General features: G+C 31.3%; 14 protein-coding genes, 1 long non-coding RNA gene and 1 pseudogene across 21 annotated transcripts; 10 read left to right on the top strand and 6 right to left on the bottom strand.

Moving 5' to 3' along the window:
* The first annotated feature begins 1,408 nt into the window (after positions 1-1,408).
* LOC107930933 (casein kinase 1-like protein HD16) lies at positions 1,409-7,805 on the top strand (annotated as a pseudogene).
* A 2,850-nt stretch (positions 7,806-10,655) lies between these two features.
* On the top strand, positions 10,656-13,159 carry LOC107930877 (putative H/ACA ribonucleoprotein complex subunit 1-like protein 1). The gene is made up of 4 exons (XM_041104949.1): positions 10,656-10,974; positions 11,502-11,650; positions 11,742-11,857; positions 12,808-13,159. Exons 1-4 carry the CDS (start codon positions 10,830-10,832, stop codon positions 12,980-12,982), a joined length of 585 nt encoding a protein of 194 aa, XP_040960883.1. The 5' UTR covers positions 10,656-10,829; the 3' UTR covers positions 12,983-13,159.
* A 3,488-nt stretch (positions 13,160-16,647) lies between these two features.
* On the top strand, positions 16,648-17,636 carry LOC107930883 (uncharacterized). Its single transcript, XM_016862646.2, has 2 exons — positions 16,648-17,221; positions 17,317-17,636. The coding sequence occupies exons 1-2, from the start codon at positions 17,060-17,062 to the stop codon at positions 17,419-17,421; spliced, it is 267 nt and encodes an 88-aa protein (XP_016718135.1). The 5' UTR covers positions 16,648-17,059; the 3' UTR covers positions 17,422-17,636.
* Positions 17,637-20,298: 2,662 nt separating this feature from the next.
* Positions 20,299-23,086, top strand: LOC107930942 (adenylyl-sulfate kinase 3). Of its 3 annotated transcripts, none has more exons than XM_016862711.2 (8): positions 20,299-20,518; positions 21,241-21,389; positions 21,545-21,694; positions 22,122-22,237; positions 22,322-22,406; positions 22,577-22,623; positions 22,739-22,832; positions 22,944-23,086. In XM_016862711.2, the coding sequence occupies exons 2-8, from the start codon at positions 21,266-21,268 to the stop codon at positions 22,955-22,957; spliced, it is 630 nt and encodes a 209-aa protein (XP_016718200.1). In that variant the 5' UTR covers positions 20,299-20,518; positions 21,241-21,265; the 3' UTR covers positions 22,958-23,086. The 3 variants fall into 3 exon arrangements, with proteins under 3 accessions (XP_016718200.1, XP_016718201.1, XP_040960882.1); XM_016862712.2 differs by lacking the exon at positions 20,299-20,518 and adding an exon at positions 20,589-20,710; XM_041104948.1 differs by lacking the exon at positions 20,299-20,518 and adding an exon at positions 20,778-21,039.
* A 268-nt stretch (positions 23,087-23,354) lies between these two features.
* LOC107930941 (receptor-like cytosolic serine/threonine-protein kinase RBK2) lies at positions 23,355-28,168 on the bottom strand. The gene is made up of 9 exons (XM_016862710.2): positions 27,847-28,168; positions 27,080-27,192; positions 26,630-26,992; positions 26,275-26,526; positions 26,033-26,187; positions 24,779-24,858; positions 24,563-24,698; positions 24,325-24,474; positions 23,355-23,710 (listed from the first exon to the last, which is right to left on the bottom strand). Exons 1-9 carry the CDS (start codon positions 27,882-27,884, stop codon positions 23,540-23,542), a joined length of 1,458 nt encoding a protein of 485 aa, XP_016718199.2. The 5' UTR covers positions 27,885-28,168; the 3' UTR covers positions 23,355-23,539.
* A 4,460-nt stretch (positions 28,169-32,628) lies between these two features.
* Positions 32,629-35,604, top strand: LOC107930909 (alpha-crystallin domain-containing protein 22.3). Its single transcript, XM_041104947.1, has 3 exons — positions 32,629-32,778; positions 33,990-34,348; positions 35,201-35,604. The coding sequence occupies exons 1-3, from the start codon at positions 32,762-32,764 to the stop codon at positions 35,431-35,433; spliced, it is 609 nt and encodes a 202-aa protein (XP_040960881.1). The 5' UTR covers positions 32,629-32,761; the 3' UTR covers positions 35,434-35,604.
* A 1,045-nt stretch (positions 35,605-36,649) lies between these two features.
* On the bottom strand, positions 36,650-37,762 carry LOC107930878 (uncharacterized). Its single transcript, XM_016862639.2, has one exon. It carries the CDS (start codon positions 37,572-37,574, stop codon positions 36,861-36,863), a length of 714 nt encoding a protein of 237 aa, XP_016718128.2. The 5' UTR covers positions 37,575-37,762; the 3' UTR covers positions 36,650-36,860.
* An 11,883-nt stretch (positions 37,763-49,645) lies between these two features.
* LOC107930932 (mevalonate kinase) lies at positions 49,646-53,627 on the top strand. Of its 2 annotated transcripts, none has more exons than XM_016862695.2 (5): positions 49,646-50,044; positions 51,607-51,850; positions 51,936-52,189; positions 52,484-52,897; positions 53,205-53,627. In XM_016862695.2, exons 1-5 carry the CDS (start codon positions 49,918-49,920, stop codon positions 53,321-53,323), a joined length of 1,158 nt encoding a protein of 385 aa, XP_016718184.2. In that variant the 5' UTR covers positions 49,646-49,917; the 3' UTR covers positions 53,324-53,627. The 2 variants fall into 2 exon arrangements, with proteins under 2 accessions (XP_016718184.2, XP_016718185.2); XM_016862696.2 differs by having other exon boundaries at positions 49,647-50,044; positions 51,610-51,850.
* Positions 53,628-63,641: 10,014 nt separating this feature from the next.
* On the bottom strand, positions 63,642-64,443 carry LOC121223462 (uncharacterized). Its single transcript, XR_005920796.1, has 2 exons — positions 64,200-64,443; positions 63,642-64,102 (listed from the first exon to the last, which is right to left on the bottom strand). It is a non-coding gene; the product is annotated as an uncharacterized lncRNA (long non-coding RNA).
* Positions 64,444-67,468: 3,025 nt separating this feature from the next.
* LOC107930885 (beta-glucosidase 12) lies at positions 67,469-69,186 on the bottom strand. Its single transcript, XM_016862648.2, has one exon. The coding sequence runs from the start codon at positions 69,118-69,120 to the stop codon at positions 67,576-67,578; it is 1,545 nt and encodes a 514-aa protein (XP_016718137.2). The 5' UTR covers positions 69,121-69,186; the 3' UTR covers positions 67,469-67,575.
* Positions 69,187-79,571: 10,385 nt separating this feature from the next.
* LOC107930931 (mitochondrial Rho GTPase 1) lies at positions 79,572-86,848 on the top strand. The gene is made up of 15 exons (XM_016862694.2): positions 79,572-79,784; positions 79,996-80,215; positions 80,625-80,757; positions 81,190-81,339; positions 81,586-81,762; positions 82,004-82,258; positions 82,654-82,722; positions 82,862-82,917; positions 83,278-83,359; positions 83,708-83,919; positions 83,996-84,065; positions 84,547-84,659; positions 84,926-85,076; positions 85,677-85,863; positions 86,516-86,848. Exons 2-15 carry the CDS (start codon positions 80,010-80,012, stop codon positions 86,587-86,589), a joined length of 1,935 nt encoding a protein of 644 aa, XP_016718183.2. The 5' UTR covers positions 79,572-79,784; positions 79,996-80,009; the 3' UTR covers positions 86,590-86,848.
* A 3,398-nt stretch (positions 86,849-90,246) lies between these two features.
* Positions 90,247-94,602, top strand: LOC121223461 (kinesin-like protein KIN-14S). The gene is made up of 12 exons (XM_041104946.1): positions 90,247-90,513; positions 90,601-90,648; positions 91,045-91,175; positions 91,289-91,373; positions 91,458-91,721; positions 91,818-92,097; positions 92,342-92,503; positions 92,656-92,871; positions 92,971-93,008; positions 93,102-93,265; positions 93,356-93,469; positions 93,565-94,602. The coding sequence occupies exons 1-12, from the start codon at positions 90,465-90,467 to the stop codon at positions 94,339-94,341; spliced, it is 2,328 nt and encodes a 775-aa protein (XP_040960880.1). The 5' UTR covers positions 90,247-90,464; the 3' UTR covers positions 94,342-94,602.
* Positions 94,603-97,095: 2,493 nt separating this feature from the next.
* LOC107930926 (long chain acyl-CoA synthetase 7, peroxisomal) lies at positions 97,096-104,389 on the top strand. The gene is made up of 23 exons (XM_016862688.2): positions 97,096-97,346; positions 97,869-97,929; positions 98,008-98,085; positions 98,172-98,243; positions 98,353-98,434; positions 98,602-98,707; positions 98,783-98,859; positions 99,008-99,052; positions 99,156-99,242; positions 99,579-99,668; positions 99,776-99,855; positions 99,966-100,059; positions 100,392-100,480; positions 100,565-100,653; positions 100,856-100,985; positions 101,181-101,299; positions 101,597-101,720; positions 101,807-101,893; positions 102,196-102,299; positions 102,374-102,459; positions 103,122-103,208; positions 103,296-103,382; positions 104,071-104,389. The coding sequence occupies exons 1-23, from the start codon at positions 97,211-97,213 to the stop codon at positions 104,164-104,166; spliced, it is 2,106 nt and encodes a 701-aa protein (XP_016718177.2). The 5' UTR covers positions 97,096-97,210; the 3' UTR covers positions 104,167-104,389.
* A 927-nt stretch (positions 104,390-105,316) lies between these two features.
* Positions 105,317-115,051, bottom strand: LOC107930925 (aminopeptidase P2). Of its 2 annotated transcripts, XM_016862684.2 has the most exons (13): positions 114,469-115,051; positions 112,868-112,993; positions 112,628-112,747; positions 112,066-112,341; positions 111,570-111,742; positions 111,011-111,265; positions 110,572-110,723; positions 110,176-110,366; positions 109,505-109,613; positions 109,260-109,414; positions 108,483-108,575; positions 105,868-105,948; positions 105,317-105,712 (listed from the first exon to the last, which is right to left on the bottom strand). In XM_016862684.2, exons 1-13 carry the CDS (start codon positions 114,796-114,798, stop codon positions 105,641-105,643), a joined length of 2,133 nt encoding a protein of 710 aa, XP_016718173.2. In that variant the 5' UTR covers positions 114,799-115,051; the 3' UTR covers positions 105,317-105,640. The 2 variants fall into 2 exon arrangements, with proteins under 2 accessions (XP_016718173.2, XP_016718174.2); XM_016862685.2 differs by lacking the exon at positions 105,868-105,948 and having other exon boundaries at positions 114,469-115,024.
* Positions 115,052-122,855: 7,804 nt separating this feature from the next.
* Positions 122,856-132,430, top strand: LOC121223460 (protein ALWAYS EARLY 2). 3 transcript variants are annotated; one of them, XM_041104945.1, is made up of 20 exons: positions 122,856-123,120; positions 123,833-123,953; positions 124,071-124,166; positions 124,350-124,412; positions 124,861-124,938; positions 125,331-125,505; positions 126,346-126,605; positions 126,706-127,072; positions 127,283-127,360; positions 127,539-127,789; positions 127,867-127,923; positions 128,042-128,338; positions 128,431-128,609; positions 128,686-128,968; positions 129,053-129,253; positions 129,551-129,712; positions 130,575-130,646; positions 130,812-131,030; positions 131,188-131,466; positions 132,121-132,430. In XM_041104945.1, the coding sequence occupies exons 2-20, from the start codon at positions 123,849-123,851 to the stop codon at positions 132,289-132,291; spliced, it is 3,393 nt and encodes a 1,130-aa protein (XP_040960879.1). In that variant the 5' UTR covers positions 122,856-123,120; positions 123,833-123,848; the 3' UTR covers positions 132,292-132,430. The 3 variants fall into 3 exon arrangements, with proteins under 3 accessions (XP_040960879.1, XP_040960877.1, XP_040960878.1); XM_041104943.1 differs by having other exon boundaries at positions 130,575-130,712; XM_041104944.1 differs by having other exon boundaries at positions 122,963-123,120; positions 124,074-124,166; positions 130,575-130,712.
* Positions 132,431-133,685: 1,255 nt separating this feature from the next.
* LOC107930930 (sucrose nonfermenting 4-like protein) lies at positions 133,686-141,190 on the bottom strand. Its single transcript, XM_016862691.2, has 13 exons — positions 140,222-141,190; positions 139,970-140,057; positions 139,094-139,273; positions 138,783-138,890; positions 138,628-138,687; positions 138,171-138,260; positions 137,329-137,463; positions 136,602-136,746; positions 136,332-136,505; positions 135,775-135,838; positions 135,602-135,671; positions 135,367-135,472; positions 133,686-134,084 (listed from the first exon to the last, which is right to left on the bottom strand). The coding sequence occupies exons 1-13, from the start codon at positions 140,344-140,346 to the stop codon at positions 133,990-133,992; spliced, it is 1,440 nt and encodes a 479-aa protein (XP_016718180.2). The 5' UTR covers positions 140,347-141,190; the 3' UTR covers positions 133,686-133,989.
* Between the last annotated feature and the right edge of the window lie 1,438 nt (positions 141,191-142,628).

Raw genomic sequence — 142,628 nt, 5'->3', positions numbered from 1 at the left:
TAAATTTTGAAACAATAACAATGACACATATGCAACATATATGAAATTAAAATAAAAAACAGTTTAAATTGTGAGTAAAATAAATTTTAATTAGGGAAATACATTAGATTAATAATATTAAATACACTCCAATTATTTATCATAATATTACCATTTTTCTTAACTTGATATCGAGTGAACTTGTGACACCAACTCAATCAACAAAATTATCACTATATACAAATAATGTGGGTGAAACAATTTGTGTACTAACATTTAAACGTATAAAAAAATGAAAATAAAACTTTGGTTAAAGTGATAAAGAAAGGATTTTATAAATTCTTGTGATAAGAGTTCAAATCTCAACATTTGTATTTTTTTTATTTTAAAATAATACAAAAATATAAAAATACCCTCATAATAACATAATTTATTTAAAATGTGTAAGGTTATTTTCGTAACTTTTTTAACTGAATTAGTGATGTGTTAACTCGTATCAACAATTCAGTCACACACTTAAATAATAGTATAAACATAGATTTTATTTATTGTTATTTATAAAGAATACATTTTAATTATGATTTTCAAATAAATAAATAAAAATATATAATAGTCTAAATTTATAATATTATTTAATTCTTTAAACTTATGTAACAAATTAAAGAGATATTAACTCAATTAAAAAATATTAAAAAATTATTATTTTTATAAAATAAGTTATATTATTGAGGAATTTTTATTGTTAAGGTATTTTTGTAAAAATCAATAAAATGATAAAATTTAAACTTAAAGATATTTAATTGTACTCTTTTATCAAAATTTTATTTTATTAACTATATTTTACATAAAAAAAATTCACCACTATCACACCACCATTACCATTCTATTTGCACTTCAACTTTCTTTTTTTTTTTTTTTAATGACACTTCAAACCCTTTTCGTCTTAGAATTTTATTATACACATTGCGAAAATCAAGGGTTTAAAATACTGTAGAATGTTTAAAAATAATATATAATAAATAATAAAATATGTGATTTGAAATTAATTAACAATAATAAATAAAATATATACGATATTAAAATAAAAATTAAATTAAATTATGAGTAAAATAAAAGTTAAACATTTAAATAATAATATTAATAATATTAAATGTATTATAATTATTTATTATAATATTGTTATTAGTATTGTGTTGATGTCTAATTAATTTATAACACAAATTCAATTCCATAAAAATAATAAAAAATAAAATTAAAATGTATAAAATATCAATTTTAGTTGAGTAGTAAAATTATTATTTTATGGATCCAAATGTTATGGTTAATGTAAAGCACTCTAAAATAATAATAATAAATAGTAATAATAATAATAATAATATTATTATTATTATTATTATTTATTATTATTATTTATGTTTGACACACAAATGACCCTCACCCGTACATAATAAAATTTGTTTTCTCAATCTTCTCTTACATTTCTATTCAATCAATCTCTCAAAGAAAAAAAAGGTTTTTTCTGTATCTTTCGATAACCCTAATTTTTGGCATACCTTTTCTTTTTCCAAATCTTGATTTTTATTTCTGGGATTTTTTTTCTAAATCAAGCCCCCAAAAATGTATTTTCTGAATATTTCATCAAGAATCGGAGCTTGACCCATCACGTTTTTTGAGGTAACCGATCTTGTAATTTTTTTGAAGTTTGTTTGATGATCGGTTTTACTTTTGATTATTTATTTTTGATGAACAATTGAATGATCAGATTAGAGATTGTTTGGTTACTAAAATCTGGTTTAAACTGATTATAAAATGGAAAGTTTTTGTGTGATGTTTTGAATATTTTCTATCTTTTGAATCATATTTTTGGGCAATGAAATATGAATATGGTTGATCAAAAGATTGTTGATTTTTATTGTAAATTATTGATTTTTTTTTCTTTTTGCTTGATATTGAAATGACTGATACAAATAATCTATGAAGTTGGGATTTTTTTTTATCAAATATGGAATGAATTTGCATTGATTTTTGTATGTTTTTAGCTACATTTGCTTTATAGCTAGTCTGTTCTTGGCAAAAAAAATAGATTTATTTTGAAAGACTATTTGCTAAATAGTCTATTTGAGATAGCTACTTAGTGGAAGAATTATTTGTTTCCTCTTTTGATATAATTTGCTCACTGATTGTATTATTATTGTTTATAATTTGATATCTGGTAATGTCATGGGAGACAGGGCTTATATAAACTTAGTTTTTTTTCTAAGGGTATGTTAAAAAAGTTCCATATATAGTTACATTGATTATATGAGAGCTTTCCGAATATGTACTGTTTTGCATGTGATGTGTTTATTGGTTTCTTTTATTGGTAAAGTTGGTTACTTTTATGTTAACAGAAGATTTGAAGGGGGTATCGAGGGAATTAATTGGAATGTGAATTGCATGGGGTGAAGTCGTGAAGATGCCAGATTTGCGAAGTGGAGCCCGGAGATCGAAACGCATTGATGATCTTCAGCCTCCTCCTCCTGCTCATCCTCAACCAGTTGAACAACCAGAGAATTGTGTACTGCTTGCTCAAAACCGAACCAGGAGGAGAGTTGGTGGAAGAAGGAGGGGTAATGCTGCAGGTGTAGCCAAAGGGCCCTCAGCGCTGGTACCTACGAGGCCAACAGCTGCTGGTAGAGGCCGGGGCATTAGGTTGATAGATTTAGACCCCGAACCTTGTCAGGCTCTTCCAGGGGCTTTACCTTTGGTTGCTGCTGAACCGGCGGCTTTTAACCGAGTAGAGGTGGTGGCAGATAAAGATATTGCAATGGAGGGTAACAGCGGTGACAAAATAGTTGGAGTTGATGAAGAAGCTAGTACAACCCCGGTTCCTGAAAGGGTATCTCCAAAGTGTTTGCCATATGTTTCCTTTTTAAATATATTTATTTTTTACTTAAATCTTCCATATTAAGTTGCTTATTCCTGGGACACCTTACTTTTGGCAAGAAAACCTGTTGAATACAGTTTTTTTTAATATCCTTCATGACAGCATTTCAAGAATGCTTCAACTATTTGGATAATCATTTCTACTTCTATTGTTCATGAAAGTGAGGGAACCAGTGTTTTAACTTTCTTACCAACTATAACGTACGTAGTTATTTTGTTGTTTCTCTCAATGCATACCATTTTTATTATTTGTTGCAGATACAAGTGGGTAATTCTCCTGTATATAAGGTAGAAAGGAAACTGGGAAAGGGTGGTTTTGGCCAGGTTTATGTTGGCCGAAGGGTAAGTGGTGGTAGTGGTAGAACTGGACCAGATGCAATTGAGGTATGTCCGAGAAACTCATTCCCATGCTTAAGGGTTTTCCAGATCAAACCACTTGGATGTGATGACATGAGATTTTTTCATAACAGGTAGCCTTGAAACTTGAGCACCGAAACAGTAAAGGTTGCAATTATGGTCCGCCTTATGAGTGGCAAGTGTACAAGTATGGCATTTATAATCCTAAAACTTTGAGTCAAGCTTTTGTTTCTACATAGTGCAGCTTCTAAATTCTTACTTCTTTTCTCTTGATGTCCTTATGAAATGCAAAGTACCCTAAACGGGTGCTACGGAGTTCCTTGGGTGCATCACAAGGGTATCCAAGGAGACTTCTACGTTCTGGTGAGCTTTTATTCGGTGCTTCTTTGTGTCATAACGCCCGAAATACTTAATGCATCTTAAAGAAAATTAATGAAAATTTCAGGTGATGGATATGCTCGGTCCTAGTCTTTGGGATGTTTGGAATTCTTTAGGACAATCGTAAGAAATAGATTCCTCCTCTTTTGTCTTTGTTGCACATATTCGAGGCATGTCTAGATGATTCTACGATACACTTTCATATTTGTAACGTGTAATATGACAGGATGTCTCCTAATATGGTTGCCTGCGTAGCAGTGGAGTCAATATCGATTCTTGAAAAGCTTCATTTAAAAGGGTATGTCATATCTGAACTTTCTGCACTTCATTAAATTCATCCTTCCGTTTTGCATTGTTGCAGCTGATTGTTTATTGTCTGCTTGAAATAAGGTTCGTGCATGGGGATGTGAAGCCTGAGAATTTTTTACTAGGTCGACCTGGATCAGCTGATGAGAAGAAGCTATATCTTATTGATCTTGGTTTAGGTAAGTTATCCTCGGTCCCAACTTCCCTTGTGCTGTATCTAGCATGAGCGTTTATAGTTAACTGTTAGTGTTCTCTTCTTCTTCAATGGGAGATTTCTCTACGAGATTATAATTTTCTCTCATGTTTTTTAACCGAGCTGGAATAAATGCTATTTGCTAATGGTATTAATTGCTATCTGCCTCTTGTGTTCTTGGATCAGCTTCTAGATGGAAAGATGCACGCTCAGGTCAACATGTTGATTATGATCAGAGGCCTGATGTATTCAGGTTTGTGGACTTTTTGCTTTAAACATAAGAGGGTATTGCTTATACTTGGTGCTAATATCTTCAATATTTCTTTTATCAGGGGAACAATTAGATATGCTAGTGTACATGCACATTTAGGTCGGACTGGAAGTCGTAGGGATGACCTCGAGTCTTTGGCATACACATTGGTATTTCTTCTAAAAGGGCGGTTACCATGGCAGGGTTATCAGGTTTGTTTCATTGTTTCGATTATGGATTTACCTAATGTGGTATACTTCATTCCTCTTTACCATCCTGCTTTTTTTGGGGCTTCACAGGGGGATAACAAGAGTTTTCTGGTTTGCAAGAAAAAGATGGCCACTTCACCCGAATTGATGTGTTGCTTTTGTCCTGCACCATTTAAGCAGTTCCTCGAAGCTGTTTCAAATATGAAGTTCGATGAGGAGCCCAATTATGCCAAGCTCATATCCTTCTTTGAAAGCCTAATTGAACCATGCACACCATTGCAACCAATTAGAATTGACGGAGCTCTTAAGGTGGTTGTTATGCCTTTTCCCACAATTAAATCGGTTCGATAGGTTGTTCAATTAAAAACCTTTTTCTTGGTTTCCTTTTGTATAAATAGATTGGGCAAAAGAGGGGAAGAATACTCATTAACTTGGAAGAAGATGAGCAACCTAAGAAAAAGTACGAATAGGTAATGCTGCTACTCAGTGGATTTCGATTTACAATGCTCATCGTCCTATGAAGCAAAGGTAAAATTGCATTTCTTGTTAAATATAGTATCCATTTCTACTAATTGTTGTGAAATGCTCAAATATTTTATTCTATCTCCAACCTTAATGTTTGTTGTATGATCTTATATTCAAGTCGGGCCCCTCCTATTGCCAATTAGTTTTATGGTTGATGCTTGACATGGTATCAGATCCTTGTTTTCTGTTTCCGGCCTATCCCCATGTGAGGTTAACTTACCCCACGTGGCTTTCCACATGTGGCCCCTTGTTAACTGCATTTAGGGGGGAGTATTAAGTGCTGTTATCCTACATCTATTAAAAGTCTTGGGTATGCTGTGGTCTTATATTCAAGATGGATTCCCCCACCTATTTTCAATCGGTTTTAGATTCAATCGATGCTTAACAACTTTCATTATTGGTGTCTTGTCTTTGATGATTAAACTTTTACAGTGACTGGCCAAAACTAAAGTAAATGACAAAAGACCCAATACTCATTTCAAAGTTTGCATGTGGTCCATTAAAATTTGATTGCCACTCCTTGATGTTTGTTTTCCAGTGCATGCCTCTTTCCGTAAAATGCGAGATATTCAACTATGATCCTTAATGTTTGTTTTTGCCTAGAGTTCACTCATCTTTGGTATGTTCTCAATCAGTGTCCATCTGACCTTTAGCTTTTTACCAATCTTGTAGATATCACTATAATGTAGCGGATTTGAGATTGAGCCAACATGTGAGTAAGGGTAATGAAGATGATTTGTTTATTAGTTGCGTGGCTTCGGCAGCTAATCTCTGGGCCCTGATCATGGATGCGGGAACTGGTTTCTCTTCCCAGGTTTATGAATTGTCAACCGTCTTTCTACACAAGGTGATCATTCTAAGGCCTTATTGGTGTCATTTTCATGCCTGCTTTATGCGCCTTTTTTACTTTGGACTTCTAATATCAACTCGATTTTGTCAGGATTGGATTATGGAGCAGTGGGAAAAGAACTACTATATTACTTCAGTAGCTGGGGCAAATAACGGGAGTTCCTTGGTTGTTATGTCGAAAGGTTGGTCATTAAATACTAAATATTTATTTTTAGACGACTTTGAAACTAGAAAATTTTTACCTTTTTAGCAGTGTCATTGAGTTTGCTTAGACCACTGTCATGCACAGATAAATTCATATATTAAAATTTATTAATGAATCGGAGTGTTAAAGAAACTTTGAATTTATGCTCATCTTCCTAAACCTGCTGCCATGATGCTGAAGTCATACTATATTATATCCGAAGTGGTATGCATAATTTGAAGGGTCTTTAGAGGGTCGTATCCCATACTCATGTCCAAAGGTGTCTGACACAGGTACTTAAAAGAAAAATGACGAGTCGAAGCAACGTAGCAGTCATACACTTTCACATCTTATTGAGATTAAATATAGTACTGATGTGAATATGAAGTAGTCTACAGTTTATGTTTCCTCCTAAAGGCTAGAACTGACTCCTTGGTTTCAAAAAAGCAAAAACCATTAGTTTTTAGGGCTTATTTTCAGTAATTAACCTTTAGAAAGAAACTAATGTCAAGCTTGTGGGTTGCAGATGAGATCAGTGAAAGCAATATGCTCCGAGCTTGCCCGAGATTCATATATATTGAAAGCATGTAAATTATATTGACCATCTAATCACTAAGCTATTATTGATACTGTGACTTCGTAGGGACTCCTTACACCCAGCAATCCTACAAGGTGAGCGAATCTTTTCCGTTCAAGTGGATAAATAAGAAGTGGAAAGAAGGCTTTTATGTAACATCGATGACAACTGCTGGGACTCGCTGGGGTGTGGTAATGTCAAGGAACGCTGGATTCTCTGATCAGGTATTCCTTTCTTTTGATCTTTACATGTATCTTCAGTTTTCCACTGTCCTCCATTTCCGAAGTATCTACTTATGCGTTGTTTTGCATTTATTTCAACCATTCAAGGTTGTGGAGCTCGACTTCTTATATCCAAGTGAAGGAATACACCGGCGATGGGAGAGCGGTTACAGAATAACATCAATGGCTGCAACTGTGGATCAAGCTGCCTTCATACTTAGCATTCCAAAACGAAAAACAACAGATGATACTCAGGAAACGCTCCGTACAACTGCCTTCCCCAGCACCCATGTAAAGGTGGGCATACCCTATTTTCACACCTCAATATCCTTTTAACATCCATATGATGATTGATCATTAGTTTGGATTTTCATGTTACAGGAAAAATGGGCAAAAAATCTATACATTGCATCGATTTGTTATGGGCGGACAGTTCGCTAATCCCGGTCTGTACATTCTGACTTAAACCAAAAAAAAAAGAAAAGAAAAAAAGAAAATGAGTTCATGGTTTGAAAGCCGCCGAGTATCTTTCGTCTCGAGTTCGGTTAATTCTTCTATATAATCTTCTCATATGTGAATGTAAAAAGGGGAAAACTTGAAAAAAGAAATAGAAAAGAGAGAAATTGGAGAAATGAATTAAAATTCCTTGAGCAGTTTTTCTTGTATAAGCATAAATTTTATGGTAAGCTGTCTTTTATTTTATTGAGAGATATCATTAATGGCTGCAAGTAAATGTGCAGTGAAAATCTTTCACCTGAGGAAATATGCCAATACTTTCATATACTTGATAATCTGTATATTTATAGCAACTCTTTTAAAGTTTATAAGAATTTGCCATATATTCATTTAGTATATTACTATTTTGGTTGGATTGGGTTAAGGTCAATATCCTACAGTTTGCCTTCGTTCTAGAGGTGATTGAATCCATAATTGAGAAGCTTTCTGATTTAATCAATTACTTTTAGTTAGTGTTTGGTGTTATTCATGTTCTCATAGGAATGTGACATTCTTTGATATGTATTTCTCGGGAAACTTTGGTTTGGTATACATTTTCAAGTGATGATAAATTTAATTTTTATTTTATTAAATAAAACTAATATTTATGTACTTGTCGATAGGTTTAATTTCTATTTTATTTTTAACAAAGATTTAAGTTAAATCTTTAATAATAAATTTTATTTGACATTTTAATTTTTTTAATTTTCTTTTAAATCTGTCTTCCATATATTTTGCAAATATAATAGTGAACGTATAGAATTATGTACATATAAAATTTGTTTTATTTATAATAATGGACATTGTGGTTAATGTAGGAAAACATTAGGGTGTGAAAATTTCAGAGAAAGTCATTGGGTAAAGCTGAGTTAATTCGGTTAACCGAATTAGTTCGATTGGGAGTTGGTTAATAATTTTTTGAAAGTTTGGTTAACGGTTAATTTAGTTTGAAATCGGTCAGTTAACCAAATTAATTGAATTTAATAAATAATATTATAACATATAAGTATTCGGTCAGGGTTGGTTAGTTTGGTTAATTTTTTGGAAGTACAAATTAATCGATCAGTTAATTCGGTTAATTTTTTTATATGTTTTATATTTGTTTTAACCAAAAGTCAAAAGATATATAAATTTTAGTTAATTCGGTTAACCGATCGAATTAACCAAAAAAATCGGTTTGGTTATTTTTTTTAATTTGGTTCTGTTAACGATTAAGGGTTTAAAATGGTCGGTTAATTCAGTTAGTGGTAGTTTGGGTCGGTTAACAGATTGAACACTCCTAGAGAACATAGGTTCGATCCTCTTATTTATGGATTGAGGAGGGGTTATACTTATAGATAGTTTTAGACATTGTGTTAAAAATAGTAAATATAAGCAGAAACTATAATAGAATTGTTAAAAAAACTTATTTTTGAATAAATTAAAAATTATTATGTATATATAATACTTACGAAAAATCCGTTGAAATATACTAAATGTAAGATAAATGAAGAAGATAATATATATATATATTTACCTTTATCAAAGAAAGTTTTTTAAATTTTCTATGTATTGAAAAAAAAATTCAAAGTCCATCATTCGTACTAAATTTTGTTTTAATACAATTTTTTTAAGAAAAATGAAAATATAAATGGAAAATTTAAGTTTAAAAAAATTAAATTGCTCAAAAATATACGAGCATTGGTCAAATAGTTTGATATGTAATAAATAGATAACATTAGTGATCATAAAAATACAATGAGGTCTTAGCTTAGTTATCAAAGACGAAGGCTCTAGGTTTTGGTATTTAGATTCGAGACTTATCATGTACAATTATATGCGTTGATTTTTGAGCCCATCGTATATGGAAGTTTTAGTCTAGATAGTCTTAGTTTGTTGGATTTAGTTAGGATTGTATCAATTTTTAGTCTATTAATATTGGGCTGTAATAGTTTGATTCTACTCGGTGATTACTCGGATAGTTCGTTTGTAATAGTTTGATACTTGTGATTACTTAGACTTGTATTTGTAATTATATGTACTTGTTACACTTAAACTTTTTTTTGAAAAATTTAGTAATCGAAGTGTTGGTAGAAGTACCTTGAATGCCATTATACTAAGAGTCAAATTGGATTCTACCCCCTCTACTAAAAAATGTGTAAATTAGTATTCGTATATTAGATCAAAGAGCAAATTGACCATTCTATTAAAAAAATCATTCATAACTACTGTTAAAAATTGGTCCTTATACATATGACGTGTAACTGTCTAATTTTTCTATGAACTACATCAGTTTTTAACAGAAGAACTGGGTTAAATTATTAACAGAAAGGATTAGTTTGCTCTTTAACCTAACGTACAAGGATTAATTTGCCCATTTTTTGAGTAAAGGGGGCAAAGATGCAATTTGAGTCCTAGTATAGGGACCTCCATGGTACTATTAGGTATAATGACATGTTTGGCCCTCCAATTTTACAAAAAAAAGGCCATTTGAGTTATTTATTTTAGCCCTTCAGGCATATGTTACGTTAGTAAAATTAACAAAATGTTAATTATTTCCATTCATTTTTAAGTGACTTGACAAATAATGCAAGTTTAAATACTAAAACAAATGAAAAATTAAATGGAAAGTTAACATGACTTTATTTTATAAAATTAGAGGTTCAAATAAGCAATTATACTATACTTTTACCTTGAAATGTGATTTTTAAGCAAGCCAATGAACTTGTAGTTCACCATCTTGAAAATGTTTAAGGCAATTTTATTTTATTTTTAAAAATATAATTTGAAATAAATGTTATTTTATTTTTTAGAACTATGAGTATATTAACAAGATAAAATCAGTAAAATAAATAATTGTTAAAATATATCAAATAATTTAAAAATATAAATTAGAAATTCAGTACAAAAGTTTATCAAACAATTTTTATTTTAATTTAATTATTAAAGTATATAAAGATTAATGGGTAAATTGGAAAAATAGTCACTTATGTTTGTTTCAAATTACATTTTAATCATTTATGTTTGAAATGTTATATTTTAATTACTTATGTTAACGTTTTATTACGAAATAATCACTCTACCGCTAAGATCTATAATCTCTAAAACCGCAGTCGAACACAATAATTAAAATATGTTTTAAATTGAGTAAAAATAATCCTATAAATTTGAGTAAAAAAATTTATAAAAATAAATTCAGATAAATTTCGAATACTCATGAACGCACATGCTTTTAACTAAAAGGATAGTTTAGTAATTTAATATACTAAGCAACTGCAAAACCCTACTTCTCCTGTTTCTTACATTTTTTCCTTCTTCAAGTATAAACCCTTTCAGAAGAAAAAACCCTTGGAAGCCTCAGCTCGAAGAAGCAAAACAGAGTGTGATAAAAAGGCAAAATCCATGCGACCACCGAGAGGAGGCGGAGGTTTCCGTGGCGGTAGGGACGGTGGCAGAGGGAGAGGAGGTGGCCGAGGAGGCTTTGGTCGTGGTGGTGGACGTGGTGGCGGTGGGTTTCGTGATGAAGGCCCTCCTGCTGAAGTAGTGGGTTAGTGTTTTTTCCCCCCTTCTGGTAATTGGTATTTTGGTTTTATTGTTTGGATGCTAAGAAAATGAGAGAAGTAACAAAAGAAACCCCATTTTGATTCAGTGAGAGTAAATACTAAGTAGTAGCATTTTTTATTTACGGTTTTTCTACCATTCCCCTTTGCTTTGTCTATACACACACATATCTTGTTGGATGCTTAGAAAATTAAATTTAATTGCAAAATTAGGGATAAAAGCAGTGATATTGTTGCAAATAAGAGCTCGGATGCAGAGTGCAAGTTATTGTTTTGGTTACTTAGCAGTAAAAGATATTATTTTGTTATGTTACTCGAACTTGAGTGTGAGTGTAAGATATAAGTATATCGGACATTGGTATGTCTAATTTCTTAAAAGAACCTTCACTTGTAGGATTGCATTTTGAAATTTGTGTCTGAAAATATGTCCGATACGGGTGTTATACACCGTACTTAAATAACAACGTACAATCTGGGCAATAATTTGACTTTCTTTTGTTTGTTATTTATGCAGAGGTATCTACATTCCTTCATGCTTGTGAGGGTGATGCAGTGACAAAGCTGACTAATGAGAAAATACCTTTCTTTAATGCTAATATCTATCTGCAAAACAAGACCCAGATCGGGAAAGTTGATGAAATCTTTGGTCCTATCAACGAATCTGTGAGTTCTGATGCTAGTTTTCGATGCATTGTTCTTAAATGTTCTGGACTTTCATATGCATGTTGGTTTATTTCCTTCTTGCTTGTTGCAGTATTTTTCAATCAAGCTGCTGGAAGGTATTGTAGCGACCTCATACACCACGGGCGATAAGTTCTATATTGACCCGAGCAAACTTTTGCCTCTTGCTAGATTTCTTCCACAACCAAAGTATGTTTGCTTTTCCTTATATTCTTTCATTTACTGTCACAAAATTGCTTTGCTTTGATTTATTTTATCCATGCTTGTGTCCTGGATTTGTTTTGAGATGATATAACCAAACTTGTCGAGTTTCAACCGAACTTACATGGGGAAAAAACCGAAATTTTTGGGTTTCAACCTCCCCCTATTAAGTCTTTTTTTTTTTTCTCACAATTGAGGTCGGAGGCTAGGCATGTTGATTTCTTATCTGAAATTTTCGGGACAAGTTGTGGGGCAGTTCTAGATAAAATCCACCTTGCCCCGAACTTATATGGGAGAAACAATTGAACTTTTTGGGTTTCAACCTCACCCTATAGGGCTTTCTTTTATCTGACAATCGAGTTCGGAGGCTAGGCATGTTGGTTTCATAGCTGAAATTTTCATGGCAGGATGGGAGTGGTTCTAGATAAAATCCACCTTGCCCCGAACATATATGAGGAAAAATAACCTAACTTTTCAGGTTTCAACCTCACCTTATAGGTCTTTCTTTTATCTGACAATCGAGTTCAGAGGCTAGGCATGTTAGTTACTTGGCTGAATTTTCAGGGCATATTGGGGGCGGTTTTAGATAAAATCCCCTTGCCTCGACTCAATATTTTTACTAAAGTACCCCCTTTTTAATTTTATAACTTTTTTTTAATATATTTTATTTAGGATTCTTTAACTTTACAAAACTTAGTCGCAAGTATTTGTTTTAGTTGGTAGATTTTTGGAAATGGTGTTCAATTTTACGGATTGGGAGGAGTTCTTTATTTCAGGGGTTTGGTTTTGGGTGCTAGATTCAAGTCAAGTTTGGGTTTCCGACCCGTTGCCATCCTCATCTGCTTCAATTTAATTTATATTTTGATGTGAAATTGGTAGTTTGCTGAAGTTTACATAATTGGTTACGGTACATAATATCACATGATGTAATTTTGTAGGGGGCAAGCACAAGGTGGTGGAAGAGGTGGTCGTGGAGGAGGCAGAGGTGGCGGTAGAGGTGGTGGTCGTGGTGGAGGTGGTGGATTTCGTGGAAGGGGTGCTCCAAGAGGTGGCAGGGGTGGTTTTAGGGGCGGTGGCCGTGGTGGTGGTTTTAGAGGCAGAGGGAGATTTTAAAGTAATAACATTTTGTAACAGTACCAATGCCCATTTATTTTATCCTTTTCCAATGTCATGGGCATTCAACTTCGAAAATTTGATTCCGAACTTGATTGCGACTGTAGCATGTTCAACACAGATACGTTCATCTCGTACTTTTGTTTATCGAAAGTGCCTATAACCAAGTTTATGATACATGCTGGTGATCCAGCTTAATCCCCTCTCCACGATAGCTTATGCTCTATTGTTCTACTCCGACATAAGCAAGCTCGAGGTTCAAATTTTATTTTATATTTTAATAATTTTATTATAGATTCTAATCATATCCGATTTTTTTAATATAATGTTTAAAATTATTTATAATCTCTCTCCTAACTCATAAATATAAGGATAGTGTGTTTCAGCGTATTCGAACTTACATCCTTCCGCATTGACAATAATATTCATATCAATCGAGTTAAGACTCAACCGATAGATTGATTTAACTAAAGAGTATTTTTGTTTTGGTTTTTGAAGTTTAAAATTTTAGGAGCTCGATTTTTATGCATTAAATTTAAACTGAATTATTTTACATTTGAGTTTAGTTTCAAAATGATTGTTATTTTGGTAAAAATACATTTTCAGTTCATCTCAATTTTGAAATTGAGCAAACTAGTATATTTAAAATATAAGACAATTTAATTTTGTCAATTTTAAAAATGAGTAATTAAAGATAATTAATCATGAAATTAATGTTTTTCATTAATTGTACATGAGTTTGATTGGTATAATAATAAATTTAGTTTTTAAAGTTTACATATTTTGCCAATTTGACCTTAATTTAACAAATATATATTGCAACATTTTCTGAATGTGTACATGTTGAGGATGAATTTGTTGAACTTTTTAGGATTAAGGTCAAAATGATAAAATATGAAAGCATCAAAAATTAAATTTATTATTATGCCAATCAAAATCATGTAGAATTGATAGAAAGCATTAACAAAGTAATTAATTATTTTTAGTTGTTCACTTGTTGTGAAACGGACAAATCAATTTACTTAATTTTGAAAACATCCTTTAACATTTTTTTGTAACTTCAAATTACTTTTATACAAATTAAATAATATACTTAAAAAAATAACTCCACACATGAGATTCTCTAGTGAATTATTATAATACTTCAGACTATTACTTTGATAGCTCCAGTTTGATTTAGTAATAATCAAATAACATTCAAATAATAGAGTCTGGAAGTCTGTCCAATCAAAATTGTGTTCATTTTAGATTAGTGATAATTTTGAGTTTAGATTTTTGGGTTGACTGTATGTTTAATTTTTAGTTATTTATTTGGTATTTTCTTGATTTATTTTATTTTTATGATGGGATTTTCGTTTTCAATAGTGTCATCTCTAATATTTAAACTCGCATTCTTTTTTGAAAGTACAATGTATCTTACTATTCCACTTAACATTGATGAAAACAATATTATTATTTTTAGTGAATATAAAGAGGACAGGTAAGGGTTTTGACTCTGCCTCAAATATAAAATTGTAATTTTAATCTCTTAAAAAATAATTAAATTATAAATTAATATGAGATAAAATTATATTTCGACTCTCTTAAAAAATATAAAAATACATTTAATTCCTTCAAAATTAATAAAATTATAAATATATATAAAATAAAATCTATATTTTAATATCTTAAAAATTTATAATTCAATTTTAACTTACTCAAAATTATTTCTGAATTTACCACTAGAAAAAAGAAGTGAGTCAGTGTGATCTAAATTTTAAGCAGAGTTGTAATCATATTGCCCAACTTGGTACTAGCAAAAGTCAAAAAGTATCGAGTGGTACCACCCAACATTGCAAAAAGTCATGCTTATCGAGTGCTACTACCCAACAATTCTAAAAGTCAAACATGTCCGTGTGGCTGCCTAACGCCTTAAAATTTTTGATTAATTACAAAAATGCTCTAACTTAAAACGATTTCTACAGTGTAATATAATCACACTTTCAATCAATCTAAAAGGAACAATTATTCATCAGGTCCTTACACATTTTATATAATTACGTTTCAGTTTTGTGCCATTAATTTATCGAGGACAATCATTAACTGATAATGGGAAGTCGACAGAAATCGGAGTACAAAACCTTTAAATTGAATTAATTTCATAATTAATAATGCCTTTGGATTTTGTTCTCTACAGGAAAGATTTTGAAAAAGCCGTAGTTAATAATTGAATGGGTATGCAAAACTTGGGCCGATCTTATTTGTCCATTTCTGCTCATAAAATAAATAATAAATAAAAAACTAAAAATAGGAAAATATCAGAAAAGTGTAATTAATGTGTATATAATATTTAATTGTTGCCTATAAATATCAATTAATAATACCTAAAATGTGAGGTCATTTTAATTTTAGTAAGAAAAAAAATTCTCTTGGGAGATTTAGAAAATGGCAGCCTCATGCTCTTTTTGACATTTTCTATGGTTCATTGTTGAATAGGCCTAAATTTTACTCTCTTTATATATATATATATGCGCACAATTCGGACCAAGCTCAAGTTAACTCATAAACCAATTCTACAATTTTTTTATATTAATATTTACATGTTTTTATTTTTATAAACAAGCAAAGAATCAAGGAAAAAATTGGATAAAACTTATCCATGACATATTTAAATATTAAGATTGAAGCTGATTAGGTATTAGCTCGATTGGTATTGATATTATTGTTAGTATGTGAGGACGTGGATTCAAGCGCACTCAAACACGTTTATCCTCTTATTTAAGAGTTAGGGTAGGATTATAGATGCTTTGCAATTGCACATGTAAAACTTAAACTTGGATAAGGGACGAAGCCAAAATATAATTTTATCATTATATTAATTTGTTATGTTAAAATCTTTAAGGAGATTAAATTGAAATTTTGTCGTATTAAAGATCAAAATAAAATTTTATCATTATATTAATTTATAATTTCAAATAAATTAAAGGGGCTCTTGTTTGCTCTCTTAGCGTGGTTTTTGACCTGGGTACTCAACAATACCTTGACCTTATTAATTAATATTCATGTATATTTAACGATTCTATTTAATATGGATTTTTTAATAGAATATTATAGGGGTATTGAGCATTGAATAAATTTAGCCATCAACTGATTAAAACATTAACTTTTTAACGATGTTAATATTAACAAGTAGGGGCGGGTAGACAGTGGCCTTGTCCTCCCTTAGTTAAGGGGTATAATATCACTTTTAGTCCCTTTTAGTTATGAAGTATTTGAACAAAATTTTTAATTTTAGCCCCTAATAATGAATTGTTGGCTTCACCCTTGAGCCCAAGTGTATTTCATACTGACATAACTCTATTTGTCTTATATTCCATGTCAACAAATAATTTAAAATTATAAAATTTCAAAAAAAATCAAAAAAAGAAAAACACAAAGTACACTTAAATTGCCATGAGAGTTGTCATATTTAAAATTTTAACATTTTAGTCAATATTTTCGTTAAAAAATAATAATTCGGTTATTTTTAAAAGGTTAATGTCAAATTCGATCCTTTTTAAAAGGTTAAGGACTAAATTTAACTAATAAGAGCTAAATTGACAAATATGAAAACATTAAGGGTTTAATTTATAAATATATCTTAAGTTAGAAACAAATTAGGGTTCTTCTTTCCCTTTTTGGTTGATATTTCCTTTTTTCTAGAAACTAAAAGCTATAATTTAATATTTCATTTTTGCTGCTAAAACCCAAAACTGAAAATCGATAAAGTTACGATCAAATTATTAATGGAGTTGGTAAGCCATCATTTGACTTTGTGAAGCCATACAATAATATACCAAAAACCCTTTTTTGAGGAGAAAACTTCAATCTTCAGCAAACGCGTTTTTTTCCAATATATCATCTAAACACTTTCGACATTCTCTGGCGTTTTCTCAAAAAAAAAATTCTGACAAAATTTTTTCTTTAATTTTCAGCTTTCTTCCTTTTACATTCTTCGTAATTCCAATCTATCATCACATAAACAAAGAAAAAAAAATTCTGGGTTTCTTATCGAATCTCCAAATCTTTCTCTTTCATTGAAGAAAAAAATTGAAAAACATGTGTCCTATGAGGTTCTTGTTGGTGTTTTTCTCGGCGATTTTAGCTGGGTATTTCGCTTGGAGAACGGCGGTGGGTTCATCGGTTGATGCCGATGATGGGGTTTCTGAAGTTTCAAGGACAATTGTTGCCAAAAATGAACAAGATTTCAGTTTCAAAATGGTATGTATTCGTGTTCGTATTATCATATAAACCATGTTCATATCATTATATTATATAAATTAATTGTAATTTTTTTCCTGTTATTGAATTTCCAGATGGTTAAGAATGGATTCTGGGTATTGGTTGATATGGCTAGTGGAAGGTATTTGTGGAGGAATTTTAAGGCATTGAAGAATAATGAGAAATTAAAGAGCTCTTAACAGTTTTTGATTGAATTGTAGAATTATGTCAAACTAATTTCCTTTTTTCTTTTTCTTATTCAATATGTATGAATGTATGTATGAGAAATTGAGTTCGTTGTTGTTTCCAAAGATAGGGAAATTTGAATCTAAAGAGATGAAGAGTTTTCAATTATTGTAGATTTACCATGTTTTATGAATCAAAATTTATATCATTATAATCTTTGGTTGATGAACTGAATTTTCTGCAAATTTTATTTCTATATTAGAGCTTAATGCTTTTTGAATAAATTTTAGATGTTTAATTTTGTGGATAGAGAAAACAGTATTCCGTGAGTTTTAATCTTGTTTAAGAGTTCGATTCGATTATAAATTTAGTTATAACTCAATGTGGTTATCGGATATTGAAAAATCGTTCATTTGTAATTGTAATGAGTTATTGTTGACTTATAAAAACTACGATAAAAAAAACATTAAAATCTGTTGATATAAAATATCAACAAAAGAGGAGATAAGGATGAGAAGGTGAGGGAGATAAGGAAGTTGGTTTATCTATATCAAGTGGAGAGTCGGAATAGAAGGTTGAGGAGAAGAGGAATACTTGGGTTTTTCTCGAGGAAGAAGGGGATCCTTTGTCCTCATGCTCTTGGTATATATAAGGGGTATTTCTACCCGGCTATGCTGTGTAGTTGACAATATGGATGGTAGCCAGCTTGTGTGATCGGCCAGGTTGTAGAGCTGTTACAAATCAATTGTCGCAATATGTAGTACTGTGTGATCCTGCTGTGATATTTTCTTTATTGAAATTGTTATACCTTAATGGTCCCCAAAAAGAGTTCGTAGTGAATCGTCTTTAAGGTAGCTTGAGTAGGACTTGCAGAGGGTCACTTTTGAATGATTTTGGACAAGAGTCACATTAAAGGATGCTAAATGGAGGGTTACCCTCACGGGCCGTCCTAAGCAATCCTCATTGAAGGGTCAATGACAAGCCACCTCTTGCTCTACCACGTGTCCTTGTCAAGACAAATGTATAACAAAAATAAATCATAGTTGCTGAAATCAAATTAAGCCAGACGGTTGAACTGGTTGAATTAAAAATTAATTGGTTCAACGATTCAATCAACCTTACAAAACCTTGTTTTGTAATTTTCATTACATGTCAACTTAAAAAAAAAGCTAAAAAGAAAAAACTAAAATAGAAATCAATTAGGTGAACTAGTTTTTATCCGACATAATAATTTATTTGACCCTCTAACATTACTAAAAAAATTATTTTCGCTCTCCATTTAATTTTTCGTCTCTTTTAGCTTTTAAACTTATATTATTTGTCAAATCATTTCAAAATAGATAGAAAAACTAACGTTTGTTAACTTTAATAACGTGACATGTACATGGATTACCATGTAGATGTCACGTCAGCAATTAATTTTTTAAAATTAGAAAAAAATATATTAATTCTTTTTTTAAAAATTAAAAATAAATAAATTGTTAATATGACATCCACATGACAATTCAGGTACATGATACGTCAGCAAAATTAATTCATCTATTTTGAAATGAATTGATAAATAGCACAAATTTAAGATGCAAAAGAGGTGAAAAATTAAATAGAGGGTTAAAATGATAATTTTTTTTTTAAATGGAAGATGAAATAAACCTTTATGATTTTTGCCGTTTGCTACGTTGCTGTTAAAGCCCCGCCGCCTGCGGTTTGCTATTGCTTCTTCAACGTCGAAAATGACTTTAATATAACAACTATACAAAAAGAAAATAAGGAACAAATAATTGTAATTAAAAAATAGGTTGAAACAAATTTGAAACGAACAACTTCAAATCAGGAGAGAACCGGGGTGATACGCCTGCACCAAAAATAGAAAATTTCTTATTTACGTATTTTAAAATTTTTAAAATTTTAAATTAATAAAAATGACCTCTCTAAAAATATAAAATTTTAATTTAATTTTTAAAAAATTATAAAATAAAGACAATTAAAATAATAAAATTATATTTTTATTATTATAAAAATTATAATTTAATTTTAACTCTTAAAATTTGTTTCTGACTTCGCCTCTACTTCAAATTGAAGGGTTTGAGATGAGAATTTTTGTTTTGGAAGAAAATAAAGAGGATGCTAGGAGACACGTGATTTTTTTAAAATGCTTTGTATATGGCACCATCTTTACTCTCTCTTTTTATTTATTGTCATAATTACTTCAATGCTTTGTATAATGTGTAAATTTAATGGTTTAGTGGGTAGCTTTAATGACAACTGGTTTTACTGTTGGTTAAAATTTTTATAGGTTAATGTAGGCTTTTTAAAATTTTGAATTTAGTTTTTTTTATATTTTTATTTCTAGTAATTTATTTTTTAGATTTCAGCGTCTAATTATTAATAAAATTAATTATTTTGTTAAATTTATTGGTATGACATTTTGAAATAAAAAAAATTCATTTGGTAGCAATTTAACTAAAAAAATTGTAATGAAATAAATTTAACAAAATTATTCTTAATAACATTAACAATTAGACTTGAATTTTGAAATTTAAAAAATAAAAGGAATAAATTCTTAAAAATAAAAGTAAATGGACTAAATTCTAAAATTAAATATTTTCAATTCATTCCCTAGCATATTTGAATTTAAATAAACTTGAGAAAATTTTTTAAGGAACAAATTGATTAATTTAAATAAGAGTTTTATATAATTAAACGTTTTTTCCTTATACGTTTCAGTCTAGTGCCACTAATTTATTAGACGAGATAAAAAAATTATTTTTTGAGGAGAAATTTTAGGTGGTACCACCTCAGAAAACAGCAGCACCCAACTTTACTATAGAAATCAAGTTCTTCCTATAATTAATCTGGATTTTTTTATAATTTTTTAAACTTACAGAATCAAATTCCTAAAAATCCCTGACTTGTTACTTTCTTTCCTATGTCTATGCCGTCTTAAGCTCCTATAATATATTATTTTCTCTCTAAAATAATATATTTTTGGTCAAGAACTAAAAGAATAAAATTGGTTTCTCTTTTGTTTCCTTCTTACTCCCCCCCCCAACCCCGCAAAACTTGCTAAGCTTTCAACTTTCAATCAAGCCTCAATTTTGTCCTCTCTCTCAGGTACTTGCCAACCTCTTTGTTATTTACTTTCATGTGATGGGTAGTTTTTAATTTCTAGAAAGCTACTCAAAATGTGATAAAAACATGCACCCTTTTTTGGGGTTTATATGTAAATGATGAAGCATTTTCCTTTTGGGGTTTATTGAAGTCATCACTGTTAGATCACAACAACTCTGCTACGAAATGATTTGGGTTTTTCATCTTTAATCCTTTTATAGATAAATAGAATATGCATTTTATGTGTTTGTTGTTTTGCCTGTTCCATTAGCTGTTTAATGGTGGAGATTTGCTTCCCTCACTATGATGTGTAGTATTAAAGAGATTTGTGAAGAAATAAGCATGTTTTATCGATTTGAAACATATTTTAGAAGATTCCAAGTAGTGACTAGAACAATGTGAATGAAATGGAAAAAATCTTTCAGCAGCTTAATTTTTAGAAAATTAATAACATTTTATGAATTTGTATAAACTATGAAGCTATCTTTCTCTGATCCGACACATATCTGGATATGGATACGAGGGTATGATGTTCTAAGAGGGCTCCAAGTATTCAATACTGACACCTGGGTCTGAATATCGTGGCTATTAAGTATTGAGGTTTAGAGAGGCTTCTGTATATACAATGGGCACTATAAACCTCTCATACTATTTTTTAGTGGTGTCTGGCATACAGTTATCTGGTTGTCATATACTGATTCTGTGTTTACTTCTCGTATTCATAGAGAATTGAAGACTAGGGAACTTAAGATGTCGACTATGGGAAATTCGACAAATATATTTTGGCAAGAATCGCCTGTTGGGAAGCTTGAGAGGCGGAAGCTACTTAACCAAAAGGGTTGTGTTGTATGGATCACTGGTCTCAGCGGATCAGGTTTATAGTAAAAAACCACTCACTTATGTGCTTCTATTTTTCCTTCTGAGCCACGATTTCCATTCCTTGAAACTTAAAACAATTATCAGCTTGCTTTGCTTCATCCTGCTTTCAAATTTGAAAAATGCTTCTTAGATCCAATGATCATGTTTCAGGTAAAAGCACACTTGCATGTTCTCTAAGTTGGGAACTTCATACAAGAGGCAAGCTATCTTACATACTTGATGGGGACAACGTTCGGCACGGATTAAACAAGGATCTTGGTTTCAAGGCTGAGGATCGAACAGAAAATATTCGCAGGGTTGGTAAGTATGTTGAGAAGTAGAAGTCTATATAGCTAACGTGTTTGGTTTATGTAAATAGTTTTGTCCAGCAAGCAAGACTTGTAATATATGACCGCAAATCGTGGCAAAAGTTCAGCTATCTGCACTTTAATTGTTATTAAACACTGTATTATTACCGTATATGATTGTTACCTTTGTTGCTTCGATTCTTCACTTCCCCTAAAGTACCTGTATTTTCCACAATATGAGGGAATGCTTCTCCAAAGATATGAATAGGCTTAGAAAAAAAATTTAAGCATACCCATATCCAACATTCACCTTGGAGTCTTGGTAACTAGATGGTTTACACGAGTTTGGCTTTTCTTTTGGTAGAGCCTGGTTAGGTTGCTGTTCTTCTTTGATTTATTTCATTTCAAGTTGTTTCTAACATTTTGTGCGTCTAATTCAGGTGAAGTGGCAAAGCTCTTTGCAGATGCTGGTTTAATCTGCATTGCCAGTCTAATATCTCCATATGGGAAAGACCGTGATGCATGCCGAGCAATGTTGCCGGATGCTTTTATTGAGGCAAGGCTCCTTCTAAATGGTTCTCATCTTTGCTTATGTTGTTTGTACTTAAGTTGAAATGCCTTCTTCTTTGTACACTTGCAGGTTTTCATGAACATGCCCCTAGCATTATGTGAAGAGCGAGATCCGAAAGGTCTTTACAAGCTTGCCCGTGCTGGAAAGATTAAAGGTGTGCTCCATTGCCTTCATACATTCATTAACATTAAGTTGCCTTGTTCATGTTACCAGCAATATATACGCATTGTCATATAGAAATTCATGGTGATTTTTTTTAATGGATGAATTGTAGAAGATGATTCCTCATTTATCCTTTACCAACTAATTGCGTTACTTTTGCAGGTTTTACTGGCATAGATGATCCTTACGAACCACCTTTGAACTGTGAGGTATGTGTTTAGTTGAATACGGAAATTAGTAACTGCGGCATTGTGAATTAAAACTAGGCTGTTATTCTGATCCAAATACTGCTAGTTTACGGGTAATCATTTTCCTCCTTTATAGATAGAACTAAATCAGAAAGATGGAGTTTGTCCCACACCTAGTGCCATGGCTGGGGAAGTAATTACTTACTTGGAGGACAAAGGATATCTGCAAGGTTAGCGACCAATTCTCGGTTGTCATAGTTGAGCATTCTCAATCGAGTTCGATTGCCTGCCAACATCGTATTCCTTTCGTCCCAAGTAATTGTCATCTTTCAAGTGGACAGGGTTTTCAAGTTAGTGGGCACATCAAGGTCACCAACAACTCCATTGTTTTACTGGAAATTACGGATTGAGGTCATTGGATTTATTACTTGTATTCTGGATATTTATGAATGAACACCACTCGTGTCTCAGTTTGAACTTCTTATATTTACAACATTCTAGTCTTTAAAGCGAGTGCATTCGAGTGGATATGCCATGTCGCGGAATAAACTCCGTACTGGTGCATTCATGGTGGATCCGGAAATTTGTGGCATGCATCGCAAATCAAGTCTTATTTGTGTGGATTTTATCCTGCAGAAATGCAGAAATTGAAACCGAGATGGCAGGTGCATTTTCAATTCAAATTATGTAATGTATATAGGCATTATTCTCATCAATTGCGATAAATACTAGTAAATAAAGAGATTGTAAAATAACGGTCGCAACTGTCTTTATAAATAATTTCATTTTGAAAATTGTGTCCCATGAAATTCAGAAAAATAAAAATTGAGTCGGTTTTTTCAATTAACTACAAACCGGTACTTCCGACCGCCATGGAGAACAGCATCAAATGGTTTGCTTCCATAGGGCTTTCGGTGAACCTCCATACTTGTAGCTTTCAAGAACTTAAATCAATTTCCCGAAGCCTATCTACGCTGTTTAGATGCTTTGTTGAGTTGTATTCTTGTGCATCGAGGAGTTCGTTCGAGTATGTTCTTCGGATTGATCGATTCCAGGATTTTTTACAACAGTTTGCAATATGTCCATCACACCTCAGTCGTACTGTGACCTGCAACAAAAGCAAACTCGGTTAACTTGTTATTTATGTTGTTCCCAATGTACCCATTTCGCTTGTTTGCAGTGCTTCCTTCTCTTAAACAAAAAACGGACATAAAGCATGAGTCAAAGACCAAGACATCTCTTTGATGTCAAAACAAAACAATTGAAATTTTCAAACCGATCAAATGCTCACCCCTAAAATCGAGCACTTCAATAACAGTTATAAACACTTAAAAGTCATACCAACTTCAACAATCATCCGAAAATGAGAGCACCGGTATGAAAATGTTATTGTCCTTAAGTCACCAACAAGAGTTTCATTCTTGTACCTACTACTTAATGGCTTGTTTTACAGCATGAGCAACAGTCTGACAAGCGGATGCTACCGTTGAACATGAACAAACACACAAATCATAACATTGAAAAATATCAGCATGCCAGAAATAAATGAACCACCATGGATTTATCAATAAGAAAGAATTCAATCATGAAAGTACCTACGATTTCCTAGTTTAATGAGATGAACAATAATGTGTCACTCTTTGATTTTATAACTCGTAAATAGTTCTCCAGTTAATTAATTTCTTGAACAGATATTCGAAAACTTCAAAATCTATCACGAACCTGACTCATTTGAGGACGAAGAATAGGAGAGTGCTCGATGCACAGAGAGGCAGTCGAAACCATGCGATTCGCTTCCTTCGGTTCATAATCATCACCTAGGGAAGGATCAATGAGCCCTTTAATATCATTCTTATCAAGCAGAGGCTTTGCCTACAAGAATCAAAAGAGTATAAGTAACCATTTTTTTTTACGATTACAATATGATTGGAGGGATCAAATTCATCTCGAGGAAATGTACCCATATTACGATGCTTTGTTGTTGATCATCTAAAGCTCTCCGTCCTGCAATGAGCTCCAAAAGTAGAACTCCAAATGCATATACATCGGTTTTCTCATTAACTAAGCCATGCATGAAGTATTCAGGAGCCAAGTAGCTGCATCTCGAGAAACAAATGTGTCAGCGTTACCAAAGAAGTATTTATTAACTCGATACAGATACTTTAGGCTTACAAACCCAAAGGTGCCTTCAAATTTCGATACATTGTGGTGAGTCCACTGTTTTGGTAGCCACTTTGCAAGGCCAAAATCGCAAATCTGGATGAGAAATCGGCCAACATAATCAAACAATAGAACGAAGAAAGGGAATGGTAATACAACAGATCATTAAGAGCTTTATAAAACAACTGTCATAAACTTAGTTCTTATACATAAATTGTTTTATATTAACAAAGAAAAGCACGAAACTGACATCCCTGGAAGCCTCTTGGCAGGATATGGAGTCGGAAAACTCGACTTTCATAACTAAAATACACATGTAACATTCAAAACTTTCACCATAACTACAGCCACCAGCAGAGTGAGCACAAAGGAAGAAAGTAATCAATATCTCACATACGCTTCGCATTGGCTCGACCCAAAGTTGCCAAATTTACGATCTAAAGATTAAAGCTTGCACAAGGCTCCGCCCGCGCTTAATGAAAGCGTCCGGTATAACAACCATGTTCTAGGACAGCAACATAACCAATATAATTTGACCAGTTTAACTTGGAGAAATGGAAAAAATAACTAGTATTAGGCGATCCAATGTATGGCATTGAAAAGTTTCAGAGCATAGCAAATAGAAATCCTTATCGTTTTGCAGATGAAATACCCTAAGCTCAAAAATACACATGGTCGTCTATGTCTCCATAAGCAATGATTTTTTTTTCCTACATCTACTCATTAGTAGTATAAATTTTCTCGTTTTACAATGTTATACTATATTACCCCTACTCTTCATTTTCCTTGAAGTATTCTTATCCAACACATATTCAAACATGAGTATTAGAGTATGATCCTCCAAATATATCGAAAAGGCTTACAAAAACAATGTATGGGAAAATATTAGTTTCTGCATGTTTCAACACAATATGCAATTTTTTTTTGTTCCTCTAACTATATGTTATGATTTAGTACGTAAATAGCAACAGGGACAGTGGAGTAAACCATGTCCTGCAAAATTATTGAAAATTTTCAAAGAGAATAGTGATATAGATTTTGGCCACGAAGTATGCATAGATCATTTCGATATATATATAGTAGCTAGTTCACATAGATAAGCTGGATTACTTAATATTGGAGTAGCAGTTTCATGATTTCTTTGTATCATGAATGACATAGATGTGTGTTTTGGACTCCGTACACTCTGATTCCTGCAAATCTTTCACGGCCCTCTGTTTTTAAAACATTTAATTCGGTGTAGCCTACGAATTTAAGACTTGAGACGTACCTGAGGCTCAAAATTCTCGGTAAGCAGAATGTTTTCAGCCTTGATATCTCGATGAATTATCCGCCTTTCGCAATTCTCGTGAAGATATTTGAGGCCATCGGCCGTACCCAAAGCAATCTTATATCTTTTACTCCAATCTAGTATTCCTTTCGGCCCTGGATAAAGTCGAGAGCATCACAAGATTTCATATAACTTGAATAATAACTACTTCAGATAAACAATGCAGAATATTAAGAACAAACCATGAAGAACCGATGCCAAACTTCCGAATGGAGATAACAGAAAAACAAGGTGCATTCCTCCTTCTACACCACACCCAATCAATGTAGCAGTGTTCGGATGGTTTACATGCGCTATAATGCCAAGCTCACTCAGGAAGGCGGCTGTCATCTCATCCGATGTCCCTTTTGTCGCACGTTTTATTGCAACAAACCTTCCGTCTTTCAAACAACCCTTGTAGACTATCGAGTAACCACCCATCCCGATTATGTTTTCTACAAGCAAAAGAACGTTATATTCGTCTGCCTCACTAAACCTTTATGCCATTATATTTTACTGTTTTTGCAAGTATTTGAAGCCTTGAAATTAATTGCATACCGCGGTTAAAGTTGTCAGTTGCAGCTCGGAGCTCGGGTAGGCTAAAGTTTTGTAAAGAAGACTTGTAGTTGTACAATTCTTGCATCATAGGATCCTCTTCCACCCTCTTGCTGCTCTTTCTTGATCGCTTCGATGCGGAGAGAATGGGGATCGAAGCGAAGTGCTTTTTCGATCTTCTTTTCCATAATTGGAAGAGTTTTTTCCAGTTAGAAAGTGCTACCGAACCTGTGCAACTAACTACTGCGTGCGGGCTATTATCAGGTGAATTTTTGTTGGATTCCGAGCCTTCAAAGCATGCCTCTATAACTCCTTTCGGAGACGATCTATCTTGTTTCTCCTTTTCAATGTTGGGGCCCCGAAATTCTTCGATGCAATAAGAAACAAAGAGTGGTAAAGAGCTTGAAGTACTAAAACACATGAACCACATAAAAGAGACATAGAGATAACTACCATGGGATGATCCATATGAAGAAACCATAGCCTCTTGTCTTCTATGACTTGCTTGAACAACCATATCTTCGAAGTTCTCCTCCGGCCTATCACCTGAACCGATGGAGCCCGAACTGGAAGAAATCAATGGTCATTACAAATCAATAATCCAAATAAAAAGCTAGAAATCAGGATCTGTGCTTGTCTCATTATGTTTATAGGTGACTTTGCTATGGAGGAGATAGTTATAAACTTAGAAGTGAATGATTTGTTGAATAACCAAAAGAAAAAAGAATGAAAATCATAATCACACCAATGAAAACTTGAAAATCCAAAAAAAATAATATATATATATAAGCATTATTTACATAACAGGGAATAAGAAATGATGAAAATGGGAAAATTCCAGAAGGAAAATAACCAAAAATGCATGTTTATCATGTATATTTATGTTTAGAAAATCCCCAAAAATAAAGCTAGAAATCACCACTTAAATGGGAATGAAACCAACAATCTTCTTTGTAAGACAGAGAAACAGCACAAAAAAAACAAAGATCTATACATTTTTCATATCTTTTCCAAAAAAATCAAATGGAAGAAGCTATTGAGATACCACTCACCAACCATTAGACAAAATACCAAAAAGAACTCATCTAACATTCAATCAAAATTAGAAGAAAAACAAAACTTTCAATAAAACTAAGGAGAAAACAAATTAAGAACTCATTCACAAGCAATTTTTTGAAAGATAAGATATTGTCAAATGAGATGACATGAGGCATACAAACCTTAAAGTTGCTTGTTTCTGGTCATTAATGTCAGCCATGAACACTATCAAAACAAGCAAATAAACCAAACCAAACAACTATGTGAAAGAGAGAAAGCAAAGCAAGTGAGAAAAAGAGAGAGACACCAAACAAAAGGTAGAAGAAAAAATTATTAGAAATGGTTTCTATGACATTATAGCCCTGTTCTTTAGTAGTCAAATTAAATTCTGAACCCCACAAAATTCCCATCGTTTATGTTTTGCTTTCTAATTCTAAGCCCCCGAAAATGGCAACCTCAAACTCTAAAAATAACTATATATGGAAAAGTTTTTACTGCTTTCTCTCTCTCTCTCTCTCTCTCTCTCTTTAAAGATTTCTACGATACCATACAAGGCCTCTGGTGTCGACAGTATGCTTGGTTTGTTCTAACGTGGTTGAACCCATTATTATTTTTGGTTAAAATATGCTATTAGTCCTGTACTTTGATAAAATATGAGATTTAATCCTTATAGTTAAAAATTAACTTTTTATTATTTAAAAATATTAGTCCTGTTGAGTATTTTTTCGGCGTATCCTTCAAATGGTGTGGTCTACCTATTTATACGATAGGGTACTATTTATTAATAAGACAGGTTAGGTAGGCTCTATGCATGTAGACATATTCCTTACTCTAGTCTAAACATGTGTATACATGATTCCGACTTTATGCAACCTCACAATATAGGACGTCGCAATACAGAGACCAAGTCTGGCTCGTCAATCTACAAACTTAACTTGCAAACTAGAGGTGTTCATGGGCCGGGCCGGGTCGGGTCGGGCCCAGAAAAAATTCAGCCCGGGTCCGGCCTGAAATATGGGGCTAGAATTTTGCCCATGCTCGGCCCGGCCCGGCCCATTTTTTAAATAAATACCAAAAATTTATTTTAAAAATTAAAATTAAAATTAAAAAAGTATTTTAAAAATATTTTAAAATTAAAAAAATTTAAAAAAAGTATTTTAAAATTAAAAAAATAAAAAATAAATAAAAATATTTATTATTCGGGCCCGGGCCCGGCCCATATTTCGAGGCCCGGCCCGTTTTTTTGCCCAAACCCATATTTCGAGCCTATATTTTTACCCAAACCCTCTCATATTTCGGGCGGGCCGTCGGGCCGGGCCTCCCGGCCCATGAACACCTCTATTGCAAACTCACTCCGTTAGCTTAGTAATTGGGTTAAACCTACGTGTTTATTAGGATCCAGCTCAGGCCCAATAATAATTATCCTAACAAGTCTAATCATTATTATCATCGGTAATTTTTGTCAAATTTTGTTAACATGTTTATTTTTCGCTAATCATATGTCACATTATATGGAGACAACCTAATCAATGTGCGAAGTTGATAAATTTTGACAGAAAATACTAATAATGTCAATGAGTAGACTGAATTTTTATATTAAAATTTTAAGTAGGTAGACTAAATATCAAAATTTATCAAACTACAATTATTAACAGCATATTTTAAACTATTTTTTCTATATAGCTTAATGGTAATATTGAGATTAATAGGATTAATCAAACAATTTTGGTGTTCATTCCATAAGTAATTTATATTATTCTAATTGAGTGATAGTTTAGATTATTTTAATGAGATATAGTCAACCCTATCTATAACAGTCATTTGTTATAATAACATTTCGTTATCATATATACGTTTTTAGTAGAATCAATTTTTTATGTTTTATTTTAACATTCTATAACAGTTTTTCCGTTGCAACAGCAACAACCAACTATAGTTGTGAAGTACATTTTTTATTAAATTAGTTATCTATAATAAAATATTGTTTAAAATTTTAAGTAAAATTATAGGTATTTCATATAAGTAAGGTTATTAATTATAATTTATTAAATAAAAAAATCTTAATTAAAATATTTTTTTAATAAAATATTTAAATTTTACATGAAAAAAATCTATTAATTATATTTTATTAGAATTAATATTCAATAAACTATGAAGATCCCCAATTAAATATTCTACTATGAATCTGGAACTTCATAAACTTATGAATAGATTATTTGAATTTAATAACTCAAAATAAATTTATTTATTTATTTTGATAACTCATACTGCTTAATTGAACTTGTTAAATTGATGAACATTATAATTAATTATGTGAAAGAATGTAAAATGAAATGTGAATAAAAGTAATCATGCATGCACATAGTATACGTATTTTAATTTTATTAATTTAATTTCTACTTTCTCTATTTTTTTCGTATAATTCTCACTTTTTTTAGTTGATAGAAATTTAGATATAAATTCTATTGTAGGTTTATAGCAATTATCTTTCTATAACAGCATACTGTTCTAGATATATAACAACCACTTCTCTATAACAGGTAAAATCTTGACAGAAAAATAGAATTGTTATAGAGAAAATTGACTCTATACAACATGGTTATAGACAGGGGCGAAACAAAAAAAAAACAATTTAGGGGTCCAAAATTAAATTGTAATTTTTACGATGGAAAAAATACAATTCCACAATTTTAATAAATTATATTTTTATAATTTTTTAAATGATTAAATCAAATTTTTATATTTTTAGAAGGGGCAAAGTACAATTTTACCTCTACTAAATAGAAAATTTGTCATTTTAGGGGGTCGAGCCCCTACCAGCCCCCTAGTTTCATCCCTAGTTTCTCACCTAGTTTTAAGTGACATTTTATATTTTTTATTAATAAAATACTACATCTATTTAAAAAATATCTTCTCTCTACAAAACAATATAAGAAAAAAAATACAAGTCAAATTCTATTGCTATTTAAAAAAAAATCTTCCCTCTAATTTAATATTTTTCAAACCCAATCATCATTGTCGTTGATAGTGTTTTTTATAATAATTATTAACTTAATATGCTTATTTTCTGCCAATCATTTGTCACATGATATGAAGACAATCCAATTAATGTGTCAAATAATGATTGATTGGACTAAAATTTTTAAATCGAAAAAGATAAGATTATGACTTAAATTTTAACCTTTTAAGAATAGAAGAAAATGGCTTAATTATTAACTTTTTAATCTGAAATATTGTTAAATTACAATCACTATCAACATATTTTAACCCTTAATTTTTAAGTTTTTTACTTTTCAAAATATGTATTTCATGTATCAAACGTTAACTTTTTCTTTTGTTAATTCCATCAAACATATGATAAGATGACATATACATCTTTGTGTTTTTTTTATCTAATTGAACAATTTTATATATTTATTGATTTACTTAAAATTAAATTGAACAATTTTATATATTTATCGATTTACTTAAAATTAGGACTAAACTGATAAAGTTTACAAACATTAGAAAGTTAATTTTTTTTTATTATGCTAATAAAAAAAAACACATTAAGACTTTAGTCATTGACTTAACGGCAGAGTAATATATAATTCACCAAAAAAAATTAAATTGTAATAATAGATAAAAAAAATTCATTAATTATCATTTAATTACTACTTAATTAATATTAAGTTAGACTTTTATTTATATTAAATTATACTCATTGTTTTAGAATAATTATCCTATAACCAATTAAAAAAAATGAAATTTAACTGTATAAATAGCATCCTAAGAGATTGTTAATATTAAAAAGCTAGAAGTATCTCAAAATAATAAAATATTAAATTAACAGTTATTCGATAAGAAAATATCAATTTATATTTTTTTGAATAATCTCATTACAAGTTCTGATGATATTTGTTCTTTTTTTTACATAATGCTTAGAATTAAAAGAATAATGCATTTCAATGCACTCAAACTCACATCCTCCTGTATTATGTCTATGACAGTTGAGTTAAGACTCAATCTGTAAAATAATAATATTAAAATATATAAATACAATTAATAATAATATTATATTATATTATGATATTTATTTACTACACGTTTATTTAGTTTATTCATAAATGTCTTCAAATTTTCCATTTGAAATTTTATTCAAAAACTATTATCATAATCGGTAAAATCCTTGGCTCATTAGCTACTAATTTTTTAAAATTTTCTAGTTTTTGTTTGAATAATTATTTTTTAAAAAGTGTTATTCTTTTATTTTCTTGTAGATTTTGAAAGTTAAATAAATGATTTCACTCAAAATCAATATATTACGATTATTAGAACATAATTTGTAAAATTATTTACTCAATCGTTATAAATTATAGGTTCTAATCATATTTATTTTTTTTGATATAATGCCTAAAATTACTCATAATCTCTCCCAATTTATAGATGCTTCAACACATTCAAACTCACATCTTCCTACATTGATAATAATAATCACGTCAAAAGCTAAAAGTCAATCCACATGTCACTAACTCAATCTAAATTATATTTTTCAAACATTCAATTTTAATAAGATACATGAAAAAAATTGTGCCACTTTCACAACAAACAGATGATTAATTAAAAAAAAACATATTTTGAAAGGTGAAAAAAAATTAAAAAAATAAAATTATAACACATTTTATAAAATTTGACAAAAAAAGAAAGAGAAAATTAGCTAATAAAAATTATTTTTAATTAAAATGAAAATAGAAAAATATATAAATATTTAGAGTAGTTTTTAATAGTCCACTAGTGAATTGAAAGTATGATAAGTTTTACGAATATTTATATTTTTTTATTTTTTATTACATTCTTACAAGAGTCCTAATACATTTGTCAAATCTTCAACCAGCTTGAAGAATAATTTTTTTAAAAATATAAATATAAAAATTATAATAAAATCACCAAGTCTATAAAAAAAACTTGAAAAAAATTAAATCCACGAGGCGACTCAACTCACGAGTCAAAACCAGTGGCCCAACCCAAAGAAACAAATTCCTTCATACAGCGAAGAGACCATTTTAAAGTGTAAAAACTCCCTTACGTTTAGCTTTGTTCATGTAAGGTGACTCTCCAATGGCTTCTCCATTAAGGTAAAAACCTTTTCCACATTCTCATGCATGTTATTTACATGTATAATTTGATGCACTAGGCTAATCTGAAAAGGTAAAGCTTTGAATCCTTCTTCTTCTTCTTCTTCTTCTTCTTCTTCTTTCTTTTTTTTTTTTTGGAAAATCTAGTGTATAGCTTAAGCAATGTTCTTTCTGGGTTTTGGATATGATACTGAGTATTGATCATGATAATGGGTTGTCTTAAGTTTTTTTTTTATTCATGTTATTGTTGGTTCACATTTTAGTTTTTTGTTTCGTTTGACAAATGAATTGAACTATTTTGATTTAAAGTGTTTGTGATTCTATATGATTAATCTTGGGTTTGGATTTCATTTCTTAGAAACAATCTGTTCCAGAGAGGTTTTCTAGGGTTTTCTAGGCCTAATTTTTCATTTTCTTCGATATTTTTATAACTGATTAATTTAAGCCTTTCTGTTGAAAACCAAGGTTATACTCTTCTGAAGAATCAAGGGTATTGTTTATTGACTTGTCCCTGCCAAATGAAAGTTTCTTTCTTCCTTTTTTCTTGTCTAGGACAGAATTTTTCCCTAACATAAGAACGATTAAACCTTTGTTACTCGGAGTCATGAGTGTCAGCTATGGTTATGAACTTATGGTCAGATTTCTCCGAGTTTCTTCATGTTTTTGAAGGATCTTGGAGGCTGTATCTCTATATCTATGTGTCAGATACGGATACTTAAAGAAAAATGAAGATTCGGAGCAACATAGACCGAAACAACTTGATGAACCTAGTGAGTTTGCGCAACTGTTTTGACCCCGAAATGTCAAAATCCTGGCTTTTGCGGTTCATCGCGTAGATGCTAGTTGATGCATTCGGAGTGATTCCGTAATGCATATGATAAAGCTTTGGATTCATTAAAGAGTTAACCAAACATCACCTAGTACTACACTTTGGAAACACAGTTATCAGTAATGAACCCAATGATGCTTAATGATGTGGTAGATTTCATTTATTGGATAAAATCTTGAATTTACAGAAAAGGTTTTGCTTAGAAGAAGTATCTTTTATTTCCAAAAACAATTGTTATGACAAATAAAAAAGATTCGCAGTCACAAAAACCAATCCGGAACAGAATATTTGAGGTAAAAGAACTAGCGTTACGGATCATGATCGTAACGTAAGTATTGCTTGTCTTCATTGCAAAATTGACTGCTTATTTGTCTTCTGGCAGGTCGAAAAGTGAAAATGGTGAAAATAATGAGCACACAAGTCCTCAGCAACTAGTTCTTGATGTAGCTCCTCTCAATTGTGTGCCATATGTTGGCCCGACAAATCCAGATGATAAGTCTGTCTCACCTGAAGAGAATATTGATGTCACAGAAACAATCGGTCCTGCTATGATATTTCTGCCTTCCGAAACAACCAGTGAGGATTTGGATAGTATCGTGGCTTGTACCAAACATGGAGTTGCTTTGACTGGGGCTGCAGCAACCGGAACAATGGGACCGATCGTAGGGTTAGTGGACATCGGTGTATTAGAGGATTCATACTATTTTCGTGTCTCCCTTCCTGGAGTATCACCGGATAAAAGTAAGTTTTTCTAGGTTAATCGCCCTACTCATGATCGATTACTTGCTTGAAACAGGATTGAGAATGCTTATTTACCTTATTAAATCGAAAAAAAAACCTTACCATTCTTGGTTAAGAGAGGAAAGGATAGTGGCAAATGGTTCATGTGATGCATATAATTCACTAGTCCGTTGTGGATATGTACGATTTTGCCCTAAGTTTTACATGTATTCAGATTTCGAAGGGTCCTTGGAGGATCATATCTTAATACTTGTGTTCATATGCACGAGATTCAGGTGTTAAGACACCTGAGTTGGAACAACATAAGGTTAAAATGTATGTCTAATCCTGGTAGAAGTATCATGGAGGCCCCTGTATTAAGAGTAAGATTGCATTTTGCCCCCTCAAGAAATGGGCAAATTAGTCCATGTATATTAGTTCGAAGAGCATATTGGTCTTTTCTGTTAAAATTTTCTTCAATTTGTACTGTTAAAAACTTGTGTGGCTGATGAAATAACCAAATAGTAATACGTGGCATGCCACGTGTACATCATACTGACATACATGGATCGTTTTTAATAGTAGACATGAATGACAATTTTAACAGAAGCACCAATTTGTTTTTGATTTAACATAAATGGGCTAATTTGCCCATTTTTTTGAGTGAGGGGGCAAATTGCAACCCGACTCCTAGTACAGGGGCCTCCAGGATACTTTTACCGTCTAGTCCCTTGAAATAAAATGAAGTTTTGATAATTGATTTGCACTGCAGTTTTTCACCCAATGCCATTAAACCTCTATTACAAGCCTTAGGGGTTGAGTTAATGATTTTACCGCAAATGATAACCGTGTTAATTGATTTTACGAGTGCAGAAGACTTCAGCTGTGACATCGAGTCTGATGGAAAAGTGCTAATCAGAGGGATAACAACAACCGGTGAGAAAGTTGTAGTCAAGAACTTTCAAGTCTTTCATATGCTCACACAAAATCTATGCCCATCTGGACACTTCACTGTTTCATTCGAGCTACCGGGCCCTGTCGATCCCGAAAAAGTTACTAGTTGTTTAGCTAATGGATTGCTTGAAGCCGTTGTGAAGAAAAGGTAACTGAGAAGGCTCAAAGAGCAATGGTTATGGCTTTTTCTCCCCCCTGCACTGGACTTAGTAGTTAGTACTATACTCTGCATATGCTTTAAGCATGAGTTTAGAAAAGGTGAATATCCAACTTGATACTTGATGAATCTGCTACTTTTGGAATCAATGAAATAGATTTGTCTTATTTTTAAAATCAAATAGTTGGTATTAATATTTTTATTTTTTTGGTGAAATATAAAACAAAAAAAATTACATAGAGTTACTCATAAACAGAATGCCTCTAGTACTGTCTCCTTGTAGAACTTCTTTAATGAACATATGCAAATCGTCATCATCTGGACGAGCTATTTTAGTTATTGCATCTGCTGCAGAACCACTTCTCTGAATTTGTCTAACTAGAGTGGAATTTGATTTTTCAATTTTACTATCTCCAATAATTTTTACAAACTCAAGATTATCCAGAAGTAGACCATCCAAAATGTGTAGGACATTTTACCATCTAAAATCCACTTCATAAATATTTGAGAGTCCATTGAACGAGCCTGTTGAATATTTTCACTTCAAAATTTCAGAATCAAACTTACACTCAAACAATCCACTCTTTTTCTTTTTTTATTCGATCTTCTAACTTACACTCAAAGAATCCACTCTTTTTCTTTTTTTATTCGATCTTCTAAAGACATAAAGTATACATAAGGTCACTAAACTATTAAAAAATTATTTTTTAGTTACTTAATTTTAAAAAGTTACAAAATAGTTATTAAATTATACAAAAGTTTTTATGTTAAATCCAACTAGTGAGCTCCAAGTCACACTTGGTACGGTTGATCAGTACCTATCAGCAAGTAAAAAATATATACTTTAGATTCAAATTAATCTGACAATCAATGTCAAAGATCGAAAATGAAAATTGTTTGAATTTTAGTTTGTAAATTCATGTCAAAGATCGAAAATGAAAATTGTTTCATAAAAAAAATTAAATTATAAAAGTGAAGGAAAAAGACGGATTTTGATTGAAATAAACAGTGCAAATATATAAGGCCATATAATTATAATTTTAACAATACGATGGCTTAAATGGAATTTTGTGAATATTTTAAAGATTATTTTGTAATTTTTTGAAGTTAAATGATCAAATTGTAAATTTATAAATAATTTAAAGATCTTGATGTAGTTTACCCTTTGTTTCGTCTTCACTGATGATGATAGCAAAAAAACCCACACAGGCAACACAAACCAAAAAACTGCCATACACAACTCAAAATTTCGCAATACAAAATTAAAAAATTTCCTCAAAATTTATTCTACTATCAGAAACTGAGACCTCATTTTGTACCAAAAATACAATTTTCAATCCTCTAATGCCAAAAAAAAAAGAGAGAGAAGGAAATAAAAGAAATAAATTGAAAAATTCAATGAACAATGGAAAGCTTTCCCTCTTAAAATATCCATTTGCTTCTTCTTTTGCCTCTCCTTACGATCTCCATCACTGAAGAAGAAGATGAAGGAACCCTAATTTCTCTAATCCATTTCATTGCTTCATTTCCCCTTAATCCCAATCCAACAGAAACCCCAACACAACAGACCCCAAAAACCCAAGCTTTAAACCCCCTTCCCCACTCCTTAATCAATGCAAACACAAAAAAGATTAGCCCTAAGATCCCAAAAAGCAAATCACTACTTATCTCTTTCCCAAACAACAAGCAAAGAATGCAAGACCCTAAAATTACTAAGAACCCTAAAATTTTCTTCCCGTTTCTTCTTCGCATAGTTGGCTTTTTCCATCCTTTAAATCTCACTCCATTGAAGCCGTTCAAAAACCCAAGCCCTTCTTCATCTGCAGCAACTAAATTTTGAACGATCAGATCCAACGGTTGAGGTAAGATCCTGAGATTCGAAGCCAAAATTGACATCAACTCGAGTGCGAGCTTTGTCGATCTGTCAGACCCCTTTCTTCTTTTGCTTCTTCTTGCGCAAATAATTGGTTTTTGGATCTGGGTTTTGGGTGAAAGCAAAGGAGAAACGGTGAAAATGGGAGATTTCCATGAACAATTGAAAGCTTGAAGAGAAATGGTGGATTCGAGAAATGGGTTTAACAAACTATTGGTTCTGTAGTGAAGGATTTGGGATTTGAATTGAATGCTCTTCTCCATTGTTATTGAAAATGGATTGGTGAAAAAAAAAACAAAAAATAAAATAAAATGAAATTTTGAAAAAGAAATGGAATTTATAACATTAATCTTTTATATCGAATTTCGACTCTCTTTTTTTCTTTTTGAAATGAAAGGAGGAACAACTTTTGGCGGATGAGCGATTGAGCTCCATCGTGAATTTTTTTCTCCTATTTTTCAAATTTTTTGTGGCTTATTGAAGCCCCATTATTTGTCTGATAATTCAAAATCAACCCCAGCCCAGCCCAGTTCGATAGGTTGGATTAAATTGGGCATATGATCAAGTTTTTTTAAATTAGACGAATAATCGAATCAGTTAAGTAATTAGTTCATTATTTTAATTAAATCATTTATTAAATTTTAAATAATTTAAAATAATAATTAAACAATTTGTTTCAATTGATTTTTTATTCAGTTTAATCGATTCATATCAGTTTTCGAGTTAATCTTAAAGTCCTTCCTCGAATTAGTACCCCAATCTATTCTCGGTTCGGTACAATTCAAACAACATTGCAAATCACAAATCAGACCAAGAAAACACACATTAATTGGACAACTCCAAAAATATGAGGAAGAGGACTAGCTCCAAATCAAGTCAAGGCTTTCAGAATCAGATTAGTGGACGAATTAGTTAGGCCACCGATTTGTTAGTCCTACCAATTCAATGGATTCATCTAATTCGATTAAATAAATCATTAAAATTTCATAAAATAAAATAAAATAAAAATATTAAAAATCTAATTCAACCTATTTTTTGTCCGATTCAACCAATTTATATCGATTCCTAAATAAACTGGTTCAAAACCCTCTTTAAACCAAGACCCTAACGGGTTAAATCCAACCAGTTCCACCTATCAATTTAGTCTTGTTCCACCTATCAATTTAGTCTTGTTGAAACAACTTTCGTTGAAATTGTAATCAATAATTATCACCATATCTTGATTAGATGGAGCACAAGATCTTTAACCATTTATGGGTTATATTCATTGAAAGATAGAATTAAGATTAGGGAGTATTCTTAATAAAAATTTCCAACATGAGGATGGAGTAGTATGAGGGGGAAAGCCTCAACTCCTTAAAATGAAAATTTTTTCATTTAAATTTTTAATTTTTTTTAAATTTTAAATTAGTAAAGATAAATTTACATTTTACTCCCTTAAAATGATAAAAATATTATTTAATCATTTAAAAATCATAAAATTATGCTATTAAAATAGCAAAATTACATTTTTACTATCATAAAAATTATAATTTAATTTTGACTATTCTTAAAAAAAAAATTAACTTCACCCTGAATAGTATGTAAATTGTTGATATTAGGCTTTTACCTTAGCAAAGGTCATTTAAATGGGAATTATCTTATGTGTCATCAAATACAGTGACAAGCTTATTCGAAAAATCGTTGAAAACAAACAGTTTGCAGTCCATTGGAGAATTAAACCAATTTTGGAGGACATTCACATTTTGAAGGACTTCGATGCAGTGATCATCAGCAACAAGTGATGAGCCATTAGATTGGATGGTTAGAAAAGCAAAAAGTAACTTCAACAAAATCTTCGGGATGGGTTAGGTTAGATCAGATCAGATCAGATCAGGTTAATGTAAAATTTTAAACATTTTTTTAGGTTCGATTTGAAAGTATGGCTTAAAATTTTATTCTAGTCCGGCTCAAATTAAAAATGTTAAATTTGAGCCCGACTCAATCCATCCGTATTAAAAAAAAAATTAGATTATCATTTTTATATAAAAACAAATTTTAAAAAATATAATACATCAAATACATTACAAGCATAAAAATACAAGCCATCTCAGCAATAAATTAATAATTTAAAGTGTTTTTCTTCTGTATTCTTGATAAACCAACGTTTATATATAGATGTAGGAGGATTTGTTTGGGAAGTAAGAATCCCCTTTGACATCTCTTCATCTGAAAAGAATTCTCGGTGTGAAAATACAGAGACAAATGGCTGATCTCTGAATAGGAAAAAGAGTGGATCTACATGATCCCAAATGAATTGTTTTATTCAAAAACAGACTTGTTCTTTGGAAGATCTATCTCGTGCCTGGTACTGCATGGTTCCACTCTGCAAAAACGCTGAATCATTCTCTTGAAGCTGATCCTTTTCATCATAAATGATCCATTTGCCCCGAAATGACTCGGCCCAATAGGGAAATCTCAATTCATTGGGCCTTTCAATATAATCAAATAGAAAGCCCCAAGGGTGCCATATCCTAAGAGCTCAAACTATGTTATTGAATAAATCCTCCCCCATCTGTTGCGGGTAGAGTACTCCTTTTCATTCTTCAAATTCCAATTCGTATTTTTCATAGAGATTTCTCTAATCAACGATAGAACATCCCAACAAATTGAAAATATATTAAAAAATATTTATACTTAAATAACATTAAAATAGTTGAAACTTAGCAAGCAAATGTCTCTAAAATAATAGCAAAATTAACAATAAAACAAGAGTTATATAATATCCAAACAATAACAATAAAATAATAACAATATAATAACGAAATAGCAGCAAAACAACAAAAAAAAAGTTTAGACTGATTCAGACTTGGGCTAAAAAAAATATTACCTGAGACCCAACCCATTTAGAAAACAAACCTTTTTTTTTCAAACTCATTTTTTAGGTCTATATTTTTGTCCAAACCCTCTTTGACCCATAATCAAGTTTAATAATGATATATATAATGACTAATTTAAGGTTGTTGTAATTACACCATTTGACCAATGTAGGAAAAAAAAGACACATCATATGATCCAAATTAAAATTTTAACAATAAAATTATTATTTTTATTTAAATAAATATTAGTATACATATTGGTATAAAAATAAATTTAAATATTTTTATTATTTTATTATTCTTTAAATAGTTATATGGACTAATTTGAGTCTATTCGATACTGATCGAAATGGAATTAAGTATGAGATTTTAAAATTCGAAAATTTTAAAATTTGAGCATTTCTATGGCTAAAAAAAATATAGAAAATTATAACATCAAAAATAATATATCTTAGATAATGTTTCAAAACTTATTTTATGTACAATTATAAATACTAAAGTTGCATTTGTTTTACTGAAAGTAATTTTCGAAAAATGATTTCTGAAAAATTGATTAATTTTCTAAAAAAACTGATATTCTCTTGTGTTTGAACATTTCTGGTAAGATAATTTTTATTGTTTGACAAATTTTCTTAAGAGTTTTTCTTAATAAACAAACGTAACATAAATATATTTGCTACAAATTATTATTGTAACATTTATTTTAGACCACCAAAATTATTTTTTAATAATAAAATATTTTATAATAATCAATATCATATAAAAACTTAATAATAAACAATGTCTAATTAAAATTTAATTTAAATTATATATTACATATACGATAGTGAATAGTGACACGTTAGAGTTGGAAGGGATAAATGAAGTTAAACATGACCTAAACAAATACTAATATTTATATAATTAAAATTTCATATTTTATACTATAAAACATTTATTATTAATATTTATAAAATTGTAATGTATATTTATTATGAAAATAAAATTATAATATTAAATAATTTATTTAAAATAATTAATTATATTAATAATTTATTTTTATTACTAAATAGAAAATTAAATATGTATTTTAATATTATTTAATACTATAATATTTAGTATTAATATTTTAAAAATTAAAATAAAATTTTATTATTAATATAATTGTATCTTGATTAAATTTAATTTTTATATAAAAATAAAAAATATTCTTTTCTAGAAAATAACTTATGCTCTTTAAAAGGATAAGTTAATTTATAGAAAAAAAATGGCTTATTTTTTTGTTGACCTGTAAACCGTCTTCCATTAACCAAATTGTTTTCCATTAAACAAACAAAAAAATTATAGAAAACATTTTATTTTTCGTAAAACAAATGCCCACAATGTAGATGAAAAATTTTATGTAAAAATTGTATTTTTAAAATTTTTTATATAAAAATCAAGTAAAGCATTAATTGAAATGGTAAATATGAAAGTCTAGGTGTCATAATGTCTTCGGTTCAAGTAAAAATGTCCATAGATCAGATTGAGACTCGATTTGTTTATAAAATTTTAAGCCTCGATTAGAACTGACTTGCCTAAAAACTTCAAATTATTATTTAAAAATTAATAAAATATATTTTATATTAAAACATTTTATAAATCATTCTTATATAAACTTAGGTTGACCATGAACAAAATCTTTTTATTCAAACTTGATCAAATTAGATGAATTGAACTAATTGAACCATGAATAATTCTAAAGTTCAAAATTCATCTTGATTCATGAATCTTTAAGTCAACTTAATCAAGTCGATTGAGTCTTATCTCGATTGGCTTGAGTGTTATTATCAATGCAGGAAGACGTAAGTTCAAGTGTACTGAAGCACATTATCCTCCTATTTATGGGTTGGGAGGGACTATGGATAGTTCTAAACATTATGTCAAAAATAAGAAATATGACCAAAACTTATAATAAAATTGTTAAACAAATACTTTATCTAAAACATTATTATAATGCAACAAAATGTAATTACACACGAGCACCCAAATTAATGGGTTTATATATATAAAGGGTTGCTATAAGCCAATATTTAAAGGGTTGAAGTTGTATTTTATGAAAATTGTGAATTTAATTTTTATATTTTAATTTGATTAATTTTAGTTTTTGTATTTTTTGGATTTTGAAATTTTAGTTTTGGCTTAAATAGTAGTTAACTTTGTTTGGTTAAATTTAATTATTAGTTCTGTACAATGCGTACAGTCGTAGAATTAGTTCACATTCTTCAATTTAGTCATTTTAAGTCCATATAATTTTCTAATTTTAAAATTTTAGTTTTGACATAACATAACATCCGTTAATTCATTAATTGAATATTTAGTGAGTAATATGTGAAAATAATAAGTTGACATGACGTTACACGTATAATAATATGTTTGTCGCATCATATTTTAGAAATAGCACAACTTATTGAATTTAACAATTATCGTTTGGTAATGTCTGGAATTTTAAATTTTGAAAAGTAAATAAACTAAAAATGACCAAATTAAAATACAATAATTAATTTCATAATTTTTATAAAGAATAGGGTCTAATAACATAATTTAACCTTAAATTGTAACTTTTTTTTAATCAATTATCGACCATTTTAATCGATTCACTACACTCATTTCAATTTATAGGGATGAACTGTCGGATCAACTTTTTTCAGTTCTGCCTATTTAACCAACCGATCAAATCTAATTGTTTAAAGGTTAATATGCCAAAAAGGATATATATATATATTGGTGACTGAACTTGGCTTCAATGTTCAATTTGATGCTTAAGATTTTTTTTTCATTAGATGCCTAAACTTGGCCTTAAGGTTCAATTTGGTATTTAACTTAAACTTGGCTTTTTATTTAAATTTACCTCAACTTGGCTTCATATTAAGTTCAGGTGCCAATTTGAACTAAGAAGTCAAGTTCATGTGCTTAATTGGACCAAAATAAACTTTAGGTACCAAATTAAATCTTGAAGCAAAATTCAAATATTTAATTGGACAAAAAAAATCTTAGATACCAATTTGATCCCTGAAATTAAATTCAGATACCAAAATATATATTTACTCAAAAAGACTCATAAATTAGTGTGATCTGTTTAAGTGACGCTCTTATACATACTAGAGTATTAGCCTTTCTCCAAAAGTTTTAATGAAGAAAAATAAAAACAAAGTTAAAAGGATTATTTAATTAAAAAAATGTATAGGGACTTACTTGAATAGAATGAACTAGTTTAAGGACATTTTTATCATATTACCCATTTTTAATCACTGAACAAAATTATAATCACTCTTGGTTTCAAAGTTCCAATCCCAAGACCTTATCTTGAAAATCCCAAAGTCTAAATTGTTCTAATATTTGGTATTACCTTAAAAAAATTATATATAAATTCTTGGACCAACGTATAAGATTTTTCAAAGCAACACAACATTGACCAGTTGATTTGGATATTTCATAAGTTAAAAACTTATTTAACAATTAACTTAAGACGCCAATATTTAATACGTTTATTGAATTAAAAAATATATTAATTATGCGTAGCATTAAACATTGGTTAGGTCTCTATCCCCCATCCCTCTAATACTCAAAAAGTCAAAATCTAATTTTTGTATTGTAGAGTTAATTGCATCACACGTCCCTAAATTGTAATCTTTATTTTAAATTAGTTCTCAAATTTTTAAACATTCTATCAATAAACCTTTTCATTATTAAAATCATTAATTTAATCGTTAAATGAGATGTCAAATCTTATACAGTATAGCTTGAAATGAATAGTTTAGAGAAAAAAAAGAATTTTTTAAAAATAGATGATATAAAAATCATACTTTTGAGATTTTCGAAACTTTTACAAAAGCTTTTTAGCTAATTCTCTCTTCTATCGGTTTTACTTTATTTTTAGTTTTCACTTTTAAAGGTATACAATATGTTTACTTTTCTTTAATTTTTTTTATTTTAAATCATGTCATATAAGATTCGACTTGTCATAAACGATTAAATTAATAGTTTTATTAATTGAAATACTTGATTAATATAACACTGATAGTTTGAGGATATAATTAGAATGTTTTGAAGTTTAGGGGTCAATTTAAAACGAGGGTTATAGTTTGAGGATGTTTGATGTTATTAACTCTTAATGTAATAATTCTTTTGATAATTGAGGAAAGAGAATGGAGTTGTTTGGGATTAAACTCAAACTTTCATACTTACAACATAATGTTCTCGATCATCGAGTTAAGAGGTTGTTGGCAACTATTAATATAATAATTTTATTTTAAATATTATATATTCATATAATTATGGCTAAATTGGCGATTTATGCAAAAAAAAAAAAAAAGGTTCATTGGCCAAATAAGTTGGTTTTGTTAAAAATTTAGGGAAATATGTATTTTGAGAAAGAGGGTGAAAGCCCGTCCAGCTGAGCATGCTTTCTGCACAGTTGGCAGGAAAACGCTTCCAGCTAGGCGTGTTTTCCTATTGACATGTCAGTGAAAGCTTGCCTAACTAGACATAATTCCAACTGGGCGTGCTTTCACACACTCTCTCAAAAAGCAGTCTATCTTTCTAAATTTTTAAACTTTTTTTTGTTGGTGACATATTTGGTTAATTTAGCCAATACTTTTGCATAACTTAATAATTTATACTACATAAAATTTAATATTTTTTTATCTATTTATATTAGTTTTAATAATTATTTTACATTCTCCACAATATAAAAGAGTAAGGATCAAGTGTTCATTGGCATCTCGATTTAAACACTGTCATTGTCAACCTCTCGTCACTAGTAATTTATACAAAAAATAATTTGTTTACGTTGTTGCTACCATGTCTACTATTATCAGCTCTTGCGAAAAATGGCAACTTATATTTAATTTAAAAACACTATATTAATAATTAAATATAAAATAATAACAACGTAACTGTTTTTAAATGACTAATTTGAATCACATGAAATTAAACGTTGTTTTTTATTTATTTTTTTAAAGTGTGCAAACATTGAATTATGTTCAAAATTGACTTGGACTGTGTGGACTTGTTTCAGTGATATCATGGGTTGATTTTTTTCCCTCAAAATATTAATATTAAAAAAATAGTAAAATTTTCTTTCATCTCCCAAGGGATTTTCAAACACGTGCATTAAAAAGCAATAAAAAAATTAGAAGGAAAAAAATAATTGAATTTTTAACTCTGATTTTTAATAATATGACATAAATCTGAAAATTATACATAGCGCGTAATATTAGATATTAGTTTTATTTTGGTGTAATTATATATATAATTTTAATTTAATTTGTATTTTATTAACACCGTCATTTGTGTGGCGTTATTTTTCTTTTATGTTATGTGAAAATTATTAATATGACATTTTATTAAATTAAAATGCGAATGAATAAACTTAAACTACATTTTCATGTAGATTTTAAACATACATGTTTTTTTGTAATTTTAAAAATACATGTTTATTATTATGAAAATGGGAAAATAATTTAAATTTATATGAAAAATAATTAAAATTATTTTTAGAAACAAAAACACCATAATTTAAATTTACATGGAAGTATTAAAATTTATTATTTAATTTTTTTAGCTTAATAAAGTTAACAATAGTTTTTCACAAGGAAAATAGTGCCGCATAGAATAAGTTGTTAGTGATATGTGAAACTAAATAAAAAAAATTAAAATTTTATGTATAGAATATCAAATCAAAGTTCGTGTATGATATTATACATTAAATTAAAATTTATGTATAATTTTAAGATTAATTCCTTATAATATAAAAAGTAAAATACTAACCAAGTGATTTAATCTTCACAAGTATAAAATAATCATTTTAAAAAGTATCTTATCTCAAATTGTAATAAAATTAATTCTATGTTTTAGTAAAATAAAAAATAAATTTTAATTAAGATGTTATTTTAATAAAATGTTTAAATTTTATAAAAAAATATTAAATGAAAATATTTTTTAATAAATGGAATCACATTAATAAATTTTATTAAAAATAAGATATCAATTTCATTAACTAATATTATTAATTTAATATAATATTCAATTTTAATTTTTTTAAATTTTAAATATGATATTAATCTTGAATGCTATTATAAGTGTCACGGGTATTGTTATAGGTATATAACAATTATCTCTCAATTACGTCAAAATTTTGACAGGCAAATGGACTGTTATAGAGTGGTTGATTGTATAAAACATTGTTTGGGGTCCCGTCATTTTCCCATGATTTTTTAAGCCAAACTAGCTGGACTAGAAATTGATTAGAGTATCGATTCGGAATAAGAGGTTGGGTCAATTGACTCGTGAATTAGTATAGACAAATTGAATTGAATTTTTTTAATTTTATAAAATTTTAATCGAATAAATCAAAACAATCGGACCGATAAATTAATGGCTTGACCAAATCCACCATGAATTTATTTTAAAAAACGTTGCCTTTCCCATCATCCTATATTCAAAATTTAATATTTCATGTATTTGTAGTATATAGATGAATTTTTTAGTACGATAATTATATTTAAATATTTATGTTATATCAATTTTAACATTTTCATATATTTGTATCACGTTTTAATAAGAATTTTCAAGTTGTTTTCATATATGACCAATACTATTATCTTTGATAAAATAAAATAAAAATTGACGATTTTTAAAAAAGTATTTATTAATTAAATATAATAATATTTTTAAATAAAAAATATTAATTAAAACGTTTTTAAGTGACTAAATTGAATCGTACGAAATAAAACGTTGATTTTTTTATTATATAATTTTTGGGGGTAGGTGGCTATTATGAACATGCCAACATTGAATCATGTTTAAAATTGGACTTGACTGTAGAATGTGGACTTATTTTAGTGATATCATGGGTTGGTTTTTTTCCCTCAAAATGCTAATATTAATATTTTTAGAAATTTGTTCTTTTATATCTCAATGGACTTTCAAGCCCGTGCATTACAGATGCAATAAGAAATTGGTAAAAATCATCTCCACTCCCTCTTAATTTTGATATTTAGCATATTGGTCCTTTTCAAAAAAATTAAAGCAATTTAATTATTGTTGATTTCGAAAGTGAACAACTAAAGATAATTAATCACAACATTAATATTTTTTATCAATTATACGTAATTTTAATTGGTATGATAAAAATTTAAGACATTAATAATTTCATATTTTATCAATTTTATCTTAATTATAAATATATCTAAAAAGTTTAAAATTTTCAAAAAAATAAATAGCTTCAAATATATATACCAACAAACAATATGTGTAAACCTTGAGGGCTAAAATTGTTATTATACTAATTAAAATTATGTACAATTGACTAAAAATATTAGTGATGTATTAATTGTTATTAGTTACTCACTTTTAAAATTGATGGTGGTTAAATTGCTTTGACTTTTTTTAGAGGGAGCGATTTGCTTAGTATTGAAATTAAGAGGAGCCAAACAGGACCTTTTTACCAAAAAAATTAAAGAAAAATTTAGTTAAATATGCTTCAAGTTTACATATTCTTTGTACATTTAGAATTTAGTTTCTTTACTTTTATTTCAAAAAAATTACTTCATCTACTTTTCGGATTTAATAATGCGAATGCAATCGTTAACACTGTTAAAGTTGTTTTATTAAATTGAAGTTCATTATAACGTAATATTTTTATTACATAACTACTAGATGAGTGCTTTTTTATTTTAAAATATCACAATAGTGGATTTAACAAACGAAATTTAACGATGTTAACAATCAGACTTGAATTTTGAAATCTAAAAACACAGATACTGAAATTCTGAAAAAAAAGGGTTAAATTCTAAATATGTAAAGAGTATAGGGGTTTAATGAATATTCTAGTTTATTTTTTAATTTTAGTATTTACAATGTTAGAAATCCTATAATACTTTTTATTTTTGGTAAAAAATCTTATGAACTTTTTTTTTGGTAAAAAATCCTATAGAATATTAAAACTCAACTTGTAGGGAAAAGTTAACCAGTTTTATACGTAAAAAGTAAATCTTTATTTAATATCTTATTTTTTTTCTTTAATTTAAGAAAATAACATAAAAATATACACAAAATCATAATTTACCTCTAAAAAGTTTACAGTTGTTTTGAAAATAAAACAAGAATTATTCAACTTTTTTCTATCATTTTTCCTTAACAATAATCCATGGAATTATTGAAGAGAATTTCTAGAATTTATAAGACAAAATTTGGTAATAATGGTAATTTTTAATCCAACCTTTGTAAAATTCATGGGAAAAAAAAATACCATTTTTACTTTCTTTATTTGTAGTTTTTTTTTAGTTTCGATTTGTCCCACTAACTAATTATTTTTATTCAAATACTGAAAAAAATATTATATTCCCATTCCATTTCAAGAAAATACTTCGTAAAAACTAGAGTTTTAAGCTTTGATGAAAAATATTTAAAATATTTAATCTTTAGAAAGTAGTTTTTATTTAAATTTCTAAATAAAGAGCGAGATGAAAAAAAAAGAAAAGAAAAGAGATGAAGACACTATTTAAAAAAATAAAAAATAAAAACACCTTAGTTAAAAGGTAAGTATAAATAGTTTTTGGGTAAACTACCTAGCTGGCCACCCAACTTTTAGAGTGTTTTCATTTTAGTCACAAAAACGTTAAATCTCTAATTACAGTAAACTATACATGCCATATCACGTTTATGCTTTCATTTTGATCAACCCTGGACCCTAAACTTAAAAAATATTTTTTTAAGTATTGATTCTAGTAAAAGAATAAGGATAAAAGTGAAAAGTGGTAGGATCTAAAATAGTACACAAAATTTGTCAAATTGTACTTGTTTAGCTGTTTATCCATTTTGGTCGTTGAACTTGGATTCTATCAAGGTTTGGTGATGCGATCTGTGTTATTGGAACATGACTGGACCGACTAGACTGAGAATTGATCAATATAATGATCTGAACAAAGGGGTTGAACTGGTTGACTCATAAATTACTTGAAATTTGAAAAACAGGGTAAAGATCAGTAGTTGAATAGATGGAGTCTGTTAAATAATTTTTTTTATAAAATTTTAATTATTATTGGTTTAACAGTTGAAATGGACGAATTAGGAACTGGTGGTCTGACTTGTTCAATCACCAATTTGGTTATTAAAACACTAAATCTGACACATTGAAATTGTACCACATCATCACCAGAAAATTTATATGATTTTTAAGTGATGATGTGCCACATCATCAAACTTTTACATTTTTTCAAGTTAAAGGATCGAATGTATCTAGTTGTCAAGTTAAAGTGCCAAAGAAGATAAAAAAGTACAGGTATCAAAATGAATCTACTTGCTAAGTTCAGGAGCCAAAAATTATATTATCCCATTATTAATACAAAGAAGAAATATCCCAAAACTGAAAGTTGAGAATCACGTGCCAGCTAGTCGCGTGGGCATGGCATCAATCTTTAAGTGATAAAAAAAAATTGGGAATAAAACGAACAAACCAAACAAGGACAGGAATTTGGGTTGATTTAAATGGCGCGTAGAGTCCCATTTCTTTTTAACTCAGTTTTCTCCGCCCCCACCAAATCCAGCTTCCACTGACGGCGGCGTTATTTAAACGGCCTCCTCGTCTTAAGCCCACTGCGTCGACAAGCTTCTTCGTTTCCTTCTCACTCACGGGTCCAACCTGCGACACCAATTTTGCTCCCAAATTGTAACTCAAATCATCAACTAAAAAAAATCAAATTCAACATTTTTTTAATTAAAAAAAATGGAGGTAACTGCCAGAGCTCCAGGGAAGATCATTCTCGCCGGTGAACATGCTGTGGTTCATGGGTATACTGCCGTTGCTTCCTCCATTGATCTCTACACTGTTTTCTCTATTCGTCTTCGTTCTGGTAGCTTTCTGTTTCTCTTCGTCCATTCATTTAATTGTTATGTTTCTCTTCGTCCATTCATTTAATTGTTATGTATTTTTTTAAATGGTGATTTTTGGGTTGAATTTTATGAAATGAAAGTTATTTTAAGTTGGGTTGTTCTTAAATTGTGTAAAATGTTTTGGTAGTTTCCTTTTTTAGCCTATACGGAGTTTTATTCCAGTTTTCCAAGCCTTCTTTTTTAATATGAATTTGTTGCTCAAATTATTTGTTTTTGGTGTTTTATAGGTTGGAAATTGATGTTATTTTAATTTTTTTGATTGGGTTAGCCGTTATTTGGAAGATTATGTAGGTTCAGCAAAATTTTGAAGTCATCAACATTATTTGCCTTTCTTTAAGCTTTGTTTGCTTCAAATATTTTTTAGTTCTTATATCTTGAGTTGGAACAAAGTTTCTGAGATTGAGATGTGATTATGTTCTGCTTTTAATGAGGAAAAAGAGATTCATTTTTGTAGATATTGGTTTTTATCTTTTGAACAATCTAAGTATCTGGAAACAAGGTTTCCGAGATTGAACTCATTATGAGGATCCTATAAATTGGATTTAATGATTTGTTTTGGGGAACCGATTGTGCGAAGATATGTTTGTCTTTTTGTAAATTTTGCTTTGGATGTGTTTGTTGGCCATTTTTATCTTTCAACAAAACTAAGTATTCAGGAAAAGTGATTCCGAGATCGCTTTGATTATAGTTTGCTTTTAATGAGTTACGGATTTTTTATGGTTTTTTTTGGAAGACAATCGTGCAAAGATATGTTTGATTTTTGCATATGTTGCTTTGAAAGGTGTGTTTGTTGGTGCTTATCTATGAATCGACCAAGAATTTGTGAACAAAGTTTTGGTGATCGAGCTGATTATAGTTTTCTTTTAATAACGATCCGGTAAATCAGATTTGGTGGTTTCTTTTCTGCCTATGTTTCTTTGGATGTGTTTACTGGCTCTTATCTTTTGAGAAAACTAAGCATGTGAAAATGATGTTTCCAAGATTGAGCTGATCTAACACACCGGATTTGATAAATTTCGAAGTGTGCGGTTTATTTTATGGGGCATGTCAAGCTTGTGGGAAACAGAATCTTTGTGAACTTTCTAGTTTGATAAGTGCTTATAGTTGGCTGCTAACTTACTCATTTGCATGAACTAATCCGCAAACAGTCCCCTCTTGCCTTTTCCGGTATTTACTATTAATATCAATGTGTTTTTGGTAAATGTTGCTAGGAGTTTAAAAACCATAAGTTCCAGTGCATGAGTAGAACTAAAAAACCTTCTCTTTTACGATATTTCCTTCTTTGATCATCTACAATCAAACTATATGTCGATAATGACACGCTGTCAAGCTTTGATCGAAGTATCCTCTCTTGAATTTTTATAAGTTGAAATTTGATTTTGTCATAACAATTCTTGGTCAAATGATCCCTTTTGGCTTCTTATTTGTATAATCTTTGGCACTTTGAGAAGGTCCGTAACATTGTCTTGCAATCTAATATTTGTATCTTTGTTTCATTTTGTTGTATTTGTTTTTTCCATAGAAGACGACGATACAGTAAAACTTAAGCTCAATGACATCGGATTAGACTTTTCATGGTCAGTCAGAAGAATCAAGGAAGTGCTATCTCACTTAGGTTCTCCATTTTCTTCGACACCCACATCATGCTCATTGGAGACCATTAAATCTCTCGCCACTCTTGTTGATGAGCAAAGTTTCCCTGAGACAAAGATTGGACTTGCTTCTGGGGTTTATGCGTTTCTTTGGTTGTACACCTCTATTTTAGGGTATGTATCCAGTTATGGCTTTTTATTTTAATTAAAATTTTCTTCTTGATGATCTAGTTTCTGACATATTGACTCAATGAGCCAGGTTTAAGCCGGCTACAGTCACCGTTTCTTCTGAGCTTCCTGTGGGTGCGGGTCTGGGTTCATCGGCTGCATATTGTGTTTCACTCTCAGCAGCTCTATTAGCTCTTTCAGATTCCGTGAAATTGGACGTAAGCCAAAAAGGATGGTCTATGTTTAATGAGTCCGAGGCTGAATTGGTGAATAAGTGGGCTTTCGAAGGGGAGAAGATAATTCACGGAAAACCCTCTGGAGTTGACAACTCAGTTAGCACATTTGGTATCCAACTTGTTTAAATAAACTCACTAAATACTTTTTCTGCCTTCAAATTTTTTTAACAATTAATTTGTGGTCCCTCTATCATATGCATCACTATCCTGGACCAACTACGATCGGAGCAAAATTTAATTTTAGACCCAATTTGGTAACATCAGTAATCTAAAAGGAAAGGTTGGATAGAGTGAAGACCGATTTGTAGTAGCCTAAGCAAGTTGTGCTATATTACCTCATAAATGCATGATATGTTTATCAATATCTATGTGATTTAAGTAATTTATGGTTTCCATGGAACAGGAAATGTGATAAAATTCAAATCCGGTGTTATGACCCGCGTCAATTCCAATATGCCGCTGAGAATGCTCATTACCAACACAAAAGTCGGGAGGGATACAAAGGCTTTGGTTGCTAATGTTTCGGCAAGGAAATCAAGGCATCCTGATGCCATGTGTTCCGTGTTAAATGCCATTGAAGCTATCAGTGATGAATGGTCTACCATCATCCAGTCGCATGCTGTGGATGATCTGTATTTATCTGCCAATGAAGAGAAGCTCAGAGAATTGATGGAAATGAATCAGGGTTTGCTCCTCTCTATAGGTGTTAGCCATGCATCGATAGAAAATGTTCTTCAGACATCAATGAAGTATAAGCTAGCTTCCAAGCTGACTGGAGCCGGTGGCGGAGGTTGCGTGCTAACACTCTTGCCAACCCGTATCCTCTTTACTGTTCTTTTAAATTTGTTTATTTATGCCCCTGCCAATTCTTTCATTACTTATGACTGAAGGTTTTGATGAGATAAACGAGTTTGAATTCATTGCAATAAAATGCTTTCCCTTGCGTCTCTCTGCCCGTAGAAATGAATATTGTGATCTTGTTCCCCACCTAAAGGCGCAGAGGCTAAGATAGGGTTTGATAAGAAATTACTACTCAGATATTTTGACTTTGATCCGTTTTTGTTTATAGTTTCATCAATAGTTTGCTGCTTTCTGTCACTTGTTGCCTTGATAACATGAATCAGATATATCAGGAGAAGTCATCGATAAACTAGTTGAAGAGCTCGGATCATTCGGTTTCCAGAGTTTCACAGCCGGAATTGGTGGTAAAGGTGTCCAAATTTCCTTTGATCATTCTTCCTAATTTTCCGTCCCCATATTTTAGTCGTAATAAGACTCTCTTCGAATAACAACATGAAGCACATTATATCGATGTTATAGTTATTTCCCTTCCCTTTCGTTTTCTGTACACTTCATTTTCGGATTAGCCGTTTTCTAGTTAAACTGGAACGAAGAAAAACTACTGCTACAGAAAACAATGTTGTAGCTGTTTCTATTCTCCTTTGTACATTAGTTTACTGCATCAATTTGTGTTGTCTTTGCTGTTGAAAGTTAAAAGTCAATGAGGTTTTAACTTATAACCACTATAACATCAATGCTTTTCTATACTTTTTTTTTCTTTAGATGTAGGAAAGTTTGTTGGATGTTATGTTTGAAGCGTTATGTTACTTGGATACGAGTGTGAGCGGGTGTGGATAAAGTTGATAGTCGGTCCGGTATTTGTATTTTTTTTATAATATTCAAAAATAAATTAGAGTAAGTGCTTTCAAGTTGAAATTCAGTGAATTTGATTTAAATGATATTAGCCGTTGAGTATTTATGTTTACTAAGGGTGCGTTCGGAAAAACATTTAGTAATCGAGGTATAATTGCTTGTAATTACTTATATTTGGATAACGAATGTAATTAGTGGGTTCCATGTAATTGAAGCATTTCAGTTCACTTTTCAAGAGTTGAGATAGGGTGTGTTTTGATATTACAGAGTAATTAGATAAAAGTGTAATTATTAATGTAGTAATTGCACCCTGTTATAATTACAAGATATGTGTAATTTGATTGAGTGTAATTACATTATAATTCTTTGTGTCATGTTTTACGGTATAAATTGGATTTACACACTTATATAATTTTAAATTCCCAAAAAAATACTAAATATTATAAAAATTATCAATAATATTTAAAAACAAGTCTAAATAAGTAACAAAACCTAAATCCAAATTATTATATATAATATCTTAGTTCAAGAAAGTATTTGAGAATATGAGTACTAAAAAAACCATTCTATGCAATTTTATCTTATTATTCTAGTATTTCATATTTGTTAGATTGTTTTTTACATTAAATATATACTTTTTGTTATCATCAAATGATAGTTAACCAAGTATAAGTAATCTGTTGGGATCGACCCGATTAAGTAACAAGTAAAAAAAATAGCGGAATAAATTGAGAAATTGAACACACAAATTTAACTTGAAAAAACCCCTCCAAAGAGGATAAAAAATCACGGGTAAAGATAATTTTATTATAATGACAAAAGAACGAAGAGTATAAAAGCTGGAGATAAAAATTAAACCCCAAAAACCTGAAAACAATAAACACTCAAAATGTAAACACAAAATTCTCTAAATGTGTTATGAATTCTAATCTCTAATAAGTGTATTTTTTAAGGTTGTAAAAGAGCCTATTTATAGGCTAAACTTATAGGTCAAATAATAAAATAATCTAGACTAATCAGAGTTTGATTGAAACAAATAAACAGAGTATAACTGAAAGATTATTTTTCAAATTTGACTGAATTAGGAGTCATACTCAACATAATCAATAATAAATATTTTATAATTATAATAAAAATCTACATAAAAGCACGAGTTTAGATAAACTTTTGAATGGATGAGAATACTCTCGTCATTCTTTATATTACTAGACTAATATTATATAAAATATAAATTTTTATTATTTTTAAATAATAAATATTTTATTCAACTATACAATCGAGTTAAAGTTGAAATTAAAGTATTAAGAATAAGTAATATTACTTAATTATTAATAATAGATAAAATAATTTATTAGAGTATTAGTAATTATTATGCAATAATAAAAAAGTAATATTAAATAACTGTTCATGAATGTGATGGATATATTAATGTAAAATTAATAAATTCTGAAATATTTTTTAAAAAATTTACTTAAAAATATAATAAATTATTAATTAATAAAAAATTCAAATTTATAAAATCATAGAATATTTTTGGATAAATTAAAAAATAAAAATACAATATTTTTATAATTAAAATTTTTATTAAATAAATATAAATTTTATCTATAAATATTATATTATTTTAAATAATAATTAAATAATTTTAAAATCAATTTTTATAATTAATAAAAATTAAATGCATGAAATAGCATTATAGTTCAGAAAAAAAATATAATATTAATTTTCTTTTTAACTTTTAAGCTAATTTTGGAAAGTTTTGGGAAACTTTGAGAAAAGAAATCAATGGGTTTTTAACCATGCAAATCTTTAGAAGAATTCTAATAATTTTTTCTAGAATTAGAGTGGTAGTTGATTTGATTAATATGATTAGTTTAAAATAAATAATTAATTAAATTATAAAAATTAATTCAACTGATTTTTTAGTCTAATTTAATTAATTCGTATCGATTTGCGGATCAACTGACTTTTTTTTTTATCTTTTTTCGAAGAGATATCTTGATCAATTCCCAAATTTACGTGACCTGATTTAGTCCAAACAACATTAACTCTAATAAGATTAATTTACATTTTTTATTTTATTTACTCCCTCTGTCCCAATAAAAATATCACATTTAGCTTTTGTTAGTTAATTTTTTTTAAAACTTCGACTTATAATATTTTAAATATTTTAATTAATTAAAATTTATGAACTATTTAAAAATTACTTCATTGAGAATTATTAAAATATATCTTTTTCAAGATTTTATCAATATTATATTTTAATTAATAATAAGTCAAAGTTCAGAAGATTTACTTCAAAAAGTCAAAGTGGGACAGCTTTACTGGGCGGAGGTAATAATATAATTGGTTAATTTTAAATTTAGTTTAAACGACAATTAATTAGGTTGGATTTTAGATTAATATAGAATTTCTAAATTAGTAAACCTAGATTGATTAGATATAAGCTCGGGGCCTAATAAAAGTGTTACAAAATGGTGTAATTTTAGGATAGCCATTGTAATGTAATGCTGCAAACTCTTTTTCAGGTGTAATCGTACTCTCGAATGTAAATTAGTAAGATGGATTTGAATTTATTTCGTTTAAAATTCATTTGACTTTCTAGTTTAGAATGACTCGTGTTTAATATGTTAGACACTTGTTCAATACATTATAACAACTATTATTGAAATTGATGAAACCATCACTCAAGGCCTTTAAGACCTTATGTGTAGAAGTATTCTTGAAGAGCTTGGGGCCAATTGCAATCTAACTATAATTAGTTATCTCCAACTTTCTTTATTTGCAACACAATGAAAAGATTAAAGGGTCAAAAAATTCTTTAGAGAAAAATAAGAAAATCAATTGAGCCTTTATAAAGAAAAGAGTACACTCAATTGAGCCTTAATGACCTAAAAATCACAATTGAACCCTTCTATTAATTCAAACCATCGATTGATCAATTTGATTGTTAATTGCATTGATAGAAGTTACCAGAAGCTACCACCACGTCAGCAAAAATTAAAAAAAATTAATAAAATTGTGCTTGGAATGAATTTGAATTATTAATAATATTTAAACTTTTTTAAGCTTCGCATTCATCTAAAATGAATTTGGACAACCATTTATCTAGATTTTTTCCAAATGCACATTAATTTTTATTTTTTTTGCAAACATGGCATATCATGTTAGCATGCTGCCATGCGGTCGTTTCTAGTGGCTTCTGTCAACCATGTTGGTGCGGCTTATGGTAAAGTTGGTTAATTGACAATTTTCATTAATGAAAGGACCTAATTGATGTTTTCTGGGTCATTGAGGACTTAATTGGGTATAGTTTTTTCATAAGGTCTCGATTGATTTTCTGATTTTTCATAGAGGACTTTTTTTTTTACTTTTTAGCCCAATTAAAATTACATCGAAGTTTCCCTTTTGCAATCTCATCTTATCTTTTTGCATTAATGTACATGAAGGTACCTAAACTTCATAATTCATACCTACTTGGTATCTAAACATTTTTTGGACCTAACTGGCACCTAAATTTGACAACCGTAAGTCAACTTGATGCTTTTTTAAGTACCAACACCATTAAAATAAACTAACATGGCATTAGCGACCAATAGTATACTAACCTCACATTTTAACCCATAGCAAAATAAAAGATTATCATTTTTAATAAAATTTAAATATTTTTTCCTTTTTTTAAACTTTTTGTCATGTGCTAAAATGAAAGGATACCACGTGTTACCATACTATTGGTCGTCAGAGCCATGTTAACATATTTTAATGGTGTTATTCAAGTACCTACAAAAAAACAAAGTTAGCTTACGATTTTCAAGTTTAAATACCAATTAGGTAAAAAAAAGTAAATACAAAATAAGTATAAATTATCAAAGTTAAATACCTGAATATATATATTAGCTTCTTCTTCTTTTTTTTTTAGTTTGCATTGTTATTAGAAACAAAATAAAGAATGAATGAATGAGGTTCTTTAATTACCATTTCAAAATAAATGCAATGTTGCTGACGTATACACATTGGATTTTGAATGGTTAAAATTATTAATAGTTTCTTCTTAACCATTTAATAAGTGTATAATTATGCTTCAACATAATTAAATTCATGTTCTCCTACATAAACAACAATGTAAATATTAATTGAAAGTTAAATAAATTAAATTAAAAATGTCTAACAAAAAGTAAAACATGAAATTGTACCATTTAATCAAATGGGACCAAAGTCGTTATTTTGCCTCGTTGGTTTCACCCCTAACTATAGTCCCATCAAGTCTAAATTAAACTCCCGGGAAAGAAAAATAATTGATTTTCTTGGAATAATAATAATATATCAAATCTACAGCACGTTTGGTTTGCTGTATTGGATTAGAGGTGTATTGGATTAGAGGTGTAATGGAATAGAGGTGTAATGGAAAAGCTGTGTAATAGCAAATCAACTGTTTGGTTGAATGTAATGGAATAGAGGCGTAATAGTAATCCTGTGCTTGGTTGAGTGTAATAGAGGTGTAATAGCATAATGAAAAAACTAAAATGACTAGAATACCCTTAGCAGAAATTTGTTTTGGTAAATGATTATTGTTATTGTTATTTAAATTTTAATAAGATTATTATTATCAATAATAAATAATTTAATCATATTTAAACATAATTATTATTAAATATATTTTAATTAAAATATATAATTTAATAAAATTCTTAATAATTAGCATAAATTTGTTTTGGTAAATTATTATTGTTATTGTTATTTAAATTTTAATAAGATTAATATCAATAATAAATAATTTAATCATATTTAAACATAATTATTATTAAATATATTATAATTAAAATATATAATTTAATAAAATTCTTAAAAATTAATATTCTTATATGAATTTACTCAAATCATAATATATGATACTGTAAAATATAAATTAACATAATTATTATTAAATATATTATAATTAAAATATATAATTTAATAAAATTCTTAATAAATAAAATTCTTCTATGAATTTACTCAAATCATAATATATGATACTATAAAAGAAAATTTCAAATAATTAATATTAAATATGATTTAATTAAATATATGATTTAATAAAATTTAAAATTATTATAACTAATATGATTATAGTTTATGAATTTGTATAATTTAAAATAATAATTATTACATATAATTTAATAATAATATATAATTTCATAAAATTCTTGATAATAGCAATTTTCTTATATGAATTTATACAATTTAAAATAATTAATATTAAATATAATTATATAGTGATATATAATTTCATAAAATTCTTAATAATAAAATGTTCTTATATGAATTTACTAAAATCAATATATAACTTGAGAATTATATTATGCATAAACATAATTAACTTATATTAAGAAAAGGTTAGATGAAAATGAAATTGTATATTAAAATCCATATGTTATATAGTTTTACAACATCAAAAAGTTTGAACATTGATATTTAATGGTAAGAAAGAAATCTCCTAACCCATTCCAATCGGGCAACTGAAGGTAAACTAAAGAAAACGACCATTTGAGTTGGATGGTCGGGAATTTTACTCAATGCATCATACCGCTGATCGTCGGTTAAACCTTCAATTGACCATAAGGCTGAATATAAATTTGAAGCTCTCTCTTCCATATGTTGTTCTGACTTCTGCTGAACTACCACCTCGGAGGCAAAACTCCTACTGATTTGATCGCCAACGGCCTGGATTTTCTCCCCGAACAAAGTGGCAGCCTCATTAAATGAAGAAAACACATTATCACGAGCATCAGATTTCTTCTTTCTCTTGTTTGAAGATGAGGAACCCCCTTGGTCTCGATCTCCTCGCGGATCCGTACCAGAAACATCCATGTCATCTAAAGAGACGTCAGCTTCGCAGTCATAGAATGTGTTTCTCTCTTCATTCATATCTGTAGTACGTTCATCATCAGCATGTATTTCTTCAAGAACATCAGCAGCTGTTTGAGCATCTCTCCCAGTTGCTCGATCTCTTGCGTATATGGTAGTAAGCTGGTCATAGTAAGGGAAAGTACGAAATCTGAATTGGGCGGCTTCTTTGTGACTCTAAAAAAATGAGGAAATCATATTAGTCGTAAGTTTGGTAAAAATAATATAATAAAGACTTGAAATAATCTTACCTTTAAATAGGACTCCCAAACCGCATCTTCAGCAACAACGAGCTGCCTATGCTCGTCCCAACCAAAACCGCTATTGTTTTGGCCATTAAGCATGTCGTAGACGATTGACCACTCCCTTTTAAGTAACCTAATCCTTGATTCAATATTAGGTTTCGCCTTCAACATTGCATTTGGTAAAACCGTTTGTAGCATTCTTTCCAACTCGTTCAAATAACTGGCTTTGAACCCGGTATCAGCATTAAATGTTCCAACATTGTGCAGGTCTACCATGCTGGAAACTAATGCTGCATCTTCCTCGGGAACCCATTTTCTTTTGCTTCCTCGAGAAGCTTGAGCATTTGATTCTGGAACACCTGACATAATGATCTTAAGAACAAAAAAAACATTATATTAATTACTATTTTAATATCATGATTCAAAAGGTCAACACTTTATAAAATCTAAGTAATTAAGTTGAATATCATGAATCAAAAGTTCCATAGCACAAAAAATTTAAAATTATAACACATGCTGAATTAGAAGAAATTATATTATAATTTCTGTAGTTTAGTACAATACAAAAATCAATACAAAAGTTTCACAAAAGTTTCACAAACTAATTTCTAGATGCTTGCCATTCATCGAACATTTGGTTGGCTAGTTCCATCCTCCAAGTAGCCCAAGCATCCGATGGATGAATATTTGTGATATTCGGTTCATCGTCATCCACCACATTAATTGTAGGTAATCCTTCTCCCACCTCCGCTTCAATGGGATCACTACTCATATGGGTTCGAATAAAATTATGGAGCAAACAACATGCAATAATAATTCTATTGTGCACCCTTACAGGATAGAACGATGGACTCCTAAGTATTCCCCATCTAAGTTTTAATAAGCCAAAGCATCTTTCAATGACATTACGTGCTGAGGCATGTTTCATATTAAAAAACTCTTGCGGAGAACTTGGCTGATAACCCTGACGCCACTCGTTCAAATGATATCGTTGTCCTCTAAATGGTGCAAGAAATCCCTCACAATTAGTGTATCCAGCATCAACTAGATAATAACAACCTATAAAATAAGTTTCATATTAAAAAATGATTAATTCGGCACACAAAGTGTGATCTTAATGAATAAATCAAAGTCCTCTAACTATACACTTTACCATGAGGAACTTTTAATCCATGTCTTCTACTAATGGCATCTCGAAGAACCCGTCCATCAGCAACTGAACCTTCCCAACCAGGAAGAACATAAACAAATTGCATCTCAGGTGTACAAACACCTAGCATATTTGTTCCTATGTCACCTTTTCGCGTCCGATATCTAGGTTTATCAACTGTTGGAACCCTAATCTTGATGTGGGTTCCATCAAGAGCACCTAAGCAATTCTATATCACATGATATAAAACCTTGAGTTAGAATACTAATTTAAATCTAAATCAAGTAAATGTTGTTGAAGCTATATATAAAACTTAGTCCTATACCTTAAACCATTTCCACCTTGTGTCAAAAGAATCGGCTGTAATTGGCTCCGGGTTTTTAAATAACACATCTTGCAAGCGTATGATAGCATTTAAAACACTATGAAATGCTCTGCTAACAGTTTCCCCGGACCTTCTAAAGTGATGCTTGATAACTCGATTTTTCAGGTGATGGGAGATGATATGTAAAAACATTGCTACTTGCTCGTCAACAAGCATGAACCTTGTCGACTTCAATCCCCCTATCGATTCTAACATCTCACATAATTTAAAAAAGGCAGCTCTATTCATCCTAACTTGTTCAATACAGGTCTCGTCACTAGCATATACAAGCCTATTCACATAATCCCGTTTTGCATAAAAATCTACGGTATAGGACCTAATCCTTGGTCTATGTAGGCTAAGGCTGGCACCCATTCTAAATAAGAACCAAATCGCGATTCTACAGATTTCCAACCATATTGTCACAGCAATACTAATCCTTTTACGCCTCACACTTTGTGCAATTAAAGGCAGACGAGCCATTACTGCAACATTTTAAAATTAGAACACACTATCAAAGAATTGAAGTTGCAATTACACATTATCAAATAAAAATAAACAGCACAAATTTAGAACACACGAAGCAAAAAATTATCTACTAAATGATATCGTTGCAACTTTAATTTCATTTCTTTATCAATCACCCAAATAATAATGAAAGAGTATATTTAATTACTGATGATTAGTTTAATTAAGGTTTTCTTATTTCAAAATAAGTAAAATGAAGAATGAGGATTTGGTTTAATAATGAAATTGAAGTTTTATAACTTTTATAACATTTTAAATGGTAATTTCATTTTGTAAAAATATATATAACTTTGAAGAGGACTTATTTTTTACAAGAATTGTTACTTATCTTTCTAGTATCAAGTTTAAAATACATGTTTAACATTTTTTCATCAAAAATTATTATTATTAAAATTTCAGAATTCTATAGAATTTATTAATTTAACAGCCAAATTTGACTTTTTAAGTAAAATTTGTATAATTTTATTTATCATATTATATATACGTTAATTTTAAAAACTTCCTTACACTTTCACAATTATAATTTATGTATTATAGGGAAATCATATTATGAATGAGGAATATTTTATGTATAATGTAATTGACTTAAAATCTAAGATAGAATTAGACAATAATAAATTTCAGTCCATTTATCCATTTTTATAATTAAGATAACATTATTTCCATTATAGGGGAAAATAATGTTTGAATCAATTAACATTTGTTTTAAATAACATGTATTGCGTGCATAAAAGGTTAATTATAATCCATGAGCATTTTAAATGGTAATATAATTTCATAAAAAATATATAACTTTTATCTCATTTACATGTACAAATTTATTATTAACAGTATTGTATTTACATGTACAAATAATTGTGATTTGAAGCCCATTATTTGTAGGCATAATGCTCTTTAAAAAAAATGTTACCTAATCGTAAAAACATATAACTTGGCTGATAAATTCAAAAAGAACAATGGTCATGCAACAATAACCATAACCATACAAACAAAAGCTTTAATGAGCATTACAAACATACAAACAAAACCATATTCATTTGGGAAACAACAGAACCTGCTACATCAATACTAACCTGTAATGCTCAAATCTGGGACGACTGCGATGTGGAAGTGTTGGAAAAATGTTACCTGTAATGAGAAAAGTGCTCGGATCAACCTTTTTTTTGGGGAAAATATTTATGCTATAGCTAAATATAGTATATCAAAGCACAGAACAACCTCCTCATTTCCCTCATTATTTGTAATTAGTTCTCACCTCATTATTTGATATCACTAATGCATGAAGTCAAGCTATTTAGTATAGTAAGCCTACTTGATCTAGCTTGTAAATGAGCAAAATACAAGTATATGAAAGAGCTCAGCTTGACTTATCACAATTAAAACCCATCATTCCCCTTTCCCTACATTCCTCAAAAGGAATTAGAATGAGGATAGATGTTTGCTCATTAAACAAGTCAAGTAATGGAGGCTCTTGCCATTCATCTTTAGTCAAGTAAATCCCATTAAACAAGTGCTATTCATATCAGGCCTAGTAAAGTGTCCTATGAGTGGGATAAGGGGAAAAATAACAGTTAATCCATGGCTGGCTCAAGCACAAGAACCAACGTCCCCGAATGACATAAAACAAACATCATCTAACAGAAGAATATGAATTTAGGTACGAAAATAGTCTAGACTGACCATAGTCCAAACCTACGATATAAATAGTTTCATCACAGAACATGTGCAGATTTGGGTGAATTTGTAGCAAATAATATGAAATAACTAGATTATAAATTATCCATGCTCAATGATTACATAACAGGACCGAGTCCTAAACCTAAGAATATAAAATGTGCAACTTCAGCACTCTCTGGTCAAATACACACCCAAAAGTCAGGGATAGAGACTTAATTGTGTGACCAAACTAGCAGCAACAGAACTTATGACTATTCTTTATACAATCTTCAGTGCAGTGAAAAATGTGAGCTACACAAATGAAGACCAAAGTCGAGCAATGAGGCACTCACACCTCTAAATCTTATAGGATTATTCTTATACAACATTCACAGCAGTGAAGAACACAAATTAATGAAACGAAGATCAGAGCAGAGCAATAAGGCACTCACGATTCTAAATGTTCGAAATGCAGAGACCAAGTATGTTAAACTCAAGAATCACCCTTGATTTCATCCGAATCTGAATCACTCGCATTATAACCTGATAAAAGACCCACCACAGCAAACAGCAAATTTCAAACAATTAGGAAATTATCACTTACAAGGTGATGAAGATACTAACATTTACAGAGGTGAACCTGGATGCTTATGGCTGACTTTCCAAACTGAAGACCGCAGCCTCGACGCCCTTGTCATCCAAATTCTTCCCTATAATACCAATACACCGAAGCTAAACTTAGAAACAAAGACAAGCTTAGTTGGAAGAAACAAAATGAGAAATAAGATAAACTAATCCAAAAACCCTGTTGCTGCTTCTAGTTAATCTTGGAACCTAAGAATATAGAACAAAAGCTCCAAACTTTTCTTCATCTTGTAATGAATTTTATACAGCAAAATGTAAAATTTGTCATACGAAAATGGAAATATGATTTACTGAAAGAAGTATATGCTTTAAACTTTTTGATGTTGCTCTTTCAAAAATCAGGATTTATAAATTACACCGCACATAATTTATATGAAATCACCATCAGAAAGCAAGGGATATTAAACCCAGAAAAACTTTCGTTAACTAAAACTACAGAAGAGTAAAAGATTCATAACCATGAAATCAGCATTAAACTACTGAAGAATAAAAAGCCACAAGTGCAATTATACAATAATTCCAATGAAATCAGCAACAATTTCATAAAATAAAATAGCAATTTCAACAGAAACTACTAAAGACTAAAGATTCATAACCATGCAAAATTATTTGATAAAAGATTGTCGAACAAAAGAATTGGCAGATTAATTTCAGTCCGAAATAAAACTCACCCGATATTGGATTAAAGATGATGACCCAAAAAACGCTTCACTCTTTTTTCAATGGATTCAGCTATCAGGTATTTCCAATTTTGTGAAAATATTGAAGAGCAGTAGAGAGTTGCAGATAGGGTTGGGAGGAAATGGGAGGAGACAGAGACTGAAGAAACGATGAGGACAGAATAATAAACAAAAACGGTGGGAGATGGAAGGAGAAATTTTGAGGACAGAATAGGAGAGGGTCGGGTAGGGAGGGAGGGTAAAACAGAGAGCAGGGGACGGAAGGCGGACGTAATAGGTATTACAGGGATTTGGGAAGGGATTACAAAAGCAGCGAAAAAGGGGATTAGGTCGGGATTGGTTTACGCCTGTAATGCCTATTACAGCGAACCAAACGCCGGATTAGAGGCGTCATGTAATACGCGCGTATTCGGCCTGTATTGTATTAGGTAATACACTGAACCAAACATGTTGTTATAATTTATCTATAATATATATAAAAGCGCGAGTTTAAAATTTTTTAAACTGATAAAATATTTTTATTGTGAATTATTTTATTAAATTAAAATTAGAGTAATAATTTATTAATATTATGATGTTGATAATAGTAAAAGTAATATTAATTAATGTAATAGTATATTAATGTGATATTAATTAATTTGGTCATATATCTTTAAAAATTCTACTTAAAAAATAATGTAATATATTATTAATTAATAAAATTATAAATCTATAAAATAATTGAATAAATTAAAAATTAATAAAAAATCAAGTTTTTAATTAAATAAATATATTTTATTTTATTTTATTTTATTTTAAATATGATAATTAATGATGTTAAAATAATTTTTATAATTAATAAAAATTAAATGTGTGAGATTAGCAAAAAAATATAAAAAGATAGTATTAATATATTGGTAATCTAACCTATAATGTATGAAATTATTTATTAATGTTCTCGTTATCAATTTAATAGTTATTATAATTTAATTAGATTTTAGATCAATATTAAATTAAATTTATTATTTTAATTTAATTCTCACTTAATTAATATTATAGTTATATACAAATTTAAGTTAATATTTAGCACTGCATTTTCGTTCAAAATAAACAAAATAAAATCTAAAAAATTATTGGAATTACCATGAGTTATCTCCCACTTTTTTTTCATTACTTCTAAAATATTATTTTATTCTCTCAATTATTTTTCAAAAATAATGGACTTTTATTATAAATTAGACCAATTTTTATTCAATTAGAAAAATATATTTATAATAATTATGAAAATATATTATTTAAAAAATAAACACATAAATAACGTGCAAGACACATGACGTGGGAACTAGTATATATAAAAGCATGATTTGAAAAAAAAAATTATATTGAAGAGAATACTGTTTATTTTCCATCATATTACTAATTCACATTTAAAAATAAAAAAATAAAAGTAAAATAAAAGTTATTATAATTATGCATTAAAAATAATTATAACTTGTTCGAATTTGAAGTTGTCAGAAATACACATTTAAAAATAATTATAATTTAATTTACAATTAATGGTTTAAAATGTTAAGCTAATTTGAAAATAGAAGTATTAATTGAATTGAAATCTAAGCATAAAATATAGGAAAAAGTTAAATGTAATATAGTTAAAAAAAATGGTGAATATATTTTTAAGCCTCCTAATTATCACTTAATTAATATTAGAGTAAAAATTTGATTAAATATTAAACGTGTAAAATCACATATAAAGCATGTGGCATTAGAAGCTAGTAATAATCAAAAGCATAATTTTTGGCGATGAAAAAAAAACCAATTAAAAAATGCTAAAATATACTTTTTAGTAATTTTTTAGATGCTATTTGAACGAAAATGTATTGCTAATACATTTATTTATAGTATTAAATATTATTTTTAATTGATATATAACTATAAATTGTAACATTAATCAAATGATAATTAATCAAAAACAATTAACGTAATTTAATATGGATTCAGAGTTTAATAAAGTGATAATAACTGTAACACTAATAATGAAAATATTATTATTCTATATTTATAATGTGTTATAAAAAAATGAATGTAAAACCTATATATATTAGTTTTATATTAAATATTATGGTAGAAATATTATTAATAAAATATTTTATTTTTATTTTATATTAAATTTATTGATTTTACAGATAAAAATACATAACTAACACAAAATAATAATTTTTAATGAACTTTTTTTTTATCTTAGTCTTTTAAATAGATAAATAGTTTATCTGATTAAATTTTCTTTTAACACAAAATGCTATTCAGTCGATGAATAAGAAGAAATGATTGTATGAAATAGTGACGCCACATCATCTGTATATCTTTTCTAATAGTTTTAATGCCACATAACATTTTCATCCCAAAAAAATTAAATCCAATTGAAAATCCTGAAATTCAGGATGAAATTGTTAATGTGACATTAAACTATTGGAAAATGATAATGTCACTGTTTCATATAATCTTTTTTTTCATAAATAATATATATAAACAGAACTCGAATCTAACTAGCATAAATATAATTAACAAATATCAGCGTTGTATTGATATATATAGAGAGAGAGAAAGAGACGGTTGAATATAAAGCTTATATTAAAACTATATACATGAACATAATTTGCATGCTTAGTTATTATACAAGTTTATTCTGGAATTATTGAAAAAGGAGATTGATCTTTATTCTTTTACACCTTTAATAAAAGCACGGTACCACTTTGCAGAATCCTTAGGTGAACGAACGAGAGTTTTAAAGTCAACATGATAAAGTCCATACCTGACCGTGTAGCCTTCGCCCCATTCGAAAGAATCAAGTAAACTATAATAGAAATATCCTTTGACATTCACACCATTTTTTATTGCAATTTCGAGTTGACGCAAATGTTTTCGAACAAATTCAATTCTGATGGAATCCGTTTGTGACTCGGAGAATGGCACGCTGAAGTTGCTTTTTTCCGTATAACCATTCTCAGTAATATAAATCGCAAGGTTTTTGCTGTAGTTCTCTTGAATAAAATTCAAAAGTTTATAAAGCCCTTCAGGATAAATGTAAATAAAGATACTCCCTCCTGCATTTGGACCGATAAGGACTCCATCTTTGTCAATCGAGACATTTACATTTGGATCTACCAAGTAGCTAACTGGTTCATTTGGATTAGGTGGAATGTTTTTAGCATATCTTGAAGTATAATAATTGATTCCAATGAAATCAAAAGATCCTTTAACAAGCTTCTTTTGTTCTGCAGTGAAAACAGGTAGCCTATCTTTAACCAAACTTCTCATGGTTTCTGGGTATTCTCCATGCGTTAATGGTTCCATATACCATCCCAACTCAAAATCCATGGCTCTTTTTGCTGCCTCTATATCAAGGGATGTGTTTGTATATGGCTCACAATAATGAGAATTAAGGGTTATGCCAATTTGTCCTCCTTGTGTTTCCTGGTACTTCTTTTTGTAAAGATCAGCAGCTGTTGCATGGGTAAGCAGAAGGTTATGGGAAACAATGTAAGGTTCAGTGCCTGAATTACCATTGACACACATTTTCCTCTCTGAACATCTAACCGGTGGAGCCACTCCCATGGCATACCCCATTTTAGCCATAATTAGTGGCTCATTAATTGTAATCCAATATTTAACTCGATCTCCGAATGTTTTAAAACAAATTTCAGCATAGTCCTTGAAATCATTCACAATTCTATGACTTAAGAAGCTTTCATACTTCTTTTCAAGGGCTTCCGGCGGATCAAAGTGCAGAAGTGTCACAACAGGCTCGATGTCATTTTCAATCAACTCATCGATGAATCTGTTGTAATGATCGATACCCTCTTGATTTATTCCACCACTCAAAGTTCCATCAGGCAAAATCCTTGTCCAAGCTATGGAAAATCTATAGGAATTAACCCCAAGGTCTTTCAAAATCGATACATCTTCCTTGTAGCGGTTATATGAATCAGCAGCTACATCCAAGTTGCTTTTGTCTATTATTATGTCCGGGTATTCTCGAATAAATTGGTCCCAAACACTTGGTCCTTTGCCTCCTGATTTAGCCGATCCTTCAGTCTGGGCAGCAGCAGTTGATGCTCCAAAAAGAAAATCATTTGGAAAATCTGACCTTTTAATGCTGGAATGGGATACTTGAGTTGATTCGCCATTGGAAGACAAGCAAGCAAGCAAAACAAAAACAGAGATCCTTACCAGACACCGAGTTACAGAAATTGACAACATTCTTAAGAGTTGTAACCTTGTGGTTTCCGCAACACACAAAGTTAACAACAAAAAAGAATTGTGTGCAAGGATACGCGGAAGAATGGCATTTTATGAATGAGTACCCATCAAAACTATCTAACAGAAAACCTATTTTAAGTATAGTTCCTAAACCGTGAAGGAGTCAATATTTCCAATTATTTCTTTTAGTTAACTAATTGTAAATTGCTAAACAATTTTTTCCAAAATAAGCATATTTACTATTTATATAAAAATTACTAATTAACTAACATAATAAAAACAATTTGAGGAAAATCTGAACCTCATGTGGACCAGGGGCGAATTCAAAGAAATTTTTTAGGGGGGTCGAAATGAAATTTTAATTTTTAATAGTCTATATCTTTATAATTTCTAAATGATTAAATTAAATTTTTATAATTTTAGGGGGGTCAAAGTACAATTTTACCTTTATTAATTTAAAATTTTAAAATTTTCTAAATGACCAAAACAATAATTTTCTATTTTAGGGGGACCGAAGCCCCTACTAACCTCATGAATTCGCCTCTGAATATGGCTTAAGTTGTAATTAAGTCAGTTGTTCAGGCTTTGTCCTATTGTTATAATTAAAAAAATAGCGAAATCTCTTTTAGAATTTGCCAACAATTTGTACCAAAATCATTAAACCAAATAAATTCATCCACTCTTCAGATTCAATCAAATTATTTAATCAAATGTTTTCTTCTTTTTTCTTTAATTTAAAAGGATTAATTCATGATTTGGTCTTTACTTAATTTTTTTTATCCCAATTAAAATTTTGAAGTATCCAAATATTATATAGTTTAGTCCAAGATTTAACTACATTAAAAAAAAAAACCTTATCGGGTTAAATTATGTCATAATCCCTCTAATAGTTAGAAAATGAATCGAAAAGAATTAAAGGCCACCGTACAAATTCCAAAAATCATAATTGAATTTATATTTTAACTTACCTTGTAGTATCCTATTCCCACACTCATAAAATTAGCTCTTAATGTTTACATTTTTATTAATTTAATTTTTATTTTTTAATTGAATTTGACCATTAACTTTTGTTTAAAAAATTTAAATTGTTTTTAAACAAAAAAAAATATTTTTAACGATGTTGATGTTGCAACTCGCATGACAATCCACGTATAATTCATGTTGACATTACATTATTTGTCTTACACGTCACATCTGTTGGGAAATGTGTTCATATTGTAATAAAAATATAATTGTTTTCTATATACTTGAACGGTGAATAAATAAATAAAGTTTGTAATAGGGCCCAATCGGCCCAGGTCCAAACAAAATAAAAAAAACAGTCTAAGTTTTTACAAGCCCAATCAATTGGTCCAGGCCCGCGCAAGCCCAATATAGCAAAAAACAAAAAAACCTAAGTAAAAAAACCCTAGCCTCTCTGCTTCAGCGCCGCAAGTAGTCCCCCGCCTCCAGCAGCCTCTCCAAGCGCCCGGTTTTCTCCACGATTACCTGCAAAAGTGGACTAGAGGAGTCCGAAAAAGAAAATATTGTAAATAAAATATATTTTCTTAGGCTATAAAAAGCCTAAAGTTGTACATTAAAAGGACTGGAAAATAGAGGCAGAGAAATCGATAGAAAATACAGATATTAAACTTGTTTTCAAAGGTGATTTTTGTTTTTTTATTTTGCAGTACTTGTACTTTACGAAATTTTTCTTGTTTTTTTCTCTTATTTTCATCATTATTTTGTATAAAATAACAAAGAAAATAACAAAAGGGAACTTACCTGAGAACATCGTGCTGTTGCCATCTCCGTCGCGATCGGAGCTTTGGTGAGGAGGCCGACGAACGGCGGCGCAATGACGCTAGGGACGGAACCCTAGCAGAGCGAAAGAGGGGTTTTTTTCATTTTGTTTATTTTTTTTCCCTTCATTCAGGCAAATGATTTTTGGGGAAAAAAATCTATTTTAAGTAACATATCAAAACAGCGCTGTTTCGTCCAGCCCCTGACTCGCGCGGTGACCCGACCCGAAGGGGAGGATCCGCGCTTTTGGCTTCAATGGGGAATTTGCGCAATTGGCCCCTCCCTCCTGCAACGCGTTTCAGTTAAATCCTGTTTTTCTCTTTTTTAAATTGGGTTGCAGATTTTATCTTTGCTGCAATTCGATACCCCGCTGCGTGGCGTTTTGAAAGGGAAGGAATAATTTCCTTTTTAGTCTCCCATTGTTGCTCGCACGTTCGAATTGATCCTTTTTTTAAATATTATTTTAAATTAACCCCATTTTTCCGTTTTTAATTCAATTTAACCCATTTTTTAGTTTTTATCACAATTACGCCATACTATTATTTTGTTTTATTTTATTTATTACTATAATATTGCATATTATTATTGTTGAAACCGTTTTTTGAAAATAAAAATTTTAGTTTCGACTTAAAAATAAAAACTAAAATTGGAGTCGCCACCGATCCTTTATTAAGGTGTGATCGGCGCACCTTAAAAATAATTTTGGTCTGCGAAATTTGAGAAAACAGGTTCGGGAGTCAGTTACGCACGAGGAATGATTAGCACCCTCGTAACTCCCAAAATTGGTACCAAATTGATTTTATTTATGCCTTGGTGTCGAAAACTTGAAAAGATTTTAAAAGGAAACTTTTTTATTTCATGAATGAATTAAAACGATAAGACATTCTTATTTCAAAGAAATAAAACACCACACCAGTGAGTTAGGGCACAATGTTTTTAAATCCTCAAAATACCCGAATATTGCCTTTTGCTTTTGAAAATTCTTATTTCGAGAAGAAAATGTCATGACCAGTAAGTTAGGACCCAACATTTTTGAATTCCCGAGAATAAGCTTTTATTTGAAATTTGCGGATTTATTGCAAAACAAATACTTAGCTTTTTAAATTCGTCGAAAAAATAACCGCAATCCAGTAAGTTAGGACACGACTTTCTCAAGAATCACGAATGCCAAATATTTTGAAAATTCATAAAATATGATGATTTTCATGCTTTAATGAAAACATACATTTTCTTTAAAAGCAAGATAAAATGTTAATACACAACATTAAACACATACTTTAATTTAAATTATAAATGTGTCTGTATTTACAAAATATAAATGTATGGGTATATCATGAAAATATGTGTGTATGTAAATATATGTATATATGTACAATATGCATATAAAATAATAGAATGTGTAAAAAAAATGTTTACAATGATTTTTTTTTTAAAACGTGAACATAAATATATTTAAAAAAATATGAGAAATATTACATAAAAAATGGACTAAACGTACATACTTATTCATAACAAAATATAAAGAATACATATATTTTAAAAAAATGTCCGTATGTGCCAAATTCATGCATGGCTTTATAAAAGTTTAAATATGTATATATATATTATAAGAATGCATGTATATATTAAAAATGTAGAAAAAGTATATTTACAACAATTTTCAGATAGTGTACGTGCACATATATATGCATAAAACTATGAAAATAAATAATAACAAAATATGTAACATATGTATATAAAATGCATATGCGTATATAGGTAAATATAATAATAATAAATAATACAATAATAACGATCTAAAAAAAAAGTCAAAAGAGAGGAAAAAAAACAAAAGAATGCAATTAAAACGGAATGAAAGACCAAATTGTGAAGCACGCCTTATATTCGGGGGTTAGAATGGAAATAACCCGCCTCCTAAAACGGTACGCAGCAATCGTGGACCAATATGCAATTGCATAAAATGCACAGCAAAATTTAAAAGAAATAGGAAATGTAATTTAAATGCGCTGCAAAAACAAAGGGACTGATTGCGCAAATTGACCATTGAAATAAAACACGCGGATCCTGAGAAAACGGCTTTGAAAATAATTTAATGGAGTCGATTTATTCAATATGAAATTAAATTGGGCGGTCTTGATAATTATTCAACTAGAGAAATTGATTAAAGAATTTTGTTGAAAATTTAATTTTAAAAAATTTTAATAATTTTTGGAAAAATTAATTTTGATTAAGCAAAATTAAATTAATCAATTTGATTAAAATAAATATTATATTTTTAGAGATTAATTTTTAAGTCAGAGAATTAGCTAAATATGTAATTGGACTTGAAAATTGGACATGATATCGAAATTGGGCCCAATAACCCAAAATAGAGACTGAGACCCAAAATTGGTCGAACCGAGCCTAATATGTGAAATCAAGTCTGTAACACCCTGTAACACCCTTAACCCGTATTCGCCGTTAGAATAGGGTTATGGAGCATTATCGGAGTTTACAGATCAAACAAATTCAAAACATGCTAAAACAATCATCCTAGGTGCCTAACCAATGTACCCTCATTAGTACCAGATTTATATCATCAATTCATATCATCAAAACATCATTCAAATCCAAATTATAAACATACTAAATTCAATCCATTCTGCCTAGTTCATAATCACTTAAACATAAACTTAAATTCACATGTACAAATCTAAATTTGGTTCAATTTATCATGCCATAATATGACTTCAAACACAAACACATGTTTATATGTATATACCAAACCAACCTAACACTTATAACCTCATTTACAATCAATCCACAAAATAACTATCATTTAAACATCCTAGGTACATGCCGACGCAAAAGATAAACATCACCACATTTGAATTCGGGATCGTTGTTGGATGCTGAATCGACGTTCAAAAGTTAAGTACTAACTTGCGCACGAAAAACAAAACCGTACGCTGAGTAAAATTCAGTGGTATTTCTATGATATGAGTATTTAAAGGCAAGAGATTACAAATGTATAATTGAAATATAAACACATATTAATATTTTAAGAAAAATCACAACTACCATATGTCAACTCTTTGAATTCATGCATATTAGCATATCATATTTCATTTGTTTCACAATTCTCATACTTGCTATATAAATAGCTTTTCACATTTGATTCACATTTCATTTAAACAATGACATTATCAATTTCATATTCAAATCATGAGTATATAGCTCATATATTCCACGTATTCACAACATATTTCACATTTTATTTTCAATTCACTATATCACTTCCATTTCTCATACCATGCTATTTCAATATCAATTATAGAACTTTATTATTTATTTACCCCTATTAACACGTGTAGCGACCTAAAATTTTGGGCATGGGCGCTAGACAAAGTAACTATTGAATGTTTGAAAACAGAATCTCGATTTTATTTGAAAAAGGAGTCGCCGCCAATCTTTTTTCTAGGTGTGATCGGACACCTAATAAATTCTCTTTTTTAAAAGAAAATTTTATTTTTTAAATTTTCCTAAAAAGATGTAATTTTAGGTCTGCGTGAAAATCTAGAAAAAATTAGAGTTCGGGAGTCGGTTATGCGCGAGGAAGGTATTAGCACCCTTGCGATGCCCAAAATTGGTATATCGTTAAACGCATGTTGTTTTAATTTTCAAAATGCAAGTTCAATTTAATATTTAATCGTAATCCGATTGAAATATGGAATTTTTTTTTAAAACACGAGAATTTTGAAGCACAAATTTTTTTTGTTTTTTAAAAAACGAAATTTTAGAACACGAAAATTTTAGAAACACGATTTTTTTTAAAACACGACAATTTTTGAAACACGAGAATTTTTCAAAACACAAATTTAAAAAAAACATGACAATTTGTGAAACATTAGAGTCATTGAAAACACGGAAATTTGTGAAAAAACGAAATTTTTTGAAACACAGAAATTTTTAGAAAACAAGAAAATTTTGAATCACCGGAATTTTTGAAAACATGAAGATTTTTGAAACACCGAAATTTTTAAAAACACGAGGATTTTTGAAACACAACTTTTATTTTGAAAATAGGAAACTTTTTGAAAACACAGAAATTTTTAAAACACGAGAATTTTTGAAACACTAGAATTTTTGAAAACACGAGAATTTTTGAAAACACGAAAATTTTTGAATCAATGGATTTTTTAAAACACGAGAAAAATTTTTTGAAGACACGAAAAATTTTGAAAGATAGAAATTTTTTGAAATCATGAGATTTTTTTGAATATTTTCAATTTTTAAAAGGGCGTATCGATTTTAACGTGAACTGGTGATATTCACCCAACATAGCGATGAAATCAACGATTTTATGTTAAATCGATTCGTTGCCTTATTTATTAAAAGTATTTAAAATAAAATAAAATAAAAATTAAATTAAATTAAATTAAAAATTAAAAATATAAATGCAAAAATATAAAATGCACAAAATACTAATAATATTAAAACGAAAAAAATACGAGCATTAAATTAAAATTAAAAAGCGAAATTACCGAAAAGATCTCGAAACACGAATTTCGTCGAACGGGTCCCACAAATTGAACCCTTTTTTTTTCTTCCCTTTTTTCCTTTTTTTTTCTGGCCTGCTTCTTTTGGGCCTGCTGGGCTGGTACGTGCGGGCCGGGCCTGTTGGTGGGCTTGGGGTCTGCTGGGCTGATGCGCAAATGGGCCTGCTGGGCTGCCCAAAAATGGCATGCTTTCTTTTTTGTTTTGTTTTGCTTTTTTTTTGGGCTTTGCTTTTTTTTAGGGCCTGAAGCTGCGGGTCGGGTCGTCAGTCGGGTCGGCCGGTTCGGGTCGGGTCGGGTCGGGTCGGTTTGACCCGACTGTTGAAAAAATTTTATTTTTTTCTTCTTTTTCTTTTTCTTCTTTTTTCTTTCTTCCTCCCCGATCAGCCCCCCCGCCGATTTCTCTGCTGCTGCCGGTGCTTCCTCTGCCTGCGGTGCAACGGCTGACGACGGCGACGTGTGGTGGAGCTCTCCTTTTCTCCCTCTTTTCTTCTTTGCTTGCTCCTTTTTTTTATTTTCGTGGGTATTTTTCTTTGATGATTTTTTTTTGCTTGATTTGCTTTCTTTGGTGGTAGTAGATGGGAGTATAACGGTGGTGGTGGTTTGACGACGCACGGTGGCTATGAGGCTGCTGTTTTTGCTTGATTTTTCTCTCAAAAATTTTGTTATTTTTTTTCTTTTTGCTTCCTTGCTTGGCTGGCCATTTTGGGGGTTTTAAAACCCCTTTTATTTTGATTTTTCCTCTCCTTTTTGCAGGTTGCAGGTGGCTAGGGAGGGGTAGGCCGGCCGCCGCCTGTTGCAGGCGCAAGTTGCGCTGGTTGCTGCCAGAGGGACCAAAATGTAAATGCAGTAAAAGTTTTGGGGCTGAAATGTAATTTTGAGAAAGTTTAATTGTCAAAATATAATTTTAGGAAAGTTTAGGAGTTAAAATGTAATTTGAAAAGTTTAGGGTTGAAATATAATTTTGAGAAATTTTAGGGGTCAAAATGTAAAAAAAATTTACACGAAATTATTTCCAGACAAAATTCAGTGATGACAACACGACTCGGACTCGGACTCGGACGGATACACGAATCCAACCAACACACGAGTTTGGCACCCAGTGCCTCATCGAATAATCTGAAGTAATATGCACCCAGCGCTATATAAATTTGACACCCAGTGTCTCATCGGTTAAATTGAAGTAAATTGGCACCCAGTGCTCATCGATTTGAAGTCGAAGAAATCCCTGAACTCTTCCTATCCTATGTGATGACATTTATATTCGACTCAGCCCGATACAGTTAATAGGGTTCCAATTCACTTTCCAAATATAACCAATATCCAATTATCATATTTGCACATTATCACATTTACACATATATATTCATAATATATATATCAATTCAATTCAATCAACTTTAATTCAATTCAATATTAAAGTACAAAATATATTTTTCATATAATCCCATATACACATGAAATCAATTCAATAGTCAAAGTGCCAAATACTCACCTCAACCACTTACCATATACTTTAAATCAAAATACAACAATTAACAACTAGGTTCGGATTATAGAAATACAAACTAGGAATTCCGCGCTATTCGACATTAACTTTATCATTCCTCTTTTTAGTCGAGGATTCTGGTACGATGTTAGATACGGAATTAAAACAATTAAAATTTATCAGTATAACACAATTCAATTTCATATTGAATATTTCAATTTTGACTCAATATTTGCTTAATTTCTAGTTTAATCCCTAAACCGAGACTAATTTTTATTCTTCACAATTAATTCTATATCTTCATACAATTTCCACTTTAAACTAAATTTAACTCTCTATTTTCACTTAAATTCCTAAATTTCAAAATTTTCACAATTTAGTCCCTATTATTCAAAATTTATAATTCATTCTACAATTTAATCTTTTTTCATTTTTAACTTAAAAATCTATCAATTTAATCCCTAATAATAAGATTTTTCAACATTAACAACCTTTAAAAACTCAATCAATGCTAAAATTTCGACATGGATCGGGTAGTACTTAACACCGAAATTCCAAAAACATAAAAATTATAAAAAAAAACTAATTTGACTAACGAATTGAACTTGAAAACTTTTGAAACCCTAAACCTTGCGTCTGTTTCTTTCTTTTTTTCTCTTTCTCTTTCTCAATTTTGATTTTGCTTTTATCTTTCTTTATTTTACTTATTTGTTTTATTATAGTTACTTTATTATTATATTATATATATTTACTTAAATATTAAGTAAAACATATTATAATATATATTTTAATTTTAATTTATTAATAATATATATAACAATTTTACACTTTATTCTGGCTCACTAAACAATAGCATAATTGTTTATTTAGTCCCTTTAGTTTTTCTTTAATCTATAATTCAACTTTCACCCTATATGCAATTTAGTTATTATATCTAATTACTCTTAATTCATGTAAATTTACTTAACCGAAATTTAATTAACTACACAACTAGCTTAGTAAATATTTATTAAAAATATTTACGAGTCCGATTTACGGGAACGGAGTTCCGAGAATGCATTTTTTTCAATTTGGTCCTTTTTAATTAATTAACTATCGAAACGTTAAAATTTTCTTAATGAAACTTTAGTACCACCTTAATGACACTCCGTAAATATTTATAAAAATATTTACAGCTCAGTTTATAAAAACAAAGTCCTGATACCTCATTTTCTAAGACCACTTGAACTTAATAAATCACTTATATAACATAAATTATTAAATCATTTTTTTTTAAATCACATTTGACTCGTAAATATTAAATAATAATATTTACGAACTTACTCGTCGGATATGGTGGCCTCGAAATCACTGTTTTTCGACACTACTGAAAAATAGGTTGTTACAAAGTTGACGGTCCAACGGTGGCTGGATCGGACCGGTTGGGTTATCACTATGCTTGAATTGAACCGACAACAACCGAATCGGTTCAGGGTGCCGTGAGGGTGTCACACCTGTGATGACACCATCGAACATAGCGGCAATGATGACGACATTCCAGTGGTCGACGGATGGTCGACGACGGTAATTCTTCTATGGTTGAGCAGTGAAAGAATTACAGTTCTGCTGATACTCTACTAGATAATTTGATTTCAAATTAAGTGTTTCAAACATAATATTATTTTAATAGTTTTAATATTAAATTAAATTTAATAATTATCTTAATATTAAATTTAATATTTATGTTATAGTTAAGTATTCTATTAATTTAATAGATTTAATGTTAAATTTAATCTAATATTTATTTACATTAGTTTAATATTAAAATGATTAAGTTTAATAATAATTGAATTTTATAAACTCTCCCTATATAAAAGGTTTAGATTAGAGCTGCTCATGGGCCGGGCCGGGCAGAGCCCATAAAAAATTTCAGCCCGCATCCTAGGCCCGGGGCAAAATATGGGACTGAGATTTTTTCTAGGCCCGACCAGAGAAAAAATTCCTAAGCCCGAGCTCGGCCCGGCCCGACCCGGCCCATTTTTTTAATAAACACTAAAAATTTATTTTAAAAATATTTTTTAAAAAGTATTTTAAAAAGTATTTTAAAATTAAAAAAATAAAAACAAATATATTTATTATATTCGGGTTGGGCTGGGCCTGGACCAAAAAAGTGGTGCTCGCGGCCCGACTTATTTTCTAAACGGGCCTCATTTTTTGCCCAAGCCCATATTTCGAGCGGGCCGTCGGGCCGGGCCAGGCCGCATGGCCCATGAGCACCTCTAGTTTAGATCAAGAGATAGTTATATAGAGAAAATATGACTATACAAACGTGAACTTAAAGATAGCGGAGAAGATTATTCGATCGAAACATTTATTCTGACGAAAAAGAAATGTACAATTTTAATTAAGTGTTTAGTACTTTAAAGTTATGTTTAAAAATTAACATTTTAATCCGTATTTATTGTAAAAAATTAAATTCTTAAAAAAAAGTTGATTATTAATTTCGACTCTTTAGACAAAAAAATCTAACAAAATCTAAAAATTAGATTAACAAAAATTAACAATAAAAGCTTAATTTCTCATTATATCTACCCTATTTAATTACCTGTCTATCACAGTTATTTTCACTTTATTGAAATTAATCGCACTGTTTATCAAAATGATTCTTCAAATTGAACAGCCAGGATCGTCCCAATGGAAATGGGCCACTCTTCACTTCAAACAAATAAATTAAAATAAACAAAAATATAGTTAAAAATTCTATAATTCTTTTTAAGGAGCGCTTCCACCGCCACCGCCGCCTCTCCCTAGGGTTTTCGGCGGCCTCTCTCCGCTACCAACACAGTAAACCTCCCTCTCTTATCCACCTCAATATTCAGGTTATTTACCTTCATGCCCCTCTCTTACCCCTTACTTCCATTTATCGTTTCTCAAAACCAAAATTTTTGCCCTCCATCTCACTTTTTATTTACGTATTTGACACTGTAGCTTAGCTATTTTCACTTCACGTTCTTCCATCTTCGATCAACTAGGGTTTTGCTTTGTTTTTTTTTTTCTTTCATTTGCTTATAATTATTTTTTTATTTTTAGTTTTCAATTTCTGAATGGCTAAATCTTCGAATCCGGAAGGGAAGCCCGGTGTTCGAATCGTGGTGGCCGGAGACCGAGGCACTGGAAAGTCGAGCTTGATCGTAACAGCCGCCGCCGAGACTTTCCCGACAAATGTGCTTCGGTTGTTGCCGCCAACAAGGTTGCCGGGAGATTTCTACCCCGACCGTGTCCCCATCACCATCATTGATACCTCCGCTAAGTATATTTCTATTAATTATTCTCTACATTACTTGCCATTTTCATTTTTGTTAATTTTTGACGCAATTCTAGTGTTATTTGGAGCTGTAATTGTATTTTTTTAAAAATGAATTTATAGTGAGAATTGTATATTTTGTGTAACAGCTTTAGCATAGACTTAGTTTAGCGCATTAAAGAAGCAGAATGTGATAAGATAATATCTTGTTTGCTTTGATTATGGCCGTGTTTGCAGTAATTGTAGCATTTTAAATGAATTTGTAGTGAGAGAAGTGTAAATTTTGCTTTAGCTTCGACTTAGTTTAGGCGTAGCATTATAAAAACGCAGAATGTGGTAAGATAAGTTCTTGTTTTCTTTGATTATGGTCATGTTTTGTCTTAAGGTTATTTTTTTTATTGTTTTTCCTTTCTAGTCCGGAGGATAGAGGTAAACTAGCAGAAGAACTGAAGCGAGCTGATGCAGTAGTGCTTACTTATGCGTGTGATCAACCTGAAACCCTTAACAGATTGAGTACTTACTGGCTTCCAGAACTTCGGCAATTAGAGGTTTTTATCTTAATTTGCTTTTGTACTTGTGTATTTGTGCTAGTTTGTTCTTTTGATAGAAAACATGTTAAGGTGAAGTAAGTTGTCAATATCTTTTTAACAGTGTTCGGCCTGCTATTAATTCTACTTCATGTGCCTGTGTAGGACCCATAGCAAACTGTAGAAGGCTGATGGTTATGAGGAAAGTGACCTTATGGATATAGGGAAAAATCACAAAATATCATCATGTTGTTACTTTTTCATATTTATAGCATTTGAACCAGTTTCAAAGGAATTTAAATATGCTTTCAGGAGGCCAGTTGGCTCAGTCAGGATTTTACTATACTTAATAGCACATTATCTTTTCTTATTACACCTTGTAGATCACATGGATATTTTTTTTCTTTCATGAATCTACTTTTGATGAAACTGAAGTAAATTTTTGTTGAGTAGGTGAAAGTGCCTGTTATAGTAGTAGGCTGTAAGCTGGATTTAAGAGATGATCAGCAGCAAGTGAGCTTGGAACAGGTGATGTCACCGATAATGCAACAGTTTCGGGAGATTGAAACTTGTATTGAGTGTTCAGCTTATAAACACATTCAGGTATGGATATATGTCTTTTGTTTCTTTTGGAGGTTAATTTGAAATTCTGGTGCCATATAATTCTGATAAAATGTAGACTAGTTTTAGCACCAATTCCTGGTTTTCGCTTCTTGAGTGAATTGTTGTCAGATTTGCACATATGTGACAATTGGCATTAATTTAGTTAGCTGTGTGACACTAATTGATATTAATGAACACATCAATACTATCAGAGATTGAACTTTTAAAGTATCTCCTTTTTGGTAGATCCCTGAGGTTTTCTACTATGCTCAAAAGGCAGTGCTTCATCCAACAGGCCCATTATTTGATCAGGAATCACAAACTTTGAAGCCACGATGTGTGAGAGCCTTGAAGCGAATTTTTATTCTCTGTGATCATGACAGGGATGGTGCTCTTAGTGATGCTGAACTCAACGATTTTCAGGTTCCTCATTTGTTCCTTGACTTATTTGTCTTTTATTTTTAAGGTGGTTAGGACGTGTTTGGGTAATGGCTTCAGTGTTTATGAATAATGATTGTCCTGACCAGCTTTGACATTACACAAACACTGCTTGATGTGTTGAATGCTTATAATTTTAAGCTCACAACAAATATTTTCTCAATGATAACTTAAGATATCTTGTACTTAAGCATCTAAAAAAATCTGATAATTTGTTGTAAAATAGGTCAAATGTTTCAATGCTCCATTACAACCTTCGGAAATAGTTGGTGTGAAACGGGTTGTGCAAGATAAGATGGTTGAAGGAGTCAATGAGCGCGGTCTTACATTGACCGGTTTCCTATTTCTTCATGCACTGTTCATAGAAAAAGGCCGCCTTGAGACTACATGGACTGTCCTGAGGAAATTTGGATATAACAATGATATCAAACTTTCAGATGATCTAATTCCACATTCTTCAGTTAAACGAGCTCCTGATCAGGTAATGCTTCATAGTGAACATTATTTTTATATGAAAAACTGAAGTAAGCATTTATAACTGTTATTCCTTTGGTGTTTGTGTTTCCAACTAGAATTGACTGACACATTGTTTTTGCTTACAATATTGTACATACGAGAATTGGTAATAATTTGATGTGCTGTAGAGTGAAATTTTTACCATGACTGGATATAGCCATTTAATAATCATATATTTGATTACCAATGGAATGCCTCGCTGTATTTAAGATGAGCAGTGCCTAATTGGTTGATATTAGATCAATTTTTGTCTTATTTCAAATATAACGTACTATGTTTGTTATCATATACACTTTATCGTGCCATTTTTTAAACTTGACATTATGATTCTTTGGTCTTCTCATTTTTTAATTTGTGTAGAGTGTGGAGCTGACAAATGAAGCTATTGAATACCTGACGGGCATCTATGAATTGTTTGACGGTGACTTAGTATGTCTCAGTCTTTTCTCACATTTATTTTAGTGTGATGTACCTTGCCTTTGACATTGTCCGGTCTAAAAATATTAATGCCCTAACTTGTTCTTAAAGCTTTTGAAGTTCTAACAACTTGAATATTGTTCTTTTTCAGGACAATAACCTTCGTCCAGTTGAAGTGGAGGATGTTTTCTCAACTGCTCCCGACAGGTATTACAATTTGAAGTAATATTAGTTCATTTTCTTTTTATTAAATTGCAATATGTGCCCTATCGAGAAGGCAATTTAAGGGCAGGAATGTCTTTTCCGTCCCAACTTTATCCCTTTTTTATTTTCTTTTACTTTGAGTGTGGGTGAGCATACCAATTTGGTCTGTCAAAAAAAGTAGGATAACAAGCTATTGCTGACTAAATAGAAAGTAAAGAAGTTGCTTAAATGAGGGGATTTTATTTTAGAAAAACAAGTGTCTATAACCATGTATTTTGCACATATAGATAATCTCTATTATTATAAGTTGCCAACAGGACGCTGTTGTGGATAATGCTTGACATTTTTTCTGTTTAACTTCAGCCCTTGGAATGATGTACCGTACAAAGATGCTGCAGAAAAAACTGCACTGGGAGGGCTATCACTTGATGCATTTCTGTCAGAGGTATTCATGGTTTCCTCACTTCTTGAAACGGGATATCATACTTCATGCAGTCTCATAAGAATTAACTCATTGTTGACTATGCTATGTCTGAGGAAACTCTAATGCCTATTATCTTATGAAAACTTTGACTTGTTCTTGTTTTGAGTTTTGCAGTCCAACCATTAATTCATTATGGAAATAAATAAATAGCAACCCTATGAGCATTTGTAGCTGCTTATGAAAATGTTGTACTGTGGTTTTTATTTCATTTGGGTGGATTGGCTATTGGGGTTGATCATTACTTCATATTTTGGCTATTATATATGTCAGCCTGTGCTTGTAATTTATTATTTCTGTTGTGCGCTGCAGTGGGCCCTTATGACACTCCTAGATCCAGCTCGTAGTTTGGAGAACTTGATATACATCGGATATCCTGGTGATCCTTCATCTGCTATCCGTGTGACTAAGAGAAGGCGCCTAGATCGAAAGAAGCAACAATCAGAAAGAAATGTTTTCCAGTGCTTTGTTTTCGGTCCAGCTAATGCTGGGAAATCTGTGTTAATAAATTCTTTCCTTGGCAGGTATTCATTAGAACTTGTTTCCTATTAACTCGATCTCTTTTCACCAAATTGAAAAACTTCATTCACTGTAATGTAGGCCCTATTCTGATACATATTCTCCAACTATTGATGACCGATATGCTGTGAATGTTGTGGAACTGCCTGGGGTAAGTTCCATTGAACTATGTGCCATGTTTTGGGATTGTATGTTGAAAGCAGCCCCCTAACTCAAAACACAGGGAATTTTTTTTCTGTCTTTCCAGAGGATTGGGGACTTAAGCTGAAGTAACTTGAACTTTAGCATATATTCATTTCTTGCTCTTCTAGATTCTATACCATAAAGCATGTTTTCACGGGTATACTAGAAAAATGTTTCATAAGGTTCAGATGAAATAATTTCTTTGAGATGGTAACCTATCAGAACCCACATGTTCCTTGCAGTATCAAAGCAATTCCTCCTGGAACTTTCGCTTATAAATGCTTATTGTTTCCTTGGCATATCCTTCTGGACATTTAGTTAGCATAGCAATTACTGAGTTATATATAGCTAGGTTGATAAAATTTTGAGCCTTGGTTGACTTCATTGTTGCTTTGATGTGTTGATGTTTCAGCTCTTGTTCCAAGTGTAATTTTCTTTTTCATTTGTAGGGCATAAAGAAAACTCTAGTCTTGCGAGAAATCCCTGAAGATGGAGTTGCAAAACTACTGTCTAGTAAAGATTCTTTGGCTGTCTGTGACATAGCAGTATTTGTTCATGACAGGTAAATCACAGGCATGCTTAATTCAAACTAGGGTTTCAAATTTAGAAGTATCTGCTATTATAAGTTAAAAGATTTCAGTATTTGATCCTAATTACGCAAAAGGTTGTTCTCACATGGGTTTGAAGTGTACTCTTTTTATGTTAAGTAAAGATAGTTAACTTTTTTTGTTCCACGTTTGAATTTTTATAAAATTCATTTAGATGCATATCCGCATGTATTTGTTCCTTTTGCTGAGTGCCATGTCATGATTGTCTGGCCTTTTTCAGTTCTGATGAGTCTTCATGGAAGAGAGCAGCTGAATTGCTCGTGGATGTTGCCGGTCATGGTGAAGACACTGGTTATGAGGTGCCTTGCCTTATTGTTGCTGCTAAGGATGATCTGGATTCATTTCCGACCGCAATACAGGATTCTACCAGGGTATTTTGTATTCCTTTTTTTTTTTTCTTTTTTTGGTCTAAATAATTTAAAGTTCTTACATGGTTAAGTGAATAAGTAGAATGTCTTAGAGGACTCATAAAATTCTAAATTTTGTGTTCATTTCATTTAGACCCAGCAATATTAGACTTGAGACTGAAAAAATAACTAAAACATTAATGATACTAAGGGTGGGTTTGGATGGGCGATTGGGTGTGGTGCGGTGCGTTTAGCTTACTTTTTGTCTCACGCTACAGTATCGTTACAGTATCTAATCTCACCGCTACCGTTGTTTTTACACTAACCGCAGGTAAACACACCGCTCATCCAAACTCACCCTAATATAAAAATGCCTCAAAATGAATTATTAACGTGTCAAAGTTAAACAAAGATAAATTAACTTAAACACAATTTTTGACATAACAAAATGCACGAACACAATACAAATACACGGATTTCAGGTCTAATGTCATTGAAGAGGTACAACACGTGTTTATGTCACTGTTTGCCTCACCGTATAGGGTAATTGTAGAACAAATCCTTTGCAGTTTCATCTTGAAGAACCGGACTGAATGCATATCGTTGCAAATTTTGCTTTTGCAGGTTAGCCAGGATATGGGAATAGAGGCACCTATACCTATCAGCTCAAAATTGAGTGATTTCAATAACATATTCCGAAGGATAGTAAATGCTGCTGAGCATCCTCATTTGAGCATTCCTGAAACTGAGGCTGGCAGAAGTCGGAAGCAGTACCATCGGCTTATAAACCGATCTCTCATGTTTGTTTCAGGTACGCTGATAGTCTGGCATCCCACAACTGTTTCATTCTTGATGCACTCAGAGCTTCGGGTTCTTGAAACATGGTTCGCCATGGTTAGATTTTCTTATGACTAGCTGCCGTACATATCATTTTTCGCGATACCCTTGTCTGAAAGTCTAATGTCCAATGCATATTTGGACATGGATAGAGGATAAGACCCTCCAAAAGATATGAATAAACTTTTAAAAAAAGATTTGTGCCAAACACATACCCGTATCTAACTCTCACTCCACATCCAAGTAACATAAGTCAGGGGCAAGTACTAATGTGCCTCTCCTTTCGTGTTTTGAACTTGGGTACGGTGTGCACTTTAAATCCTTGACAATATCTAGTTAGGATTCTGTTTAAGCCTTACGCAGGATGTTCAGACACTTCAGCTTACTGCTCCTTGGCCGTGCTTTTCTTGGAGGATTAATGTGCAAGCTTTTGGAAAATCCGAGACAATAGTCCTTGTATTGCTTCAAAGTTGCTTTGACATGAATATCACTGCTTGTTCTTTTTTTTTTTTTTTTCTTCCCTCTGACTTGCCTTTTTTTAACTTCTCTTTATATTTTATCTCAATAGTCACATTCATGATGCTGAATTGTTAATAATTTTCAATGCCGTGTGTTGCCTTTTACAGTTGGAGCTGCCGTAGCCATTGTCGGATTGGCAGCTTATCGTGTATATGCTGCAAGGAAGAATGCCTCCAATTAAGGATGAAGATTCTCCTATCTCTTACACACTAAACATGGTAATTTCGTCTTCTTAGAAACATCTATTCCTTGCTTTTATCAAATTTCCGCACCCTCATTTCCATTCATATAAGAAATCCTTATCCGTAGAAGAAAAAAACCTGCAAAAAATCTACTGTCGTTTTAATGGTGGAAGAGTTTGATGTGTAGAAATATTAGGAGGAAAAAAGGAAAATGGTTGAACTGAATTGTGTAATGAAAAAATTTTGCTTAGATTTTTAGCCATTTTGTTACAATGTTCATTTCTTGGTTATGTTTTTTTCTTGAAATATTGATGTTTTGTCATATTTTCGGACATGAGATAGTGATCTCTCCAAGAACCCTCCGAAGAACATTCTTGTTCTTGAACAACTTCCGTGTTAAAACTACAATAAAACCAAAGTTTTTAAAATCGGACCGATGGTTGAATTGGTCAGATCATCGATTTTTGGTTCAATCAGTTCAATTGAATAAATTACTAAAAATATATTTAATAAATAGAGAAAATCGGTTTAACCGATTCAGCAGTCGGTTTGACGGTTCATTGATCAATTGGTCTGATTCCTTATTTTGAACTGTTATCTTGACCGGTTCTTGGTCCAATTGGTCTTGACCAGCTGGTCCGATCCAGTTATGAAAATAGAAGAAAACTGGCATAGGCATTTCTAGCCTAGTCTAATCTCTCTTTGAAGTTGTGCCTTGTTGATACTTCTTAGTTCCGTTTGTTTATGCTAATCATCTCTAAGAGGGGATTTCAGTAACTTGATTAGATAAATTGATCTAAATAAGTTTATTTGGTCGGTTTGTAAATTCTTCTTTTTTTTAAAAAAAAACCAATGGATAAACTTACGCCTAATTTTTAAGAAAATGGTTGTATTTTCTAGAGAAAATTTGTATGCTTTTGTTATAATAATCATATCCGAATTATAATCCAATTACCTGATTTCATAAATTGATTCCATTGGCCAAAGCAAAGTAAAATCTATCCTAATATCAATGTTTTCAAAATCGGTTAGATTATTAGTTGAATGAATTTGATCGGTTTAACGAATAAATTATTAAAAAATTTAAGTGATAACATTAAACGAAATAAAATAAAATAATTGAGAAAAGAAATTCTATTTTAAGTGATAAGTAATTTTTTATCTACTTATTATTTTTCGCATTTTTCTACTAAATATGAGTTATTTTTATTATGAATTATTAAATGTGCTTAAAATATTAAATTATTAAAAATATTAATTTTTAATTGATTTATTTTTTAATGATTTATCAAACAAGGTTTAAGTTTGCCAATAAGGTCTTAGCATTGTTAATAAAGGCTAAAGCCTTGGGACCCTAAGTATGTTTGAGTCTTATTGTGCGCATTTGCAATGTGTAGGATGTGTGGTTCTCTAGTTAAGGTGTTTATGGGTCGGGTTGGGTTTAAGTATGATATTTATTTTATATTTGTGCAAACTTGACCCAACTTGATTTTTGTAATATTTATAATATTATATAGGGTAAACTATAAAAATAATCATTTTTGTTTGCCTGAGATTACATTTTAGTCACTTACGTTTTAGTTACTTACGTTATCGTTTTGTTACGAAGTGGTCACGTTATCGTTAAGTTCTGTTACCTCCCTAATAGTGGTTCTACGTGGTAGTCCAAATGAGTTTTAAATGCCAACTTAGATGTCGTTTATGGCAATCCAAATTAAATTTATTTAATTAAAAAATTTATTTTCATCCCAACAACTAGACATCCAAGTTGGCATTTAAAACCCTTTTGAACTGCCACATAGGACTGTCGTTAGGGAGGTAACAGACCTTAACAGTAGAGTGACCACTTTGTAACAAAACAATAACGTAAGTGACCAAAACGTAACATTTCAAACATAAGTAACTAAAATGTAATCTGAGGCAAACAAAAGTGACTATTTTTATAGTTTACCCTATTGTATATTTCGTCATTACTAGTTTCTAGTGTCACATGCCTTGCATGTGATTTTATGCATTTAATATTTAATCAAAATTTTAAACCTTTTTTAATTGCAAATAATTAACGAAAAATAATATTTCTTATTTGAATTGTTAAATATGAAATAAATTAACTTATCAATTCAAATATTATAATAAAAAATTTTAAGTCATAATTTAAGCATTTTTAAAATAGTCAACTTACAATATAATTTTACTTTATGTAATTAATGCAAAGATTATTCAAAACAACAATTGATTAACATAATATTAACAAAGTAATAGTTAAGATGCTTAGAATTCTATTCAAGTAATAATTGTATTTTATATCAACGAAATGAGCACAACATTTTTAAAATAAATTTAGCAAAACTTCTTTTTCACATCGAAATTTTTAATTAATAATTGTAATTTTAATTATCACAATATTTCCTATATTTTATGCTTAGAGTTTCATTTAAGTAATAACCTTATTTTAAAATTAGCACAATTTTTAATTAATAACTGTAAATTAAATTAAATTTATTTTAAATGTATAATTATCACAACTATTTTACTTCAATACTTTTTATCTTTAAATGTCATTTTAGTAATATAAAAATAAAAGGTATTTTTGTCAATTAATAAATTTGTCTAAACTTGAGCTTTTATATATAGTATAAATATGTTATAAATTATATAATACATAAAATGACGTAATATAATATATTATAAATATAGAAAACAGATTAGGCCAGGTTTGAGTCTTGGATGTATAAGTCTGAGCTCGACCCATATTTTAAACAGGCTTAATTTTTTTAAACACATTTTTCATGTCTAATAGTTTTGCTCAAACCTTCTCAAATTTTGAACGGGCATTTGGACTTAGCAGAGTGACCCAACCTTTGAACAAATCTAATCTCTAGTCCCACCATACACAATTATCATGTATAGGTTTATAATTGTATTATATTTGTGGTTATATTGTATTTATACTTATAAATGCTCAAAAACATTTAGTGTAATTAAACACATTTATAAATAAATTAATCTAGTTAATTTTGTCTTGAGTAAGATAAATGTTTGTATATTTAACATGTTTAAATCAGTCGTATTTAAATTTGTCATATATACAATTGCACAAAATTAAATTTCATACACTATATTACAAATTGAATTAATATATATAATTTTGAGATTTATCCCATTAATATATAATTTTTTAAAGTAATAATTAAAAATCTTTGATTTGATTTATAAAAAAACCTTAATCAATGTATTAAACAAACTTGAAATTTTTTTAAAGTAATAATTAAAGATCTTGGTATTATTAATAAAGGTGAAAGTTATAGATTTTGAGTATCTAAGTTCGGAATCCATAATATTTAATCAAAATATATAAATCTTCGAGTTCTACTATGAGTTGTTATCATGTGTGAGTTTTAATTTTATTAATTTATTCATAGTTTGGATTTTTTCAATTCGAGAGGCTTGTTTGTACTGTAATGGTAAACTTAAAAAAAAAACCCTAATTTTCCGCGAAAAACCCTAATTTAATTTAAACGGGTTAAAATTACCCAAACCCAAACTTTTAAAAACCCGAGGCACACGCTCCTTATAAAAATACCATATATAAAATAGCCGTTAGAAGATCCAACGGCTCAAGTTATTCCATTTTTGAATCCAATCAAATAAAACAAAAACCCTACCCTCCCTTTCAAAATTTAAACTCAACACTTCAGTTTAGCTCTCCCTCTCTCTCCCTCTCTCTCGCCAATTTCTTTACTTTTTTCAAAAATTCTCAATCTAATATCTTTTCTAATCTCCTAATTTCTCTTCCTAAATCGTTTAATTTTCTCCCTTGATTTTTCTTTTCTTTTTTCTAATAATCGAGATCTTTTTTTCTTTTTGTAATCAAATGGTTGAAATGTGCTCGGAGAGTTGCGATCAGATCGTTCTTGAAAAAGGTTAGCGCTCTGGTTTTTTTCTTTCTTTTTCTTCTTCAATTATTTATCAAGTTTTCTGATCTGTGAAAATCTGTGGTTTATTTACAGATCAAACGGTGGAGAATGAATCGAAGCCTTCTCCGAAGTCTCACATTGGTTAGTTCATTTTCTTTTTCGTTCTTTCTTTACTTTGATGAAAGCATTTAGGCAATTTTTTATGAAATATTATCTAAATTTGAAGAGAAAAATAGCAATTAGGGATGATCTTTACGTGTTAAAAACCCTAGAAAATTCCTATTTGGATTGTACTTGTAATGTGATTGATGATTCTTGAGTTTTATCTTGTTTAGTTTAGATATTCTATGTAGCATGTATTAAGTCGAATTTTAAGCATTTTCTTCTATTGGCTAGCAAATGTGTTGCAATGCTTCTGTTTTTCTTAATTTAGTTGTGCATTTGCATGTTGAAATGATCATATTTGGGAGAAAGTATGTTGTTTATGTATTTTAGTAATTAGAATTTTAATTTGAAGAATATTGGCTGTTTCTTTAGAAATTTTAGAAGAGAATACCGATTCCATGGATGAAGATACTATATCCAACATGAACCAAGAAATATCTTCAGCTCAGGGGCCAACTCTTCCAATATTACAGAAAGTTATTAATTTGAGTAACAGTGTTCAGGTAAATTAGAGCAGGATACTGCTTTTCATAAGCTTGATATGTATAATTTTTTTACTTGTTTTTGTACTCATTAATGGTTCAAGGAGTTGACTTTGATTAACTTAATGTTACAGAATTTGAAGAAAGAGCATGAAATTCTGTCTGATCAAGTGAAGTCTTTTCCTGGTCACGACATTGTAGGAACTCTTCAGCTTCTCAGTAAGTGATCACAGTATTGGGTCTTTTTTTATTATTTTTATTTGTTTTTATTTGAATTGATCTTTCACTTATTTTTTGGTACAGATAATGAATATGACCTTCTGAAGAAGAAGTACCTGGATGAGTCATCAGAGAGGAAACGCCTTTACAACGAAGTTATTGAGCTTAAAGGAAACATCAGGGTTTTCTGCAGATGTAGACCTCTAAACCAAGTTGAAATTGCGAATGGTTCCTCCTCTGTAGTTGAATTTGACTCATCCCAAGATACTGAGTTACAGATAGTTTCTTCTGATTCTTCCAAGAAGCAATTCAAGTTTGACCATGTATTTAGACCTGAGGATGGCCAAGGTAACCCCCAAGATCTCTTAACCGAGTTTACACACCTGAGATCTCTTTAACTAGTACTGTAAATGTTCTTAATTTTATGTTTCTTTAACAATGCAGATGCTGTATTTGCACGAACTAAACCCATAGTAACTTCTGTATTGGATGGTTATAATGTTTGCATATTTGCTTACGGGCAAACTGGAACTGGGAAGACATTTACTATGGAGGGAACACCAGAAAATAGAGGAGTTAACTACAGGACATTGGAGGAGTTGTTTAGAGTTGCTGGAGAGAGAGGGGGTGTAATGAAATATGAACTATTTGTCAGCATGATGGAGGTCTACAATGAGAAGATAAGGGACCTCCTAGGAGAAAGCTCCAACCAGCCTACTAAAAAGTTAGTTCCTAACACTAATTTATATATGGTTGGCCGATTTAGTCTTGTTGCAAAACAGACACTTACATGCAATCTGTTTACTTATATCTCCATGAAGAAGGAAATCCGTTGACACAAACTTTAATAACTATTTCTAGGGACAATAAGTAGAGAAGATAAATTGGAAGATAAAATAAAAGCTCATAATTTCTAACCGGTCTCTGGTTAAAGTCCTAATTTGAAGTCCTTCATTATGTTGATAAAGGTTGGAGATCAAGCAAGCAGCAGAAGGGACACAAGAAGTTCCAGGACTTGTTGAAGCTTGTGTTAACAGTACAGAGGAAGTGTGGGAGCTACTAAAATCTGGAAACCGGGTCAGATCAGTTGGAGCTACCAATGCCAATGAATTAAGCAGTCGTTCTCACTGGTAATATATTAGTTTCTATTTGTTTTGTTTCTGAATTATGTTTAAGAAGCTAGACTGTTAGTGATCTAATAGGAAACTTTTACTATTCAACAACTCTAGCTGAGAAATAATGGTGCATTTAACTATAATGACCAGAATCTCTCTCTTTGCAGCTTGTTGCGTGTAACTGTAAGGGGAACTAATTTGATAAACAGCCAAAAGACTAAGAGTCACCTATGGCTGGTAGATTTGGCTGGCAGTGAGCGTGTCGGAAAAATCGAAGTTGAAGGTGAAAGGTTGAAGGAATCCCAGTTCATAAATAAATCTCTCTCAGCGCTTGGTGATGTAATTTCCGCCCTTGCATCCAAAACAGCCCATGTTCCTTACAGGTTTTTCCCTCTCTCTTTCTTTTCTATCACGCACAACCAAATAAAAAAAATCAGTATGTCTAACATCAACACTTTTTCTACTTTTCCATGGAAAACCAGGAACTCAAAGCTCACACACATGCTACAGAGCTCTCTAGGTAAGCTTTATCTCATCATAGTACCAGTGGAAGTTGATTCCCTTTATTCGAAGCTAGCTTAGTAGCCTAACGGAAAATCATGAAATAATGCAGGAGGAGATTGCAAGACCGTGATGTTTGTACAGATCAGCCCCAGTAGTGCAGACCTTGGTGAGACCCTTTGTTCATTGAACTTTGCTAGCCGAGTTAGGGGGATTGAAAGTGGTCCTGCCCGCAAACAGGTGGACCTTACCGAGCTTTACAAGTACAAGCAAATGGTATAACAAATCATTGAAATATAAATGTTTACCTCCAACTTTTCCACTGGATTCAATTTGTTTGACCTTTGGTTATTGATTAATTAACAGGCAGAGAAGTTAAAACATGATGACAAAGAAACAAAGAAGTTGCAGGACAATGTACAGTCCTTACAGTTGAGACTTTCTGCCAGAGAACATATATGCAAAAGTCTCCAAGAAAAGGTAAATCATACATTAAACAAATCGAACCGGTTATCTCTGAGTAGAACTGCCTTTTTGGATCATAAACGTTTTTTCCTCTTCGTGTTTGATGTCAGGTTCGTGACCTAGAAAATCAGTTAGCAGAGGAACGGAAAACCCGATTAAAGCAAGAATCCAGAGCTTTTGCTGCTGCTGCTTCTACTAGACCATCTCTTAAACAAGCGACGGAGAATACCAGAACGGATAAAAAGCCGCCACTCGGTCCATCAAAACTGAGGTTACCGTTGCGAAGAATCACCAACTTCATGCCCCCAGCATCACCTATGGCCACAAAAGGAAAGGCAACTAGAATTTCCTTGGTAACAGCACCACCATCAGATGACAAAGAAAACAACTCCGAAACCGTGATGGCACCACCAACAAACACGAAAAACCTTTTGAAACCGAGACGTACTTCCATTGCTGTCAAACCTCCGATCAAGACACAAGGTTTTCAGCCTAAAAGGCGAGTATCCATCGCTACCCTCCGTCCAGATTCCCACATGACAACAACACCACTCCGTCGGTCTGCTTCCGGTTTCAACAATGTTGGTACAATGGAGAGACCGTCATTGGCGCGTGATCCCAGGAAAGCAAGGTATTCTAGATTGTTTTCTCCATTGCCAGAGTTTAGTAACCCATCAGAGACATCACCTGCAGCCATGAGAAGCAGTAGCAAATTCATGGGGAGCCCTCCAGCCGCGCAAGCGGGTTCATTGAAGCCAAGACATACGACCGTTGTTGCTTTACAACGGAAATCGTTGGTGTGGAGTCCGCTAAAGTTAAAAGGTATGCAAAGTAGTTACCGGAAGTCGTCATTTTTGCCTTTACGACATTCTTCCGATAAGGAATGAAGGTTTGAATTCGACTCACTGTTGCTACCCTGTTAAACGGGAACAATTACCAGAAGTGAACATGCTGTTCTCTATACATTCGTTCTCCTACTATTGTGTTCCATATTTTCTATGATTTCTAGACCAAGGAGGCTCCTTCAAGAATCGTATACCTACATTCTTGTATTTTGGTCCTAGAAGTTGGATAAAGTTTACAATTTCCTCCCTTTTTTTTGCCAAAAAGGGCTACAAATTCTAATTAGCATAGTTTTTCTTTGGTCATATTGAGTATGCTTTGCCCACGAATTCGCCTAGCTTCAAAATTTTTTATATGGTTTATATTATTTTGTAATAGATGTTTATTAAATTTTAATATGTATTTATTAAAATAATTATAATTACTTATTTTTATTAATTAAAATATAGTTAAAATTATTATTTTTAAATCACAAATGTTAAGCATAATTTGTATAAGATAAATATCAATTTGTAATTTGATTTAATTTATAATTTGATACATAAACTTTGATTTTGTGCAGTTATACATATTTAAAAAAATAAATACATCAATTTATTTGTATATTGGATAAATATAATTATGTATGTATGTATTATATAAAAAAGTAAAAATGGTCTTACATAGATAATGTTGTTAGTTATTTATGAAATTGAATCGAATCAAAATGTCATGTATAAAATTACACAAATAAAAGTTTTTATACAATTTTGTACCTTAAATTTATGTAATTTTAATATTTCTCCCTAATTAAATGTTTACTAAAATTTTAATATGTATTTATTAAAATAATTATAACACTGATACTTTATTATTAATTTCGTTAAAATTATTTTAAAAAATTCATCAAGAAATGACAAATGATTTCTTCTGTTAGAAATGTCAAAATAATGTAGGTTAAAAATGTGTTTTAATAAAAAAAATTATGTCAACATTTTAATCGAGATAGTTAAACATATTTACGTTAAATTAATTAATATTATTATAAAAATAAATTATTAAATTATGTCAAATAAAAAAATATAATGACTAAATATTAAATGTGAAAGTAAAGAGATAAAAATAATTTATTATATTTAAAATATATTAAATATGAGTAGGGCTAATCTAACCTGAAGCCCAAAAATAATTCTTCAAGGTCACAAGGTGTACCCCAAATAAAAAGAAAAGCTTAAATTTGGTTCAAGCTTATCTTTTAGACATCATACTATTTTTCTAAACTCTTGTATTTTTGGCTGGTTTTTAAGTTTAGATTAACACAATCCTTGAAAATGTGAAATTAAATTTAATGATTAAAAATAATAATTTTTTAAAATTTTATTGAGTGTTTTTAACACATCTTATTTAAACTGTTCATACCATAAATATACACGTATTTACAATTAAATCAATTTATTTTGAATATATTCCGTATCAAATTTAAGCTAATATTTAATGTTTAAATTGACAATTAGAATAATAAAAGAACTTGATTGATATAATATTGATATATTAAATACCATTTAGGACCATTCTAAACAAAATAATTTTGAAAACACTTAGCTAAAGTAATTTATAAAGGTTAATTGCATCAATCGCCTTCAAACTATGACTTAATATTTAAATTGGTCTAAAAAATTTAAAAATTGTTCTAACTAAATATTTAAAGCATCAATTTTTGAAATTTTAGTTAGGCCCTTTTTTTTAACCAAAAAAAAATAATTACGAACTAATAGTAGCAGTAGGGTTGGATAACAGAAAGCGTCTATCTAAGTATTTGACCATCAACCAATGAAGGAGCAACATGAAAAATTCGAACACCAATAGGAAAACCTTTCATTAGGTTAACCAAAATATCAGAGACACGATTCATCGCCCTCGGTATTTGTTTAATGACTACTCTCCACTCATTTATACACAGTTCTTGGATTCGTATCACCAAATCTCTATTTGAATGCCCTCTAATATCACTATGGATACCTTTGATAGTTAGAGCACAATCAATCTCAACAATAACATTTTCCCAATTAGCCTCCCATGTTACTTGACGACCATCATAAATAGCCCAAAGCTTAATTTACTGTACACTACATCTACCAATGTTTTTTTTCCAATTCCCTACATCTTTCTATCATGCTCATCACGTGCCACTGCTACCGAATAGGCAAATCTCAAACTTGAATATAAGTAATTAAGGTCTTAACTTATGGATTTCTTGAATCTTAAGATGCCACATGTTAATTTATGGTTGAGAATTAAGTAATTAGGTATACTATAGTGATAAGCATATGTAGGCTAGCCTTATATGACCTATTCATTGGATTGACTCAATTAATATAAAACAGGTTCTACCAATAATTTTATTGAACGAAAATATTTTTTTTTTGTCCATCAAAGATCAATATGAAATATTTTTAAAAGAAAATATCACGGGAAATTAAAGCGAAAAAAGTGTTTAACTAATTTTTTGGCGACTAGGTAAGTACAACCCAAATTATAATTCAAACCCTAAAGTCCATACAATATTATAATTTCTAACGTGCACGGTACACGCAATGATCACGTTAGCATCATCCACTACCTGCTTTGAAACGCTCACTATTTTTAAAGTAATAAATTTCAAAATAGTGAAAGAATAAAGGAAGAAAAAAAAGTTATCCTTTAACGTAGGATTTAAGAGACACGTCATCATCAGCCATCTTGTCTTGAAAAGTGTGCCTATCCGGGTTTTTTCTTTCTGAATATTTATATATTTTTCCAATTACTTAAAAACCCCCAAAAACAAAAAACAAAGTACAATTATTTTTGCAAACTTTTGCCTCTCTCGTTACGTTACCGACTTTACATTTTCTTTTTTATTTCATTTTGCCGCTGAAAAAGAAACCGCCGTGAAAAATGGAATCTCCAGCTCAACGCCGCCTCAACGCTATCCAATCTCACCTCCTCCCCTCCGCCGTATCCGCCGCCGAGGATGAATCCTTGATCGGACGTAATGTTACCTCCTCCTCTTCATCTCCACCGTTCTTTGTTGGTAGGTACTCTGCAAGTCACTGAACTTATACATGATCGTACATTAAGTGAAGTTGACGACGTGATCATTCGTTTTTTTTTATGTATTCCGAAGTTATATATATATTAAGGAAATGGAAGTGTTTTTATGTGTTTGTGTATTGATTGATTGGTTGCTTATTTTGATTTGATCATCGTAGCGTCTTGATTAATCTTTTTCTTTCTTTCGTTCGCACGTACAGTTACTGATTTGATTTTTTCTTTTTTCTTTTTTTGAATTTCGTTGTTAAATAGGCAGAAAATTGAAGTTTTTGATTTGATCATCATAGTATATGAGTTCATTAATCTTATTCTTGACGTATATACGTTGATTAATCTTATTCTTCTTATTTTATGTATTTTCAAGTCAAATATTGAGAAATTTTTTGGTTGATGGCTTAGTTTGATTTGATCATCATGTTATATGAGTTAATTAATCTTATTCTCTTTTATCACTTTAATCTTTGTTTTCTCATTTTTTTTTGGCTTATAATTGTTTTTGTAGATCAACAGTACAGTGTGATTCTTCCTGAGAAATTGCAAACTGGAAAATGGAATGTTTACAGGTCTCTGTTTCTTGCTACACTCTGCTGCTCATTTTCTTTTTGAAGTTTTTTTTTTAAATGTTGAATTTGCTTCCGCAGATCAGCTCGGTCTCCGATGAAGCTTTTGAGTCGGTTTGACGATCATCCTGAAATCGGGACGCTGCATGAAAACTTTGTGTGAGAGTTTTTTTTCTTGTGATTTCTCCTTTTAGTTATAAAGTACAATACACTTATTATATGTTTTCCAATGTTCTGTTACTTAGACATGCTGTGGAGACATTTAGAGATTACAAGTACTTGGGAACGCGGATTCGGGTGGATGGAACAGTTGGGGAGTGAGTTATATAAGTATTTTGTTTTAAAAAGTTTAAAATTCAATTTTATTCAGGATTAATACGGGGATTTTAATTGTGTGATTCTGTTAATTATGCTTTTCATATGAAGGTATAAGTGGATGACATTTGGAGAAGCGGCTACAGCTCGGGAGGCTATAGGTTCTGGTCTTAGGTATTATGGGTTAGAACAAGTAAGTTGCTTCGAAGAACTTGTTTCCCTTGTTTTACAGTCCATCTTTATCCAGCTGTGGATTTACACGGAACATATTAGCTCCCTACACATAGAATTTCCTGCTGTTCTGATGTTTAATTATTGATATTGTTAAGTCATTTTTGACTTTTTGTGGTTCTGGAACAGGGAGCTTGTGTTGGACTTTATTTTATAAACCGACCCGAGTGGCTGGTGGTTGATCATGCTTGTTCAGCATATTCGTATATTTCAGTTCCTTTATACGATACTCTAGGTATGCTTTTGACTGGATAATTAATTTCTCTTAATTCTTTGTAGCCCAATTCTAACAGTGTCTGCTCTTTTCCAGGTCCTGATGCAGTTAAGTTTGTTGTAAACCATTCCGGCATTAAAGCTATTTTTTGTGTCCCAGAAACTTTAAATACGGTGAGTTGCTTTTTTTAGTGCCATAAAGTTGTGGACCTATGTTTTGCACCATACTAGTTTTCAACTTTCTATAAAACCTTGTAAAACTTATTGCATTAACTTCTGATTTAAAATATACTGCTTATCTCGTTTTGTCTTATAATTGCAGCTGTTGAGTTTCATATCTTCTATTCCATCTGTACGTCTCATAGTGGTATGTACTTATAGAATCTCATTATAGAATCATAACAAAACTATATGTCAGGTGTTTATTCCCACTAAGCATGTTTTTTCTCTTGGCACTTTTTATTATGCAGGTGGTGGGAGGAGCTGATGAACACTTACCTTCACTCCCCTCAACACCTGGTGTGAAGTTCGTATCGTATTTAAAATTACTTGGTCAGGTATAAAAATAGTTCTTTGTGATTTTTTAAGTTCAATCGTTCTATCTGCAATATACTGCTTATATTTTATGTTGCTACACATGCTTTATGTTGTTGTATGACTGCTGATAATAAAATCAAGTTGTTTTTCAGAACTTATATTTTTTCCTCAAATTATTTGGAATGTTGATTGCTGTAAACACTTTACCTGATTGCTGACTAAGTGGTTATATTATAGCACAGGATCTATAATTAGTTAATCAAGTCATCTAACTGAAATGCGACCAAAATTGCAGATCTGCCTATTTAAGTTGGCTTCTAGTTTACATCAACTTATTCTAAATGATTTTCTTTTAGGGCCGCAGAAACCTGCAGCCATTTTGCCCTCCTAAGCCTGATGATGTTGCGACAATATGCTACACCAGTGGTACTACAGGGACACCAAAGGTAAGATTCTTATGATAACTTTGATGTTGGGCTTCTCCTGCTAGTTTCCCTTGCAGGCCTTCACTTTCTTTGCTGCCTAACATATACTGCTTGTTTTCTCTGCAAAGGGAGTTGTCTTGACACATGGAAATTTAATTGCAAATGCTTCTGCTTTCTGCCGAAAAGTGAAATTCTATTCCTCAGACGTGTGAGTTCAGTGTTCAATTTATCACCTGATATAATGTAAACTTACAATTTTTTTTTTGTTAAGATATATTGCTTATTGTTTCTCTATTAATTAATGTTCTCATTTTATAGTTACATATCCTATCTTCCTTTGGCGCACATTTATGAACGGTCAAACCAAGTCATCTGTTGCAACAATGGCGTTGGGGTTGGCTTCTACCAGGGGGTATGTGACATTGTTATTATATTATCTTTACTTGTAAACCGTAATGATTCTTTCCTTTTCAATTTTGCATCATTCATAAATAGCAGATAATGGGATAAAAGTTTAGATCTGCAATTTCCGATCAATGAACTTAAAAATTAAGATAGGCAGCTGTCTGTTTGTTTGTTTCTTTTTTCTTTTTGGGGGGTGGGGGGTGTATTTTCGTTGGTGTCCAATTCAAAACTTTGGTCCAGGGTAAAACAGATATAATTTTCTTCCCAATTCTGTATTGCTCAAAATCTGGTTTGGTCTTCATACAAGTTTTATGAAGTCTATGCCCCTCTTGTTTGCAGGACAATTTGAAACTGATGGATGATTTAGCTGCTCTTAGACCAACTATATTTTGCAGTGTGCCTCGATTATATAATCGAATCTATGCTGGGTATGATAGTGGTTGATTTTGGAAAATAAATGGATTACAAATTTTTTGTTTATCAATTCTTATTTAAATCATTTCGCTGCACAGAATCACCAATGCTGTCAGCACTTCTGGTGCTTTAAAGGAGAGGCTATTTAGAGCTGCCTATAATTCCAAGAGGCAAGCCATCATGAATGGTATCCAAGCTAATAATTGAACTTTCCTTTTTTATTATAATGTAAATTTTCTCAATAATTTCTGGTACATCATATTGATGATCAAAGAGCATGTATATTGAGTTATAATGAGAGAATGTGAAGCATAAAACAGTAAATTCTATCAGTATGATCGCCTCATGTTTAGCAATCCAATTGCTTGTGCTTCCTACAATTGTTCCAGGAAGGAATGCGTCACCAATTTGGGACAAATTGGTCTTCAATAAAATAAAGGAAAAGCTTGGAGGTCGAGTACGTATTCTGGGATCCGGTGCTTCCCCTCTGTCTCCTGATGTAATGGACTTCTTGAGAGTGTAAGTCAAATTTCTTAGATGAGGCAATTGTACAAGACTGCTGTCTCTGAGCATTTTGTTAGCACTGTAGAGGTCCATAGGCCATATCCATTCAAATCGGCAACACTGGTACGATTTGATTGTGATATGGTAAAGATAAAAACTGAATTGGAGTAGCTTTATGTTCCTCGCCTTTGATATGAAAGTATTTTGCAGGTGTTTTGGCTGTATGTTAATTGAGGGCTATGGCATGACAGAGACTTCTTGTATCATAACCTTGATGGATGTAGGGGACGTCTTAGCTGGTCATGTTGGGTCTCCACATGCTGCCTGTGGTGAGTATCCTTGGTTTCTTTCAGGTGAAAACTTTAAAATATGGATAGAATCAATATATCACTTTCCAGGTGGATAAATTGGACACATTAATTACCAAATATTACAAGTTGAACTTTAGGGACAGCTGAGAATCTCTAGCTTTAAATTCTGGATATCTAAATGCTAGTCATTTTAAAATGAAGGACTTGTTGGTTAGAGTTCATCTGATTTTGGAATTTTGTTATCATCATGAATCTTGTTTCATTTGGTCATCAAGGTCCTTTATATTTTGTTAAAATCCATTTTTGTCTTCTCAGAAGTGAAACTTGTAGATGTTCCTGAAATGAATTACACCTCTGAGGACGAGCCATATCCTCGTGGGGAAATTTGTGTGAGAGGTCCTATTGTTTTTCAGGGCTACTACAAGGATGAAGTCCAAACGTAATCATCTTCCCACGTTGTTATATTTTGTTGCCTTAGTTAGCAGCAAATGTTTAATAGACTCAATTGCCTTGTTGGTTGAACAGGAGAGAAGTATTTGATGATGATGGCTGGTTTCATACAGGAGACATTGGTTTGTGGTTACCCGGAGGTCGTCTCAGGATTATTGATAGGTCATATTTGTTTAACCTTATTCTCATATTATACAAGGTCTATATACTAATAACACCTTGATCTATTATCTAGATATCTACATATTTTTATATGAGACAGTGATTGTGCTTTATTAGTAGTCTTGTTTGTGCATGTTTTGAGTGCGTGCTGGCTGCATTCGGTTGCTAGAAGAACCTTTTTGAACACTTGAGAATAATGTTGATCTTCTTCAGTGACGAACCATCTGCTTTGGTCATTTTTATCCACGGCAGTTCAACTTTTTCTGAATCCTTTTCTGACCATGTGCATTAATTCGTTACAGGAAAAAGAACATATTTAAGTTGGCACAAGGCGAATACATAGCACCGGAGAAGATCGAGAATGTATATGCGAAATGCAAATTTGTTTCACAATGTTTTGTATATGGTAAGGAAATTGATTCTAAACCGTGACTGAATTTCACAAGTGTACATTCTCCTGACTGCCTAATATGTTTGTAGGTGATAGTTTCAATTCATCTTTAGTAGCAGTAGTTGCAGTGGAACCTGATGTTCTAAGAGACTGGGCCGCATCTGAGGGTATCCAGGTGTGTTCTTTTCTCTTGTCCTTTCATATTTACCTTCGGAAGTTCAAGACCCCAAAACTTACTTGACTCTTCATTTTCCTTATGCCCATGTCCGACACCTGTATACTGTACACATATTTGAACATAGGAAAAAGAGTATGATCCTTTACACGTATGAAAAATGTAGAAAAAATTGAGCATATATGTATCGAGCGAATAGCTGTATTTGAAACTCCTGGGTCTAAAAACATAGCTTTCTGGCCATGCTGTTGATATTTATATTCAAAAGAAAAAACGATATTATAAATATTATATTGAATAAAACAAACTCATGAGGAAAAGATTCTGAAGATAAATTGATAATATGGGCTATAATTTAGTTCATCAACGATGATAAAGTACATAGCCCAGGAATATTGGATAACAAACAGTTCAAGTTCACTGGGATTGTTTAGCGTAGGGATTATATGAACTACAAAAGCTATTAATCAAATTGTTAGTCACAAGTATGTTCAATTTTTTCATGCATTTAGAGAATTCTTGACGGATCTATCTTTGGCACTCATGTGCGAATAATGAATATGCATCAAAGACAAAAACATCAAAAAAGAAAATGAAAAGTTAGACAATGAATTCTGAGTTTTTCTAATCGTTTTAAGGTTCTTTTTAATGCATTTTTACAGTATGAGGATTTACGACAGCTGTGCAATGATCCAAGAGCAAGGAATGCTGTTCTCGCTGAGATGGATGATGTGGGAAGGGAAGCACAGGTAATTTATTTTTAACCAAATGATTTTTTACCATCCTTTCTCTTAGGAAGGCATGTTAATTTATTTGAATTCCTTAAAAAAATGCAGTTAAGAGGCTTTGAATTTGCTAAAGCTGTAACTTTGGTGCCTGAACAATTCACCTTGGAAAATGGACTTCTCACTCCAACATTCAAGGTAATCTGCCATTCTTTGTTTACCGCTGTGTTAAGATTTATATTCAAATTTTTGGGGGTATTTTCGTATGATCATAATTTCGTATCCATGTTAGAATCTGTATCGACGCACATATTTTAAGAACTGTATATAATCCTAATGGCAGTAGTGCTTGAGCATCAATACTTTCTGAATGTATGAAGAAATTGGAATGAAACAGAAATAGAATCTTGGAGCATGAATGAAACCTATTATCTATATCTCAACTAGTGTGCAGAGGAGCTGAGTGAAGCTCAAGTTGTATTTACATTCGATGTTTGAAGCTTGATTGGGTTTCTTTTTGAAAACTTGAGATCTCTTCGAAATAAAGGTTGAACTGTTTGAGCTCACTTGATTAAACTTGTAAAATTAGCTTGATTTCACATTCGGTTTCTAGCTCAATTATTTTTCCTCAAGCTCAAGCTCAAGTTTAGAGTTTAAATTTAAATCGAAAATTTTAGATAAAATAGGAACATATGCATTTTAAAGAGTTGATCGAGCTTGGGAGCTCCTTAAGTCGAGCATTAAGATACTGAAATTCGGTCCTTAATTTGACAATAATTGAGTTAAACCCGAGTAGAATGTCTTGTTTTTATCTTACTAATGTCAACAAGAAATCAGGTAAAAGCTTTTACTCATTGAAAGCTTATTGTTGTTATTTATTTTCCAGATCAAGCGATCTCAAGCCAAGGAGTACTTTGCGAAAGCCATAGCCAACATGTATGCTGAGCTTTCAACTTCCGAACCCGCACCTTCGAAACTATAAATTTGGCTTTCGCTTCAATAAAATGCAAAAACAGATTCAAAAAGGTAACAACTTTTTACCCATTCCACTTTTACTCAATAAAACATTGACGTCAATGATTGTTGTAGTTTTACGTGCATGCTCGATGGCTAATTCATAGTCATGTTTAAAAACGAGTGTTTCAATGCACTTCTCTGTTGTAATGTATATTCATATTTATTACTAAATAATTTTTTTTAATTCAGATTTTTGGCCTTGTAGTTGGATTTTTATGATTTTGAAAATAGAAGCACTTAGCATTGTTCTAAGATCTATTGGCCAATTGGGTGTTAAAACATTGAAATCTAGACATGTGAATTAAGTGGGTTGGTTTTGGATTTCATCGATTTAAGTTGTGAGTTATAAATATTTCAGGTAATTACGGTTCTTGGGCTTAGTTTTGGGGTTGAGGGTTGGGTTTTTCATGTTAAATTTTTATAGGTTACAATCATTTAGGATTACTTACTTAGATAATTTTGGATTTAAACTACTTTTTAGATTTGGATTGTTTTAGGATTATTAAACGAAGTTATGTACTTTTTATATTTATGTCGGGTTCAGGTTAATCAGGTAAGATTTTCAAGTTTGGGTTAAAATTTACGGGTTTAGATTGTTAAGTTTTGAAGCAATACTAATTTGGTATTTTTATAATTTCAAATTATTAAAATTGCATATTTCGATTTGTAATGATTATGGTTATAGTGGTTTTAATATAAAAATATGATTTATATATTCATATTTACATTTCATAAATAATTGTTATTAATTGTTTAAAAATTTTATATTTTACATATTATAACAAAGTATTTTTGTATTTTTATCATAATTTGTATCACGATAATAAAGGATTCAAATATCTATTTTTTTTAATTTTATAACATTATATTTAAAATAGATGATGATATCTTTTAACCGTAAAATATTTAAAATTTAGTGCAATCCTTCAACTGGTCCAACAATTTAAATTTTAGAACATCTACTAAAAAAAACAAAGAAATTGATTGTTGGATACAATCTACACAGAATGAACCAAACATGTTTACTCAACTATTCCGTTTAGATCAATAATTAAAAGCGATTGAGTCAGCTCGGTTGGTACAATTATTACTGCAATAATGAATTGAAGAGCATGTCGATGTAAGCGTGATTTTTTATATATATATCTATTGAAAATTTCAAATCGTCATATTTATGGCCAACTATTCCATTTGGTTTCAGACTTCTGTGACAAAAAAGTTAAAACCTAAGTAGGCTTTCAATTTATATATACCCACTAGTAGATTGATGCATTACGGCGCTTCTGTGGTTACATGTATTGAAATGCGATGCTCTATACAAAATGTAATAATCCCCAAATCAATAGCAACCGAGTGGAGGAAACAAATTAAAGGGATTCATTTCTGGAAATCCAATTTTTTTGGGGCTGAAAGCAAATGGGAAGCCATCAGGACTGGATTCACTGTTTGTGAATTACTCGTGTATTGTTCCATAGCCATTGACGAGCTGAACCTTCCACCAATGGCGAAACCTGAAAATGACCACAAGTTACTTACCATCACACGAGAGAGACGAACGTGACAGAATAACAAGGGAGTCTGTCGAAACAGAACAGATAACACCTTTTATTGCAAATAGTTAAGATGAAAGGAGTGGAGTGTATACTGCATATGTCAAAATACCAACCTTTTCCCAGACTTGGGAATGATAATTGTTGAGCCATTCAATTTCATCATCGGAGATCAAAGATATGTCGACCAACTTAGCCTGCTCTTCCAGATACAATCATGGTTAAAAAAATAAGGCTTTTATCTGTATCAGAGAACTCATTTTTCTTGGAATTTTATACTATTTTCAGGAAAATCACAGCATTTTCCATAGAATCTCTTTCCCAGCTTCTAAAATTTGATTTGGTTTAAGCCTCACCGGGCCCCTACATTAAACCATGAAAGAATCCAGAGTTTGTTTTGTTAAGGTATGGGTTTGAAAGCATGGAGTATATGGTGAAAATGTTTTGATAAATGTTAGCATTTTTGCTGTCATACAGCAGCTTGCTTTTCCTTCACCGAGGCGGGAAAAGCCAAATTCACTGACTTGGAAACAGGGGTCCTTCAGGGTTTATTTTTCCTATTAGCCCCTAACAAGAGAAGGTGAAAGTGACCTGGCAGCTTTAGCAAAAGCTAGCCTAGCTCCTCAACTGTTTGTCTATTTGTTTATGTAGCCTACCATCGAACAAACTCCTCAACAGCCTTCCACCATGACTTCTCAACCTTGTACAGACGATGACCGTTCCATGTTTACTTCCAAAACTCTCCATTTTTTCAAAGTCATTCTTCAGGAAACTATTACACATGGGATACTCCTAAGTATTTCTTCTCTTCTTCTCATATTTCTACTTTGTAATCAGTTTCACTCATGAAGTTCATTGACCATGATCGTATATGGAAACCAATGTCGCCCTGTTAGGCTTGAGGTCCCCAGTGGTGCAATATGGTAGGTGGAACTCACAAAGACTACTGATGAAAAGGTGCAGTTGCAAAATGGCTGGCAAGAATTCCCAGAGTGTTATTTGCTTGAATTTGGGTCTTTAGATATGAAGGGAATGATCATTTCCATGTCCTAATTTTTTATAAAAGTGCTTCGGAGATCAAATATCCCTAGCACTGAAGATGATGATGGTGATGGGCTTGATCATGTATCGGTCGAGGTTTGTGATGAAGTGTCAAGCTCAGCCAGTAGAAAAAACAAAGAGAAATCAGATTTGCTATGTCCACTCCCTCAAGAAAACGAGAACTGGTTCCAAGTTAGATCATGCCCGTCACCATCATCATCTTCAGTGCTAGTATGGGGATATTCGATCTCCGAAGCACTTTTATAAAAAATTAGTACATGGAAATGATCATTCCCTTCATATCTAAAGACCCAAATTCAAGCAAGTAATGCTCTGTGAATTCTCACCAGCCACTTTGCAACTGTGCCTTTTCATCAGTAATCTTTGTGAGTTCCACCTGCCATATTGCACAACTGGGGACCTCAAGCTTAACAGGGCTTGACATTGGTTTCCATATTTTCTCACAAAATTTCTAGGAGTCCCCTAGTAATAACCATATATGGTCATGGTCAATGAACTTCATGAGTGAAACTGATTACAAAGTAGAAATATGAAAAGGAGAAAAAGAAATACCTACGAGTATCCCATGTGTAATAGTTTCCTGAAGAATGACTTTGAAAAAATGGGGAGTTTTGGAAGTAAACATGGAACAGTCATCTTCTGTACAAGGTGAGAAGTCATGGTGGAAGGCTGTTGAGGAGTATGTTCAATGGTAGCCTACATAAACAAATAGACAAACAGTTGAGGAGCTAGCTCCACTCCAGTACTGACTTTCTGCTAGCTTTTGCTAAAGCTGCCGGGTCACTTTCACCTTCTCTTGTTAGGGGCTAATAGGATAATGTAAGCCCCAAAATACTCCTGTTTCCAAGTTGTTGACCAAGGACAAGCAAGCTGCTGTATGACAGTAAAAATGCTGACATTTGTCAAACATTTTCACCATATACTCCATGCTTATGAAGCAATGACTGAACATAAATCCATACCTTAAGAAAACAAACTCTGGGTTCTTTCATGGTTTAATGTAGGGGCCTGGGGAGGCTTTAAACCAAATCAACTTTTACCATTTTTAGAAGCTGGGAAAGAGATTCTATAGGAAAACAAACTCTGGGTTCTTTCATGGTTTAATGTAGGGGCCTGGGGAGGCTTTAAACCAAATCAACTTTTACCATTTTTAGAAGCTGGGAAAGAGATTCTATAGGAAATGCTGCAATAGCTTTTCCTGAAAATAGTATAGAAATCCCAGAAGAATGAAATCTCTGATACAGGTAAAATCTTTTAATTGAATCATGTGTTTTGGCACACAAGAGACCATAATTTGAGGTAAGCCATTTCCAGGTAATAGAATTTGCACTCAAGTTTGTTCAATTACAAATGGTATGAGTTCTGTTTGATTTGGTTTTGGAATCTAATTTTTTCAAGTCAAACCAAAACCAGTTGAATTCCATAGCCAAATCGATCGAAATCAAATGCCATAGAAAACCGAAGCGACCCAACCAAATACATTATGTCCAGATCAATTATTTTCATTGACCTTCTATATATTTCTTCGATCCGGAATTTAGGTATCCTAATACTCTTGTTCAGATATGCGTTAGACACGGTTTAGAGATACTTGAAGAAAACTGATGAATCCAAGACTCAGAGAAGCACAGGCTTCATACATAATGGTATAAGGAAATCAATAGCATACCTGAATGGGGAAAAATGTTAGCTTTTCGAATCCAAGATATTCGATTCCTCCATAACGATTTGGTGTATTAATCTCTTGCACATGGAGGAGATTCTGCAAGATGAAAAGAGCCCATGTTAGTAAATCTTTATTAAACTTTGGGCTAATTAAATGTTATTGAACAAGCTTCTAAAACAGCAACTATAGGGTTCCTCATAAAATAAACTATAAACTAATGCTCAAGTCTGATAAATATTTTAATTTTTAGTCTCCATGTAATTCAAATAAAGTATAGTGCATGGCCGTGGACCGGCTAAAATTTTGGTTTAGGAACAGTGATAAAATTAATGGTTAAAACATGACATAATGCCCTGTATTCTTCAAGAAATTGGAATTTAATTCTTGTACTTGTACTTTTAGGAATTTAGTCATGCTTTTTCAGATTTCAAAATTCAGATCTAATTGTTAGCAGTATTAAAATTATTTTTGTTAAATTCAAGTTCACTACAAGATCATTTTTTTGGTTCCATGGCTATCATGTGAGTATTTTTTATTTCAAAATGTCTCATCAACAATTTTAACAAAAAAAAAAACTGTGTTAACAATTAGATCTGAATTTTTAAACTCTGAAAGTAGAGGAACTAAATTCCTGAAAATAAAAGTACAGGGACTACATTCCAAAATTCCAAATTTGTGAAGAGTATAGGGACTTATGGCATATTTTAAATTAACCAGCCAGAATTGTTGTAGCTAATGTAGAGTTTAAGGACAAAGAATCATGGCCAGATTACTTTTTACCTCAATCCGAATGCCAAAAGCATGGTCTTCATAATAACCAGGTTCGTTACTAACAATCATGCCTTTCTGTAGGGGAGTTGTATTTCCATATCTATAGCTAATACTTTGTGGGCCTTCATGAACATTCAATGCAGCTCCAACACCATGTCCAGTGCCTGCATAAAAGAGCAAGACAATGAAGTTATGATCAATTAATCAGCAATGCTTTTAGTAGTGTAAGAATAACAGAACGATGGGAGAAATACCATGGCGGTAATCAAGTCCGATCTTCCAAAGGGAAGAGCGAGCAAATGCATCCAACACAAAACCTGGAGTGTTTTCGGGGAATACTGCCTGGTCAAGTGCAATGTGACCCTGCAATTTGATGGTGTATCATGGAAAACCAAAATAATTTAAACCATAGCTAGGTACTCCTTAGAAGTATAACAGCAATGAGAATCATATCATGCAAGGTAATCGTAGGACGTGTAAAAATGATCAAATATCATGCCCCGTTCATTTCTAACTGGTTTTACATTTTACATAACGAAAAGGAGAAAGACGAGAACTAGAAAAAGAAGGGATTCTGAGAGATATAGGCTGTTGTGGTCTCACAAACTACAAACAAATTTATCCCATATTACTCGGACTCGAGGGTGAGTGTCAGAACGGATATGTGTTCAACATTGGTACATTTATTTTTTTTAAGTTTTTCCATGTATTTAGTGGGTCTTTGGAGCACCATATCTTCCTTACCCTTGTCTAGATGTACAGTTACTTTTTTTAAAAAATGAAGAGTTGAAGCAACATAGAATTTACGATATTCTGTAGTATTTCAAATAACTTCATAGAAAATTTTGGCATATGTGTTAACCTCTTCTGTGACACATACAAGGGGCTTCTATGCTACCAACAAGATCAAATATAGAACCCATACCTTTAGAACTCGGGTGAAGCATTCTTTTTCCCTGGCAGTTGGTTCACCAAAATGTACTGTTCTTGTTATGTCAGTTGTTCCATCAATATATTGAGCTCCACTATCCAATAAGAACAATTTATTCGGATCCACAACACTACAGCTTCCTATTTCAGCTCTGTAGTGTATAATAGCACCATTTGCACCTGAGCCTGCACTATCATTCTAAATGTTGACAGTGAACTATAAACTAATAACCAGAGTCCATTTTTGGTTTCTAAATTTATTAGTGCACATATTCCCCTACAACATAAAAACTAAGCATGGCAATTTTACTTTTTCCAGCATTCAAGAAATTAAAATGACCTTAAACTGGAATGTCTAAAGATGGAAAACAGGTAAACAAGATTAATATACCACTTATTGTATCAAAGCTTGTATCTAGGAAACCTTCTTTCTTCGCACGGAATTCAAGAAGTTTGTCTGCAACATCTACCTCTGTAAGTTCCACATTGTTATGAATTTCCTCTTCCAACCAGCACCAGAATTGTGCCAAAGCTGCTGCATCCCTGCATGTATATCATGATAAACATAATCCTTGAAAGTTCTTTATTGACATATATCTTTTCTTGCAGACGATAACTTTTGGCTGTGCTAAAGTAGACAGTTTTCATAAAGACAGGCTACAGCATGTATGTCTATAGACAAAGGTAGATGTCCTCTTTGCTCATAGAAGGAAACAGAAGATAAGAGTAGGAAAACATTGAGGCTTGTTAAAAGGAATAACCTCAAAATACAACTGTTTCTCGGACTTAAACTTTCACCGGTATTACTATTTCATGGAGAAATCAATTACCTTAAATGGCAATTCTGCATTCCTTCTAATTCAGCGGGATTTTTCAAGGCCTTTGCCAGGGAGATCGGGGATCGCATATAAACTCCAGAAGGACCTTCTGAGAGACCATTGGATTCATCATATCTCTTATTCTTTATTTTCCCTTTACTCCCAAGGTTCAAACGATATTTATCCAAAGCAGACTTGTACGTCTCCACAATAGCAGCATTAACGGATGATGTATCTAGCCACAGTTGAGCGCCTTGAGCTGCAAGTCTGGAAAAAGAGCCCATAGTTATTTCCACAATAAGTTTGCCTTAGCAGGTCTGGCAAATTTGGCCAAGGTTAGATCTAATTGATTTTTTTTGCAATCTCGGATAAAATAAACATCATTGCTGGACTGCTTTTGCATTTTATATTACATATTTTCAAACAAGATAGTCCATGAAGTTCAAATGAAAATGTACCAAATCTTGAGAAAATCTGCTCCAGGAAAGATGTGCTAGTTTCCTAGTGAACTAATTCGCAAACAAAAAATGATCAGTTTAAAAAAAAAAAGAGGCACCTAAAACATACATACCTCCTTATTTCAGAAAGGATGGAATCATAAGGCCTTAACTCTACGCTTGCATTCTTCAAATGATCCATCACCTCTTTGGTGACTTTAGAATTATCTACAAATAACTTTGCCCCATCAACCTCCACAATTAAGTACGCATACATAACAGGTGAATGTGGGACATCACTTCCTCTCTGCAATACAAGATGTAAGGTATTATTTGGATGGAGAATTTAAAGTTATAGGAATTACTGAATGCTACTTTACTTGGGCTCGGGTGTGAGTGTCAGATAAGGTTTGGGTCTTTTCAAATTTTTTGAACATTCTCTGTATATTTAGAGGGTTATATCACCCAAACCATGTCCAGGTATGCATTGAACAGTGTCAAATAAGGATAGTTCAGGAAAATTGAATATCTTTGAAAGTGACAATCATTCTGACAAATCTTGACAAAACAAAGTCTGTCAGCATGTTTGTTTCTACAAAAATAACAACCACGTGTAAGTATAAAAAGTACCAAGTTCAGCAACCAGGCAACTTCATCGAGCATGGATATAACGATTGCAGACGCTCCAGTGCCAACAAGTTCGGCCCTCAAGGAAGATAATTTGGATGCCACATCTAAACCAGCATACTTCATATCATGTACTCTAATTGGATTGTTTGGGGGTTTCGGCCTTGATTCTTTCCATATTTCATCCACGGGATTTAAATCATACAAGTAAACCAACTCGAGATTCTTCTTAGATATAGCCTCCTTCAGTTCTTTTGTGGCATCATGAGAAAAAAGAAACTGATCCCTTCAAATTATCAGACATCATCAGAAACAACCAAGCAAGAATAACGGGTATACCGATTGCAAATGATAAGCTAGTAGCAGCCATCTATGTTATTTGCACTCAACTGTGAATGTCGGACACAGAACTATTTCCATGTACTTGGATGGTCCTCAAGGGATCATATCCTCACATCCAAATTTAAATATGTGTAGGGCACAAATGTCGTACATGGGTGCTTTTAGAAAAATGAAAAGTCAGAGCAACATTGGCAGCCATTTAGGAGGTTGAAAGATTACTTACAGGATCAATGCCGACTCTGCCACCAGGAGACAAAACATCATTAAGCCATTCACTAGTTGTTGGGACTCCAAGACTACCAGCACGCATGAGAATCCAGCTCGAGCTCAACTGCTTCTCAGCCTAAACAGTCAGAATAAAGGAAGAACTATTATCAGCACATATTCACCCATGGTGCATCATACTAGATAGAAATCTGTTTAAAACGACTTTATGAAGCTTGTCAAAAAAAAAAAAAGAAACCTGCAGAAAATATCGGCCATCGGTCCATAGAGCTGCTTTATCCTTTGTGACAACTGCGGTCCCTGCACTGCCAGTAAAGCCTGATATATAGGCTCTCCTCATGTAGCATTCAGCGATGAACTCACTCTGTAAACCATGCCAAAAATCAATTAAATTAATTGCAACAGATGTTAGAATTGACATAAGCTTCAAGTAAGCCTAATCATCCTTAATGATGATACTTCCATAAAGGCTAAAAAGTGGTAAAACTGCATAACATTTGTCACACTATGAAATTTAGTGTGTTTGATATACCATAAAGTATAATTTTGATGATTATCAATGCATTTGATTAATCATTTTTAGAAATAACTTCTTTAAACAATCTGTTCTTTCCTTTTAACTTCCATCAACTAAGAATATTTCCTTTAAAAATTCAATAGAAAATTTAATAAACGTTTAACTATTCAGTAGCATACCAAACAGTACACTTTCTTTAGCTTATCAAATAGTACAGAGTAGCACTTAAAATATGCTTTAAAAAACTCAAGTTAATGAAACCACCAAAATCTAGTCAAATTTGAGATCAACAGAGAAAAACATACAAAAATACATCAAAGTGATGTCTATTTTGATGTATAAAAATGCGAAAATACATATGTAGTAGATGATGAAATATGTGACAGTTCATAGCCGTGTAAGAGACCAAACAATGTTAATCTCATTTATCTAAAGTACAAATTTATCATCTAAATTCTGAAACAACATTTAACATAGCATTTAACCCCATCCATATAAACTACTTTTAGTAGCTAAAGTACAAGATAATTGTACTCGTTAGTTACTCCAGTTTAACTTGAAAAAGGAAATTTCGAATTTAGCTTGGTCATTATCAAATGAGCTCAAGCAACTTCAGCTATTGGACAAGCTAAATCGAGCATCCTAAATTCAAAGAGCACGATAGCTTAATAGAGCCTTTTCTTTAACTAGTATTGAAATTTCTTAATTTAAACTTAAACTTGAGCTCAAACATAAATGATTGAGATTAATTCAGGCATGAGAATCAGAATCGAGCTCATCTTTTACTGGTACATAAGTCTAATTGAATTAGCTTGAGCATTTTTAGCTCAAATAGAGTTCAAACTTTAAAAATGAAGCTTGACCGGGACTTTAATACTCACAAGCTTATCGAAATTAGCTTTAAAAAGATCCAAATTCAGCTCAGTTATTATCAAGTGAGCTCGAGCTCTAGCAACTTTGGCATTAAACGAACTGGACTCAAATATACTAATAATTAGCTTAAGTAGCTCTAGAGCTTAGTAGTTTTTAGTTCGAATTGATATTGAAAATTCTTAATTTGAATTAAACTGGAGTTCCAGCATTAACAATTGAATTTGAAGTCTCAAGAATCGAGCTCAGATTTTAATCCTAATCGGGCGAGCTTAAGCATTTTTAGTTCGAAATGAGTTTGAACTTCAAAATCGAAAGCTTCTTACAACTTTGAGCTTGGATTACACCAATTTTCAAGCAGCATTCGAAACAACCAAAAGCGGCATAAACAAAGCCAATCATGTCATTTTACGCATTAAAAAAACTACAGAAAAAAGAAAGAGGAATCGAACCTGATGAGCATCCTGAGAAGGGATGATATAGGCATCAATACCAATTCCAGGCTTGGAAAATAACCGGCGAAGAGCAACAACCTTTTCGTCGGGTTCTTGAACGTCACGATTCCGACGATCCTCCGAAGAAGGCTTGGCAGTTACAGAGCCCGAACTACAACATCGTAGCGTCAAAAACAAAGGAACTTTTTGTGATTTATTGTAAATTGAGGGGTTGATTTTGAATTTGTGGAAAATAGGGAGTGAGAAGGAGAAGAAAGGGAGACGAGAAGATGACAAAGAAGCGTTGAGAGACAGAGGGCGTATTGCTTGCGATGGTACGGACTGCATAGTTTATTGTAGCAAATTACAAATGAAACAAAGGACCGGGGAAAAGAATTTTCAAAATCAAATCTCGAGCAGAGACGATAAGGTATTCAGATCTGTGAAGGACGATAAATTTGAAATTCAGGGTGTTTGCTTAGAAGTGTGTCGTTTAAGGAAGAATGATAATAACACCCGGTAACTAAGGAGGGTCGTTTGATTGGGCGTAAGGTATCGGATTTATCTCTATAGCAAAGTATTTGTTAGTTACACTGTTGTTAAAGAAATTGATTCATCCATAGAAGATATTAATCAAATGCTTAGCTGGAATTTTCACTTCTTTTAGACTTCTTTTTATTTATTTAGTTTATAAAATGACCCTTATTATTATCGTTGTCGTCAACAGATATAGATACTTAATCTGAGCAAAACGTCACTCTAAGGGTGGATTTAGATAGGTAATTGGATGCGGAGGGGTGTGCATAATTCGGGTAAAATCGAAAAAATTCAGTTAACCGACCGAATTCAGTTAATCGTTCGGTTAACCGAATTTTTTCGGTCTGGAGTCGGTTAATTTTTTATAATTTTTCGGTTAACGGTTAATTCAGTTCGAAATCGGTCGGTTAACCGAAATTGGTCGGTTAACCGAAAAAATTAATAAATAAAATTATCTAACCCAGCCCAAACCCAATTACCCAACCCAATAAAACTAAAACTAAAGTTTACCCAATTACCAAATCCAATAAAACTAAAACTAAAAGACTACCCAATTTACCAACCCAATTTACTAAAGTCTAAAACCCAATTTACATTAATAATTTAAAATTTTTAAAAATAAAAAATTCGGGTAATTTAGGTATTTTTCGGTTAATTCGGGTAATTAAGGTAATTTTTAACCAAAAATAAAAAATATATAATTTTCGGTTAATTCGGTTAACCGACCTTATTAACCGAAAAAAATTCGATTCGGTTAATTTTTTTAAAAAAAATCGGTTCGGTTAACGGTTAAAATTTTTGGAAGGTCAGTTAATTCGATTATAGTAATTTCGGGTCGGTTAACCGAATGAACACCCCTAGATGCGGTGCAGCACGTTTAGTTTACTTTTTGTCTCACGCTACCGTATCTAATCTCATCATCACCGCTATTTTTACACTAATCGCAGGTAAATGCATCGCCCATCTAAACTCATCCTAATTCTTTTTCGTCGTCTTGAGTGGTATGATTAATTGTAAGAGTTCTTGATTTTGGTTTAAATTATATTTTTGTGGGGTTTCACATTTATTTTATTTTTTAAAATTTTATATTAGAGAAGAGCAGATGATACAAAAAGAGGTGTTTTGTCGCTAGAAATGAAGCGGCTAACTACAGTGATGATGAAGAGAGAAGTGACGATCAGGACTTTAAGAATAAAAGAACATAAGCGAAACACAAGAGTGAGAAGAATAGATGAATGCCAGTGTTGGCTAGAGAATTAGACCACTCAAATACGGCAGTAGCAACAATAAAAAGAGGAGATTCCTAGGGTTTGTGGAGGGATGACTAATTTTACGATGGATTCGATTAATTTTTTTAGGGTAAACTATAAAAATAGTCAATTTTGTTTGTCCCAAATTATATTTTAGTCACTTATGTTTGAAATATTACGTTTTAGTCACTTACGTTATCGTTTTGTTACGAAGTGGTCACTCAACCGTTAAACTCCGTTACCTCCCTAATGACAGTCCTACGTGGCAGTTCAAATGAGTTTTAAATGCCAACTTGGATGTCCAATTGCTGTGATGAAAATAAGTTTTTAATTAAATAAATTTAATTTAGACTATCACGTACGACATCTAAGTTAACATTTAAAACCCATTTGGACTGCCACATAGGACCGCCATTAGGGAGTTAACGGAGCTTAACGGTAGAATGACTACTTCGTAACAAAATAATAATGTAAGTGACTAAAACGTAACATTTCAAACATAAGTGATTAAAATGTAATCTGAAACAAACAAAAGTGACTATTTTTATAGTTTACTCATTTTTTTAATAATAATGACTAAAATAAGAATAACTCTATTTAAAGTGAGTAACGAGATAATTTACTCTATAATTTATATAAGATAAAACTAGAATTTAAATGCTAATTAAAATATTAGCATTTATCAATTGTGCCGATAAATCATTAATTAAATGTATTTAATAATTAGTATCCAATTCAAATTTCGAACATAGCATGAAATTGAGCGTCTATTTTACCAAATAATTTAAATGATTTTACGAGAAAATAAAATAGATGAATGAGCTAGTGTTTTGGATAAAGAGTTTTAACAATAGTAGTTTTTTCAGAATTCATTCAAAATATTAGTAATGGAAATTATATTGTTTGGATAAATAACTATTTAAAAAATAGATTATTGAGATTTAATGTGATAAACAAATTCTAAAAGAAAAATAATAATGTTTAATATATATATGCAATATGGATATCAATGAATGTGTAAAAAAAATTAATAATAGAAAATTTTAAATATATATTTAAATTAAATAAAAATTATATATTGAAGTTTGAGTTTTCTTTTTTTTAATAATGAAATCATGTATATTAAATGAAATAATAGTTTGAGTAATTTTAAAAAATCGCTTCTTAACTGGAATTTGAATAGAGACTTTAATTTTTTTTAATATGAAAATATTGGATTGAAATAAAATCACTCTTTCAAATCCCTTATTCATAAATATGATTGTATTTTTTGTCATCGTTATGATGAATTTGGATGGACGATTAGGTGCGATGCGGTGCGTTTAGCTTATTCTTTGTCTCGTGCTACAGTATCTAATCTCACCGCCGTTATTGTTTTTACACTAATCGTAGGCAAACGCACCACTCATCCAAATCTACCCTTAAACTTAAGCAATAGTAAAACTAAAAACAAACTAAACTTGCTCCTAAAGGTGTTCGTGGAAACTCACTTTAGACCATTTTTTATACTTAGGTTTTTCAACATTAAGTTCATCAAGATATAATGTTTTTATACTTAAGTTTAAATGAAATGTATTTTTTTGTTAATTTATTTTATTAATATAATTTATGTGGGTTCAAATCTCATTATATTTAGTAACAATAACATTTGTATTGTGGCATGAGAGCTTTTGTTCAGTTCCTAACAACCTCACCCTTACTCCCCACTCCCTTCCTACAATTATTGAAAAAAAGAAGAGGAAAAACTAGATTCTCTAGTTGGTCCTTCATTGTTTAGTTTGAACCTCGACATTTAGTCTGTTGATCAAAGATACAGATAAGAGAGATTTGATTCGAAAAATTCGAAAAAAATTTTAAAATTTGAATTAAATAGTTCAAGTTATTCGGATCAACTCGAATAAAAAACAAATTTTTCTATTTAACTTGAATATGAATTACACAATTTGAGTTATCTAAAAATCCAAATAAGAAAATGCAAAACTACATCGTTTTGATAAATGTTTACTCATTAAATTAAAAGGCAAAATCATTATATTGTTTATGTCGTTAAATAATGTTGTACTTTGTCTACTAGTTAAATAATTAATTCATGTAAACGCGACATTGGGTATAAATAATAAGATTCGTTAACTCGACTAAACTTGACTCGAAATTTTTTGACTTGATTTAATTCGAAAAAAATTCAAATTGAGTTCAATTGCTAAAATAGGATTCATCAGCTAACTCGACTCAATCAAATGCTCACCTCTAATCAAGGATGTTCACCATATCCCCAAAATCGTAAGAGTGATTTGCAGGTCATGATAGTATGGTAATTTAAATGCATCGTATGTGCGTGTGAGTGTGTGAGTTTGAGATTCTATTATATAAAAATATATATTTTTAAGGTTAAATGATCCCAAAAGCCTTTGAATTTTTCAAAAAAAAAAAATCAATTAAGCCACTATATTATTTTTCCTCTCAACTGTGCCCCTAAATGTTAAATTTTCAATTAATTAAGCCCTTCGAATGTTAAGGTTAACGGTCAACCGTTACAAACTAATGACAATCTTTTTCAGAGTTATTTTTGCCACATGGTATATTAGGATTGTACTATGTGGCAAATTTTGGTGTTTTATTTTAAAATTAATAAATAATAAGAATGATGGAAATTAAAAAAAATAATTAAATTTAAATTTAAAACCATTATTTTTAATTATTTAAATTTTACAATTTTTATTTTCGAGAAATAATTGTAAAATTTTTAACTAGACATATTTTCTTTAATTTTTCTATTTTCTAATAAAATAAATTTTAGTTTTCTGAAATCAAAAGTAGGCATAAATATAGTATAACCAATTTTGTATAAGAATATAAGGGTTGATAAACCATTTAATATTTGAATTCGATTTTAATGTTTAATTTCATATACAGATCAAATAACAATCATATAACTCAACAAATATTTGACACATATATTTTAATACGAAAATATAAGTACTTAATGTAGGCAAGAAAAAATTCAAATACCAAATTGAACATTAAAATTAAACTCAGGTTTTTAATCAAGACAAAAAAGCTCTAGTATCAAATTAAAAAAACTTAGATATCTAGTTGCACATTAACCCAAAAGCTTAATGGTTCACGAGCAATATTGTTTGAATCAGACCGATTGGTTAGATTGGAAACCAGTTGAGGTAACGTCTGGAGACTAACTTTGAACTGGTTAGATCAAGAATCGGTATGGACTAGTTGAATCGGGTTTTTTGAAAAAAAGTATTTTTTATTTAAATTTTTTATGATTTTTTAATCAAACTGATTGGACAGATAAACTGATGAGTAATTCGATCACCGATCCTATTTAAAAAATATTAGGTATGAATTACAATCTAGTAATTTTTTATTGATAAAATATTAATATTTAACATATAAAAATGAATAATGGTTTATGTTTGGAATGGATAATAACATCTCATTATCAAACTCAAATTTCAAACTTTCTCTTTAGGTTTCATTATCTTAATCCCACAAGCTGGATAAAATCAAATATTCAAATCTTTAATCTCTTAATTTCACATTAAATATTATGCCATTAGATCACATGTTTTTTATAAAATGTTTTCTTGTTCAGGTTTTTTTTTTTTGAAATTTAATATATAAATTATTATATGTTGAATTTAATCATTAAATTATTATTTTTTTCAATTTAATTATTTTTTAATTTAAATATTTGGTCACTCAAAGCTGATTTGGGCTTTTTTTTACTAGTTTAATAACAAATTTAGCCCTCCATTGTTTACACATTATATCAAATTGCTTCTAAATATAAAATATTCAACAAACTTAGCTCTCAATATTTACAAAGTTTAAAATTTTAGTATATGTTAACTATAACTAAACAATATATTTCCTATTATTTTATGTTTTGAAGTTGGAGATGGCAACTTGAGCTCACTTTTTTTTTTCTATTTCGGGTATTAAATTTTGTTGTTTGGTGATGTTTTTTAGTATAACTTGACCGGTTGATTATTGCAACCTCTACCTGAGATTTGTAACTAGCTTTGCTTTATCAATTATAGTGTTTTAAATATCATTACTATATGATGTTTTTTTCATCCATTCTTTCTGTTTTTCGTGTATTGGGTCGATAAACAAGGTGTATAAGAATGGTCTATGACAAAGACATGTTAGGAATTTTATATTGAAAAATTCTGAAATCTAAAGCTAAGATTTCTAGGTTAAGAAGCTTAAATTATTAATTTCTATAAATGACCAATAATTAATTTATTGATTTTTTTAGAACTAGAACTAAATTGGTAAATTTTGTAAAATTTGAAGGTTAATTTTATTGAATATTTTATATTTAAGATCAATTTGATATAATGTGTAAATATTAGAGGGTTAAATTTTTTATTAGACCAATAAAAAAGTCCATTGATTTTAAAAAGTTTAGGGACTAAAATAAAACAAAACAACAATTTAATGATATTTTGTAATTTACCCTAAAAATTGTGGATAACGTCACGCACACTGAAAAATCATTATTTCGAGTCGAATTTAATGGAAATTCTTTTAACTAATTAAATTGATTATTTTATAATCTTAATATAAATTTAATTATTTTTTGAATCAAGTGAAATAAAATTAAGTTGTTTGAATTTATTTAAGTTAAATTAAAAAATATATGTCAAATTAAGACTGTAGACAATATAATTATGTTTTAAGCTAGAGTAGATAAATATGATAATATATATATCTTAGATTTTTTTCAAATAATATAAAATAAGATAGTTTAAGATGATAAAACTTAAGGTGAGTTTGGATGGGCAGTGCGTTTACCTGCGATTAGTGTAAAAACAGCGGTGACCCTAAGATTAGATATTGTAGTAATACTGTAGCGTGAGACAAAAAGTATGCTAAACGCACCGCACCGCACCCAATCGCCCATCCAAATCCACCATTAGTATGCTAATTTATTTGTTTAAGTATCAAATTTATTATTTTGCTTTTAATTTAACATATATATTAGAATTTTATATAAATTTTAATTTATTGTGAATTTTTTATAATCGTTATAAAATATTGGAAAGTTTTCTTATAATTTATTTGAAGATTATTTTGTATCTTTTAGATGGATCAATTTGTTCGTTTTCAAATTTAACAAGGACTCAAAGAGGATTTTTCACCATTTTATTATTCGATGTATTCTGTTTTTTTAAGTTATTAAAATTTAATTAAATTCAAACTCAAAAAAACTAAATTACTTAATTGAGTTCATTCAATGAATCACTCAATTTAATTAACTTAAAATAAATAAAATTTTCAGTCTTTTCAAATCAAATTAAAATTTGTTCACCCCTAGTAAAAACATCTAAAATCAAAGAACTAAAAAGGTTTATTTTTTGGTAAAGTAGAAGAATAGTCACCCAATTATGCACTTGTTTCTATTTTGGTTACTTGATTATTATTTTTTTCGATTTAGCCCTCTATTTTTATAAAAAGATTAAAATGATAAATTTTGTAAATATTGATGGTTAAATTTGTTAAATTTTTTTAGATTTAGAATTGAGTTGATCTACCGTGTAAACATTGGAGGGCTAAATTTATTATTAGATCAATAAAAAGTCAATGTTTGACTTCTAGTACCAGGTTAACAGAAATTAATGAGAGAGTGACTAAAATATTTAATTTTGAAAGGTTGAATGACTAAATTCCTAATAAATTAATAATCAGGTGACCAAAATAAAACCGAGTACGTAAATTCACTACATTTGTCATTGCCCCCCTTGAATTTGACTAAAAAGGAGTTCAGAGTTTAGTTCGAGTTCACACAGGGAGAGTGAAGTGTAGTGCATGGTTGGATTGGATGAGACATTTCAACTCTGTAAACTCATATTTTAGGCGATATTTCAAGTATCTGCAAAGTCAAGAGATAAAATTTTGATTCATCTAGAAGATTATATCAATTCGTTGGATGGTACTTTATAAACTTTTTCGAAAGAAATTATTCTCCTCCAATAAATCCAATTATCCATTCGGTTTAAATAGATCTAGTCCTAATTGAACTCAAACAATGTGAATTTTAATTAAAATCACTTGGCTTGAATTAAAATATATTAAAATTAATATAAAATATTTTTGAAATTTAAATAATATATTAAAATCTTATTAGGGTTAGCGCGAATTAGAGATTGGATAAAAACATCAAAAAGAAATTAAAATCGCATCTCAATCTCACTTTATCTATAAATACATTTATTGCCTTATTTAATTTTAGATGATTTTTATATTTTTTAAAAATATTAAATTAATATATTATTTTCACCTCTAAAATTCTCCAATATGGTGAAAAATTCGAAACAATAATTTCGGATGGGTGTCCTAAAACAAATCAAAAAGCAATTTAAATTTTAAAAAATTCCGGCAGCTATACAAAATTACACATAAAGTAAGGGACTGATTTGACAATTTAGCCTAAAAGTACACATTCAAACTTAATCCCCTATTATCATCCACATAAATCCAAGCCGATAACCTCAATATCAACCATCCAAAATTCCCAATTCGTTCACGTGCCACGTGTACGGTGATTATCACCCCATCCATAGCCTTAAAAAATCACCCCCACAAAGATTCAAAGAGAAAAAGGCCAAATAAAAAATAAAAAAAATTAAAAATTTTAAAAAAATAATCTAATTGGCCAAACCACCTTTATATTCAAGTTTCGCGGCAACGCCACCCTCTCTCTCTCAAAAATTTCTTTAACATATTTGTATTTTTTTATTTTTATTTTTGAAAAACCTCTTTTTTTCTTTTTGTTTGGGTAAACTTTGTACCTTTCTCCTTCTAAAACCCTTATGTTTATCTTCATGGTTTAGCTCAGATCGAACAAGGCTGTCATTTGGTAAGTGGGCATGTTTCCGATCTGTGAATTAGGGTTTAAAAAGCTGAGATTTTGAAACTACGTGTGCCTTTTGGAGTGTTATTAAGACATATTGTGTTCAAAGTATGAATCTTTATGGTTTTTTAAAAGTGTTTTTTGGTTTTTCTTTACTGGGTTTGAAGCAGTTTTTCGAACCATTGGCCATCCTTTTATACTGAATTATAGATTTTTGGTTTTTGAGTTCCTGCAATTTGGATTTTTTTTATATTTTTTCTTATATACCCTTTTTTCAGAAAAAAAAAAGTTGATGGTTTACAGAAGCTTTATAACGGATTCTTTTAGATTTTCAAACAAATATGTATTTTTTGAACAAAATCTTGATCCTGGATTTGAGGTATTCTAGTGTTTTTTTTTTCTCTTTTAATTAATTATTTAAAAATTTAAACTTTCTTTTTTTAGTTCATTGTTGGCATTGATTTTAAATTTGCACAAACTTTTATATTTCCCCCCTTTTTTAAGTTGTTTACATTTATTAACAAAACAAGTTCCAATTCTAAACTGTGTTAAATTCTGCACTGTCATTTGCTGCTGGGTTCTTTGATCTGTATTAAATTTATCAACTTTTCATATATTGGTTGTCTAAGAATTAAGTTAAGAAATCTAATTTAGCTAGTTTATTCAAGTTATGGATATTATTTTTGGGGGGTTTATGTTTGTTAATGGAATTTTTCAGATAGAGAAAGGTGTTAATGGCCCCAACAAGAAAATCTAAAAGTGTGAACAAGCAGTATTCGAGTGTATATGAAGTATCTCCTGATAAAAATGCTGGAAATTCAAGAAAAAGTAAGGCAAAGGTAAGTGTTTGAGTAATTTCTCATTGATTTTTTTATCATATGTTGGTTACTTGGTTAATTTGGAGCACTTTATTTGCTAATTTTGTGTTGTTTTGATGTGTGGAATCTACAACATAGAAGAAATTAACTGACAAGTTAGGAACTCAATGGAGCAAGGCTGAAATTGAGCAATTTTATAAAGCTTATCGAGAACACGGGAAAGATTGGAAGAAGGTATTGTTATTTCTGATACATTTACTGCAACTTTGAGAAATATCAAAAGAACCAAAAAAAAAAAGGTTTCTTTGTAGTTCTATGCATTCTTTTATATTGGGATAATCCAATCATGGACTGCATAATAATAAACCTAATTAACATTTTTTTTTCTTTTAAAAATTTGTGATTTATTATGCTTAGGTGGCTGCTGCCGTGCATAATAGGTCCGCTGAAATGGTGGAAGCCCTCTACAGTATGAATAGGGTATGTTTAGCTTCGAATGTAGCTTTAAGAACTAATATTGCTTAATTCTGTTCTTGGATGCTTCTAGGTTTATTGATTATTGTTTCTGCACTACCCAAGGGATTGTGTAAGAAAGACTAACTATTCTAAAAAGATCAAAAAGGGGGAAAAAACAGTGAAACTTCTTAGTTAATGCCATTTCTTAACTTTAACTAGGCTTCTCAAGATTTATCCAGTTGAAATTGGATGAGGATTGTGCTTAGAAATCCATGCACCGCTATAGTGTAATGTAAAAGAGCAGTTTCTAAAGTCTTCGAGAGGTTATATAGAGTCATGTGCTTCAGGGCCTGTGAATGTAGTTTCATTTGGGCCTTTATATGTTGGATGAAGCATTGCTTTCGTTTGTCATCTATTTGGTTATGAATATTGTTAACTTGAGGTCTTTTTATATTAACTGTTTTATTTTCAGGCATATTTATCCCTGCCAGATGGAACAGCTTCTGTGATTGGCCTAATAGCAATGATGACTGACCACTATAATGTCCTGGTGAGTTTGGATTTTACGTTTTGAATATTTACAAGGAAATCTGTGATATTTGCAGTATTTGTTATGGCTCATCTTTTATTTTCAGCAAATTTTGTTCCCTCCTCTTCTTTGCTGATAATACTATTAATTTTAAAGCTATTCCACAAGCTTCATTCTGCAGTCCGCATTCTTATCAATAAAAGTTTTTGTTTTTGTTTTTGTTTCTTTGTTTGGGTTGTTTTTTTTTTTTTGTGTAGTCTATTCTTTAGGCAGTATACTTCCTCATTGTGCTCCTTTTTTTTTTTTTTTGCAAATTGCATCTTTTCCATTTTAGGCTCTAAAATAACTTGAACTCTTATTATGATTCCTCTACTGGCTAAGGATTGAAAATTTTGCACCATCTCAACCAACAGGGCGTGAGTGATGGCGAAAGAGAGAGCAACAAACCTTCTGACATGTCAGAGAAAGTTCAAAAGCGAAAGCGAGCTAAGGTTCATCTTGAGTCCTCAAAAGAGGATGTTGTTCAGCCCCGATCCATTGCATCTAGTGAAGGATGCCTGTCTTTGTTGAAAAGGGCAGGCCTTAATGGTAAGATACATTGTTCTTGTTAGCACTATTGCGTCTATCTTCAATTTAGTTTCTTTGTTTATCATAAGAGTCTTTAATTTTTCCCTCCCCTAGTTATATCTCTTTTTTGGCAATTAAAGCAACTAGGAGACCGAAAAGGGAAACAGACAAAATGGTACTATTTGTCCAAATATATGTTGGAAGAAAAGCAAAGAATTGTGCTTGAAGTTGTTTTTGGTTTGTCGCATAGCTGAGAAGTCTAATAATATTAGAAAGAAATGTTATCAATCAGAAGAGGAAAAATAAATAAAAGGTTCCACTGGTGATTGTTTGGTCTGCAGAAATAACACAAGAAGAGAAAACAGAAGCTTTACTTGATGATCAATTAGAATAAGTGGAAGATGTGCAGATGCTTTTGTGAATCAAAATTCTTTTAGGAGGATCTCTAATGTGGGAGATACACTGGCAAGCTAATATCGGAGCTTTCTTTCCTCCTCTTTTGATATTTTAAGGCTTTTCCTGCTATTATTTGTATTTTCTTTTGCAATCCATGTTCACTTGCCTATCTAAAGGGAATCCAAGTGTTTGCATTTAGCATCATTATTAGTTCAAAGATCAGTGGAGACTGTTCATGATCTAGGAAAATTCTTTCAGTGTCTAGGGGACCAATTGTCTTTTGGTATAATATTTGGTTCTGTTTATGCAATCATAATTTGTTCTTAGTGTTTTATGTATTTAAAGGGGAAGAATGCCATGTTTCAAATATGTTTGCCAAGTATAGTATGTCAATGCTGGCAAAAGTTTATTATAATAATCTCCATAACTTGATTGAGGTCCTCATTTGGTTTCGGTTCCTTTTAGGTATTCTTCCTCATGCATGTCGGAAAAGGACTCCTCGGGTCCCTGTTTCATATTCATATAGGAGAGATGACGCTGAAAGTTTCGTTCCACCAACCAAAAGAATTAAGAAGTCAGAGGTTGATGATAAGGATGATGAACATGTTGCTGCATTGACATTGACTGGGACATTGCAGAAAGGAGGTTCCCCTTGTGCTTCTCGTTCGCCTTATAAAATAACTGAACGCAGAAGATCCTCACCTGTTCGAAGCTATGATAGGATGGTATATTACCTCTGATTTAAGTTTATAACTTCTTTTTTGTTGTCTTGCCCTATCTGTGCAATAATTTTTATGTTTATTTTTTCTATTGACATGCAATCAGTTGCCACAATCAGAGACAAGTAAGGCTGAGCTTCATGATTCTTCCTATGAATGCTGGATGGAAGGTGGGCCTGGAGGCATAGAACTTGTAAGTGGAACTTATGCCAGAGATAGAGGTCCTTTGATGGATATGGACGGCATTGGTACTGTCGAAGTTCATCGAAAGGGGAAAAACTTTTACAGGAAGAAAATCAAAGTTGAAGAGAGCAAGAACAATCTGTCCGATGATGGTGGAGAAGCGTGTAGTGGCACTGAAGGAATTGTAGGTAATGCTCTCAAAGGGAAAGTTGATATGGAGATTTCTAGTGCAAAAAAGAAACTTTCATCATGTACTGAGAGGAAGAGAACCAAGAAGCATGTGCTCGGAGGTATGAACTTGAGATCTGGGATTGCATGATGTCATAGTTCTACTTAATCAAGGCAAAAAAGTAACAATAGAAAAAGAACAGGAAAATCAAAGAGGAATTTAACGTTGTTACATTGTTTAAAGTATAATGGTTTCTTGTAACTGTATTCCTTTTGGATTTCATAGCACATACGAGCTCAACATCGGATTTTAATTCTCTTCCTGTATGTAGATCAAAGCTGTGCCCTAGATGCTCTGCTGGCATTGGCCAATTTGTCTTCTGTGGTGCCAACATCAATAACGGAATCTGGTAGGTGTCAGTTGCTTATATTTCAACTTTTTTCTTCTTCAGTGTACCATATGATATCAGGTTCCTTGACACTTGTTTTAGTTGCTCATTATATGTTTCTTTTTTCTACTCCATTTACTTAATGCATGCTAGAAGGATTCATTTTCTTATTCCTTTTGTTGTTACCATGTTTGCCTAGAATCTTCTGTCAAACTGAAAGAGGATAGAACTACATTTGAAGCTGATGACCAGTCTAGTGTACCTGAAGCCGCATCTATAACTCATCACAGAGATAAAATAAAGCAACCCAGGCCAAATAAAAAGGTGCTCAACTTGCTCAATGGAGCTGAAGATGATACCTCTCGAAAATCAACAGTTTCTGAACCAAAACAACAGCAAGAACCTTCAAATAACTCAAGGAAAAGAAAACAAAAACCCTATGTTTCAAAGGTAGGTGTTGAATATTTTTTATTGTAACTATTTTCCTTCCAATTATGATTTTTGACAATCTTTTGTTCTAACTGCAGATATCAAACTCAGAGGCTCCAATGGATTCTCGTTTGAGAAAACATTTTGATAATGAGGTAGGTGAATCTTGTAATGTTTTATGTACTTGTTTAATGCATATTAAGAGAGCAAGTAACTTCCATGTTACTTTAATTACATATATTATCACCTGGTTGATGCTGTTTTGTCTTGTAGGAAATGGCTAAGGAAGAGAAGAAATATCTCACTAAAAGTAAATGTGCTTCTCAGCAAACATCATTCAGAATTCCAGAAGGTTCTGTCACTAATAATGATCCAAAAATGGCTGGAATTGATTCAGTGGTGTCGACTTCACAAGTTCCTGCCTCAGATCCTGTTAGCTTACCAACTAAGCATCAAAGTAGACGTAAAATGAACCTAAAGAGAGCTTTACTTTCAACACATAAAAACTCTTCTGTTTGCACACTAAAAAATCAACCAAACAACCATTCTGTTCCACCAGACACACCGAAGGTAGAACCTGATCTTCCACCATTCATTTCCTTCCCGCAAAAGAATTTTCAAAACTTTTAAGAGTATAATTTATGGATGTTATTGGATTTCAGGAAATGCTTTCTTCCTGCCTATCATCCAATCTTGCACGAAGATGGTGCTGTTTCGAATGGTTTTACAGTGCTATTGATTACGCTTGGTTTGCTAAAAGGGAGTTTGTGGAGTACTTAAATCATGTCAGCTTGGATCACATTCCAAGGCTTACCCGTGTTGAGTGGGGTGTCATAAGGAGGTAAGTCCGTCACTATCCCTAGTGTTGAGAAATTTGGAAAAACAGAAACTTCACAATGCAATTACTGTTAATACAGTTCCCTTGGCAAACCTCGGAGGCTTTCTGAACATTTTTTACTTGAAGAGAGGGAAAAACTTAAACAGTATCGGGAGTCTGTGAGACAACATTATACTCAACTTCGTGTTGGTACTAGGGAAGGGCTTGCCACAGATTTAGCACCTCCTTTATGTGTTGGACAACGAGTAATTGCCATTCACCCTAAAACAAGGGAAGTTCATGATGGAAAAGTACTTACTGTGGATCATGATAGGTGCAGGGTTCAGTTTGACAGTCCAGACTTAGGAGTTGAATTTGTCATGGTAACTGCATTTTTATAAACATATCAGCGTTATAGATTGTTAATGTTCTTTCATTGCGGAAGTCACATGGGCATGTTATTGCAGGATATTGATTGTATGCCACTAAATCCGTTGGAAAATATGCCAGAAACTCTTAAGAAACAAAATCTTGCTTTCAATCAATTTTCTTTGGCACCCAGAGGGTCCCAAGGGAATCGACATTTAGAGCTTGGTGGGCCTGAGGTATTCACTTCTTGTGGGTGCGTGGAAAATGCGACAAGCCCTGTGAGCATAAACCCGATAAAGGTAAGAATGCTTAGAAATTGCAAATACTAATTGCTTTTATTGATTCTAAATTTATTTGGTTTGATTAACATGTTTCTCGTTAATCTCTTTGTTTTATATACTTGAGATTTCAACTTAACACATCGTTTTTGAGGACCCTCTTTTTCCTTCCCCCAACACCTTCCCTTTTTGCACATTCTTTTTTTTTTTTTATCAAATACTCTAGGTGTTCATAATTAAGTCTAGAATTAGAATTTTTGTAGCAATAAATTTAAATATTAATCCATAACCAATACAACATATATGGGTTTTGTCCAGGTTGATGCAAAACGTACTCTTTTGCATGGTAAGCCAGCTCTTCCGCATGTTGTTAGTGCACATCAAGCAGCCTATGATCAGCCCCTTAGAATTGCACATATTCAAGGGAGGGAAGCTGATATACGAGCTATGTCTGAATTGAGTCATGCTTTGGACAAAAAGGTTATTACACTACTGTTAGAGATTCATTGTTTATACCCTTTTCAATTCATCTTAATGCACTTTGATATTTTCATACGAGTTTAGCATGCTCATATAGATAACTAATTTGCTAGTGGATACCTCCATCTTCAAAAAATGATCTCTTTGGATTAAGTAGATTCATATTAGACATATCTATGTTACTCGGACTTGGGTGTGATTGTCAGTTATAGGTATGTTCAAGTTTTCTAAGTTTTTGATGTATTTAGAGGATCATATCCTCCTACCATATCCAGATGCGTGTTGCACACGAGTGTAAGACATTGGTATTTCATAAAAAAGGATGAGTCCAACTAATATAACGATATCTATATATATATAGGTGAATGTACCTAAGAGGTCCCTCTATTATATGGACCTCATCAACTTTGTCCTATTATTAAATGGATCAATTTAGTCTACTATTAAAAAGAATCAAACAAGGCAAAATTGGAATGGAGTTGACATTTACTGTTAAAGAAATATCATTTGCTTTTTAATAGAGTTAATATTTTTAAAGTTTTTATGGTTTTGTAAATGAAATCTTTCAATTTAGATTGAACTGCAATTTAAAAAATTAGTTTCAAGACATTTTTTAAACGGTAAATGTTAACTCTGTTACAATTTAGAATTATTTGATTCTTTTTAAAAGTATAGGACTAAATTGATCCATTTAATAATAGAGGGACTAATTTGATCCAGTTCCTATAATACAGGGACCTCCCTGGTACTTTAACCTATATCTATATGTCCATATTTGACACTTACCCTGAATCCGGGTAATATAGGCTGAATTACGTGAGTGGGGCTGATCTTTTTCATATGTATATATAAAACATTGCAGGAAGCTTTACTGTCAGAGCTCAGAAATACAAACGACATAATAGAAAACCAAAATGGAGAGAGTTGTTTAAAGGTATCTGAACATTTCAAGAAGCATATTACCACAGTACTTGTACAGCTAAAGGAAGCCAGTGGCCAGGCATGTGGCTTCCATGAATTGTTAAAAGAACTGATTAAATTCTTTTCATTTTCAAGTTCTCTTCTTTGACAACTTCTGGTTTGATCGTTTTCTCTGCAGGCTTCTTCTGCATTACTTAACTTGCGACAACGTAATACTTACCCCGCAAACCCTCTATTACCATGGCAGAAACACCCAACTAATCTTGATTTCTTAGGTGGCTTGACAAGTTGTTCATTTGATAGTTCACTTGTTTCACCAGAAGCAGGGTGTGTTGTAGGTGACATTATTAATGGCTCGAGACTAAAAGCGCGTGCTATGGTTGATGCTGCTATCAAGGTACATCTTTTCATTCTTTGTATAAGGCTTATGGTCTTACACAGATTTGGATATGAGTGTCGAATACGAATATCCATACGTTTTAAGTTTTTTTAGTAGAAGTAATGTAACTTATGGTTTACTGAGACTTATCAGTTATCATGCACTATTTATTCAGGCTCTGTCATCGATGAAGGAAGGTGAAGATGTATTTAAGAGGATCGGAGAAGCCCTGAACATTGTTGATAAAAAGCAGATTACATCCGACATTAGTATGCCGGCGATCAAATCACCGGAGCAGAATCAGGTGAATGGCTCGCTTTCCATTACATCAAAACCAATGGCCACCACCGGTTGGGCCCCTAATCCCAAGTTGCAAGAGGCTTCCAACAAAAATGAGGAACAAGTTCCTTTGGAGCTTATCACATCATGTGTTTCTACTTTGCTCATGATACAGGTAAAACCCAGTACCGGACCACTGCTTCATACTTTTTTCTTTTAAATTTTGTATTGCAATTTTCGTGCATTCATGTTTTGTTCCCTCGTGTTTTAATTAATTTTTCGTGTCTTCTTGTGTTGTATCTTAAAATTATCAAATCAATCTGTGTGCTGATTACCAGAAGACTGGCTGCTTCATACCCATTTCTTTATTGCAATTATTTAGACGCAACAGTGCATATATTTGATGTTATATACGCATATTATTTTTCATGTACTTGTAGACATGTCAATTGACGGGTCGGGTTGACTTTAGTCAGATCGATTCGGATTTTGAAATTCTCGGATCACTTTGAGTTAAGATTGTCTCAGATTTGGGTCATTCGGGTTTGTCAGTTGGGCTTTTCAAGTTAAGTTGCTTCAAGTTTGACAGTCAGATTTCCATTTTCGGTCACTTTGAGTTTAACACTTGTTTCATATATGTTTCTTCTTACAATCTTCTTAAAACCTAACGATCCATGTGTTCATATTTTTTTTTCATATATTCATATCATATTCTATAGTTTATTTTAGTTATTTTTCAGTGTCTCGTTCGTGTAAATTGTATCCCTGTCTAAAGTTATCGAAAATCGAAATCTTTGTGCTGATTACTGGTTTGTCTTCTAACATGCAGAGATGTACAGAGAGACAATTTCCACCCGCAGATGTGGCTAAAATAATTGATTCAGCCATTACAAGCTTGCATCCATGCTGTCCCCAAAACCTGCCTATTTACCGAGAAATACAAATGTGTATGGGCAAAATTAAGACTCAAATATTAGCTTTAATACCAACTTTAATATGATATTTCTTTTTTATTTTTCCAATTTTTATACAATAATTTTTTTGCAATTAGACGACTATATTTAATAAAACTGATATATGAACTTCTAGATTTGTAGCTCTTTTCTTAGGAGTTACATTATCTTAATTCATTTTCACCCTTTCTCCCCCTTTATAGAGATTATGGAAGATGATTATGAAGTGTTATATATTGGTGTCATTAGTCAGATTAATACCAATCCTGTTGAGTAGATATTAGCTCAATTAAAAAAAATAAAAAAATTTGATTACAAGTATTCAACATTTAAAAAAAAGCACTTATTTATTATTTTGTGTGAGGTATTTTTTTACATTAACTTATTTATTATTAATTTTATTTATTTTCATTTGCAAAGAGGATATAGAATTCAGGGAAAAAAACGAAAATCTACTTAAAAGTCGAAATGTTGGTTTATGAGATACAGGGAAATGAATGTTATTTTTTTATTTAATTTACAATTTTAATTTTTATCATAAAAATAAATATTTTATATTTAAAATAAAAAAATTAACTTAAAAAATCTGTATATATAAAAAATACATTTATGAAAAATACCATATAAAAATTATTGATTGTTTTTTATTTAGTTGAAAAATAATTTTTAAAAATTTTGAAATTTTTTCAAACATTATTCAAAAAGCATAAAACAAAATTCATTTTGTCAAAATCAATTTAAAAAAAAATTAACATGAAAAAACAGAAAACAAACAGATATCACCCCAAATGGTTGTATCATATTAAGAAATTTTTAATTTGATTTTATACTTATATATGTGTATATAAAAGAAAATATTTATATTTCATATATTTTTAATAATAACCACATTAACTTCACAAATATATTGCATCGCCTATATAATATCTGGGAAAGACTAGAACCAACCAAAGAGAGAATCAGAAACTAAAAATAACCAAGTATTTCCCAACTACACTGTCCTGTGTCCCAGGCCGAGTTTCAAGCCTTAAACCAGTGGATCTTGAACCCGAAAAAGCACTCTTATAAGGCCAGCCAGACTAAAAACAATCTAGTGTCCCAGGCCAAGACTTGAGCTCTATGCCTGTGTGGATCTTGAACCCAAAAATGCACTCCTCCAAGTCCAGCCAGCCTAAAAACAACCTTGTCTCACCGGTGAAGACTAGACTCTAAGCCTGCGCGGATCTTGAGCTGGAAATGCACTCTTTCAAGCCCAACTAACCTAATATAACAGGTTGAGACTCGAGCTCTAGGGCTGTGCCGAACTTGAACCGAGAAATGCACTACCTAATGTCACGGACTGTGCGGATTATGAACCCAGAAATGCACTCTTCCAAGTCCGGTTGCGACAGTTACACTTACACCCTTTCCTTTTCCCTGTTAGCATAGTCACAGACATGGATGCTACAACAGCAGTAAGGTTGAGTTGATTATTGAAATGAAAGTGGGGAAAATTGAATTCACAATTTACAAATTCTTTTCTTGCTCATTGAAATTTTCTATCCTAAAAACGGGTTGGGGGTTGCAGTTATGAAGCCCCGTCAATCAAAACAACCAAGAGTCACAAATAAGATCATTCACCAGGGGACGAGGGGTCGCGTGGAGGAGCTGATAGAAACAGGACTCAGATGAAATTAATGGATCTTCCTCAATGCCGCCACATTAAAGTGCTCAAATGGAATTACTTAAGGCTCAAACTTTATGAGCTAAACACCAAGCAAGAACCTAAAGACATCACTTAATGAAATAATCCCTTCAACTCGCTTGCTGCCAGCCTCCACAATCACGAGTCTCCTAGTCCCTGAAGACATAGGAGCAACAAAACAGCAGAGACTAAATCACGTTGAAGAGATTTGGAAACTTGAGATAATTATAACAGAACAAGCTGCAGCATATGTAAGGCTTAATTGAATGAATAGCCCTTAAACTATTCCTCTTTTTTGAGTTAGGTACCTGAACTGCTTTTTTGGTCGAACCAGGTACCTAAACTATAAATACCGTAACCATTATGGGCCCCAACCGTTATCTCCATTAAAAAAAAGCCACTTCAACCAATCAGGAGTTGTCACATAATTAAAATTTTATTTTCCCTTAATTTAGTTAAAAATTTGAAAGAAAAAAAAAGAGAATAATTAAATAAAATTTTAATATTAATAGTAAATAAAAATTAAATTGAAAATAAAAAACAAGCTTCTCAAATGATTAGTAACACCAACAACAACAAAAATTCCAGAAAGTTTTTTAATAAAAAAGCTAAATTTGAAAAGTTAAAGAGATGAACCTGGACATGGAGATATAGAACGAGAAAAGGTTAAAAAAAGAAGCTTTGGAGAGGCTAATGAACGAAAACGATGAATAATAGAATAAGAAGTTGTTGAATGCATTTTCTCATGGATGTATGTATCCCTTCTAATTAACAGTCAAACAAATACCCAAAAAACTTCATGCACTTGCTTTCAATTTGGTAAATTTCAAGCCATTAAAAAAAATACTCGGATTCAAAAAATATGGTGAACTTTGAAATCCTTTAGCTTTGAAATATCCAGTTTCAAAAGAAATACCCAAATTTCTCTTAGTATTTTGGTTTTGGGTTTAGATTTTTTTTTTTTAAATTCGGTATATTTTCAGTTTTTTTTTTCTAAGAATTAAAGCAATCAAAGATGATAATAGAAGATTTAAAGCAATCGGATGGTGATGGAGGTTTGCTGGTGACAGTTTGCAAGTAATGGGGGGTAGATGAAGTCATGAAGATGGAGAAGATGGAGAGAGAGAGGGGGATATTTTATTTTAATTTTTATTTAATAGTAATATTAATTTATTTATTTTCTTTTTTCAATTTTCTAGTTAAATTAAGAGAAAATAAAATTTTAATTACGTGTCAACTCCAAATTGGGTAAAGTGTTTTTTTCTAATGGAGACAATGGTAGAGCCTGTAATGGTTACAGAATTATAATTTAGGTACTCGGTTCAGCCAAAAAATAGTTTAGGTACCTAACTCAAAAAAGCACTATAGTTTGAGGGCTGTTTATTCAATTATGCCCATATGTAAATATAAACAAAAGAGAACGTCTGGAAAAGGATACCTGGATTTGCCAACCGCTCCATCACTTTGTGCAAAGTATCCGATTGTAGACACATTTGACATCTTTGTCCATTGAAAGAGTTTGCATATTGCTCCAACTGCAAGGCCTGCAAGAGTCGAGTATCACAAAATTCTTAAGAGGTCTTTGACATTTCAGCCTGATAAGAAAAGCTCCATTTCTATCTTTGCATTCAACTTAATAGGCACTTAATGCATATACAATATTTCACAATTACCTGATGAATACTCATGTCATCGAGACGAATCTGTGCGTAAGCTTTATCCTTTGCCAAAGTGGTTATATCGCTGTCAAGCACACATGCGGATAACTTTTGTTAAGGAACATAAATTAAACATTTTCTAGTTCTTATAATTTTCCCTTCTGAACTAGACAAAAAAATGTCATTACCTTCTTGCATATATATCAATCAACGCGTCATTCTCATCCACTATTGGTATTGAACTTACCTCGGCTGCAAAACAAGGAGTGATATTGTAAGATGAAAAAGAACAAGTACTATCACTTATATCTCTAATGGACATCCCTCCCAAAATAAAAGAATTAGTAATACAGTAACACCACTAAACAAGGTCCATTTGTATCTACAATATATGACTAGATATTTGAACGTTCACCAAGACAACTAAGGTAAAAATCTCAACACGCAATGAAAAGATGTAGACGAAAAAACATCCCAAATCCAACCTTACAAGAAATAATGCTTGAAACAGTCCATTCCTTTCTAAATTACCCACTAAGTCATCATTTCTATCTTATTGTACTACATGAAACATCAGCAGTCAACTTTTTATTTTTCTCAAAGGAACCATGTCCAACACATGTCCATGCATATCTAGACATGGTCTTGGTTAAGGGATTTGAAAATTTTTCAGGCCATAGCCTGGCCCATGTCGAGTAACATAGATCAACAGTGGAAAACCTTAAGCACAAAGGCTGGAGGTTACCTTGCACTAACAATGACAGGGCAGCACCAAGAGAGGCATTTGGTCGCAGCATTGCCAATGGCCGATGATTTGATTCCCCGATTTTTGGTACCCGAGTACCCAAGGGAATTGAACAAATTGGTTGTTGAAGAATGGGCAAGGAGCTAGAAGAATGTTTAAAATGTCTGCAAATACCTGCAAATTAGGTTCGTGTTAGAAAGAACTCATGCACCCTCAACAAACAAATATGAAGTCAAGTACCTTTAGCTAACAACAAAGTTAAAAGTTTACATTTTAGGATTTCAGACAAGGTGGCAAGGTGTAGCAGCTGCGGAAACGAACCATCTGGTGACGAAGAGTGAGTGATGGGAACCGTAGCTACCTTACCGTTCAAAATCTTCAAAGCAACATCCTTCAAAGAATCATGTGGCCCAGCCTGCATACAGTGGTACTAAATGTTACCGTACAGAAAAAAAACTAACCCAAAAATTTAGATCGACTTCAATAAAGTCCAAGGACTAACAAATATTAGCAAAAGAAGTCTGAGAAAATACAAGATAAATAGAATTACAACGAGATTCTTTATAAACATGGGATTGGATAATTGTTCTAAATTTTGGGAGAAATATCAAAGATTGCATAACCTTAGTAACATGAGAACCTGAATAATCATTCCTTCCAAAAGCTGGAACTGCTGGACTAAGAAGTTACCATCTCTTTTTCATGAATATATTTGAAAAGGTCATCCAAAAGCAATAGGTCAAGAACTTAAGATCACATGGTAAAAAAACAGCTCATCCTAATAATTTAAACAGCTAAATAACCCATTTGTCAAGCCAAAAGCAGTAGTTTAACTTTTAAAGTTCCATTTAGAAAAAAAAATGAAGAGCTGAAAATCAAGTAGTATTGAGGTAAGTTTACCACCTTCATGAACAATCCAAAAAAATGTAAATAATCAGAGGCAAACATGAATGGTGAACCAGATATATTAGATAACCAAGTAAATGAAAGCCCTTACACAAACAAGACGTCTAGGATATGATCTGGCATTGCCATCCATCTGTCTGCTAATATGCACCTTTCCCTCCTTCCAAGCTGATATCGTGTGCATCTCCAATTCTTCTTCTGTCAAATCCGAACCAAGATTCCCCAACTGTCCTTCAAAATACATGTTAAACATACTCAAAGGTACACTATTGCAAATAAGGGAAAATAACAGGTATTTCCACATTTCAGCTTGCAGTATTTATGAGAAAGCTTAAAAACATCCCATTAGTACTCCTATAAAATTATGTTACTTTATCCATTGCTTTACAGTGATTTAAAACATTCGATTAGCCGTGGAGGACAACAGGTAATCTCTAACCAACGAAATTTTCACCAAAATATTTTACACAAAGAACTACTTCAATAGTTCATTGAACGATTCTCTCTCTATCAAAAATAGGTAATCTCAAAGCCATTGTTGTTATAAGGTGTCTTAATGTCATGACTTGTATGCTAAACCTCTTACTATAAAATACAAGAGGCTACCCCACTGTTAGCTGGCTCTCTGGTTTTTCCTTCCTATATGCCTCTTATTCGTTCTCTCTCTCCCCCCAATAATGGAGACCTCTAAGTTCAGCATAATAAGAAAGAAGCATGGTTAGTTTCATGCCAGAATTCCATTGAAAGTAACAGCCACCCATCTATTTCATCAAAGTTCATTTCTGTAATCCATACAACGATGGGTCTCTAAACAGAATTTGCCCTTAATAAAATTGCTTTTTTTCCAATTACAAATAAAGTTTTCCTTAAACTTCTTACAGCTTAGATTAACACATGAAAGGAAAAATGAAAATCTTTTTCTTTCAAACTTACCTCTCTTAAGATAAGAATAAAGTCCAGAGCACTAAGGACTCCAACAAACTGGCCCTTGCAAGAATCCCAGAGAGGAGCCACGGGAATTCCCTGAAAGTAGCATAAATCAACAAAGATTATATCTTAGCTGATAATCGTAGGTGAAGTGTAAAGACTATACAAGTAGCACACCGATGTAATCGTTAAAAAATCTAATAAAAATGTAAATGACTTATTCCAAAGGAACTAGAGAAAGAAGAATTACTTTACTTCAGATAAGATGCATACAAAACATAAAAGGGAGAGAAATAAAAAAAGGAAGCAGTAAAAGGGAAAAAATTGCATGCACTACAAAGTTATCTTCTCTCTCTATGACAGACATAAGAAAGAGGGAAACATTTGAAGTAGAACCTTCATTTGGAATAACTGTGCATATCTTTCCTATCTGCATGATTTTAAGTCTGTTAATGAGATTCACCTGTTCATGCAGAATATGGAATGCTTGCTTCACAGCTATATCAACGTCCAAGGCAACAACCTGCGACAATGGACACATTCAGATAGAATTAGCCTCAAGCAACCCTAATAAATTACCACATAAACAGCTTCTAGAGAAAGGTAATGCATTCAAACCTTGCCTGACTCAGGAAGCAACTCATATGCCGTGTGCCTTGACAAGAAAGCAGCTATACGATGACGAGAGACCTCCAAATCTGCATTGGATATTGTAGGAGCCGCTTCCTACAAGTCACCCATAAATGAACTTAAGTCTTATCCATCTAAACTCTTAACATATTACAATAACTTTTGGCTTGATTCCTTTACAAAAAGCACCTCAACACTTGATAAACGACTGACAGAAAATGACAACTTAAAAGAGACTAACGTGAACACCAAAAATACTAAAAACGGAAGTATTTAAATTGTTTAAGAAATAAGCATACCATTTGACTAGAAACATCATCCAGGTCCATGTTGGATCTACCTGGCATCTCAGGACTAAAACTTGGAGGAAGCATATCTGGTTCCCTAGCTATAAAGATAGTGTTAACCACACCGTAGTCACCAATTACAAAAGGCTGGTGCTCATCATGCCGCCATTCGTTATCAACAAAAAACTTAAACTGCCAAGAAAAAAACCCAAATATTTTTCAGATAGGAATAGACATGCACTCTGCAAGAAGACTACATATGCATCCATATGATGCAGCACAGAGATGAGAAAAGATATACAGAGCTTTCCTTCATGCATTCTCCTGCTCTTCAATTAGTACACAACACACTTCAAATAGAAAAACAATCATAAAACTTGTCATATTTGTATGATAACAAAACGTCAACACATATGGTAAAGCAGCTCATGATCTATTTGAAGCTACAGCTTATCGAGCTTAATTTACCATCACTAGGAATCCAGGATAATCTCTGCGATGTACTTAATAACTCAACTGGGATCTCATCAAAATAGTGTAAAGGTACTTGCAACATTTACATCCAATGAATTATCAGTACCATTTCGACAATTGCTCAAATTGGAGAGGAGAGATTTAAAATCAAGTCTCAACATTCAAGTGCTCTGAACAGGAGAAAAGAGTTAACTATGTTGCTTAAACAGGTTAAATTCTTCTACAAGGAACAGGCTGGACTGATGATTTTATCTGAAAATATACACAACCATTTAAAAAACCAAGAACTCTGAACAATATTATCACTTAGAATCCAGTTCCAAATATGACTTTTCCAGTCTAAAGTTTGGGACTTTACAGCTAATATCTCACACACACGCACACACATATATAAAGAAGAAGAAGCTGATTAACCTGATGGTATCCAGGGCTCAAGCTACAAATTACTTGAAATACAGTGGGACAACCCTCCATTAGAGACATAGGTATATGCTCTGACCATCTGCGCACAAAATGATACAATCAATAGCCAATGTCCAACTTATATTAGTTTTTTTTTTTTTTGGGGGGGGGGGGAGGGGGTTGTGAAATTCAAATATAATAATTTTAAATCACAGGTCTAAGAGGCCAAATAAAAAACCAAAATTTTGGTACTTGTCAGCTAACCTCGTAAAGGAGCCACTGATAAACACTCTACTTCCCCCATAAGGCCAAACGAAGCGCATTGGAATCAAAAGTGACCTTGAAACTCCACTGTTTCCATTGCCACTATCTGGAGCAGAAGCAAACATTTCCTCCCCAAATTACACAAATACCAAATTATGTGTCCACCAGAAACTCAAATGCAAACAATTTCCCACTTGGTTTTTTTCTCCTCTTTTCTCACCAGGAAATCACTAAAATTCAAGCAATTTAAAGCACTTGACAAATTTTACCTCAACTGATCAAGATTAGTAACTTAAAATCATTTAACTTTTTGTTCAATAGGGATCCTTTACAACAAAGAGCAGAGGACCCCTTAATGCACACTAATTAGAAGCCACCAAATCAAAACCAACCCAAGAAAAATATCTTCTTTTTTTCTAGTTATTACCACACAAAAAGCCCTAAAATCTCCAAATGAGAAGCTCTTACAAATCCATTGCAAGTTTCAATAATCCTCTACATGTGACACCCACAAAACCCAATCGAAACCTTCAGAAATCAACAAATTCAATTCTCAAAAGTCAACAACTCAAATGGCTATTACAAAACCAACCTAAAATCCCACCCCCGGAAATGACGACCATAAAAAAAACCCAATTCGAGCTTGATCCGACACCAAAATCAAGACTTTAATAATGAATTGCACCCAAAACCCTAAAAGAAGGACAGTTTGTGTGGGTTTTTTGAGTGGACGATTTTAGAAAAAGTAAAATGTAGGATTATAAGGGGAAAAAGTGAAGAAAAAACCCTAAGTTGGATAGAGAAAGATTAGAGGGAAGTTGACATTGGTTGGATCTTCGAAAGATTTTGTAGCCTCTTAGTGAAGAATCTGATTATGAATAAAGATATTTTCTTTTTACAGTTTAAAATATATTAATTTAAAGAAAAAATAAAACAATAAGTTTAAAACAATAAGAAAATGTGAATAATAATAAACTACACTCTCTTTACTACTTTTTTTTCCTTTAAAAAAACACTCGACTATAAAAAAATATGCAATTTTTTGTCGCCAGCCATTAACGGGTTAACCAAAAGATAACATGACAGTTATAAATATTGATATATGTTAATTTGATTTTAATTTAAAAAATAATTCAAAATAATTACGTATAAAAAAGTATACAAAATTTAACAGATAATTTTAAGTAATAGGATTTTGGTTTCAGAACTAAAAAAATTATTTCTTTTATTCTCCCCCTCCGTCTTCCTCTCCCACTCCATTTCTTCTTTCTCTTTTTTGAGTAAATTATTAAAATAGTCAATTATGTTTATCTTAGGCTACGTTTTAATCGTTTACATTATCATGTTGTGATATTTTAATCACTGAGTCGTTAATTAATGTTAACGGTGTAACGGTAAGTTAATGTGGCATGTTAAATCATCATTTTAAACAAAAAATTTAGGTTAAATTATACAATCAGTCTTTATATTTTTTTATTTTGAGCAATTTAATTTTTTAAACTTTTATGTTTTTTTAAATTTTCTTTTTATTTTCTTTATTTTATATTATCTCCTTTTCTTCTCCTGGTTTCCTCCTTTCTCCATTTCTTTTAACATAGTTTTTTTATGTTTATTATTTGTTAAAGCTAGTCCCTATACTTTTTTTTGAACAATTTATTTTTTTCGAGTGAGACGAGTTTGTGGATTAGTTTTAACAAATGAAAAATATAGAAAAACTATGTTAAAAAAAATAAAGAAGGGAGAAAAATAAAGGGAGAAGCAGAAGAGAATGAAAAATAAAGAAAAAATAAAGTTAAAATATATACTAATTGTAGAATTTAAGCTGAAATTTTCATTTGAAATGATAATTTAACATGTCACGTCGGCTTACCATTATACCCTTAACGGTAATTCACGACTTAGTGACTGAAATGTTACAATACGATAATGCAAGTGACTAAAAGGTAACCCAAAGCAAATTAAAGTAACTATTTTGATAGTTTAACGTCTCTTCTATTTCTTTCTTTCAAATGTGTTCCATATTCTTCATCGAAAACTAAACCCCAAAATCCAATAGCCAACATCTATGTCACCCATCATTCACTAGCCACCGATTAGTAAAGTTAGTCAGTAGAGTCATTGTTCTATCAAAAAATCTATTCTTAGATCGCTTGGAAGGAGTCACCTAAGGCCGAATTGATGAAAAGAGCACGTTCGGATATAAAAATAAAGGGGGAGTTCAGGTTAGTGACATTGACTGGGTTCGACTTAATGTTGAAGAGTTCGTTTCTCTCAAGTCAATTTGAGCCAACCCATAATATTGTTAAAATGAGTGTTCTTCATGATGATGACAACTAAAGTTTTAGTGGGCCCTTTGATTCTGTGTTTCTTTTAAAATTACAGTTATAACCAAGGTTGTAGTCAGGAG

This window comes from Gossypium hirsutum, chromosome D11, assembly GCF_007990345.1.
Source record: "Gossypium hirsutum isolate 1008001.06 chromosome D11, Gossypium_hirsutum_v2.1, whole genome shotgun sequence".
Taxonomy (NCBI): Eukaryota; Viridiplantae; Streptophyta; class Magnoliopsida; order Malvales; family Malvaceae; genus Gossypium; species Gossypium hirsutum.
The sequence above is the reverse complement of the archived record's forward strand: the minus strand, read 5'-3'. Positions and strand labels throughout refer to the sequence as shown.

Coding starts and splice junctions, on each gene's coding strand:
- LOC107930877 (XM_041104949.1), top strand. CDS start 10,830: ATGCGACCACCGAGAGGAGGCGGAGGTTTCCGTGGCGGTAGGGACGGT. Junction 10,975..11,501: donor CCCTCCTGCTGAAGTAGTGG/GTTAGTGTTTTT, acceptor TTATTTATGCAG/AGGTATCTACATTCCTTCAT. Junction 11,651..11,741: donor TTGGTCCTATCAACGAATCT/GTGAGTTCTGAT, acceptor TGCTTGTTGCAG/TATTTTTCAATCAAGCTGCT.
- LOC107930883 (XM_016862646.2), top strand. CDS start 17,060: ATGTGTCCTATGAGGTTCTTGTTGGTGTTTTTCTCGGCGATTTTAGCT. Junction 17,222..17,316: donor AAGATTTCAGTTTCAAAATG/GTATGTATTCGT, acceptor TTGAATTTCCAG/ATGGTTAAGAATGGATTCTG.
- LOC107930942 (XM_041104948.1), top strand. CDS start 20,990: ATGAAGCTATCTTTCTCTGATCCGACACATATCTGGATATGGATACGA. Junction 22,238..22,321: donor TGCCGGATGCTTTTATTGAG/GCAAGGCTCCTT, acceptor GTACACTTGCAG/GTTTTCATGAACATGCCCCT. Junction 22,624..22,738: donor AACCACCTTTGAACTGTGAG/GTATGTGTTTAG, acceptor CCTCCTTTATAG/ATAGAACTAAATCAGAAAGA.
- LOC107930941 (XM_016862710.2), bottom strand. CDS start 27,884: ATGGCTGACATTAATGACCAGAAACAAGCAACTTTAAG. Junction 26,188..26,274: donor TTTGGCATCGGTTCTTCATG/GTTTGTTCTTAA, acceptor GACTTTATCCAG/GGCCGAAAGGAATACTAGAT. Junction 24,699..24,778: donor AAATTTGAAGGCACCTTTGG/GTTTGTAAGCCT, acceptor CTCGAGATGCAG/CTACTTGGCTCCTGAATACT.
- LOC107930909 (XM_041104947.1), top strand. Junction 34,349..35,200: donor TGGAGTATCACCGGATAAAA/GTAAGTTTTTCT, acceptor TTACGAGTGCAG/AAGACTTCAGCTGTGACATC.
- LOC107930878 (XM_016862639.2), bottom strand. CDS start 37,574: ATGGAGAAGAGCATTCAATTCAAATCCCAAATCCTTCACTACAGAACC.
- LOC107930932 (XM_016862695.2), top strand. CDS start 49,918: ATGGAGGTAACTGCCAGAGCTCCAGGGAAGATCATTCTCGCCGGTGAA. Junction 50,045..51,606: donor CTCTATTCGTCTTCGTTCTG/GTAGCTTTCTGT, acceptor TTTTTTCCATAG/AAGACGACGATACAGTAAAA. Junction 51,851..51,935: donor TTGTACACCTCTATTTTAGG/GTATGTATCCAG, acceptor TCAATGAGCCAG/GTTTAAGCCGGCTACAGTCA.
- LOC107930885 (XM_016862648.2), bottom strand. CDS start 69,120: ATGTTGTCAATTTCTGTAACTCGGTGTCTGGTAAGGATCTCTGTTTTT.
- LOC107930931 (XM_016862694.2), top strand. CDS start 80,010: ATGGCTAAATCTTCGAATCCGGAAGGGAAGCCCGGTGTTCGAATCGTG. Junction 80,758..81,189: donor CAGAACTTCGGCAATTAGAG/GTTTTTATCTTA, acceptor TTTGTTGAGTAG/GTGAAAGTGCCTGTTATAGT. Junction 83,360..83,707: donor TTGATGCATTTCTGTCAGAG/GTATTCATGGTT, acceptor TGTGCGCTGCAG/TGGGCCCTTATGACACTCCT.
- LOC121223461 (XM_041104946.1), top strand. CDS start 90,465: ATGGTTGAAATGTGCTCGGAGAGTTGCGATCAGATCGTTCTTGAAAAA. Junction 92,872..92,970: donor ACAGCCCATGTTCCTTACAG/GTTTTTCCCTCT, acceptor ATGGAAAACCAG/GAACTCAAAGCTCACACACA. Junction 93,470..93,564: donor GCAAAAGTCTCCAAGAAAAG/GTAAATCATACA, acceptor GTTTGATGTCAG/GTTCGTGACCTAGAAAATCA.
- LOC107930926 (XM_016862688.2), top strand. CDS start 97,211: ATGGAATCTCCAGCTCAACGCCGCCTCAACGCTATCCAATCTCACCTC. Junction 98,244..98,352: donor GTGGATGGAACAGTTGGGGA/GTGAGTTATATA, acceptor TTTCATATGAAG/GTATAAGTGGATGACATTTG. Junction 99,856..99,965: donor AAATTCTATTCCTCAGACGT/GTGAGTTCAGTG, acceptor CTCATTTTATAG/TTACATATCCTATCTTCCTT.
- LOC107930925 (XM_016862684.2), bottom strand. CDS start 114,798: ATGCAGTCCGTACCATCGCAAGCAATACGCCCTCTGTCTCTCAACGCT. Junction 112,748..112,867: donor ATGGCCGATATTTTCTGCAG/GTTTCTTTTTTT, acceptor CTGACTGTTTAG/GCTGAGAAGCAGTTGAGCTC. Junction 110,367..110,571: donor AAGCTTTGATACAATAAGTG/GTATATTAATCT, acceptor ATGATAGTGCAG/GCTCAGGTGCAAATGGTGCT.
- LOC121223460 (XM_041104943.1), top strand. CDS start 123,849: ATGGCCCCAACAAGAAAATCTAAAAGTGTGAACAAGCAGTATTCGAGT. Junction 126,606..126,705: donor TTCGAAGCTATGATAGGATG/GTATATTACCTC, acceptor ACATGCAATCAG/TTGCCACAATCAGAGACAAG. Junction 129,254..129,550: donor TGAGCATAAACCCGATAAAG/GTAAGAATGCTT, acceptor GGTTTTGTCCAG/GTTGATGCAAAACGTACTCT.
- LOC107930930 (XM_016862691.2), bottom strand. CDS start 140,346: ATGTTTGCTTCTGCTCCAGATAGTGGCAATGGAAACAGTGGAGTTTCA. Junction 140,058..140,221: donor ATCAGTGGCTCCTTTACGAG/GTTAGCTGACAA, acceptor TTTTGTGCGCAG/ATGGTCAGAGCATATACCTA. Junction 136,747..137,328: donor ATCCTAGACGTCTTGTTTGT/GTAAGGGCTTTC, acceptor CACTGTATGCAG/GCTGGGCCACATGATTCTTT.